This window comes from Sciurus carolinensis, chromosome 14 (genome assembly GCF_902686445.1).
Source record: "Sciurus carolinensis chromosome 14, mSciCar1.2, whole genome shotgun sequence".
Lineage (NCBI taxonomy): Eukaryota > Metazoa > Chordata > Mammalia > Rodentia > Sciuridae > Sciurus > Sciurus carolinensis.
Window position 1 is genome coordinate 82,008,236 of NC_062226.1, and position 144,179 is coordinate 82,152,414.

Sequence of the window (144,179 nt, forward strand, 5' to 3'; positions counted from 1 at the left end):
ACACCTAGCCTACCAAGCAACATGCTTTAGCCTAGCTACCTTAAACATACTCCAAACATTAACACTAGCCTATAGTTGTGTAGAATCACATAACACAAAGCCCATTTTAGTAAAAAAAATGTTGAATATCTTGTGTATACACACGTATGGGCAGTTTACACAGCATGGGTGCAAGCAAAACCCCAATACTGATAAAATATTGGCAATAAAATACACTGTATTGATCACTTATCCTTAAGATCACTTGGGTGACTGACAGCTACTGCTGCCCTATGTCAAAAGAGAGTATCGAACTGCATATTGCTGGTCTTGGGAAAGAATAATTCAAAATTTGAATCATAGTTTCTATTGTCCTCCTATTGCTTTTACACCAATACCAAGTCAAAAAAGTTGTAAATTGGATCATGGTAAGCCAAGGAACATCTGTATCCTATTACCTGCTTCATTAATTTTTTTTCCCTGTGGGGTAGGGCACACCATTCCTGGAGGTACTGCAATATGAAGTCAATGTATGGAGTAGAAGGAGCAAGCTCCTATTCCATCTCCCTGTCCTAAAATCCCATCATCTATGTTAAAAGCATCTTGTTGCCTATTCCATCAGTCTCTTCCAACCTCTTAATTGGAGCCTGTCCACCTCCATTGGGGGTGGGAGGGTATTGGGGATTGAACCCAAGGATGCTACCCACTGAACCCCAGCCCCAGTCCTTTTTTATATTTTATTTTGAGACAGGTTCTCATTAAGCTGATGAGGGCCTTGCTAAGTTGCTGAGGCTGGCTTTGAATTTGCTGTCCTCATGCCCCAGCCTCCTGAGCTGCTGGGGTTATAAACATGCACCACCATGCCCAGTGCCTGTTCATATATTATATTCACCTCTAACATTTCAAAAATGACATCTGAAAAAGTTTAGTCTTGTGCGTTAGCTAGCACATGCTTCCACTGAGTTCTGAATGCAGAAAAGATCTCTGATTTAGGCTGGAAGAAAGCCAGCTCCTTTGCCTTTCTTGTGATGGAGTGCAATGAGGATTTGCATTTTCTCTGAGACTCTCTTGGTGATTAAAATAACATTATGATTCAATAAAAAGTGCGCCAGGCAGCCTCTCTTCCACATGGTTACATGTCACTGTGGTTGTTTTCTATTTAAAGTTTAAAAAAAATAAAGTATTTAATCCAATCCTGACTTTAGGGTTTGTTCCAATGTTTTTATCAACTCTAGTTTTATTTAAAAAGATCAGCATTTATTTCTTCTGTACTTTTCCTCAAATTTCTAGAATCACTGAAATGTTGATCTGAATGACTTAAAAGATTCCAAGCACTGGCAAATTACAGAATTGTAATTGTTAAACTTGAAATAGCCATCAACCAGATTACCTCAAAATGTAGACAGTGGGCGTGGTGGGGAACTCCTATAATTCCAGCAACTTGGGAGGCAGCCGCAGAGGCAGAAGGATTGCAAGTTCAAGGCCAGTCTCAGCAATTTAGCAAGATCCTGTTTCAAGGTATAATAAAAAGGGCTGGAGATGTAGCTCAGTGGTAGAATGCTCCTAGGTTCAATCCCCAGAACTACCAAAAAAAAAAGTTGACTGTGATGTCAATGTGAGCATTGAATTTTGTGAGACAGCCGAGGAACAGGTTGAGAGAACACTTTCCATTCTAACAGGATAGTCACTGATATTTTTGTGACTGTGCCAAGAAGCTATTCCAGAAGTTCTCACAATTATGCATGGCAAGCCATTTAATAACCTGCTTTTGAACAGCTGTCAATTGCCGACATAAGGAACTACATCGACTACATACAATGAAATTTCTCTTCGAATAAAATCAGAGGGTTATTTACACACGTTGGCATCTCCCAACCTAACTCTAAAGAAATCATATGTGCATCAAGGGCTTGAGCCAATCCCAGGTGGGAAGTTCGCCTAGCCCATTTCACAGTCAATTTGAAGAAGGTACAAGAGGAGGAGGAGAAGAGAAATTAGTCTGTTTAATACTTTTTAGCTTCTGATAGTATTAGCTAACTGGTGTTTTATATAAATGTTTGTCTGCACGCAGAAACGGGGAGAGAGACTGGCATCAAAATCCATTTCAGCACTTCCCTTGTGTGAGTCATTCGACCAAACAACCCTGCATCACCCAGTGGTCCTCAGAACCTTCTGAGTTGTGGCCACTGTGAGGCTTCCCCTCAGCTCTTGATGCCAGGAGTGGCTGTCAGGACAGGCTGGCCATGACACTGAGCTCCTCATACCTAGGAATTGCAATAGGAGTAATCACACACACTGGGGAATGATATTGACCAAATCATATTGGTATATCATGTGCACATATAAAATGTGAAAACGAATCCCACTATTTTGTATAATGTACCAATAAAAATATGGAAAAATAAAGAATATAAGGCTTATGACACGGGAAAGCACTATTGCCAAAAAATCATTTATATTTTCCCACTATCAATAGGTTGCCATTGGTATTTACCAATGTGTGTCACTCACTGAGGCTTAAAACTTTAACAGTCACCTTCTAATAGACTTTATTTATTTATTTTTTTGTACTGGAGATTTAACTCAGGGACACTTTATCTCTGAGCTATACCCCCAGTTCTTTTTTCTTTTTATTTCTTTTTTTGAGATAGGGTCTTGCTAAATTGCTTAAGGCCTCACTAAGTTGCTGAGGTTGACCTCAAATTTGCAATCCTCCTGCCTCAGCCTCTGAAACCACTTGGATTACAGGTGTGCCCAGCTTTTTTTTTTTTTTTTTAAACAATCTAAGTCTAATGTTAATAGAGCAGCTCAGAGTAGATTACATGTTGCATTGTATCTTTATTTTAACCAAAGACGAGAGGAAAGGCTAAAAGTCATAACATGAGTGATGTAGCATTTCTGCATGGCAATGATGAGAGCTGAAATCCCGGTAGCACTCTGATTCTTTTGTACTGTCCAGTCCCCAGCACTGCATAAAAAGGATTTCTAATTATTATATCCCGAGAGCCCATGTCATCTAGAAGTCAAAATATCTAAAATAGAAATAAATTAGACAATGTGAACAAATTTTTAGGCACCAATGCAGAGATTAAAAAACACCACCGCTGCCAGTATTTATATTCTATATACTAAAAGTACAGGAAGTCCACATCTTCCAAATCTGAAAATATCTGATATAAGTTACAGCACAGAGTAGAAGATTACCAGGTTGCCATTAGGTCAGAAATGAGAAACACCAATATGGTAGAAAAAGTGTTTTACACATTGGTAAAGTGGATACCATGGAAAGCACCTGGGCCATATTCCAGAATGATTGTTTGATAAAACATTATAAAACATTAAAAGAACAAACATCTTGATTAAGTGTATTCTATTTTATTCACTCTTAAAATAAGAGAGTCTTTCCAGCCCGACGATATGTCATGGGATTGTACAAATTGGCATTTGCAGTTATCAAAAGGACATCCATTGCCTAGAAAGACACACGAGTTTACTGTCAGTTGCTGGCTGTCAGCGGCCTTTCTCATCCTGTTTCTATGGAAATTGACATTAGATAGGTGGAGGAAGGGGAGTTAGGTGTTTTTTTATTACATTATTTCAAATAAAATGCTATGGTCCTTTTCTTTCTTTGTACCCATCTGAAACTGGTTTCCGTGGCAACAGAATCAGGGATGCCACCTCCTGGGAGCCGAGAGTGAGAAGTCTTACTTTGCTGGACCAGAAGACCAGTTACCAGCTGGCTAACTATTAGTTACAATTCCTTGCATCAACCAAAGGGTGTTAAGAAGAAAAAGAATTGGAAGTGGCCTGAAACTTCCTAAAGAACTTTTAAAAAATACAAGATTTTTCTTTATTCCAAAAATCTAGTCATTCAAGTAAAACCAATATAGAGACAGGAGGCCTGCCATCACACAGTTGACCACCAAATTCCCCAGGGCCACACAGTTCCTCTCTCAGGCTTAGTCCACCTGCTCGTGCGCATTCTTGTTTACTTTTTGCAATACTGGAGATTGAACCCAGGGCCTTGTGCATGCTAGACAGGCACACTACAACCAAGCCTCATTTCTAGCCTCTGCTTAGTACTTTCTTATACAACATGCTCACTTTTCTTAGAAGGGAAAGAGAGGGAAATTTTAGACAAGGATTCATTAGGTCATTTTTTCCTATGGATCAATGTTTTTTCATACTGAGTGCTTGACTTTCCAAGGGACTGTAACTGTTTTTAAAAGGATTGTCACTGCACAGGGTATGTCAAATGGAGAATGTGGTGGCACTAAAATGGCTGTCTGCTTAAAAAAAATAATAATATTCAAGAAACCATAGGAGAAAGGAGTAGCCATTAAGCTAACCTATTAAGAATGGTTGCACTTTACATTCCAAATGTGAAGCTATGAATCGAGGCTATTACAATTGCAGAGTGCTATGCAGAGGATTCAGTAGAATGGCCATGTAAATTGAAAAGCAAACTAATGTCTCTTCAAGCTCTGGAAACCACAGAAGGAATTTGCTCCCAAGTAGAAAACTCTAGGCAATCAACCAATGAATCACTCACCCAAAGAATAAGAGCTTTCTTTGTCTTTCTCATCAACTGTCTTTTTATGCATAGTAGGATATGGGTCACTTCGTGCAATATCAGAACTAGGATGAGGCTTTGGCAGAGAGCCCACTTGGGTGCTGATGGTTTGTTTTATGAAGTTTACCCCCTTTCTTTAATTTTGTCATATAAAGCATTCTTTGTGAAAGGTTATAAGTAAAATGCTTGATAGAAAAATAAAAACTCTTGATCAAGATTCTTGTATTGGATGGAGTTAACAGATCCTACATGCAAATAAGTGAGCCAACTATACAAATGAAAAATACATTCATATTCATACCCTGTGGTCTGGCAATCCCGTTCTTGAGATTATTCCAATAGTTCAAAAATGAAGAAAAAAATTCTATATGTGAAGATGTTTAATACAGCATTAAATATAAAATGTGGCTAAAAACAATCATGAAATATTGCAGAAGTAGTCTAAAAATGATGCTAAGTCATTTGAACTGAAGACTGTAGAAATGTGGGGAAAATAAGGACTTTTGATAGCTAATGACAAAATCAAAACATGAAATGGAACATGTATTGTACTTATGTACATAAGCTTGTGAAAATAAACTTAAAGGAAATATTCTAAAAATAGAATCATTAGAACAAAGGTTGGTATTTTATTTAATGTTTTGTCATCTCTATACCAGTTATTTCTCTAACTAGGCACACTGCAAGGAAAACAGTTTAAAAAATAGCATAACCCTGTTCACAGCAAAGGTAATTACCATTTACATTAAAAAATTGCTGAAGTTCTTTTTTATTTTTTAATTTGTTCTAATTAGTTATACATGACAGTAGAATGCATTTTGACACATTGTACACAAATGGAGCACAACTTCTCCTTCCTAGGATACTAATGTCTGTTTCATTTCACCACAGTCCTTCCCATCCCCACTGCTCCATCCTCCCCCACTCCCCTCTGCAATCCCAAGTTCCTTCACTCTTCCTTATCTCCCCTCCCACCACCACTATGGATCAGCATCCGCTTATCAGAGGAAACATTCAGTCTTTGGTTTTTTGGGATTGACTTATTTCACTTAGCATGATATTCTCTAGTTCCATCCATTTACCTGCAAATGCCATAATTTCATTCTTCTTTAAGGTTGAGTAATATTCTACTGTGTACATGTACCACATTTTCTTTATCCATTCATCCGTTGAGCTGCTACAAACATTGATGTGGCTGCGTCACTATAGTATGCTGATTTTCAGTTCTTTGGGTATAAACTGAGGAGTGGGGATAGCTGGGTCAAATGGTGGTTCCATTCCAAGTTTTCTGAGGAATCTCCATACTGCTTTCCATAGTGGTTGCACCAATTTGCAGTCCCACCAGCAAAAATTGCTAAAATTCTGACAACTAATGAAGCAGGTGGAAATTGTACAAGAGCTCACTCCTTTTGACTGAAATGAATAGTAAAGAGTTTAAAATTTGCCACCGAGACTCTGACACACATTTTCACACACACACACACATTCAGATACTGAAACACACATTTTCACACACACACATTCAAATACTGAAACACACCTTTTCTTCTGATGAAGAATGATCATTGCTCTAGGAAACCAAGGGTACTCTCCTAAATCAACCCATTAAGTAAACCATTTACTGACATCATGAGCATCTTTTTTTCAGAGCTGAAGGAAGCTATGCCCAGAGAAGACAAACACCAGTTGTCATTGAGTCATGTCAGAACTGAAAAGTGTGCACGCCACAAAGCTCTGCATGTTTCTTTAGAAACATGGATTTGGTTATTTCTAGGAAAAAACACCAAGTTCTCAGGGTCCTAGATATTGTAGTGGGACCTGACTTCACTACAACCACCAAGGATGCCCTTGACAGACTAAACAAGTCACGTGATCTGCAAGGTTTTGTTAGCGTATACCTTGAGATGGCTTCCCGACTGCCTAAGGCAGCAATCACAAGTTATGACCAGTTGGTAGGTCCAGTAATCAGCCTAACTGGACCCTAAGTGGCAACTTCTCAAAGAAACACACATTAAATTCACATAGTATTTTGTTTAATCCCTTCAACAACCTTGTGAGGTAGGCAATTTTATTCCAATTTTGTAGTTGCAGATTCTGGGATGGGATACTAAGTTGCCTAAGGCTATAGAGAAATGATAAATATGTATCACACCTGGGAATTATAGCTGGGTTAGACTTGATTCCAAACAGAGCTCTTCCTAACACACCAATCCCCACTAGGTTGTTTCTAGTTGTTGTTCTCATTGAAAAATTACTTATGGGGCTACAGAAGAACTTTTAATTTTATACAGAGGTAGTTTATAGATCCCTACTCTTGGTATCAAGGTTTACAATCACTGTAGTTGCTAAATGCTATAATTTGGATCTGGAACATCCCTTCAAAGGCCCAGGTGTTAAAGGTTTAGTTCCCAGCTGTGCATTACTAGGAGATGATGGAAAACGTTGAGTGGGGCTTAGTGGAAGTCTTCAGGTCTTTGGGGGTGTGTCTTTGAAGGAATAATGAAACCCAGTCCCTCCAAATCTTGTTTTGTTCTGGTCATGGGGTGAATATGATTGACTTCACCATGTGCTCCTCCCATGGGGGGGGCACCCCAACTAAAAGCAATAGGTTTGCCCATTCTTGAACTGGAACCTCCAAAACTGTGAGTCAAAATAAACCTTTCTTCTTAAGTTGATTATCCCAGGTATTTTGTTATAGTAATGGGAAGCTGACTATGTATATAAAATATATAATACACTAAATTATCCCTTTGAGGCAAGAAAAGGATAATGATGGAAAATAATTATCACACTCTTGAAATCTACAGGTTCTTAATACTGAAAATAGAACACAAGTTTATACAACAAAAGCATATTGAGAAAATTAAGACATTCACTTTGTGTCTAAAAGAAGATATTAGGAATATAAAAAAGTCTACGAAAGCTTTCCTAGGAATTGTGAGAACAAATATCTTTTGTTCTTAAGGATGGGGCTAGGCCAGTGAATGAGCTAACTTCTTCAGGGTTATTTAAAAGAATGAATCTATGCTAAAATAAAACTAAATTGGAAAATGAGATTTCATTTATTGCCTATCTTAAGCAAAAAAAAAAAAAAAAAAAAAAAAAGTAGAGTAAGAACATAAATGAATTGACCTGGGACAAGCTGGCATTCCCATGCTTTGCTGGGGGGCAGTATTATGAAGCCCTATATTTCTGGAAAGCAAATTGGTAGTGTGTTATATCAAAGGTCTGAAATATTTTATCTTTTATTGCAGCAATTCCACTTCTTGGGAGTAATCCTAAGGATAGGAATAGAAATAAGGAGAGAAAAAGACACATGAACATTTTCTTTATAAGGACTATAATATCTCAATGTTCAAAACGGTCTATATATCTATCTAATCTAACAAATGAAAAATAAGCAAGTTATTATATACCCAATTTGCAAATTGAGAATAATTAAGAAAAATAAAGTGAGAAGATGATAAAAACATGATTTCCAACTTTTAACTCTGCAGTGTTTGGAGTCTGGGCTGCGGATGTGGCACAGTGGTAGAGTGTTTGCCTAGTCCATGTGAGGCCCTGTGTTCCATTCCCAGCACTACCAAAAGTAAAAAATCAAAATAAAAGACTGGAGTCTGATCATCTGGGCTAAAATCTGACTCTACCAATAATTGACTGTGACCTTAAGCTAGTTAGTATTGCTTTGTGTGTCTCAGTTTCCTTATCTGCTAGATGATCTGAACCCAGCAACTACCTTCATTAGGATTTTGTGAAAATTCAGTCGAGAGAACACAAAAATGCTTACCAATCCTTTGATATGTAGTAAAACACTCACCATATGTTAGCAATGGTAAGAACTGTTAGAGCTGACATGGCTGGCATAAAAAAACAATAGTTTCTGGATGGAACCGTGTTTTTACTTTCTTCTTTGCCTCATGTTGTATTTTTCAAATTGAAAAATCAGGTGAATAACATGTTTGTGATTTTTTAAAATTGTCGATCAAAACGTTTTTCTTATTACATAGGCACACCTAGTATTTAAAAGCAATTAAATGTGAAAAAATATGGAAGTATTTGGCACCTTGCCTGGCTGACACACAAGTTATCCCAGACACTTGCTGGGATGGCATTATTGGGTGCTCTAGCTGGAGGCCAGTCAAGTCCAATTGGTAATTCATACCAAGGCTGCTGAGCTCCCTGCCTATTCCTTCTGTTGGTTTCTCAAGGCAGTGCCTCATGAACACCCCTTCCTTTACTAACAATATACTCTTCCCTCTTTCTCCCACTGGAAAATTCCACATTAGTCACCTGCCCAGAGGCAAACTTGTAGAAACTGCATCCTCAATAAATTTAATATGGTCATTTGAAGATTGAAAACACTAAAAAGCTTTGGTGTTTTACACATAGTAAGTGTTCTAATTTTCAGAGAATAACTTCTAACTATGCATCACCACCCCAATAAAACACTGCGTACATTTTTGAGGCCTCCACCATATTTGAAGACTCATATTCCTTTCAGTTATGTCTAAGCAGAGAAGCAACTTTTTAATAATAATTCAGTTTCAGCTTAGACCTATCATAAATGTTCTGCAAAGTTTTCAGAAGAGACTTTCAGAACAGGTTTCAGAAGAGTAAACCTTATATTTCAATTCTTGGCCAGGCCTAAAGCATGGGAGGGCTCCACATCTCAGAATATAAATACACACTCTCTTTATTATTATTATTAAATTGACAAGATATATTGTATATATTCAGTAGTTCTCTAAGTGTAGTCTCCAGACCAGCTACCTCAGGACCACCTGAGAATTTGCTTCGGCAATCCCCTCACCTACAGAATCTGAGAAATCTAATTTTGAAAGTAGTCCTGACCAGACTAAAGGTAGACAACTTCTCTAGAAATGTGAACCGATTAAGAACAAAACATTTAGCTGTTCATTATACTAGGGTAAAAACATGCAGGAAAAAGGTTTTGGATATCTGGATAAAGTTCCTTAGGGAAAAAAAAGACCCTCATACAGGTTTCATCTTGCTCTTCCCTAATGAACTGGACAATTTCATTAGACACTGAGAAGTCACCAACCTATGGGCCCATAGTACAGTGGAAGATGTGTGTTTTTTCGGTTGTATATTTTGGGGGTTGGGGGGATGATGGGGCAGGGGAACTGGCGATTGAACCCAGGGTACACTCTATCATTAAGTTACATCCACGGCCCTTTTTGAGACAGGGTCTCACAAAGTTGCTGAGGTTGGCCTTGAACTTGTGATTATCCTGCCTTAGCCTCCCAAGTTGCTGAGATTACAGGACTGTACCAACCATCCATGGCAGAGCAGAAGGACCACTTGGTTTCCTTCTCATCGTGATAGAGGCAGCAGTCTCTTGGTGGAATTAAACAATGTACTTAAGTTAAGGCTCCACTGCTTCTTGAGGGTCTGTTGGAAAGCTCTGGGAAAGTTATACCTATAGAAATGAAACTTCAATTGTTCATATACCTGTTTGAATGGCCTTTGGCTTTGAAACCAACTGCTACTTACCAGTCTTGCCATCTTAAAAGCGTTAACCATCAAAAATCCCATCTTTCAGCCACCAGATATCTATTTTATCACTTCACACAGGACCTTAGTGCTAATTATCATGCTGATAAAATATTTTGTTCTCTGAAGTATTAGAAATAACTAGCTATAAAAAAAATGTTACAAAGCCAATCTTACTGGTAGAAACCAGCACACAAGGTATAAAATTGGTAGTAGTTAAAAAAAAAAAAAAAGATATGATTTGTTGATAAAAATGAGGAAAAATACTTATATAAATCAACCAGTGAAAGCAAACTCTACCTACAATATTACAGAGTGGTATGCAAAAAAAATTGTACCTATTATAAACATTTAAATTAAAAAAAGAGGAATTTTGGAGAGCTAGGGGAAAAGGAAACACACACAACCCACTCTTAAGATGTAAAAGAACACAGATCCCATAGTAAAATCAGAACTTAATTCCATGTCCTTTGAGGCCATGGGGACATAGCTTCCCTGAGCTTTGGTTAGTTTTTAAGGATAATGATAACCATTTTCTGAGATTTTTATATGTAAAACTGCCTAGCAGCATAGCCCCTGGCACACAAAAGTGATCAGTGTCCCACTGACTCAGAATTGCTAAACCCTACTTTGTAATCCATGTTTAAGGTCAGGGGTATTGGAACATCTGGTACATAGGTTCGTAACAATCACATGATCCCAAACTCCCAGGGGACAGGAGTGGTAACTGCTCAGACCACAACTGAGGAGGAAATCCTTCCACTTGTGCCCTCCATTGTGAGACAGCCGCCACTCACAATTCTGCTCACATGCCCACTCCTGACCCCCAACACTGACCCTGAAAGGCAGGCACAGGATTTTTTTTTATCATTCTCACAGTCTAAGTAAGAATCAAGTGCCTGGCCCACTTTCCAAGATTCTAAACTACAAGAACAGTGGGTTTTCCATGCGGTAGAACACCTTATACAAGACTCCTGCCATCAAGTCAGTCTCCCATTCAAAGTCAAATGGAAGTGGTTTCATCAGAGATTCAAGACAATCTACAAAGCCAGGCCCAGTGGCACACGCCTGTAATTACAGCAACACAGGAGGCTGAGACAGGAGGATCCAAGTTTAGGTCAGCGTGAGCAACTCAGTGAGACCTTGTCTCAAAATAAATAAAAAGGGGCTGGGATGCAGCTCATGAACCCCTGGGTTCAATCCCCAATACCAAAAAAAAAAAAAAAAAGGAAAAGAAAAGAAAATTAAAGAAAAAGTTATATGAATTAATGAATTAAGACCCTCAGAAAAAATCCCGTTAGAAAAAGAATATCTGAGGCTGGAAAACTGTATATAAAGCATGAAGGGAGATAAAGCACACCCCGTACCCCTCAAAAAAAAACAAGACAATTTCTTTACCCAGAAACCTTTCCAATGTGCCTCCCCTTTCTCCATGGGCTTGTGGTTACACAGCAAGGAACTAACACTTCCCAGTCTACCTTTCGGCAACCTGCCCTGGGACTTCATCTCTGCCAGTGGAATGGCAAATGCAAGCAATGAAATAAATCCTTTCCCTAGGTGTCCGCTCCATCTCCACCGCTGTGAGTACACAGCCACATTGTCACCTGGGGTCCCTGGGTCTCAGATGGGAGAGAAACAAACCCTGTGGCCTTTAGTCATTCAGTTTGTTGGGCCTCTGTACAGCAACTGAAACTTAACTTACAATTAGAGAAAACCAGAAAGTCAGGTGCAAGAGAGAATAGAAAAGGCAAATGCTACATTAATAAGCCATTCAAATCTGGAGTATAAAACCCTACTTCATTATACAAGGAAGGGGCGAGAGAGAAATCAGCTTTAGTAATTAGGGGTTTGCCATTCACTTAATGAGAAGTAAAAATATTTAACACATTCTGAACATAAATATTTCTTTTGGCAAAAAGCAAACAAAGTAACATTTTTAAATATATAAAAACAAGGTCTTGATGACAAATGAGAAATATTAAGACAAACTGCCAACAACTTGCTGCATCAGAAGAAAATAAGAACATTAAAAATTCCTTAGGTGCTATTTTTAAATAGCTAAGAAAATTGGCTTAAAATTATTAGCCATTCTTTTCTCAAATGCAATAGTAAATAGTAGGCACATGAAGAATGAGTCATGTAGCATTTTCAGGGGGAAACATATTTGGCAACTTATTAAAAGTCTAGGGTCACAGATTTCATCTAATCAAATTAGTAAAAGCTTGTCCACAGAGATAAAGAACAAAGATTAATGACAGATCGCAATGGCTGGAAATGCAGGGATACCTTAATAAGAAAGTGGGACTGAGCGCTAGGTATGACTGGATTGAATAAATTATATAACAGATTAAATAAGTATTAATGAAGTTGAAGCGGGCCAGTTTTCCACCTTCCTTTTATGGGGTAATCAACTCCAGAGCTCTCTGAGCAGCATAAATTATAAAACCCAAGTCACCTACATTTCTTGAAATGCGAAGCTTATGAAGAGAGAAAATATAGACTTGAGAAGACAGAGCTTTCCAGAAGAGATATTCTGTCTTCCAATGAATCACCAGGAAAAAAAGTAGACCTTAATTTGTGACCTTGAATCACAAGAGTCTCATAAGAAAGAATGAGTCTTGAAAAAGTAATTGTAGCTTCCTAAATTAAGCTGCCATTAATATACCTTCATTTACTCACAATTCTTAGTCTTGAGTTTCTGGTAAGTCAGAAACATGATTCTTAGTCTTGAGTTTCCGGTTAAGTCAGAAACATTTGGTGGGTTCAGTTTTCACACAGCAGGAGTCCACAACCAAATACATGAAGTAAGAAGCACGTTTTCAAACTTCCTCTACAAATGTATAGACTCTTTTTATCAAACCCACATGGATGATCCCAAAGCTTTGATAACAACAGTAAAGAAGGAGCAGGAGAACCACTTATTGGTACTAAAGCCTTTACTGTAATAAACCAAATATATTTACAATTTATACAAATGTTTAACCTTCAACAAAAATACAAAAAAACATTTCACAAGATGCAAAACCAGGAAACAAGTTCATTGGAGACACCACTGCTCTACAAAGGACGGAACACAAGGTGAAGTGCAAGGACAGAAAGGAAATCTCACACTCAGGCCAGGTGTAGGTGACAGATCCTCCAGCAGGAAGAGAATAGGCTGCAGCTCAGGTCAGCAGATTCCGTTCCTCAGTCCTACACCCCTTGGCCCCTCTGTCCAGGTGGTCTTGGTGCTCCATTTGGTCTAGGTAGGCGACCTTCTGTTGATGGGGTTTTTGCCTCCTCTTTGTAGACAAAGTAGTTCTGTGTCAAGGTTTGGAAACAGATCTGTGTGTGTGTGTGTGTGTGTGTGTGTGTGTGTGTGTTTTCTTTTAAAGTTACAATTTTTCTATTTCTACAAATTCAAAACATTTTGGCCCAATTCAACTATAAACCGTTAAATCACGTATTTTCAGTAGATGACTTCATAGACTGTGGCCTTCTTGTCCCCTGAGCCAGTGACTATGTACTTATCATCCACAGAGATGTCACAGCTAAGCACTGACGAGGACTCTTTGGACTGAAAGAGAAAACAATGGGCAAGTGTTTAATGTGGAACCTGGATACACAGGGCCCTGCTCCCCTCGGAGGCACCTTTACTTCTGGTTTCACAGGTGACACTGAGGTTGAATTGCCATTTGAGGTAAGGAGCTTTTACTTACCTGGAATATACTGGCTCCATAGGGGGTCCGCCAAGCATTGAGGAGGTTGTCTTTTCCAGTACTCACAAACCACTTACCTAGAATTAACAAAAAAATAGGTGGTTTTAGCAAAATTAAAATTCCTACTAGTGTTAGCACCTTGAACTTAATCAAGAGCACTGCTAATGAATGAATAATCATACTCAAAGAATTGGTCTACGACCTGAGTAGAGCTTTTAAATCTGTACTCCCCAGTGAATTATCTGTATGATCCCAGTAGAAGAGGTAACAACCTCATTAGCCACTGGACTGGACTTGTAGGATCATGTCCAACACACAGTATCCCCTCTAATATTGAACCAATGAAGTTGTTCCACTTTGGTCAGTCTCCTAACGACTAAATGGGATTACAAAAAATTAAATGTTAAATTTATGTAGGGCACAGTGGAAGGCTAAGGCAAGAGCATTGCAAATTCAAGATCAGCTTCAACAACTCAGCAAGGCCCTAAGCCTTGAGACTCTGTCTCAAAATAAAAAATAAAACTGGTCTGGGGACATAGCTCAGCAGTAAAGACCCTGGGTTATTCCCAGTATTGTTCTACACCCTGCCCCAAATGTTGAACTTATGTAAAATGCCAGTCATGTAATACAGCATGTAGAATGTGCTCAATAAGTGTTAGCTAGCTAATCCATCTATCCTTCTACCCATCCAACCAGTGCAAAAGTACAGTCTCCACATGAACTTTTCCCCTCACTGTAGTATGGAAGAATGTAGGTGTAGCTAAGTATCTCCTGTTCTGACCCTTGGTTCCTCATCTTAGCCATACCACAATGCTTTTCACAGTTCATGCCCAATTCTTCTGAAGATTCCTGCCCACCCTTCTCCAGAGTGGTAACAACTGCCCCACACCCCCACTCAAAACATGTATGCGTCCAAACCTTGTATTAGGCAATTTCATCTCCTGCTGACTTTTCTCAAATTAGCAAAACAGACCGAAACAGACATAACCATGCTCTGAGGGACATATTAAAACAATAGAATTATTGCATCCAGCTGCTTGGAGAACATTTTTTCCAGATATCATCTCTAACCAGATTTTTTCAGAAAGTATTTTCCATCTAGGCCATCAATGACCTCCAGTTTCCCTTCGGTGGAACTCACCACAATAAGCAAATTTGAGGGACAGCACACAGCTTTCATGGAGATGCAGCTGGTACTTGTCAGGCTTGTTCACATGCAGCACTTCCACGTTGCTGCTCTCCATACCCACAGCCAGCCACTCCCCAGTTGGGCAGTATCCCAGGGAGAAGATCTGTAAGAAGCAGAACGGGGTCACTGATTATTTTGCTCAATAAACTTAGGAAGTGAAAAGGCAACCAGAAAGGCAGGTTGGGGGTGGGCAGGAGTGAAGGGAAGAGGGGATCAGCCAAATCCAGACTGTGGGAAAGCGGACAAGGACAAGAGACCCAGCCCACGCGAACCAAGTGGCAAAAACCTTCATGGAACAGCTGGAAAATTTTGAACACTTCCCTCATATGTGATGAAATTAAGGAATTATTCTTAATGATAATGGCATCTATTTGTGTGTTTTAAAGCCATCCCTATCTTTTAGAGTCACTGACTGAAATATTTAGGGATAAAATGATGTTTGGAATTTACTTTAAAGTAATCCAGTGCTTGCAGGTAGGGATGAAAGTGACAAGATGGGCCATGAACTGATGCCAAGGCTGAGAGAAGAGCATATATGTACAGTACTCTTAATTTTCAGAAACGTTTGAACATTTTCTGTATTCATATAAATCTGAGAATATCCATAAGTTAAAAAAATAAAGAGAAGGCCAAAAATAATATTCTACTTATTAGGATATCAGGAAAGGGTAGCAGAGGGAAGACTATGAAAAAAAGCAACAAAATGTTAATGAGGAACATAAAAATGTGTTAATATATGGCGGTTTTCTGTTTTGTCCTATTTTTCTGAGCTGCATTATTTTAATGCTAAAAAAAGGCATGAAAATACAAAGTAATGATCAAAAGAACAAATTCTACCACCAGAAAGCACTTAAAATGGCAGAGCACACTCTTACCCCAAAAAAGCCAGACCTTCAATAGCAGACTACTTTCCACAATCCAGAGTTGCCATTTTCATATTATTTCAAAACTCTATAAATCTAGCTGGTCATGAGCTCATTTTTCATAGGATCAGTAATAAGATGGGCATCTGCTGACATAATACTGTGTTTTTTTTTTTTAAAGGTACTGGGATTTGAACCAATGGGCGCTTAACCACTCAGCTACATCTCCAGGCTTTTTTATTTGGGGACAAGTTTTCACTAAGTTGCCAGCTGGCCTTGAACTTGAGATTCTCCTTCCTCAGGCTCCTGAATCACTGGAATTGCAGGCATGTGCCACAGTGCCTGGCCTGCTATGCTTTTTTAAGTTCCTTGATGCAGGTCAAATGAATGAACTTCCAGAGCTGTTGTGACTTTCCCTACCCTGCATATTCTTCAAGCTCTATTTCAATAAGAATCAAACAATCACCTCTTACTTTGCATTAGATGGTAAGAATAGGTACAACACACCAGCAGAGCTGGATATAGTCTTCACTGTATGAATTCCTTAAACAAACACATCTGGAAATAGAGCAGCTAACAAGTTTTAACCCACAGGGTTTTAGAAGCCACTTGAGGAGTTTCGGGCAGGTGGGGGTGAGAGGGGTTGTTTGTTTATTTGAATCAGTTCTCCAGATTTAGCCCCTATCTGTTTGTCCTTCTGCCATCATCCTGGGGTGGGAAGGATGTTGCACACAGGCCACCTCAGAGATTCATTCCAGGGCAATCGAAAGCCAGTCGTCACCTGTGAGGTGAAGTCATGCTGCTGCAGCTGCCGCCCCTCGCGCAGGTCCCAGGACCTGACTGTGTTGTCCAAACCGCCTGTCCAGAGCTTGGTGCCATCATTAGAAATGTCAATACAGCTGGCTCCGTCTGTGTGGCCCTGGAATTGCCTGATAAAACAAACCAGATTGAATAATGATTTCCTGCCAGAGCTCAAGGTAAACACTGTTGTGTTGTTAGTTTTGGACTCTCTGTGTGTCATCTCGTCAGTGTCTGCTGATGTATAAGATCAAACTAACCTTCCCCCGAGGAGGAAAGGAAACAGCACCTGCAGATTTTATTTTCTTTTTTCACAATCCAAGGGCTAAACAAATGCAATGCCATTGGAGGTTGCTCCCCAGAAGTCAAACATGCTACTATGGCTTCTTTGATAAATTTGTCTAGAAGGGAAAACTCCTCCCAGCTTGGAAAGTGTTTTAAGTGTTAAAAGAAAACAAAGGACAACACATAAAATTTCAAGTGTATGCCTTAAGGAAAGATTAAGGTACTGTACTTCAATAGTGAAACTTGAATCCAGGAGGAGCAAGTGACTACATTGTAAGCACTGGGACAGAAGTATTCTCATTCCATGAACAGATCAACATGGCAATGCCCTTCCTGCCAGCAAAGCATGAGCTCACCTGTTTGTTCAACCTTGCTTTCTGAATTAGAAAGAGCCCTGTGTTAGGAAATCTGGACTCCCAGAGACAAAGGGTCATGCTGGCGTCCTGACCTCAGAAGCACTGGGCAGAGACAAAAGTAATTACTGAGGAAGGCTGGGGGACACGTTGGCAAGACCCTGTCTCCAAGCTGAGCACACAGTTTTTCATTATAGAAGAATCTGATATAGTATCTAGAAAGCACTACCAAAAAAAACAACTGGAACAGGGATCTGCTGAGCACCAGTGCCGCGCAAGGCACCAGGTGGGACCTGCTGTGGGGAGGTCACCGAGGCTGGTGGTCCATGGTGGTGACGGCCAGGAATTTGGTTCTGTATGCTGAGAGGGAGTTGGCAGGAGTGGCCAGGATAGACGATAGAGGTCAGGACCCACCTTCAGCACCAGGCAAGACCTGGCGAAGAAGTGCTTGCGAATTCTGACACTGAGAAGGTTTCCATGCCTTTTCTTTCTCTAGGCGCCCAAACCTCACTATGTCCACAGAGCTCCAAACATTTTTTGTTTTGTTTTGTTTTTGGTACAGGGGATTGAATCTAGGAGCCTTCCAAAACTGATCTCCATCCCCAACCCTTTTTATTTTGAGACCAGGCCTCACTATATAGCTGTGTCTGACCTTGAACTTGCAATCCTCTTCCCTCAGCTCCCAAACTGCTGGGATTACAGGCGTGTGCTATTGCACCCAGTCAGAGCTCCAAATTTTTAAGTTGAGCTTGGAATTTGAAAATGTGAAAGGGAAGGAAAAATTACCACTGTTGCCCTGAGGCAAGACAAGAACCATTATTTCAAAAATTCTTCCCTCTATAAGCTATTCTGAATATCCACATTTCCGGATCTGTCCCAGGTCCTCTCCTCCCATATGCCCCACCTCTTTCCTCACTATAGCCAGGCACGGGCATCCCACCTAGGCCAGAACTCCTTCAAGAACCCCCTATCAGTCCCCCAGGCCTCAAGAACTCCCTGCCTTGCCTGTGCTTCTTTCCTTCAAATAGTTCTGGCAATTCAGGGAGTCCCTCTTCCCTCCAATCTGACTTCTTTTCACCTCTTCAATTCCGCAAATGTTTAATCCTTCACCCAAGACATCATTCTCTATCGCCTCACAGCCCCCAATGGGTGCTCCTCCAATCCACCACCCTCCAAGAGGGTAGCTCCACATTTTTATTCCCAGGCTATCAGAAGGCAGAACGTGCAGTGCCACAGGAGGCACAGAGTCTCCGTTGCTCTGTCACACAGAGCAGTCACATGCAGTCAGTTCATACTGAGAAAGAGACACGTCAAGTCCAATTCCCTTACATCTAATAGGCACTGACTCCAAGAGAGCCAGCACAGAGGAGGGGTTCTGGGTACAGACAGGAGAACAGGTTGTCTGGGTTCCAATTTTGGTTCTTCCACATCTGACTGTGTGACCTGTGGCAAATAACTTTGTACCTCAGGTTTTCATCTACAAAATGGGGAGAATAGCAGTGCAGATATTATGAAAATTCAATGGGTTAATATTTGAAAAGTGCTTGCAATTTTAATTTTTTTTTTTCTTTTTGTACTGGGGATTGAACTCACAGGTACACAGCCACTGAGCCACATCCCCAGCACTATTTTGTATTTTATTTAGAGACAGGGTCTCACTGAGTTGCTTAGCACCTCGCTTTTGCTGAGGCTGGCTTTGAACTTGCGATCCTCCTGTTTCAGCCTCCTGAGCTGCTGGGATTACAGATGTGTGCCACTGTGCCTGGCTAAATTTGAATTTGGGAAGGAAGGAGAGAAGGAAGAAGTAAAAAAAAAATATTTAAACCAAGTGACTGTAGCTAGGCTAAAAGGGGCTTTTGGCTCCAGCTCCAGAAGTCCATTTTGCTCAGTCTGCACTATGTCACAAGTGTCACTCACATGCAGGGACAGAGCCAGGCCTGGTGACACTGGATTTTTATAAGGAGGTTTGAAGGAAAAGTGACCTGCTGTGAAGGTGTCTATGGGCCATCCCTTCTCTCTGCATCCAGGCACCCAAAAACATTAGAGGGGGCCAGCTTAATGAGCCACAGGTCTCGAACCACAGGCCTCAAACCACAGCATGAACAAGATGGTTTCTGAGCAGAGATGAAATGTGGCACCGAGCCAAGCACACCCTGACTTCTAGCACTGATGTTTTATTAGTGCTTTACTTTCAGACGACTTTCCTATAATGCTTTTGTGTGAGCGCCAGCCGGGGCAGCAGAGCCACAGCAGTTACCAGGGTGAGGAGGGCAGATTCCAGGAAGTAGGCAGAGCCCTGTTCACTCCTAAGTGAAACAAACCCCTAAATGGGTGTCTTATTTACTTATTGAGAAACATGAATATTTTAAAACCATTTTGTGGGCCCAATCCATGGACTCTCCTCTTTTTGCTTTTTAATGTCCTTTTGTTGACTTTTTTTTTTTTTTTTTTTTTTTGGTTATCTTATCAGTTGACTCCTGTTTACACAAAAAAGGTTCTAGCCAAGGCCAAAAACATCTAGAATTGAGAGCGCTTCATACTTCCATGTAATCCATATTATGCTATGCCACCCCTTGGCAAAAGCTAGACTTGGCTTCTGTATGCACACTGAAGAATGGGAACAAGAAAAGGATGAAGTCCTATTAACCTTCTGGCACAGCAGCAGGACCGTACGTTCTCTGGAGCACCTAGCCCCAGGCCTGGCACACAGCAGGCCCTTCACAGATGGACTACAGCCTGGGGGCAGCCACAGAAGCTGAGGTGCACAGGAGCCTTCTCCTGAGGCCATCTACTCTTCCCTAAGGAAACTGCTGGTGCTCACCTCACAAGCGTCTGATTGTGCAGGTCCCACACAGCGATGTTGCCGTCGCTGCAGCATGAGAAGCAGACCTTGGAGTCGGGGCTGATGGCCAGGGCGTAGCAGGCGGGGGCCGAGGATGTCAGCTCTGCCTTGATGCGGGGGGTCGGAGCAGCCAGGTCCCAAATGGAAAGAGTGCTGGCTTCCCCTCCCACAATGAGAGTGCAGCCATCAGGGAGCAATTTACATGAACGGATATAATTATCTCTATTCTGTGAAATAAACATAATTCAATTGCTATGATGCATTACCGAGCAATAACAGTGCTGTGTTCGCTAACTGCTATCTTGGGTTTTAACTTCACAGTGGCATTTCATGGACTCCCATTTCTGTAGTAAATATAGGGGCCCAACTGCCACTGTCTCCTTCAAAACAAATTCACAGGCTTGCTCATGACTCACGTGTGATGGTCAGATCACTGTTCCTGACTCCCTGCTTCACAAAGTCCTGAAAGTAACTGGGTGGTAAGGCAGGTCTACATGCATTGCTCCACCCAGAAACCACTTTCAAAGCCAGTTAATCAATCATTTACCTCTTCCCCTCTGTTATTCACTATTTGGAAACTGTAGACCCACTGTACAGGTTCTGGTTTCCATTACTCTTAACTATGTCTTTATTAGAGGATTTAAAAAATTTAATAGCTGCTTTCTCCAATTGTAATATAGCTGCTATCCTTGTGAGCACCTCAATCCACATGGATGTGCTATCCTCCAACTTGAATCCTAATGAATAGGCTTAAAAGTGGCCTGTCTTTCAAAGATCAGATGAACTTGAAGCACAACTTCAAACGAGAATAGTCCTATTACTAGAGAATATGTCAAAGTACAAGTTTCATTAAAGGAGATCTTTCTCTTAAAAATTGTCTTCCTGGTGCATGCATTACAATTATACATACTAGTGGGAATCAGTATGCATAGATGCACATAACATCATTTGGTCAATTTCAGGGAATTGAATTCATTCCCTGAAATTGACCTACCCTTTCCTACTCCTCTTCTGTCCACAGGAGATATTTTTAAGTAGTTGGATTAAAAAAAAAAAAAACACCATAATAACTACCCCCAAGTCTTTGTATCTCGAAAACAATGCCACTCTGCTTTTTGGAAACACTGGCTCTGGAATGCTTATACTCTTCAGACAGGCAGAATGCGAGCAAATTGAGGGGGTAAACTGCACCGTTTGCAATAGAAAAAGGCAGGTTGACACCATCCCGAGTGGGCAACAAGGGCAGCCCAGATGATAGGGTGCTTAAGGGCAATGGTGTGAGGTCTATAAATCCTGGGGTTACACTTTAGAGACCAGAACATATCCTGGAGTGTCTATGTCCTAGAAAAACGTGAACTGGCATCCTCAGACGCTGACACAGGGTGGGTTATGTGCTCTGTAAAAGCACTGCCTACTGCTCCAGTTTGATTGACACCCTGGTTCCCTGCAGTCATCCCTCCGCCCTTTCCTGAACTTCAGGTTGTGAAACCAAACCAGCTCTCCAGGTCTCCCCTAACAACACAGACCCTGTTCAGAATGGCTTTCATGCCACATTATCCAATGTTTACTATTCAATATTTATCTGAAGGCTGTAGGGAAATTAAAAGTAGAATGGATTGCAAGGATCAGAGTCCAGGCCTCACTGTGCTTTCTTCCACTCACTGGAACCACACCCCCCCCCACCACACACACACACACTTTATAATATACAGCTACACAAGGAGAGCTTTCTGCAAACCACTGTAAAATATTTTAAAAAAGAAATCCATCAACACTGGGCTCTAACCACAGCAACAGCAACAAATGAAACCTTCACTTTTAAGGGAGGGGTGGGGGGCTATGCCGCTAACACAGGAAACAGAAGGGGCTTCCATTTCCTCCTAATGGGAATAAAACCCAGGCCTGGACAGCGATTTCCTTATTGAGTCTCCAGGGAGAGATTACCCTTGCGCACTGGTTCCTGCTCACTCACCAGACAGTCGAGCTGAGAGACAGGACTCTTGTTGCCAGGGTGGCTGATGTCCCAGACCTTGACACAGCCCTTGCCACCTGTATACACGTGCCTAGTGGGGTTGCTGATGGTCACTGCACACACCACCTCCCCATGGTTGAGGGTGTTGATCTGGCGAGCATGTCGGGGGATTCCAGGTCCAATGAGGGCATCAGGAGGAAAGGGCACAGGCTGCATCTGACCATCTGCCGTGACGTGGAAGGAGTAGGCACTTTTGGAGAGAAGAGAGAAAACACACTGAGTGTGAAGGAATCAGTCATGACCCTGGCTCTGCTCTTGAAGGAAGACAACGAAGAGCAAAGCTTCCCTTGGGATGGTTTCCCTTTTGAAATCAATACAAGTTGAAGCGCTTACTGATGGAACACATTTAAAATAAATGATGGTCGGAATCTGGGATGTGCCAAAAGAAACTTCCATTGAACTCTATTAAAATTTTAAGACTAAAAAAACTGTACTCTGCCATTCTATAAAGCATTCTGTCAAATCCCATTATGAAACAATGTGCTTCCAAATTAACATAGAATAGCCCCTACCATGTATCTCATATAATTGTATGATTTCTTATTATAATTTAAAATGATCATTTTCAGAGTTTAAGATGAAGCCCTTAAGAACTCATAACTACACATAGTAAGTAGAGTATTTCAACACTAACGAACAAAAACCAACTTTTAAAACACACTCATTTAAAGCTTGGATTCAAACTCTATTTCTAAATAACCAAGAGAAAAGAGATCCTTTTACATCAAGAGACTTGGTGACAAGAGATTTATTTAAATATTGTTTTAAGGCAGGTCTTGCTACGTTTACCCAGTCTGGTCTCTAAACTGCTGGGCTCAGCTGGGCCCACTGGCACGTGCTGCTGCTCCCAGCAAGACTGATGTTTTGTTTTGAAGACGTGTTTGATAGAGATTTCAGTTTTCCTATTCAACAATCTCCCTTGCCTACCTTCATCACTAACCCGTTTGGCCTCAGGCAACAGAGCTCCCAGCTAAGATTGCTCTTTCCATCTTTGCCCTGGCCAGGTAATGCCCACATCCTGACCAATGAGGTGTAGGCAGAAGCTGCTGGGTGTCACGTCACCTAAGGTTTTCACCTGAAAGACAGGTGAGAGAGGGGCCCATGGGAACTCTGTGCTTTCTCTTCAATTTTGCTGTGAATCTAAAATTACTGCTCTAAAAACCGAAGTTTATCAATTTTTTATAAAAGTAAATAAAAAAGTAAAGAGAGGACAGGCCTGGTCTCTTCTCTTGTTCCTTCCCATTCCCTGAACTATGAGCAAGATGACTGGAGTTCCTGCAGCCCTCTGGGGCCACAAGGTCACTTTGAAGATGGAAATTAACTGCTCAGGGAGGGAGAACAGAAAGATAGGATGCAGAGGCCCTGTTACACCATGGGCCTCTGCCCTGCCCAGGGCTGCCACAGTCAGTGTCTTTTATAGGAAAGAGAAATAACTTCTATATTACTTAAGCTACAAGGGTTTTTTTTTTTCCCCATTATAAACAAATGAACTGAGACCTAGTTGCACATTTCTATTTCCATGCCAAAATCCAATACTTATTTTTAGTTTCAAGGAGTTAAATTATTATTTAAGCTCCAAGAGAAAACATTATGGACATTACCAAACATGCATGAAGACAGGAGAGAGGAGGGTAGAAAGAGAAGTGTTTTCACCCCACATCCCGATGGACAGAATTCTGCATACCCAGGTGAACATCACAACTTTCCCTGTCTTCTCTGAGGTATTACTAGGACAGGTAGAAGTTCAAACCACAAACACAAAATGGAGTATGTACAATTTCCTCCGTCTCACAACCCCACTAGGTAATAAGACTGGCCCCTTTCTGGAACTTGTCATTGACACCTTTACCTATGTAAACACCGTGAGTACTAATGCAGGGCTTAAGTTTTCATTTTAATAGTAACTCAAATTCTGTCTGATAACTTAGCATGTACAAAATTGAAAATTGATACAAGATACCAAGTCTTACTAGCTTGCGCTTAAAACCCACATACTTTTTACTTGGAAATAAAATGCAGGCTATTATAGTCCCTTCATAAAATCAAAATATCAAATACACGGATATTAAAATTCTTCAAAAACACAATCTTTTATATCTGTTATCTCCTGGAAAACCAGTTCCAATAACTATTATTAAATGGCTATTTGGCCCAAATATTGAATGTCGCTCTTAGTTTGAATAAATGAGCACATAATGGGAATCATGCAGAATGTTCTGAGAAATAATTAAGCACATAAAACAATACACCTCAAAGCCCTCACATTACTGAATCACTAAATCTTTTTTTTGGTGGTACTGTGGATTGAACCAAGGGTGTCATGAGTACTACTCAAGTACTTCGCCACTGAGTTACATACCCAGCCCTTTCATTTTGAGACAGGGTCTCACTAGGTTACCTAGGTTGGCCTCAAACACAATACGCAAAGTTCACATGACATTTCAATATATGCATATTACAGCTGGATGAATGGATAGCTATGCCACTTACTATGGGATGTCTGGAACTGTAATCAAATAGTACTTTGTTGCTTTTAAAGGTAAGACCGCCAAACTATAGGGGTTTCAGTCTATTCGTATCCTACAAGAATTCTGGATTCAAAATAACTCTAGAAGAGTGAAGTCCAATTGCAAGTTCTATGGCCAGATATCAGGTGCCACGATCAAGGAGCAAAAGTGACAAACTTTCCAGGTGATGCTGCAGAAATTACAAGTGAGTTTCTATAAAATAAAACTACTGGGTCGCATATGTAGTTAAGGAGGAGAGAGGAGCTTCTTGTGAAAACCCTCTTGCTATGGCATGTTGGAGGAAGGTCCCGCTCTCTACGCACCCTCAATCAAGGTGGGCACCCACAGGTGAGGCCAACTTCCCATCAGACACCCCTCAGTAATCCCAGATTTTCAGAGGAAAAAAATTTATCTTACTTCAACTGGAACCCTGCTTATTATAGAATTGAATGTTCCAGATTAAAATAGATGCACGGAGTACAGACGGGAGATCTGTATGCTGGTCTTTGGAAGACACCCACTTCTCTCCCAGGTGTCCTCTTCTTTAAACTGCACAGGAGGTCTGCGATCATCATACTGAGGCAATTTAAAATTGATTCACAGTGCAGCGAACTGCTGCCAGAAGCTGTGAACATTTGTCTGTCCCCGGGGAAACCCATATGGATGTTAATACATCAGTCACAGGAGGAAGTGGGCAGCACCCGCTGAGCTGGGGAGCCGCATCAAATGAACAAACCAGCACAAGGCAAAGGGCTGATGGTTTTGAGGAGGAATCCAGCGGAAGGAAAAAAAAGAGGGGTGAATCAGATGTAGGCATTCACCCACAAAAATAACAGGAACTTCCTCAAAGACAGACCTTCTTGATGGCACATCATGACAACATTAAAGGGGTCTGAAAAGGAAAACCAACCAAGGAAGGGAATTTATAAAGAGATAGTGGGTAAGTCGTCTCTTCATGCGTGGAGGGTACATTTCCAGATCCCTGGGGGATGCCTGAAACCAGAGAGCACAGAACTCTCTAAATACTTACTGTGCCTTTCTTTTCCCCCTGTACTTACATAATGACAGTAAAGTTAAATATTAAAGAGGCATATTGAGATGAACAAGATTAATAATAGGACGGAAAGATTATAGCAATGCACTCTAAGTTATGAGAATGTGATGATCTCTCCCAAAATATTTTACTTTTTGCCTTTTCACATAAAGGAAGTACTTTACAGCTTCTCTTCAGTATATCTTAATTGCCAGCATTGCTACTCTTTTGCCTTGGGGCCTCTATTTAGTCTAATAAGGACTACCTGAACACAAGCCTTACAGTACCACAAAAACTGATCTGATAGCTAAGGCAACTAGTAGGGGACTAATGGGTAGGCAGCATATACAGTGTGGATACACCATACAAGGGGATGATTCACATTCCAGGCAGGATAGAGCAGTACACTGTGAGATTTCATCATGCTACTCAGAAAATGTATTAATTTAAAACTTGTGAATTACACTGGGTACAGAGGTACACACCTATAATCCCAGCAACTCATGAGGCAGGAGGACTCCGAGTTCAAGCTCAGACTCAGCAACTGAGTAAGATCCTGCTTTAAAATTAAAAATTAAGAAGGACTAGGGATGTGGCCAGTGGTATAGCACCTCTGGAGTCAATCTCCAGGACCACCAAAAAAATATAAAATAAAATAAAATAAAAAGTAAATTGCTTATATCTGGACTTCTGCTTAAAACTTTCAGGCTGCATTTGACCATGGGTAACTGAAACCATGAAACCACAGGTAAGGGTGAACTATAGTATTTATAAATATCCCTCAAACCTGAATTCAGGATGAGGCCAAACACAAAAAACTATACATGGTATGACTGCATCTATACAAGTTCAAACACCAGCAAAATTCATCATGATACTGAAGGTCAGAGTCGGGGTTACTGCTGGTGACAAGAAGGGAAACAGGAAGGTTTCAGAAGCCCTGATCCAGGGCTGGTTACATGGGTGGGAACCCTTGGTGGAAAGCAGCTGAGCTATACATATATGATACACATGTCACATCTCAGTTCTTAAAATTTAGATTCATTCATTTACTTAAGACAAAGAAGAGGAAAGGTCCCTAACCAATTCACCCATTACTTAGGTCCACGGCCCAGTTGAGAGCTTAGCCTTTGGCATTCGGTGGACCTCACGTACAGAGCCCTGTGTCCCCAACAGCATCAACTGTGGATTTCCTAACTGGCTAGCCTTAAGACTATGTGCCCATTTCCTGATCCATAACACAGGAATAATAATAAAACCTAAGAGCTGCCTATAGTAAAGTACATGGTTGTTGAAAGGATTCAAAAGAGGTGACAGCGGGGCTAGGGTTGTGGCTCAGTGGTAGCGTGCTTACCTAGCATGTGTGAGACCCTGGGTTGGATCCTCAGCACCACATAAAAAATAAAATAAAATAAAGATATTGCGTCCATCTACAACTAAAAAAAAAATTTAAAAAATTAAAAAATAAGAAAGAAAAGAGGTGACAGCTGCAAAACACTTAACAGAGTACCGGACACGTGCAGCATCGTTACTGAACCGTGACTTTAAGGAAAGGAAAGCGGGGCTGTGCTGAATCGGGGCTCTGATCTCCACCAGTGGGCAAATGTGAGCATCAGGGTGCTAAGAGGGAGGAAGAGGTAGGGTGAGAGTCAGGAACGCAGACCAAGGGGCAAAGAAAATCACAAAATTCATAAACCATAAGAGATGAGCAGGGGAGGGATGACACTTGGTAAAGTTATGTGAAAACTTTGAAGTAAGGGTGTTTAGATAGGATTGTGGCAAGCTGCAGGGCAGCAAGATCGAGTACCTGGACCCCTGCCTGGGGAGGTTTGCAGACTGTACCTTATTCAGCCTCACAACTGAGCCTGGCCTCACTTCACCATTTTTTGTTTGTTTGTTTGTTTTTAATTTATTTTTATTGTAAACAAATGGGATACATGTTGTTTCTGTTTGTACATGAAGTAGAGGCATACCATTTGTGTAATCACACATTTACCTAGGGAAATGGTGTTTGATTCATTCTGTTATTTTTTTCCTTCCCCCCCACCCCTCCCACCCCTCTTTTCCCTCTATATAGTCCCTCCTTCCTCCCTTCTTGCCTCCTCCTACTCCCCCATTATGTATCATCATCCGCTTGTCAGAGAGATCATTCGTCCTTTGGTTTTTTGAGATTGGCTTATCTCACTTAGCATGATATTCTCCAACTGCATCCATTTGCCTACAAATGCCATAATTTTACTTTTCTTTATGACTGAGTAATATTCCACTGTGTATATATACCACAGTTTCTTTATCCATTCATCAATTGAAGGATGTCTAGGTTGGTTCCACAATCTGGCTATTGTGAATTGAGCAGCTATGAACATTGATGTGGCTGTATCTCTGTAGTATGCTGATTTTAAGTCCTTTGGGTATAGGCCAAGGAGGGGGATAGCTGGGTCAAATGGTGGTTCCATTCCAAGCTTTCTGAGGAATTTCCACGCTGCTTTCCAGAGTTTGCAACCTCACCAGCAATGTATGAGTGTACCTTTTCCCCCACATCCTCGCCAACACCTATAGTTGCTTGTATTCACTTCACCTTCTGATTCTAGCAGCTGCAGATCAGGATCACTTTTCATTCTGAACTCTGGTGGTAGAACTGAAGAATCCATAAGAAGGTCTGGGCGTGGTGTGCACACCTGTGATTCCAGCAACAGAGGAGGCTGAGACAGGAGCAGCAAAAGTTCCAGGGAGTGAACTCAGGAGCACTCGACCACTGAGCTACATCGTCAGTCTTATTTTGTATTTTATTTAGAGCACAGTCTCACTGAGTTGCTTAGGGCCTCGCTTTTGCTGAGGTTAACTTTGAACTCGTGATCCTCCTGCCTCAGCCTCCCAAGCCCTGGGATTACAGACATGGGTCATCATGCCTGGCTAAAGTTCTTGGCTAGCCTGGCAACTTAGTGAGACCCTATCTCAAAATATAAAGTAAAAGGGGCCAAGAGTGTGGCAGAGCAGCCAGTCCTAGGGTGCAATTCCCAGCACCCTCCCACCCACACACAGAAAAGAAAAACTGAGTGAAATCAACATTCATTTGGAGCAAGGGACTTTTCATTTACTGGGCACATAACAGAGGTGAAGAACTCAGAGGAAGGAGCCCCCCTCTGGGATTCCTCGAAGCAGTGGTGAGTTGGAAAACAAGACTGAGTTTGGAGGAAGCAGGCTGTTTTTCCCGAGCAGACAGGCTTCTGTTAATAAAACAATGCTGTGTTCTGCAGCCAAAGGAAAACAGGTGTTTACAGAGTTGTCAGTTTGCTGGAAATAGAACTGCAGTGGCAGAGTCAAGTAAACAGTAATGAAGAGGCATGGACCCCAGGAGATCAGGACTACGGCCAAGCCCCTGGTGCCTGGGGACTCGGCACTGCTGATGTGAAATTTCTTGCCGTATTAACAAGTCTCAAAAATCCGATCACGTCAAAAACCTCCACTGGATCTTCAAGCTTTTTAAAGCTCATGAGGCCCTTTACAATTTAGTGTCAACAAGTCTTACTTGATGTGACCCTAAACTCCTAGCCATGTAAGAGAGAGAGAAGAGGCCATTCCCATAAACTATCACAGGTCACTTCCCAAGCTGCATGTAGACTCCTCTCTCCTGCCTAGAGGAGTACTGACTCCCTCCCTCTTAACTGCCAGCACCTCGCCAGGCTGAGTGGTTATTCTCCAGGGTCCTGGTTCTTCCTATGAATGTCTACGACAGCATTTATCACCCTGGACATTTCTGTCCTCCTTCTTCCAGAGTTCTCCAGGAATGACTTCACCAGTGCACATGTAGCTGGTATTCCAACAATGAATCAGAACGGAACACAAGTCATCGACTGCTACCTGGTCACTCATAAATTGAGACATGGAAGAAAGGTGGTGCCGGGGAGGAAAATAAGTTGAAACAAGAAGGTGGGCAGTTGTACTATAACCATCTGGGTCATGCCAGTCAACTTCCAAGGAATGTGTAGCATTCATCTCAAATGTGGCAAAGAGATGGTATCAACCATCCGAGGGATAAGGCAGTTCCTGGAGAGCTAATTTCAACCACAAGACACTGAGGCAGCCATGGCTTGAAATCTGGGGTGGATGTTGAATGCTCCCAAAGCAAGTCAGACAGAGACAACCACAGTGCACTTGGGACAGGCTCTATCCTGTGTCTCAGCAATGGAAGCAAGATTCACACGCCAGAGTACAAGAGGTAAGGAGGCACAGGTTGCAGTTTCAGTTTAGTTGTTAGAAAGATGAGGGGAAAGCAGGCATGGGGGTGAATGCCCATAATCCTAGCAATCTGAGAGGCTGAGACAGGAGGATCACAAGATGGAGGTCAGCCTTGGGAACTTAGCAAGGTCCTTACTGCGATCCCATCTCAAAATTTTAAGAAGGGCTGGGTATGTAGCTCAGTGGTAAAGTGTCTCTGTGTCCAATCCTCAATACTCACCCCACCCCCCCAAAAAAGTGGGGACTGTGTTTCATTTGTTTGGGCCTCATTTCTTTATTTGTACAAATGTGTCCTGACAACAAACGGTCTATAAACAGGCCTGCTAAGGTGTGGGTAAATAAAGCCGCATCGGAATGTACTTCAAGAGAATTATGAAAAACAATAAATATCCAATCTTTGGTTTCCCTATCAAAGGAGGTAGTTTATTGGTCCTCATTATTTAGAGATGGAAGTGGCACTAGAGAAGCTAACACACCTTCACCCATATAGTTACTAGGTGGCAGAGCCAACCTGCAAATGGAGACCTAAGCTTGAATTTGGCTTCTTGAATTCTGACTTACCCCTTAAGAGGGACAATGCAGAGCCCATCAGGACAGGAACATGGTTAGGCAAATCACCATGATCAGAGTGGCTCACTGTGGAGCTCAGAGTTGAGATCGGGGCCCAGGAGATTTTGAAAGCTGGGGTTACCTGGTTCCTTCAGAAATTAATGGAAATTATATAATTTATAATTTGAGGATACTCTTATCGAAAACCTAATGGAGGTCCATGGGGAACAGTATTAGAGACGATTTCTAAGAAAATATGAGCCTTATTATTTTAAGATTTCAAGAGAAAAAAGTAGGTTTTTAGGTGTCTAATTCACCTGCTTATGGGTAAATTCTTTTGTCAATGAGTTTACTTTTCAATTTTTTTTAGGGTCTGCACATCTAACCCAAAACATCTATGAATTTCTTTACTTCTGTCAAGATTTTTCCATTTTAGCATTCCAGCATCATCCCAAATAGGAAATATGAAGCTCAGGGTAAAAGTGTTAACCTTATTTGGAAGATAGCATTTCTAATATCAATGGAGGGTTTTAGTAACAAATTACAAGTAGAGGACTTCAAAGCATTCATATAGGAGACTTACTGTTTGTATCCTTAGTTGAATGCACTTCTAATTCTCATTTTTTAAAAGGTAAATACAAGACTTCTTAAAATGAGTATGAAAAAAAAAAAAAAAAAAGAAAAGAAAAGAAAATAAGAAGAGATGGCCCAGCTGGTAAACACAGAGGTTCTCCAGTCAAAGTTAGCATTTTAAGATTCTGAGTCCTGGGGCCTACTTCCACCATCGATCAATGGATCATAACATACGTCATCTACTGTTACCTGGTCATTTATAAAAGGTTGCTCTGGCAAGGAAAGTAAGCTCAACTCTGTGAGGCAATGATAGGTTACTAAGTGATAAGATATTTACACACTTCTAATTGCGCTGGGTAGGAACAAGGCTGGTAGGCAGGACCAAGACACAAACGTAAAGATTCCTGGATTAAAAAAAATAAGACTGCTGTTACAAAGCTTAACGTAAAAATTCCAGCAAAATAACCACCCACTACCCAAAACATGAGCAACACAAGCAAGAGATGTACAAACCACATCTATCTCGTCAAAAGAAGTCACTTCTGAAGTGAAGAGGGAGAGAGAAGTGAGGGATGATGGGTAGCCACGTATAACTGGTATCAGAGAAATACCCAAATCAGAAGGTAGAAAAACAAAAGCTAAATTAAAGCCAACATGGCAATAAGAAAGCACAGAATAGGCATATACTTTAAGCATTTAGCAGACCCAAAAAACTTAAATTCAATTATCATTGTGATGGTTAATTCTGTCAGTTTGACTAGACCAGCAGAGTCCTAGATGGCTGGAAAAACACTTCTAGGTGTCTAGGAGGGTGTTTCTGGAAGAGATTAGCGTTCTGGTTGGTATACAGCGAAGACGACCCACCCTTGCCCATGCACGTGGGCCTCATTGGGCATCATTCAATGTGCTGAGGGGCCTGAACAGAATAAAAACTAGAGTAAGGGTGATACTGCCGTCCCTTGGTTCTGAGGCCTTCAGACTTGGAATGGAAATATACAGCTGGCTTTTCTGAGCCTCCTGCCTGCAGATAGCAGATCACAGGATTTCTCAGTCTCCATCATCATGTGAGCCAATTCCTCCTAATAAATTCCTATTATATTGGTTCTGCTTCTCCAAAGAACCCTAATACAATCATTCAAAGTATAAAGAGGATTGGATTTGCAAGTCCACTTAATAAGACAGCTATAGAATCGAGAGTGATCAACAGAGGAACCAGAAGAAAGATCAAGAAGGGAAAAAGTGAGGGGGAAGGAGAAGCTCCTGGCCACTAAACTGTCTCCTTGGCTAGAAGCCTAGGGATGGTCTCCAGCCACTGCTGCAAAACATGTTTTCTTAACAAGCAATTTTACTCCAAAAGCAGTTATGACTTTCTTTTCCCTTTAGGCTCTAAATCCTAAAAGGTATTTTAGAGATTTATTTAAACACTAAACAAGTGGGTAGAAGATTTCTGAATTACATGTCTGGTATTAAAACACAGGGTGAAGGGACCCGGAACTAACCTAGAATCTGAAGCCAAGCTGTTATTAGTCTGAGTTATTACTGACCTCAAGGTACTAGTATACCAGGCTGGGAGAGCTTGGCCCTCAGGTATTTTTAGGGAAAAAAAGTAATGCTAGAAGGCCAGGAAAAATAAAGTCTACCTCAACTTTCAAATTTCTCCATCAGTGATCTCCACAGAGCTCAGGGGTATAAATTTCCTAAAACTAAAAATGAATTCAAGTTAAGCTAACTGAACAATACCAATTAAATCTAGCCTTGAGGGTTTAAAAACAAAGTTTGGATGATCTCTTATAAATCAACACTACTTATTTCTAAAGTGCAAAAAATATGAGTCTTCTTTCAAAAAGAATGAATCACACGGTCTCACACCATCCTGGACTCACCTACCACCAACTGATTGCAATTAACATCTGTTACCTGTGTATCTCTGCTCAAGGGGACAAGGAAACTTCAGGGACTTCAACTCTATTGGGACAAAGCAGATGGAAACATGCCATGGACTTGTGATTATAACCCAAGGTCAAAGCATGAGTGTCGCAAGACATGAATTACTAAGCGCGACTGGAGAGACACCATGGATGGGAAGGCATCCCCAAACCCTTCATGAAGAAGGCAGTAACTGAACTGTCTTTTTTTGTTTGTTTGTTTTAGATGGACACAATGCCTTTATTTTATTTATTTATTTTTATGTGGTGGTGTTGAGGATTGAACCCAGCACCTCACACATGCTAGGCAAGCACACTACCACTGAGCCACAACCCCAGCCCCTGGAGTGCCTTGGAAGGACTGAAAATACTTGAACAGTGCTATGGTTTGGATAAAGGCCCATGTGCTAAAGGTTCACCAGACTGTGGTGCTAGTAGGAGTTGGTAGATCATTAGGAGATGGAACCTAGAGGAAAGAAGTTAGGTCGCTGGAAAGTGTGCCCTGAAGAGGTATTAGAACTCCAACTCCCTTCCTGTCCAGAATGAAGTGACCAGCTTCACTCCTCCACACACTCCCCACCATAATGTGCTGTCTTGCCACAGGCCCAAAGCAACAAGGTCAACCCAACATGAACTAAGACCTCTGAATCTGTCAGCCAAAATAAACCGTTCCTCCTCCTCTTAAGTAGATTATCTCAGGTATTTTGTTATACTAACAGAAAGCTGACTAACTCAAACAGAAATTGGTAAAGACTGTGAGAAGGGAAAGTAGGGGTCAGGATTGTAACTCAGTGGCAGAGCACTTTCCTAACAAGTATGAGGCCCTGGGTTCAAATCCATAGCAACACAAAAATAAATAAATGAATTAATAAAAAAAATAAATAAGAAGGGAATGTGCTCCTAGTAGAAGAGGCATTTTGGTCAACACAAAGTTCAAAGACGACAGGACATGAGGCTAGAAAAGCAGGTTGGGGCCATATCACCAGTGGGTCCTGGGAACATTACATGTCATGTCACTTAAAGTCAACAATGGAACATCTCTGAGCAAAAAATGGATCTAAAACAAGTGCATTGGGGTGCCCCTGTAGTCTCAGCTACTTGGGAAGCTAAGATGGGAAGATCACTTCAACTTGGGAGCTCACTGGGTCCAGGGTGGACTTCACTGCAAGATCATATCTCTGATAACACAGGATAGGATAAGATAAGATAAAAAGAAATCCTACCAGGTAAGTATTTTCTTTTCTTAAATCCAGTAGGCTCTCTATCATTGAGCTATATCCCTGGTCCTATTATTTAATTTTCTACTTTGAGACAGGGTCTCAAATGGCCTAGGCTGGGCTGGGGAGATAGCTCAGTTGGTAGAGTGCTTGCCTTGCAAGCACAAGGCCCTGGGTTCGATCCCCAGCACCGCAAAAAAAAAAAAAAAAAAAAAAAAAAAAAATGCCTAGGCTGGCCTGGAAGTTGTGATCTCCTGCCTCAGTCTCCTGAGTCACTAGGATTATTAGAGTACGACACCATATCTGACTTCTGATAAGTGCTTTCTAAAAACAAAACACTGACAGTGATTTGATTAGGGTAGGAAGAGAACACAAAACTCACCCAGGCTCTTGTTGACAAAAGTGAGTATGAGAAAACTATAGGTCTTAAAGAGTAAGACTGGGTTAAAAATATGGGAATTAAGTAAGGACCTAAGGTTAAAGCTTGGTCCTGGATGTCTGAGAAGGGGATGATGCCTTAATAAAGAGCAGTTAGGAGACACTGGTGTGAGTATGACGGATGGACAACAACCAAGTGGGCTAGGAAGCTCTACTGAGATCTCAGGTCATTTTTACACCAGAAGCCACTGTGGAACGTTGGGATACAAGTTGTCCTGCCCTGTTGCACTCTGATAAAAAGCAAGGTGAGGCCAGAGGGCCTTTGCATCTGCTGGTGCCTCCACCAGAGGTTCACTCCCTGCCCCTAGTGGGTTTGTGGAGCTCTGGACACAATTTTGTAGAGAATCCTTCCCAGTGGGATCAGTCACTCTATCCCCTGCCTTACATTTCCATACAACAGTGTCCCTCTGCCATTTAGTTCTTACAACCACTACAGCTCTACAGTAGTTTTTGAGATTATCTGGTTAATATTATCACCCTGAATATGCCACTCTGACATTGTTCTCTGAGCTGAAGGCAAGTGAAAAAAGGGAGATATAGGAAAGACCTTCCAACACCCCCTTTCTGGAGAAAAATGGGTTCCTGCCAGGCACAGTGGTAGACATCAGTGCACTTGCTATTTGTGAGGTTGAGGCAGGAGAATTCCAAGTTCAAGGCCAGTCTCAGCAACTTGGTAATATCCTGTCTCAAAATAAAATAATAAAAAGGGATGTGGATGTAGCTCAGTGGTAAAGCACTCCTGGGTTCAACCCCCAGTAGCAAAAAAATTAAAAGATTAAAAAGCAAGTCCTAAAACTTCCCATAAGTCCCTTATTGCCAGAGTCAGGGAATCAGCATAGAAGTGGACCTGTACAAACAAACCTACCAACATAACTCACCTTCCATTAGTTTTTCCAATGTCTGTCTTAGTCACTACCCCTTAACTTACTACCTCTAGTCCAATCCCCTTTCTCTTTTCATTGCTTCACAAATTTATCACTCCTTTATATAAAAGGTGTATGAGCTGCCTGTTTGGTTCCTTCTTGACATCTTTCTTTTCTTATAAGGATTCTCATATACATGTAAAATTTTAATAAAACTTGTGTGCTTTTTTGCCATTAACCTGTCTTATATGATTTTCATTCCTATATCTGTTAGAAACTCTAAGAAGGCAGAGAAGAAATGTTTCTTTCCCTACACACCATTCCTAGACTCTGAGCTCCTACAGGGTCCCCTCTCTCTGTGAGTAGGACTAAATGAAATCTGTAGAAGCATGGATGGGAGGGAGGTGACAGTCTAGATTTCAGTGAGCAGATGATGCAGGAACTTGAAATCACATCCCACATGACAGGGTTGAAGCAAAGGGCAAAACCAGCCAGAAGAGAAGCCTTGTGGTGAAACAGAGGTCTCCAAATATCTGAAGAATTGTCGCAACTCAGGAGGCAGGAGGATTCAAAGTTCAAGGCTAGGAGAATTTTAAGTTTAAGGTCAGCCTCAAAGCTGAAGGTGGGAGAACACTCCTGGGTTCAATTCTCAAAAAGAGGAGGTCAGATTAGCAGTCCACATGAGGTCACAGGGTACGAAAGACAAACACAGATGGGTCAATGTTCTAGGGACACTGATTCTGCTCAAGGGCAAGAAGAGTTTTCACAGAGCCACAGAAAGTATACGGTTTTGGACAGCAGTGGATCCCTGTTCCCTGGGCGCACACAGTCAGAGGCACATGGGTCAGAGGCATGCCTCACTTGGTAAAGCCATCACAGACCTGAACTACAGATGCACATGCATACTAATGAGACTTAAGGTCCCCCTTGCCCCAACAGAACTCTGTCAGCTTTAATACTCTTGGGAGGCCATTCATCCATATGAATCCCACAAGCTCTAGCTGTGCATGACATGCAGCCCCTGTCCAGGGCCTCCCAGATCCATTCTTTCCTTCACATGCTTTAGTTTCATGAATGTGCCTCACCCCAAGGAAGGATTCCCCATCCTAAGTTTGGTCACTTCTTGACAACTGTTTATCACCTACTGCTCTGCCTCCACAGCACTAATCATAAGTTTAACTACAGTATTTGCTTCTCTTTAAGTGACTACATCATCAAGACCCCAAAGGTGAGGGAGCATGCCCGGGGTCTGCACCAAGCCTGACCCTCAGGTCATATACAGAGTCCATGAACAACCATCATGTCTTCCAGCCGCCTTACTCAAACATCCGATGAACTGGAATTTCCCAGGGAATTATTTACATAACCTTTATCACCTTGTTCACCCCATCCCACCCTGGACATATTGGTTTGTCCTCATTTCTCTTAAATAGACCATACTCAATGTATGTTCTGCAAATATTAGCCACTGCCTGAGCACCGGATGAGCACAGTTGTTAAGGACAAGCATCTAGAGACCTTTATACAGCAACCTGACAGGCACTTATAACTGTTGACACAACTTGGATTTTGTGGTTTTCTCCCCTGTTTATTCTTATTGTATGTTTCAAAACTATCAATCTTTGATATGCCGGGAAAATACTAGGCTGTCACTATAAATGGTTTGAGAAATACTGTGAGGCAACATTACTTTACTACATGATTAAAAACACCAAGTTCTCCCATACTAATTAACGGATTAATATTGGCAAAAAAACTATATAGCCCAGATCCTGGCAATGGGGAAATTCACTTATCCCTCTGCTATTAATTAATTCTGTCTTCCTCACCTAGTATGGCTCACCTCAAACATCAAAGAGAATCTTTAAAAATACATTGACTGGGAGAGAACAGGAGCAATATAGATCTAGAGACCACAGGTCACTTTGACCAAGATGAGAAAAGCAACCTTATAAAGGAGTCTCACCACATTGCCACTGTGTCCTTGTCCTTGTCCCTAGGCAGTGAGCATTCCCAAGAAAACACACACCATTGCAGTTGACCCATGTTCCCCCGGAAGAGATCTACCAGCTCGGTAAACATTTGGCAACGCTGCCCCCATCCCACCCATCCTGCCCTCCCTGGGCCTCTGGGCCATCTTAAATTCTCAAACTTTCTGCTAATTTCTAGCACAGACAAAGCCTTGTTTCCTCTTGAATCAAATCACTGTCAAATTGTTATGATGTAGGAAAAGGTGAGCGAGGGTAACTACTTCCCTAAAAAGCAGGCGAGAGGATAAGGAATTCGATTTTTCCCCAGGTTGGTGGTTTCTTTGAAACAAGGCTCCAATCGAAATCACACAGTGATGACTAGGTGGCTAGGGTTTTCATTTTTCACGCAGGTGAAAGCAGACACACGGTGACCCAGGGTGTGATCAAGACAAACCCCTGGCCTTCCATGGTACCTCTTATTTGGAAAGGCAACATTTCAAAAGGTCATCTGCCTTTTTATCATAAGAAAAGGCAGCATAAATTTGCTGGAATTAAATACAGACCCCGCCCCCCCATTATTTCAACTCTGTTTTTTATAAAACCTGAGAATTTCAGGAGTTCTTTCAAGTCATGCCTCAAATAATTAAGATCATGGAAAGCAAGTGATTTTTTTTTTTAAAGTGATCCAGGAAAAATAACAACATTTTTCCAAATTCTGAATGCTTGTGTGCGCTTTAAGCTCTCTCTTGCTTCCCCAGAAAGCCACTTTGCTTTTTATAACTGTAGGTCTCAGAGTTAAGCACTCATCAGAACTGTAATTGGGGGAAAACACACAAAAAAAAACCAAAAAACTGTAATTGGGGGTTAATCTGGGAAGTTGGCATCCCACAGGACCTACCCTTCAAATACCTCAGTTCCACCAAAATAAGGAAAAGGAGGCACTGAGCTGGGTACGGAGAAGACACACTTCAAATCTCTGAGGTTAAGAGTTCGTGACAACTTACCACCCACGGCCCAGCACGGCACAGTGCCAGTGAAAATCCAGCAGCTACCCTCCAACCAAGCGGCAAAGCGAAGCAGCTTTCTGAAGGAAGGGTCAAGCAAGCAGGGCCAACCACCTCCAGCTCAATCCTCCCACCTCAACCTTGTCTCCAACAGCTTCCCTCCAGAAATAACTAAGTGTATGAGCTCACCCACAGGGAGAAGACAGAGGCATGACACCTACAAGTTGCCTATTTATAGAAAGTGTTAACACTCCTGGGCAAAGACACCAGAAGTCTCCTTGGAAACACCCCGGCCTGTACTCCCTCTGGAATCCCAGTCTGCTGACACTGTGGCTGGGGAACCGCCTGCTAAACAAACCAAAACCAAGGCACAGAGGTACTTACGGTTTTCCCCCAGGGATTCCTGCCAGGTTTGGAGGGATGGTAGGGACTCTCATGTGGGGAGGAGGATCAAAACCAACCTGCAAATAAAAATAAGGCATGGCAGACTCAGTTTATGCAAGGTAGGCACTTTCTGAACACTGACTTTCCATTAGAAACTCGTGTATCCCCAAAGCAATACAAGTGGGAGCAATAAGAGGGCTTGCATTTTTTTTTTTTAAAGTATAATGCAATTAAATAACATAACCATCTCTAGATACCTCGAGAGACACTTCCTTTTGGAAGGTGGAACAGGGATATGATCTACTTGTGCACGAGAACCAGCTTCCCATGGTAAATCCCTCCCATAGACTTGATCCTTCCCTGATCAGGTGCCAAGAGAGCAATGCTGGTGCTTTGAGCCAGATAGTCCTTTTTCCGCAATGGCTGTCCTGGCCATTGCGGGGTGACCTCTACATTCAAGTGGCAACAGCATTCTCCCAGTTTTCATCATCAAAATGTCTCCAGGGAGCAAATCCCCTTACTTGTATACCACTCATCTAAGTTCATGCATGGATTCCCTACTTCTGTGCACCTTAATGACAGCATCTAGTCTCTTTGCTGCCCATTTTTGAACTCTTGCCCTCCACTGCACACCCATTCCTACAAGCACAATAGAAGGAAAAAATAATGAACTTTAAAATCTCCCTGAATTACATGTTATTTTCAAGAGGGGAAAGGAGAGAAAGGTATGTGACAGTATTTTAAAACAGTCAATGGAAAAAATCTTAGAGCTTCTGTTTGATACCTAATATTCTATTCCCTTTCCTGTTGTAATCAGTGACAACAGTCAATTTTACTCTTCAAATGCAGCTGTTTATCTTCTCAGCCAAAACTGGGTCATTTGCACAGTGGCAGAAGGTAGGACAAGAAGACAACAGACAGTCTGGCCTCGCAGGTTCACGATCTGTCTTTCTACTTGTCATACACGAATCACTTGTAATACGGGAGCCATGCTATTGGGTGTAAAGAATATATAGACACGGAAAGAGAACGCTCTAACTTCCCAAATGTCCGCCCCCCTGCATAAGGTTTCAATAGAGAGAGAGAGAGAGAGAGAGAGGGAGAGAGTAAAAAAAGAAAAAAAAAAAAAAAGAAAAACTTAAGAAATGAATGAAAAGGCTTCTGTGAACCACTAGAGTCATTTCATCGCCTTTAAATTAAAAAAAAAAAAAATCTACTTTGGTGGGAGAAAACCAGATGTCCCCCGGACCACTGAAGGAGCTTCTAAACACTGCCTTTTTTCATGGACAAAAACAGTAAAACAAAAAGCGTTTGGGCCTCACTTAATGAACCAGCACGCTGATGAAGGCTGACAAGAGGAGGCCAAGGGTGCAGGGGGAACACTAGGGTCTTTGTGTGAGAGGTGTGTGGGGCCGGCTGCTCCTGCCCCCATAGCCTGGGGAGGCCTGTGTGCCCCTGGGACTGACAGCACTCACTGAAGCATGTGGCTTTTCCCACCCAAGCAAAGCCCACCAGCAGTGGCCTACCATTGGGGACCGCCCGTAGGCCACCACGGCGGCCGCAGCGGCAGCGCTCATCTGGGGAGACATGCTGTGTAAACTGGCGTAAGCAGCGCTGGGGCTGGTCAGCTCGCCGTTCATGCCAGCATGGGGGACCATCCCAAAGGGAGCAGGGTACGGGCCGGGCACTGCCAGGGGTGTCCTCAAACCGGCGGCTGAAAGGAAACACAAGCCGCATGTCACTCGACTGTCCGCTCCAGTCAAGCCTGACCAGCAATTCCAGAGTCATCTGTTAGTGTCATTTGTTATGGGGAGGGAGGAAAAGAGGCTTCCCGTGCAGCGGGGAGATCACCTCCAATTTATACACTGGATCCAATCCTCCCCAGAGCTAAATTCATCTCCAGGACAGGAAGGACCCCAGCAGAAGCAAAACCCACAGATTTTCTCATTGGTCTATGTGGCAGCACTGGGAAACCAGGGGAATTAATCAGCATCATCGTACCCAATTCAGAGAGCAAACCAAGGCACAGATACTGTTTACCTGACTTAATCTCAAAAGAAGACTTTCTTGATAAAATCCAAGATTTCTCCTTCAGTCCGAACTTTCCATTCCCTGGTACCAATTCCAAATGAAAACCAAATCCTAGATTTACGTAAACCAAAGCATGGATTTAGGAGGAATATTCTGGTGCTTGCTTTCCTTTGGACTCAGGTTGTTATTTTTTTTCCTTGCCCAGAGAGGAAAGTTATGAGTTTACTCATGGGCTAGAGACTCAGTGGAACCCTCCTGATTTCTAGAGATTCCTGGGGGATGTACTAACAGAAAATCAGCCAACCACAGTCAGCAAGAAGCACGCTCTGGCCTCGGAACTGGCCGTTTCGGTCAATATTAGCAAAGTCAGACACACAAGGATAGTTTGGTCAGGAGCTTATGTTCAGAATAATTATCAGAAACTTGACTGAAGTCCCTAGGATTTGGATAATTCAGAAATAAAAGAAAAGCTGAATGTAGACAGTTGGAGACCAAATAGGGTGCAGCTGCTGAGACCCAAGGACAAACATCTGCTTCTTACCGTCCCTTTTTCAGAGACAGGAAGGAGGGTGGCGGCAAGGGCATTTTGTATGCATAGGGAAATCGCGTCACTAGATTAACAGACAATTTACTGAGCTGGGAAAGGGAGGAACAAAACGCAGCATAATAAGAGGCGATGCTCTACCCGCTTGGTTGACGAGGGGCTCCATGGCTGGAGGCTTGCCCAGGCCTGGACGGAGTCCTGGAGTGGCACTGGTGCCTGGCGTTGGCATGTCGCTCCGAGGCGTCGGCGTACTGGATTTCAGAACAGGCGTGCTGGCTTTTTCATGCTGGTATCATTAAACAAATTAAATGAGTATTATTTTTAATCCAAGCCATATTACACAATTTATCACAACAGCAGCTGGGACACTGGGCACCTTCTAGCTACTCCCTCAGCCAATTTTCATAAATCCACACAATGTTGACAGCATTAACTTGTGAGCGAGAAATGTTGACCTTTCCTCTTCCTGCCAGAATTAAAACTCGAGCTAGAGACAGAGAACATGATCACACTTCTTCCTCCGCAGATTTTATTTTGAAAAGAATTTTCCATCGGGCTTGTGGACTCGGGCTCTGTGCCAAGTCAGAATGATGACCACCCAGAGAATAACTCCCAGTCACTTGGAAGCGTGGGCTCCAGCCACGGGAACGTCTGAGGGAAGTCCCTTTCTCTAATCTTGCCTTTAGGTAGCTGCAGATTTGAGACTAACGAGGAAAGACAGTGAGACCATCGATTACGTGAGAAGCAAACCAGCATTTCAGAGGCAAAAGCCCCAGAATGAGCTTTGCCTAAAAAGAACACCTCTGGGGTTAAGTGTGGAGACCCACCTGCCTCGCTACCATGTGGACCCACCAGTGCACACGGGCGACTTAACACAAGTCAGTTGTCAGCACCGCAGGAGACAAGACAACAACAGGGTGGCAGGGCAGTGTCTTTTGCCTCTCAACCTCCCTTGTCCCCATGGCAAAGAGCGTGGGCCAGCTCTCTCTGTCACGTACTTGGTGGGCTGTGTGGCATGGCAAGTTCAGCAGGCTTTCCTCCCCGTGGGTGACATGGGGTAACAACTGGGAGACTGTATAAGGAAAAACCAGGGTGGTAAGGGACCATCATGCATGGAGAGATGACAAACTTTATGAAGTTTGTTGAATGAATGCACGAGCACATGAATGGGCTTTGATGCACTCCAAAACCACCAGTTTTCTCTAGGCCCCCTCCAGAACCTCCTTGTGTCCACCACTGTTCCGATGAGCTCTCTAATATCAGGGCATGCTCCTAGCAGGCCCCGACATGATGAGAGAGTCTACCAGGTAAGTGGAGAGCTTAACAAAGTCAAGACTTCCTAAGAGGTTTGAACTATGTGCCAACTGATAAATGTCATAGTGTCGTGTCATGAACACATTCCTTGTGTAAGAAGACAATGATATGAAGCTTGTACACCCTACCTAACCACGATTTGTAAGAGACTACTGCAGAAGAAAAAGTAAACACACTGACTGGGTAAAAATGAGAGAAGGAGTTTTGCTTTTTAACACTTAAAAGTACAACACAGCTGGCCATAGTGGTGCAGGCCTGTAATCCCAGCAGCTCAGGAGGCTGAGGTAGAAGAATCACAAGTTGGAGGCCAGCCTCAGCAACTTAGCAAGGCCTTAAGCAAGTTAGTGAGACTCTGTCTCAAAAGAAAAAAAATAAAAAGGCTTGGGGATGTGGCTCAGTGGTTGAGAGTCCCTGGGTTCAATCCCTGGTACCAAAACAACAACAAGTACAACCCTCAAAAGCAAAACCCTCACATCTCAAATTCTTCAGTGTCCTGTGGTCCACAAAGAAAAACGCACTGCCAAATAGGCTATCAGTTCTCTTTACATACCAAGCTCATTTCTTTGGATTTCAAAGAAGTAGAACTTCCCGAGGAGGCAGTGGAAGCTGGGCTACTGGAAGCGTCTTTCTTCAGCAGGCGGTTTTTGTCGATTCCATTTTCCCGGGGTGAATGGGCAGGACTTGCTCGTGGAGAAGAAGGGTCCTCAACAAGTATAATCAAAAGTTTTCATGTTTTAGCTTACAGCAGACAAACTTTTCCACACTAATTCTCTAATTACAAGAGAATATTGGAAGTCCTTTAGATGGGGGCAGGGGGGCGTGACATGCCGAATGATGTTATAACAAATGAACACGAAGGGGTCTGCGGAATACCCAAGAACGTTACCATAAAGAAAATTACCAAATCCCTCCCTGTGCCCAAGCACTTTCTCTAAAAGGCACTGAAAAGAAAGAGGAGACAGACACTCAACCCAGAAATCCAAAATGACTCAGGAAACAACTTTCTTTTAATGGTGCTGGATGTCAAACCCAGGGATTTGCAAATGCTGGACCAATGCTGGAGCTATATACCCTCAGCCCAGAATTTTTTTTTTTTTTTAAATAAAGGGAGTAACAGTTTGTATCAGTTAAGACTATTAATGCTCCATCCACCTACAATATTAGGTTCTTAATGTATACAAATGCAAAATGGTTCTACTTCATTCATTTACAATTGGGTTTTTCTCACAACACTCTTCAAGTTATACTGAAGATAAACTTTGACAAAAGGAGTGATTACCTCATTGGACACGTCCACAACTAAGTTGTCATCGCTTTTATCACCATCGCTGTCCTGGAAAAAAGAAATTTTACTGCTGTTTCATAAAGGCTAACAATGGGTTTGAACATTGTTAAATTTCTTTCTATAGCTCTTGGTAGCAGACAAGTTAGAAAACTACTTGAAACATGCCTGTGGGCTCACTTCCAGATTGCCAGCCCTTCCTATTAATACCATCTTCCCCTTCTCATCTGACCCAGAGCTATGCAAAGCTGCTCCCAAGAATTCTGCTGCAGTAGCAAACCAGCTCTCCAATCATAATTTGCTTATAGGAGAAAGCAAGTTGCAAAAAATGTGGCACACTGTAAAGGCATAATAAATGTTCGCAATAAATACCTAGATCTTTTCTGTAATCTGAAATCCCTCTCATAAAATCTGATATCTGCATACCCTTACATCAGCATTCTTTTCCCATTTGATTTTCAAATTAAGTACACAATTTCACATCATTACCTTTATACGTCTCACCTTGAAGGCAGATGGCCAGCCAATCTGGTGCTCCTAGACAATTCATATTACAATGACAAATTTACTTAACCCATTTTTCCACGGGGTTACTAGTTACAGCAGAAAACAAAAAAAGATCCAGTTTCATGTCAAGAATAAACCTCTTCAGCAATCAACTTTTTAGAGAGATGAAAGGAGTACAGACGGCAGGTTTGCAGGGTATTGCCATTCTGCAGTAGGATTCTTATTGATGCCTCAAAAGACCCGTAAAATTTGCTAATCAAAAGAAATTCTGAGGTTGCACTGAGTGTGTAAGAGATTCAAAAAAGCTGCTCAGTTAAAGGACATGATCACTCCTCCGTCAAAGTTTGGGGCAGGCTGTAAAAGTCTTTTTTTTTTTAATCAAAAATCCTTATATCCTTTAGTTCAGAGAAATACAATAAGCATATGGAAAAATTAGGACCTCTCAATGGGTCCAAATTCTTAAAAAGAAGTAAATCTCTAATTTAGGATCTAAACTTTTCTGCTGTCACTGTCATTAAGATTATACAAAGAGTATTTGAGAAATGTTAATATATACAGGTACAAACAGTAGCCACAATGGTCTTCCATGGGCCCACAGTCCAGGTTAGTCCTCAACTCTAAATTCAGATCTTAAATGTTTTTCCCAATCATACTCAGAACTGCATGTGGGAGACCCTATTCACTTTCTTCAGTAGTGTGTTACAAGATATACTTTAGTCATTGTTATGAGGGCACCATGCAATTCACCAGTAACAACATAAAATTACAACCAATAAGGAAGCCAGGGTAATCTAAAATAACAGTCTATTCAAAGAAATATTTTCATAAAAAAAGAGAAAAGCTAATAATAAGGAAAATTTGTTTTCTCTCAGGAAAGCCCACAGAGAAGCACAACTGTTCTACAGTGTTAAGTGTGTGGCAAAAGAACATAAACTAAAAGGGTTTCCCTTTTAGAAAAATTATAAAAAGAGCTATGCAGTATATAGGTAAACTGGCAAAAAGTAGCAAATGATTTCTTAACACATTATTCTTTTTAACGTTTAAGAAAATTTTTATTTTTCTAATTGACACATAATAATTATATATGTTTAAGGGGGTACATGTGTGATAATTCAGTACATATATACGCCATGTAATGATCAAATTAGGATATTCTGGTACCTGCTGTCTCACCTCCCTCTATTCCAACACCTTCCTGCCCCCTCTAATGGAACTCTGAAATTAGTTTTTCAGTTTTCTGTAATTTAAATCTTACCTTTCTATTGGACCTTTCTGCAAATATAAACCTTCATAGTATAGTATACTTTTGTCAGAAGTTTTTCCCTAAATTCTCCAACATGATCTCCAGTCATCATTTCCAACCACCTATCCAACCAAATACACCTAGTATAAGCCATGCTGCCAAGCTAGAGATTCTAGGTCACTCACTGCTAAATAACTTATTATATACATGAGCCTACTAGAGAACAAATAAGAATTGCGTATCAGCAAATTCTACAGTTTCTGCATGCCATGGACCTCCTACTTGCTTATTAACAATTAATTTAACAAAGGGAAATGCATACATGGGACATTTGAGCAACAGATAAGGGGAGAAGGTATGTATTATAAAGCTTGTGGGGGCTGGGGTTGTAGCTCAGTGGTAGAGCATTTGCCCGGCATGTGTGAGGCACTGGTTCAATTCTCAGCACCACATAAAAATAAATAAATAAAATAAAGGTTTGCTAACAACTAAAAAAAATTAAAAAAAAAAAAAAAAACAAGCTTGCGTTGGGGTGGGGGAAACCAATGGCTGGTTCTTAGGATATTATTACACCATAGTACAAAATGGACTGACTCGAGAAACTGTGGAAAAACACCCAATCCTGGGTAGGTCCCAATTTAGGAATTCTAATTAAGAGCACAAATTTTGGAGTCAGACTGCCTTGAGGCTCTGCTACTGGCCAGGACCTCTGACAAACCACTTTTAAGGTCCTGGCCACGGTTTCTGTATCTATGAAATGGAGATGATGGTACCTAACTTATTGGGTTACAGTACACTCAAATGAAATAATCTATGTAATGGCACAAGGCACCTGGAAATAACTTGATTTGATGCTCAAGAAATGTTACCTAATGGCATAAGCAAGCCTGCAGGAGATGAAGGCCAGTGTTTAAACTTCTACACAGTCTGTACAGTGGACATTTGTTCCTTGAAGGATAACAGGAAGTGGCCCAATTCAGCATCCTACTCTCATGTTGTTCTTGAGAACTCATTGGTGGAGACATACAGGGCAAGTCCAAGCTAAATGATGGCGACAATGATTATGACTCCGAGGCCAGAGCTAAGAGCCACGTGGCCTGACTTGCTCTCCTCTGAATGTGGCTTCAGTGGATCTGTGTCAATCAGGTGAGCAATCTCATCTGCAGGGTGTAAACTAAATGCCTCTGATGTTTAATCTGTTTTTACCAAGGACTTAAATCACCCACTGCAGAAGACCATAAGCTCTACCTTAAATCTAACATGAGCCTGGATATCTTAACTGAAGGGTATTTTGGCCAACATTTTTTTTGGTACTGGGGTTTGAATCTAGGTGCTAACCACTGAAGCACAACCCCAGCCCTTTTTTATTTTTTTATTATTTTGAGACGGGTTTTTACTAAGTTGCTGAGGCTGGCTTTGAACTTGCAATCTTTCTACCTCAGGCTCCTGAGCTGCTGAGATTACAGGCATGCAACACTGCGCCCAGTTCCAAATTTTTTACTCTATTTGTGTACAAGGGGCTACCAAATTTGCAAGGTCTAAGACAAAATGAAAATGCAGAGCCCTCATTCAAAAACTGAGATTTCAAAGATGGTGGGGTGAGGCCCTTCTAGAAGCAGGGCCCAGTGCAGCTACATGGTCCATGAAGTCACATCTAAATTTTCAAAATCCCTCTTAAGAGTAACTAAGGCAGATCACTTCTTGGCCTTTTAGCAAAGATTAAGTGAAGAGTTACTAAGGCGAAACGTTTAAAATGTAAAATTAAGTCCAAGAGAAACACAATTTACAGCCCTAAAGAAAAAGAATATCCTATGATATAAGAGTTTACTTTGAGCTGGGGATATAGCTCAGTTGGTAGAGTGCTTGCCTTGCAAGCACAAGGCCTTAGGTTCAATCCCAGCACTGCAAAAAAAAAAAAAAAAAAAAAAAAAAGAGTTTACCTCTTTTTAATGTTTCTTTTCTGTGTGTGCAGGTGACAGAAACCAGGGACTGGCACATGCAAGGCAAGCCCTAACACCACTGAGCTACATACATTCCCAGTCCTTTTTTCCATTTCTTCGCCTTTTACTGTGAGACAGAATTTTGCTAAGTTGTCCAGGCTGGTCCCAAACTTGTAATGCTTCTACCTCAGTCTCCCAAGAGGCTCAGATAATAGGCATGTACCCTCATGCCCAGCTCTGAATGTGGAACTATAATGGAAATCTTAGATTACACTTGGATGCTCACTTAGAAAGTGAGCAGTAAGCAAACAAATAATATTCAAAGTCCTTCATTTACTCACATAGTGGCTAGAATCCTTATCATCCACCTTTCGTTTTTTGATGTCGTTAGAAAATTCGGGCCCATTTCTTCGTTTATCTGTACCTCTTAGACTGTCTGGGACCAAGAGGGAATTACTCTACAAGACAAAAAAAAAATATAGAGAGATTAATCAAAGACTCCTTTGCAGGTCTCTCTGTACACATGAAAACCCATCCTAGAAGTGGGAACTGTTTTAGGAAGGTGATATCTACACCTTTTATTCCATTTAAGTCATCTGTCTGCAGACTTTGATGGCAAACATTTAAAGCTTTCCACACTTAAAAGGACCCTGTCTTTGCTATCAAATCTTACAAATCCTGGTGAATCCTTTAGGCCCTGCTCATTCTAAATGTACTCCTGTTCTATCTGGTGTTGGAGAAATTGGGAGCTTGCTATTTGTACGTGAATGTGTGTTTATTCTGTCCCACTGCAACTTCCTAGTGAAGAATATGAAGGACTGATGAGTGAATCTTGAGACTGCTCCCAGGCATATTCTGTAACTCCTAAGAGTCACTATGTACCACTCTAAACAGACATAAAGGAAACAGGTGGGATTAACAGCATGGTTTCCTAAAAGGCAAATCACATTTTCCATGGCAACGATGAAGGAACTTTTGAATTCTTTTAATTTATTGTTGAAAATAAGATTTGGTATTGCTCGCCAGTAGCACTGAAATTTAAGTCCCACAGGGGAAGAAATCTCAGCCAGTAAGGCTTCAATAGCAAGACCAGCTCCCACACACAAAGCAGGAACAAGGACTAATCTTTTCCACCAGCCACACAGGATACTTTCATTGGCATATGCTGAGTGCGAACTGTTGACCCAAAGAAAACAGGCATTTGAGATATTTTGGGGTCACATGACATGATCTGACATCCCTTCAATTCCCATCTCCCCTCAGGCTAAGGCATGAGAACATGTTACAATGAGTTCTTTTAAGTGCAGGATTAGCATATGCAAGGAGGCAATTTGTTCAGTGATGTGTTACTGCCCTGAACAACTGTGAATGAGCTGTGCAAAAACCTCCCTTCACAAAGCCCAGATAACCTCGATTTCTGAAAGATGTTTTAAGAACTAAAAGCAGGTGTCCAGGGCCAACAGACAATTATGTTACCTTTCTGTTACAATTTAAAATAGAGAAGGGCAGGGGAAATCTTTACCTTGGACCACATCTAATGTGACAGTATATACCAGGAGCAAAAATTTTATGGTACATCTTTTTAAGGCCATGAGTTTTTGATCCCCACCAGCCAGAGGTAATCAATCAGCCAGGTGGCTGGTTCTCAAATCTCCCCGGGGAAAAACCTGGACCCCACCATGGGAGTGCTCCCAGTTCAACCTCACACAGGAGGAAATCAAAACGGGGACCAGAAGGCAACGTGAAGCCTCTTGGCCCACTTCAGGGGCTGATTCTAAAGCGAGCTGAGCTCTTTTATTCGTGACTGTTGAAGCTACACAAATGCTAGGAGGCTCAGATAAAAGGAGGTAGAGGGAACTAGGCAATTCAATATGGAGAAGCTCAAAGTAATGGCTTTACCACAGGGGCTGGAGCTGAAAGGTGAGATGGCTGCATCCCTGAACTAATTACCTTCATAAATGTCTGCTAAAAACTAACCCCTCCAACCCTGCCTCTCAGCCTGACAAAGGATGCAGGAGAATTAACACAACTCCAGGAAGTACTGAAATACACCTGGTCCTGTTCTAGATTGTTTCAGCCCTAAAGTCTCCTCCAGCTCTGCATATGCAGAAGGGAAAGGCATATTTCACTCTACTTCACATCAGCCCAGGTACCCACAGAACATGACAAAGAATCCAGGTCTGCTGCAGTTTCAGTCTCCCTCCATGTGGCCATCTTTTCAGTCCTGCGTGTAATTAGCACCAGGCATCCAAACCACTCGCCATTCTGAGATGGTTTTTTAATGTCTTATTTTAAAAATCATGTCAAGTGGAATTGTGCATGTCAAAAGTAAAGTGCGCCTCTGTTGGGAGCAACACAATTTGTTAGAAACAATAACATTTCTACAGCTGGCCCTTTAAGGCTGTCAGGCTTTGAGGCCTCTGCTTCTACAAGTTAGAAGTTATTACTGTAACTTCCGCTCGAGCAGCTTAAATGAAGTCTATAATCTGAATGGGTTTTGAAAAGCTCTGAAGTTCCTCTAAATTTGGACTGGGCTGGTAATTAGGATCCCTGCTTTATCTGAAAATTGGCCCCATTCACTGGGCAGACTTCAACAAGTTACGAAACAAGACATCTCTTCATACCTTTGATGCTCTGAGACTGACTCAAAACAGTGCAGCAAAGAGGGTGGGAGGAGCTGAAAAGGCCTGGGAGAGCTGTGAGACCCAGGGCATCCCTGGCTCCCACTGCTGCACAGCAACACCCCACCAAAACCACCCCACGTCCTTGTACCTTTGTTTCTGGCAGCCCAGTTCTGTGTGTGACTGGCCAGCTCTCTGGTCCTGATGCTGCTCTGGTGGTTGTTTTTGATATAAGCAAACAGTTTCAGCCTAATGAGCTGCACTGGCAGCAACAGCAACCGCCTGGTTTCTTAACAACTGCCTAGGGGATCCTTATCTTTGTGGTTCCCTTGTTTGTTCTCCAGAAACCCAAAGTGACTTCGTGGGTATTGCTACATGTCTCAAGATACCCAAAATATTTCCCCCTCATGCACCATCTGCTACTTCTTCCTTACATTTTGCCTGTCATAATGGTTACTCCTATGAATCTCAAGAATTAAGAGACAATTCCTGATAGTGACTGAATATCCTTTTGCTCCTTCCAATTTTAGGAGTCTATGCTTATAGAATAACTATTGTACATTACTGAACAAACATTTAAGAGGAGACCAACTGCAAAAGAATGAAACTGAGGTTGTTTTGCTTTAGGTTATTTAAAAAGTCACGTACTCCAAAGACAATTAGACCCAAGCCAGGAAAAGAGACCAAAGCAAACTTTGAGATACTTTTCATCCCTCTCATTTTATGTGGAGTACTATGATGTCCAAGCCAGAGTGGTTTACCTAAAGCAGCTCTTCCTACACCTACAGAGTTCAATTATGTCAAAGTGCTACCCCTACCAGACCTGTGATTTCTCAGCTCAGATTCTGTACACAGAATACTTACGCCCAAGTAAAAAATCACTCAAAATCCACACTGGCATTTAAACTACTGTGTCTGACAATGTCTCACGTCTGCTTTCTATGATATTCCCTTCTAACCAACAGTTAACATATAATCCCTTGATGTATCTGGTAACGTGCTTATCACTTCAAAAATACAAACACATAATTAGAAAAAAATTGATATTTTACAACCTACTTTAAAATGAACCGAACAGCCTGGTCAACACAGTGAGACTCTGTCACTAACTAATAGTAATAATTTTTTTTAAATAAATAGAATAGTTCAAAATTCCTGCCTTTCCACTCATAAACCCTGCTGCTCACAACCTAAGTTACAAGTAAGTTACAAGATACTTACAAGTATCCCAGCAGAGCAACAGCAGTCCCAATACACCCAGGACCAGCCCCACAGGCTGCCAATCCTCACACGTAACAGTTCTACAGACCTATTTGCCACCTCTGATGTCTCTTCCTAGGGTCCATATTTTGAAATATTTTAATCTACCAGATAGCATTCATCAAGTGGAATTCATTTTTCAAATATTTATCTGCCAAATAAATATTTAATCGTGAATCAGACTTTTTTGATCAACATGAGAACCAGTGTTATCAACTGATTGACAGACTCTCATCCCAGCCAAGAAACTCAGTGTTTTATTTCACCTTGCAGCTGGTGAAATTTACATATCTGCCAGGACTTTCCAAACACTGTAAATACTGGGCAGACTTCTATCACAAACGTCCCAAGCACTGGGATTTCCAGACTGTATATAAATTTCTTTGTTTTAAAATTTTGTTAAGAAATAAACAAAATCATCTTATTTACCTTGTGTTTTCTACAGGAACTCAAAATAGGGAGTTATACAGCCTACAGAAGATATTATAAACCTGAGCAAATCAAGATCTGAAAACACAGTGTTTTCAAAACAAACTGAAATTCTAAAACCATAATGATGTTCTACACCTTATGGTTGCACACGCTTAAGGATGCAGAGCCAAGTAAAATGGTACAGGGAGAGAAGAATCTGACAAGCCTCAAAAAGGAAAAAAGATCCTCCTAGAATGTTCAGTACTAGAGAAAGAGGTCTGGTTTTCTCTCCATTTATACATAGAAACCACACTTCAGATGATCAGATGCCAGTTAAGGGACAGGAAAGAAGTGCCCCACAGCAAGAAGGGACCTCTCCCTCTTAAGAAAACCTGGAATTCTTTTGAGAACATCAAATCCCAGAGAACACCTTCAAGGGCAACAGGTAAATTGTTTGGCATTATAGAAGCTTCCTAAGGGTCCACATCCACCTGACCTAGCAGAATGGCTACATGATACAGAGAGCTTGTTGGAAGAAAAGGTGGCAGATCTTCCCGTAACATGACCTGCATGCACTCTCTAGAGGAGATGAATCGGAGCACGATTTCCTAACCAATCCGTGGGAACCAAGACCTCCCCCTGCTGTGGTGGAATGGGTGCAAGTTAACTAGACAGTTGGCCAGTATGCAGAAGAAGCCAATATCGCCTATTAAATGAAACAAAAACCAAAGGTCCCCATGCAATTATAAAAATCATACCTCTGTATAAGAACTTACAAAGCAAGTAGAGGAGTCTACTGAACTTCAGAGAGTATCCAGCAGAATGAGAAGAAAATATCAAGATTTGGACTCTGAATCAACCTCATGTCGACCATTCTGGAAGTGGATGTGCACATTTTCTGTTCTGAACACTCAAGACTAATGTAGCAAAACCCTGGATGCTTCAACAGGGATAAAATCCAGTCTTTTATGGTCTTGTTCCAGGAATTTAGCTTTCTTTAGCAATCTAACAGTAATGACTGTTCTCGTCTACTGAAACAAATCTGGAAAATAACTCCAGAAACTACGAAAGAAAGGTTTAATGAAATGTTACACTGTCAATGCTACAATGCTACCAAACACTAGTGACAGCAGCCTTCATGTATCTCGAGGACTCAGAACAACTCTTCTGTCAACAAGTTTTAAACCTTGAAACCACCAGCAGCAAATCTGAAAGGAAAACCCACTCAAGGATGCAGCAAAGCTAGATGGGTTTCCCTAATGTGAAAATAATGCACATTATTCAAATGGATTTCTTTAGCTGCCACACTGATTCCCCTTGGGAACTTTCTCTTCCCCGCAGGAAAAGTGTTTGTGTCAGAGGTACAGATTGGAAACTCGTGACACTTCATTTATCCTCAGTTACACTAAGACAGTGGGAACCTAATTTGCTAGCACACTCTACACTGACAATTAACTTCTCCGTGAACATTAAAACAATTAGGCAAAGGCGCACCCCACCACATCTGTGTGCCAACTCCATCTACACCTGGTACCGATTAAGCCATCACCCTGTGCTGTACTTTTTGCTGCAGTCCAATTGGTCACTCATGTATTTTTCCCTGACATTTCAACAAATGCACTTTTAACCCATAAAACTAATGGGATCACCACTTGTCAACAAGTAGAAAGTAGAGGATTTTCCCACGTGGCAAGCGCATCATAGCTCAGAACCCTGGGTGGTACAGTAGGTGTGAAGGATGTGCATCTGTGCTTCCTAGCTCACATGCAAAACATGGGAAAGAACGGAGTGGCTGAACCCCCACCCAGGAACTTGCGCTGTCAAATGCAGATGGGTGACACAGGAGGACTCTCAGAATGGAATGTGGGTACTTCTGTGTTTTGGTAAGATGAAGTAGAAAGTCAGTGTATACCAGGGGTGATCAGGCACATAAAGTCACATGATGCCTTTGCTGTCTCCTTACCCCCATCGTAACCTTCTATTTCCTTCTCCAGGTAAAGCAAAACAAAAGAACTTCAAAGGTTGCAGCAGACAATAAATACAATTACTTAAAAATAGTTTCTAAGCCAGGAATGCTGGCCTGCAAGCAGGGTGTGGTGGCACACCCCTGTAATCCCAGCAACTCCGGAGGCTAAGGCAGGAGGATGGTAAGTTTGAAATCAGCCTCAGCAACTAAGTGAGGCCCTAAGCAACTTAGGAAGAGCCTGTCTCAAAACCAAAAATAAAAAGGCCAGGGATATAGGTCAGAGGTTAAGCAATCCCTGGCACCATAAAAAAAAACAAACCAGGGCTGGGGAGATAGCTCAACTGGTGGAAGTGCTTGCCTCACAAGCACCAGGCCCTGAGTTTGATCCCCAGTACCAAAAAAAAAAAAAAAAAAAAAAAAAAAAAAGACAAAAAAAAAAGACAAAAAAAAAACTGAGGTGTAAAAATGAATTGGGAGGAAAGAAAAATGTTCTTTACCTGCCTTAAAAAAAAAAAAAAAAAATGAAGATCCCTTTTCTCTGTTAAATTGTTTAATCTGGCTTCTTCAGTTATACTCAGACCCCAGCATCCACCTGGTGAGTGGCTGCCCTCACAGTAAACACACCTCCACCTGGTGCACACCACTCCCAACAACCAAGAGACCACCAAGCCTTTTCTTTCTTCAGAGATTCATCCTACGCTCAGCAATAATGCCAGTTCTCCCAAAGAGGGTCTGCATTTTAAGCACAGTTTCAAAACCCACCACAAGAGAAACCCGCAGAGGCAACAGCTTAACACTTAAGTGTTCTCTGCTGTGCCTAAAAATTGACATTGTAGGTGACTTATCTAAGTATTAGCCTTTATTTCCAGGCCATAGTTTGACATGCCAGATCAAAATTAATCCATAAATGTTTGGGCAAAACAGTTCTTGCTAGTCCCTGTTCAACTTTGACAAATTGGGTATTACATGAAAGTGATCAGTTAATGAGAAGCTGAGCTGTTTCAAGATGCTGGCACAAAGAACCATCAGTAAGTGTCTCACTTACACATGGTACCTGATGAAATCTGCATTTTTTTTTTTTTTTTTTTTTTTTGGCTTGCCACTGAACCCTTTTAAATTTGTTTTGACACAGGGTCTTCCTAACTTGCCCAGGTAGAGCTAGCAATTTACTGCACCCTGCTACAAATTGTGTGTTGTTTTTGGTACCAAAGATTGAATGATTCTCATCCCCAGCCCTTTTTATTTTTTACTTTGAGACAGAATCTCGCTAAGTTACCTATGGCCTCGCTAAGGTGCTGACACTAGCTCTGAGCATTCCATCCTCCTGCCTTAGCCTCCCTTGAGCCACTGGTATTACAAGGAAGAAACCACAAGTAATTGCACTGAGTGCAACTGATAAAAGCATTTATCGCCTTTCTACTACTCTGCAAATGGGTGAGGACCACTCCTGAAGCACCTGCTATGCTGGACAACCGCTACGGTACTCACCATTTACAGAGGGAAGTCTTACCTAGGAGCCAGAAACTCACCTGGACCTGCCTTCACCAAAATTCATGTTCTTTTTACCACACTTCAATGCTGTTGTAGTTCAAAAGTTTTCAGGAAAAAGACTCATGCTATTTTCTTTCTTTTTTTTTTTTTTTTAATTTGTTCTGTTTTATTTACTGCCATAACTCTGAAATCTACAGCAGTTCCTGACATCTAACAGGTGCTCAATGAGTATTTGTAAAATGAAGAATGAAGTAGTAAGTCTTAATTTCTTTCTTGTCCTCTGCAACATTTAACGTCATTCTAAGAAAAAATAAAGCTTTGGGTGGTCATGAACTTGGAGTCAGTCCTAGCTCTGTCAATTAGTTAGTAAAGAAGAGCTGGAGAAGAAAAAAATGAAACTATTTTGTTTGCCATGACTACCTTTAAGTTCAACATATGAACCCCTAATGCTTTGTGAAGTCAGTTATGGAGAGACAGCACAGTCCCTCAGACATGATCTAAATCTCGACCTGTATTATCTAAGTAACCATGTGACTAGAAACAGCCGTCTCCTTGAGCTGTCTCACTGATAAAATGATGGTGCTGTCTTCTGAATGATAAGGTAAATGGTACTCAAACTTTTCTGGATCAGGAACTCCTTTTGAAAATTTCTGAGTTATGATGTGTTCCCAGAATTATACCCAAGATCACTGACCCACAACACTGCACGCTGGTTTCAGAGTCCATCCATGAGCCCTGCCTAATTGCACACATCCTATATACCCTCCAGAGTCACCCCCAGACACCCCAGGGTACTCCCTGCTTTTTCAAATACTGATCACATGAGTTAAGATTTCAGTGTTATTACATTCAAAGTCATTTATCTGTGACATTAAAAGGGATGAATGCAAAATGGCAGCAAATATATGTATCACCTCACACCGTGCTTGGCACACACTAAGTGCTCAGCAAGCATCTGTTAATGAATCAAAGTCTTTTAACACACATTCTGCTACATTCCTTACGAGCCACAACTGTGTTGTTTCTGTAGTTCCAAGTCTTTCAGGAAGATGTACTTAAATGACATTTCCTTCAGTCACAATCTAATGCTATCTATCTTTAAATTAATTGAAATATCTAAAGTTTTTTATTACTACTGTATACTACTGAAGAAATAATAGCCTTTCTTAAGGTCATTTCATGTATTTTTGCTCAGCAGCGGCACTCTCATAAGAAGGCTTATACATTTAAAAAAAAAAAAAAAAAAAAAAAAGAGGTTCAAAGAATTAGACAAGAGACAAATTTAAAACCAAGCAAAAAACACAGCAACACCACTAAAAAATTATTGGTTTTATCATATCCCCCATTCAGAAATAAGAATGTAAGTGTTCACATTTTCATTGCTATTACTTTCATTTTCTAGGTTTTACATGAAAACAGACTGCTTATATTAAGGCTCATTTGTTTCCTAAACATAAAAGCTTAAACTAGCAAACTGAGTAATTTTGTGTGTGTGTGTGTGTCTGTGTCTCTCTCTCTCTCTCACACACACACACACACATACACACACAATCTACCAACCCATTTTAGGCTCACAGCTGAAAACCCATACACATCCGCATTCCATATAGATTTACCTAAGCCTCTGAATTTTTTGGCACTTGATTTAAGTATATTCAATATAGAAGAGAAAGGAAAAGGTGATAATAATGAGCCTTAGTCTTATTGAGGGCTGAGGTTCTCAGAGTTTGGTCCAAGGACCTTGAGTGTTACAGAGACCCTGGAATAATCTGCCTCTATGGTGGCAGATTTCCTTCCCAAACATCAACAACACAACTGTATCATAACAAATCAAATACAGAAACTGATCAGAAACTAACCTCTTTTAAGCCAGACACTAAAGACATTTGCAAACCTGTAAAAGAATACCAATTTATCCTAATAAAAATGTGTTTTGGAAAATAGAGATTTCTCATTAATGTTATTTACACCAGTATAAAAAATTAGTTCTTACAGTGATTTTTAAATGTTTTTTTTCTAATCCAGTAAAAACTTTAAAAAAAAAAGTTCTTAGGAGCCTCAATTTTAATTCGAAGGCAGAAACAAAGATCTGAGACCACAAGCTTTGAAAAACATTGGTCCAAAGCAACTGTCCTTTACCTCTGTTGGCAAAAAAAAAAGAAAAAAGGCAGCAGTGCAATCAAGTGACATTATCTGCCAAGTGAAATTAGACTTCATAATTCAAACCACTTTATTAAATAAGTACTTATTTTATATATATTTATGTGTATTTTTGTATTTATATTTTAGGAACTAATAGTGCACATATCTCATTATACATTGCTTCTCATACTCAATTTTATACCAAGTTTAAAGAGCTCCTTAATTTTATATAACTGTAATGCAAAATACCCCTTATGGGGACAGTGAAGAATTTAACTCCTCTTTATAGACTGAATTAAATGTTTAGGTTACTCCCCATTTCATATCACCACCACCCAGGAGTTGTCTGCAGTAATTAGGCAGAGAACACAGATACACAGACTTATTCTGAAAACATTCATTGAAATGACCCCTAAAACTTGTCCAAACTTTGATATGAAAAAGGATACAAGTCCATAACACATAAGTCACCATCTCATTTACATTATTGCACAGATCGGCTCATGCAACGACCCACTCCATTTTGATCGGAGAGTTCATTAACTGCTAACTTGAACATGTGCACTTAAAAACAATCCAGTCCCCTGAAATTCAAGAACTGATTTGTACTTTTATAAGGACACACTAACCACCTTCCCTCCACCCAATGAAGTAAACTCCCCCAATGAAGTAAGCATTCATATACATTTTTCAGCCAAAAATACAAAGGTTATTGGACCCTGAAATATAGACACGCGCAGAGGTGTGAGTCAGACCCCTACCAGCCTCAGTGTGCAAACCTCAGTTCACACCCCCCAGCATTTCAGAGCCATGCTCCAGGCTGCACCTCTCCCTCAACTGTGAGGCCAACGTCAGATGATTTCTGCTGAAACTTCATAGTCTTGTCTTTCTGTATCTTTGTCACCTCTCCTTGGTTTTCTGAAAAAGGGCTTGTGCTGCATGCCGACACACCTCTTAAACTGCAGACACATCCCACATGCCTTAAACATAGTGAGTGCTCAATAAAATAGTCATTTGAGGTCAAAGAGTAATAATGGGGGTGGGGGTGGAGTTTGATAAGAAGGAAGTCTCAGAGCTAAAAGTAAGTTAAAAAAAAAAAAAAGGTAAAAACGTGCTGCACAGGCTTTTCCAACATAACTTCTTCTGCCATGTGCTTTCTGACCCAGGCTTAGGTTTTCTGATTTGATATTCTACTGAATGAACCTGGCAGAAAATGATGATGATCTATAGGAACACTATGATTCCATGAATCAAAGCAAGTTTACTTAAATTTGTAGTTTGTGCGTTGGGTATTTTATTTCCTAGCTATAATATTTTGTCCCTCTCCTTCCATTTCCCACATTCTCCACAGAAAACTTGTAGTACGAGATTTAAAAACGAGCCACCTCTGCCTTTAATCGTGCCCCTCCTCTAAACATATCCTAATACATGAAGCAAAAAGATCTGTCTCAAAAAGAATTTTCAAAGTAACTACTACTATAGACAGAGAAGGGAGGGGGAAATCCAAAAATTATCGAACTGGAAAAATTAATGTCTTCTGCCCAAACTCCTAACAAAAAAGTATCAGAACAGGGCTGAGAGGTACAGGTAGTGGTAAAGTGTTTGCTTGGCATGCTAAGGGCTCCGGATTCCATTCTCAGCATGAAAAGAAAAAGTATCAGAATGATCCCAAAGTTCAGTGTCCCATTTTTTACTGTTAAAAATGGTTAAAATAGGGCTGGGGATCTAGCTCAGTTGGTAGAGTGCTTGCTGGGGTTCAAATCCCCAGCACCTCAAAAAAAAAAAAAAAAAAGGTTAAAATAGTGCTATGTTTTGAAAGAAGAGGTAAGGAGGCAAAATATGTAGCTATTCTAGGTGAAATGAGTCAAATTCTTATTATTTGAGCGATGCATTTTCAACACAGATCTACCCACAGCTCCAAATGTGCATCACATGGGCTGGGGATATGGCTCAGTTGGTAGAGTGCTTGCCTCACAAGCACAAGACCCTGGGTTCAAATCCCAGCACCACAAAAATAAACAAACAAGCAAATGTGCATTACATAAAACGGGTATGACTGAGTTTGGTGAAAAGATGAACTCTGTAAGCACAAAACCCTATCCATTGAATTTCCTTGTTTGTAAGCATTTACTCAGAAGCTTAGTTCTGATATCTAAAATAGACTGGAACTTCAAGTTTGCACTCTGAGAACAATTATACAAAGAAAACTAGATATGGAAACCTAGCAACTAAGATGCATTTGCAGAGGATAATGAATGGTTTAAGTAGAAGCAACACATCACTAACCAACTTCACATATGGATGGTGACGCCTTGCCTGTAAAGCTGATTTAAGATAAAAATGAATACTCTTAAACTACATGAAACCAGGTCTCAGAATGCAATGTTACGTCTATTTTTAAAGTGGGTCCTGGACATATACAGATCAAAGTGTATATCCAGGTAAGTAATTCCTGCAAACAGCTTCACCTCCAAATCATGCCCCTCTCATTTAACACAAATTTTGTTTAAAAAAAAAAAAAAAAGACAGGAGGGGAAATAGTCATACAAGACAGACATTTTTAATAAGAAAAAGGAAAAGCCCAGGTCACTGAGAGATGGGGAGTGTGTGTCTGTCTGCACTTGAGTTTGCAAGAGGACGCTGGCAGGTGTCAGGGCTGTGTTTGTGTGCAGTAGGCGCTGGAGTACTTACTGTGCCCGGCTCTCTGTCTGCTCCCGAGGTTACCAAGAAACGCACAGACATGCCCGTTCAGACACAGAGGCAAGAACAGAAATAAAAAAAAGGGGGGAATAATTAGAACACAAGCCCCAAACAGTTTTAAAAATGGCTTTTATTTATATAAGTCATTGCACATTCCTAATACAGTGATTTCCTGAAAATTACAGTATTTTGTAAACATAAGATTTACAGTTTAACCATACACAAAGCCTATTTTTTAAATTTCTTGACAGAATAAATTACTTTTCTTCAAAAAATTAGTCAAGTGCAATTTTGCCCAATATTTAATGCATACTAGAATTAAAGCCTATGAAACTAAGTAGTAACAGATGCAATTATCAAACCTTTCATTTGAACACATTCACTTTCAAATTTAACTTCTTATTTCGCCCCATTTAACAACATTACTTTCTTTGAAAATTACCCAATTAAGCAGTTAACAGTTTTCCATAATATGGTACAGGCCACTGGCATTAACTAGGCAGTTGCCAAGATGTCAAGATGCCTGCGAGTCTAGTGAGATTGAGAAATCTAAGATGCCCACAAGCAAACCCTGCAAACTTCCAGGGCGAATGGAATTGTGTGTCAGTGAAAGCTTTGCGACAGTTCCTCTTATCTCATTGTTTGCTCTCTGTATAGGTTGGGGCTTTCGTTAGCGATGCACGCAACTTTGCAGCACTGTCTGAGAGTATGAGGTCAAAGTCCTAATCCGGTTTGCCCGGCCTCTCACCTCTGTGGTGCTCTGCATCGTGGTGCTTCTTGTCATCTTTTATTGCCAAGTGAGACTGCCCACTCAGAGCACTAGACAGCGCAAGAAGGCTGGCGCTGCCCCCGAGGGGCGGGATGCCAGGAGGCTGCAGTCCTGAAGGGTGAGGCGTTAGGGGAACCGGGGGTCCGTGGCCATGAGAAAGATGCTGAGCTTGCAACTGCTGCTGCTGTTCGTGGCGGTGAGAGGAGAGGAGGGGGGAACAGGAGGAGGACGTGGTGGTGGTGGTGGTGGTGGGGATGAAACACGGGAGACGATGCGAGAAATAGGAAGTGGGACGTACACACAGAAGGGACAGAGACAGGGAAGAAAGGGGGGGAAATGAGATTAGTACTTTCAATGCAGCAAAAGTTTTTACCCTCACAATGACTTCTCCCCACCCTCCCAGAATCAAACCCTCGGATCTACACTGTCACTTCCTGGCATAACTCACGTCCTGGGAGGAGAGATGCTCATTATTAAGCAAGTCTGGCTAAGTCAGTAAGCACCTGCACACAAGTTTCATCTCTAAGTGCCTCCAGGGACGAAATCCAGTGTGTCACTGAATCTAAAATGCCGTGGATTTGAAGTCTCATCTTGATTTCAGAGCAGCTGAGTTGGGGGAGGTAACGTGCACCCTACGGTGCACAAGCACGCCCTGACTAGTCCCAGTGACCTGGTGACTACCCTTCACTCTACCCTCCTGCATTAACTTAACACAGGTTATGATGAGACAAAAATCAAATGCTATCTTTAATGAACAGAACCCAGAAAAAGAAGGAAGTGGTGCGTGGCTATCTCCCCAGCACCACTCAGACACTTGTGTGTCCCTATGTCATCCAGTCCTCTCTGAACTATGAGGAAGTCCTGATGTATGCTCCCATTTCTCAGAAGGAACCCAGGCTCAAAGGCACTGCCGAGGTTCTCCCACAAGGCAGGAGAAGACTGCTGCCATTTCCAAAGCCCTGCAAGTTGCTCTCTTTCTCATACCACTTTTGGGGGTGAAGGGGCATCGTGACAGATGAAAGAAATCTTAGAGATGAAACTTTGCTTATCCCGTCCTTTCTCCCAAGCCCCACACCTCAACCCCACTCTTCCTATTACAGATGAAAACACCCACTCTGGGACCCAGGGAGGATAAGAAGCTTGACAAGGAAAATGCCTCACTAACCCTGTGGGACTCCAGCCAGGGAGATCCGAGGCCCCAGCGCCACTGCCGCACTGTGCCTTATTCGCTTCACCCATTCCAAAGGTTATAAATCTGTTCACATTATACAGAACCATTTCTCTCATATATTATATTTAAAAGCATGTTGTGTGAAATGAGAAGGTATCCAAGAAATGGCCCCTACACCATAAATCTGAACACATTTCAGCTGTCCAACATAAAACGCGTTTTTGATGAGATAGTAAAAACGATTAAAGCTCAATTTCTAAGGTGTAATGTTAGAAAATTCTTAAGATTCTGATTTGTGCTCACTTCCCTGGGACTCAATTACTCATTTTATTTATCGCTCCCTTGCACGAACTGAATATATTAAATCTTCATGCCAGATCTGCAGTCGCTTCCACCCAGAGCACAGATTTTTAGTTGAGTCCCAAACATGTTTCCCATGCAAAAGTAAAACACCATCTTGAAATCAGAAAGCAGAGGCTGCAGTAATTAAAAGAAGTCCAGCCACACTCATAACCTTTAAAACAAATGATGGTACAGGGGGGTTGAACTCAGGGGCACTCTACCACTGACCTACACCCTCAACCCTTTTTATTTTTTAATTGGTCTCACTAAGTTGCTGAGGCTGACCTCCAAAACTTGTAATCTTCCTGCCTCAGCCTCCTGAGATGCTGGGATTACAGGCCTGCACCACCGAGCTGGCTTAAAAGAAATCGTTAGGAGTGCAGCATCTTTAAATTTTCATCCCTTTTTAGACAGCCTTGTTGAAATTAAGAGGGAGAAATGGAAAGGGGGGTTGAGCCTTAATAGCATTCCTGAAAGGTATTTAAAAACTACTCATTCACCATTTGAGATCGTAAGAACAATTTCTTTATGTGTAAAATCACCTTCCTGTCATCCCAAAGACACTAAATCTTGCTCCGTCACCTTCTAAGGGCTGGGCAGCAGTGAGACATAAAACTGAAGAAGCTGGCAGCGGCATCACGGTCCACTAGGCATGCTCATTAGCACTTAATTAGGAACTAGACACCTGCCATAAGAAATGTGCTCAGAGAAGGATGAGGAGCAGGTCTGTCCTACCAGCAATTACTATCATTACTTGGAGAGTAAGAGCTATGTCCGGCTTCTGGGGGGGAAGGCAATGATGCATACACAAGCAAGTGCAGCGGGGTAATTAAGCACAGCACTGATTAAAAGAAGATGAGAGAGGCCAAGCAGAGGGGAAGGGATTTAACTACAGGGTGGAAGACAGCACTCTCTCCCCTCTCTGCATCCCTACTCCCTCAAAATTCCAGAATAGAGCTATTGGAAGAGCCCCTTGGAAGTGGGTCAAACATACTGGGATGGTATCAGATACACAAGATAGATGTACAGCCTTCACTCCCAAAATCCAAGTTAGCCTCCAGAAAGATAAACGGGAAAGCAGACTCTGACACACTACAGAAAAGAAGAACTGGTTTAAGTAACAATGTGGCTTTGTCACAGCTACGAAATAGATTTGTGTAGATCTATGCTTTAAACCCAATAGTTAGGCTGATAACCAGCAACAGGGACATTCAACAGCCTACCTGGCCGCAGGTAACTCCCACATCTATCCTGCTCTGGCTTTCCTGACCCCCTGAAGAAAATGGCTGTCTATCATCAGAGGAAACGGGTATTGGGTTCTTTCATCCTGGGCTCAGCCATTCTTGAATACTAATGCAGTGTCATGTCACCCCCACCCCCACTACCAACTTCATGAAGAAAAGGAAAATCTCATCAAACTAGAAACAGTAAGTAGCAATCAGATGGGTCCCCACTGTTGAAGACACTGTGGTTCCAGGAAATGGGGATCTACTACCTCATGTTTTACCTCCTGATCCTGCTGGGCACTGCTCCTGGGCACTATGATATATTCATGTTTGTTATTCAGTCTGAGCAAGAAGCATAGGTACTGAACTCCCATTTCACAAATGAGACTGGTTCAAAGAGAAGAAGCTAGCCAGAAGGCTCTGAGCCAGTGGGAGGACATGCAAACTTCTGCTTCTAAAGCATGCTCTAAAGAGCATTTCTCCTGTAACCCCAGCAACCCAGTCCTGTGGCCAGCACAAGAAGAGGGCAGTTTCCACTGGATACTTCATCCTTCTCTTCATGCCCAGTCTATGAGATACTCTCCAGAGCACCCAATCCCAGGCATCCCAGGCCGGATCCACCATCATTTTCCAGCCTTAACAGCAGTGACCAGTGTAAGTTTGTTCATAGATTTCACGAACACCATCTCTTTCATTTCACTTCTCATTGCCTGTCCCTACAACTGTAAAAAGAAGGACATCATTTGCTCCCTGCTGTCTTCCAAGGAAATTTTTAAGTAACAATCAAGCTTCCAGAGATAGTTCTGGCTTTTGTTTCCAGAAGTAGATACTTTATAAGTGAAAAGTGCCATTTCATTTAAAATTAACTTAAATGAATATAGAGAGCCCATTTAAAGAGTAAAATGGTTAGCTCCAAAAGGGCAGCCCATACCTTCGGAGCAACATGGCCCCCAAGACAATGTGGTACCCACCACCCTCACCAAAAGGAGAAAGCATGAACGCCACTTAAAGAATATATTTTAGGGCAGAAGTGATACTGACATTGCTATATAGCCAAAAACCCAATGGCTCCCACAATCAGGGGAATTTACATATGAATGTCCTCCATGGACCAAAATCTGCTTCCACCATTTGGAAAACTACCAGATGTTTTACAAAATGACAGCAAGGGAGATTCAACTTTCTATTTGGTCACAAGTTTATAATGATCAGGAAACTATTTTTAAAGGCAACGCTTGGAGGACACACAAGCAAAATTATTTACATAGCTACTAGTAAAGATATTTTTGAACTGGACATGGTGGCACATGCCTCATACCCAAGAAAATAGGGAAGCTGAAACAGAATAAAATCAAATCAAGGCCAACTTTAGCAACTCAGCAAGGCACTGCCTCAAAAACTAAGAAGAGAAACTTGGGAGGCTGAGGCAGGAGGATTTCAAGTTCAAGACCAGCCTCAGCAACTTAGCTAGATCCTAAGCAACTCAGCAAGACACTGTCACAAAAGAAAAAAATTTTTAAAAAGGCAGGGGATGTGGCCCAGTGGTTAAGCACTCCTGTTTTCAATACTTGTTATATAAATTTAAAAAATATATAAAGATGATGCTTTTGATGAGCAGTGGTGGTTTTTAGCAAAGTGGCAGTACCTCAGGTTATCAATGGAGATCAGTGGTTCTCAAATAGAGAGACTTTTGCTCCCTCTCCCTCCCCATGCCAGGCACTTTTAGCACTGTCTAGACACTGATGGATGTCACATGGGCATGGGTGCTACTGACATCTAGTCGGTAGAAGCCAAGGATGCTACTAACATCCTACAATGCACAGGACAGTACTACACCACAGAGAACTTCTATGTTCAAATCGTCAACAGTGCTGAGGTTGAGAAACCACAGTCAAGACCTAAGCTGGAATCCTGTCCCATTACATTTGTTTTTGCTTCTTTTTGCACTGCTGGGGATTGAACCCAGGGTCCTGTGCACGCTGGGCAAGCACTCTACCACTGAGCTACATCCCCCAGTCCTGTCCCATTACATTTGAATTCATGTTCTTATATGGCCAAGTGACTAGCCAAACTGCTGTTTAAAAAATAAAAATACTTTTCAACATTATAAAGTTTTGAGTGTCCCTTCATCACCATCTGAGTCCCCTGTTGCAACTCCAAAAACAAAACAATACAAAAAACACCCCAAACATCTGCTTTCCAGAGATCCCACTAAGAATTTCAAAATTAAAAACTACCACCACCACCAATAACAACGAACACTCTCGTATATTTTATAAAACAATCTGGAAAAGAGCTACGCTGGAAACTTTCACATAGTATTGTGGTGCCTCAAAGGAAATCACGGAAAGGTTTAGGATTGAGGATAAAGAGATACACACACTTACTCTAACTGAAACAAACTGAATAGGCTGAGAGTGAGACATGAAAAACAAACACCAAACCCTGAGTTAATGATACCGAAAATCCACAAGGAATAAAGTAACCTCATCCATGTCAAACAACAGCCATGCATTTCGAATTTTAATTCACATTTTACTTAGTGCAGCTTGGGTCAATTATGTTCCTATAATGAAATTGACTTTGCTGTTTACATTCAAAGCTGTAATGTAATGGTGTAGTGGTTTCCACATTTTTGTTTCTAAAACACAGGTGCAAAACATGGCTTATCACCAGAGTTGCCTGAACAACTGAGGAGGGCAATGGGTCCTTCCCAAAGGTGGCCAACACCCACCTTTTCCCCACTGAATGCTCGGCTGCCTACCACTGACCATGCAATCAACTTGAATTTCTGAAATGTAACCCACTTTATAACCCCAGGAAAAACTAGGTCACAAAAATCACAAACTTGACCCAATCAGACCTAAAACTGTGCTCCTAAGTGGCATCTTGAATGCTAGAGTGACAGTAAGTGGCATTTATAGCACTTGGTATGTAAACACTTTTAAAAGGGGACAGAAATGTGAAAAGTAGCATTTGTTGACAGTTCTCTCCAAATCACTCTTCCATGATTTCTGCTATTTCCCTGTTCTTTTATACACTCAGTACTTATCTTGGGAGACTACAAATACAAAAAAAAAGAAAGAAAGAAAATCGGTAAACAAGTGGGGAAGGGCAGCCTGGCACAAGCAACATCAAGGACACTGTAGGATCTGCTTGAAAACCTCCCATTATGTGAATGGCCTCTCCGGTGAGGAGGGGCAGGAGGGGCAAGGGCAGGTAGAAATGGCTTACTTGGGCCAAGAATTTGAAGTCACTTGAAGACAATAATAAAAGACAAAGTAACAATGTACTGAAAGGTCCCATATCTCAATGCAGAAGTCACCAGGACTACCTAAGAAAAGGGAGAAAGGCTTTGCAAACCATCTGAACTCAACGAGAGAAAAAAAAAAAAAAAAAAAAAATTGGAGGTGGGGAGAGAGATACCCAACAATAATCCATTTTAAAAAATGGGCAGGTCTGGGGATGTTGCTTAGTGAAGCAAGAGCAACTGCATACCACCTGCAAAGTGCAGGGTTCCATCCCCAACACAGTCCACCTCCCAGGAAAGGCTAAGGACCTAAATAGACATTTCTCAAAAGACACAGAAATGATCAACAGGCATGTTTTTAAAAAATTGCTCACTACCATGTCACCAGGGAAATACCAATCAAAATCACAATAAGATATGGCCTCACGCCTCTTTGGATGGCTAATATCAAAAAGAAAAGAGCTAAGTTTTGTTAAGGGTGTGAAGAAAAAGGAAGCCTTATACAGTGTCACTGGGGATGGAAACTGGTTAAGCCATTATGAAAAACAATTTGGAGGTTCCTCAAAATAGAACTATATGATCCAGCAATCCCATTTCTGGGTACATATCCAAAGGAAATATCTGCATTCCTGTGTTGATGCAGCTTTATTCACAATACCCAAGAAATGGAAACAACCCAAGAATCCACCATGAAATGAACTGACAAAGAAAACATGATACATATGCATGATGGAATTCTATTGAACCTCTAAAAAGCAGGAAATAAGCCAGGTGCAGGGGCAGAAGCCAGCAATACCTACAACTCTGGAGGCTTGTAAATTCAAGGCCAGCCTGGGGCAACTTAGTGAGACCCTGTGTCTAAATAAAATTTTTAATAGGGCTGGTGATGTAGTTCAATGGAAGAGTACCCCCAGGTTCAATTCCTAGTAGCTAAAAGGGGCGGGGGCAGGAAATACTATCATTTGGGGCAACACAGATAAGCTGGAAGACATATTTAAGTGAAATAAGGCAGATTCAGAAAGACAAATGCCCTATCTCACATATACATGGAATCTGGTAGAAAGCAGAACGGTGGTTGCCAGAGGTTGAGGGGAAATGGGGAGATATTGGTCAAAGGGTACAAAGTTTCAGTTTATGCAAGGTAAGTTCTAGAGATCTAAAGTACAGCATGGTGACCCCAATTAATAACATTATTGTACACTTGAAATTTGCCTAAGAGGGTAGATCTTAACTATTCTCACTGTACACTCCCACATACCCAGTAACTGAAGTGATGTGAAGAATATGTTAACTAAGTGGATCATGGTGATGATTTCACAATGTATATATACACTGAAACATCAAGAAACACCAGAAAGAAAATTGATTCCATGTATGCAGGCATACACCGAGACAATGAGCCTACACCCTCAAGAATCTGATCTCATCTTTACTCTTTCAATCCACAGATCAACTCATTCTTTATCCACTTGCTCATCCCGCCTTCTCTATGTGGCCCTGATGGTTGTGACAAACATCAGAGCCCCAGGTCCTAAAGGCCTGGATTAGAGCAAGTTTTAAAAGCCCATGATTAGGTAAATCCACTTCAAAAACCATACAGACATTAGATGAAAATATGTTCCACATCATTAGCCATCAAGGAAATGCAAAGTAAAACCACAAGGAAATACCACTTCATACCCAACTAGATGACTACAATCAAAAGGATGGACCAGAGAGCCAGACACAGAGCAACTACAAAATTTTCATACACTGCTATGGAGATGTGAAGTGGTGCATCCACTATGGAAAACAGGCAGTCACTCAGGAAGTTGAATATAAAGTTACTAATCAGGTATGGGGTTGTGCACCTAAAGCCCCAAATACTTGGGAGACCGAGGCAGGAGGGTCACCTGAGCCTAAGAGTTTTAAGACCAGTCTGAGCAACAGAGTAAGACCCTATTTAAAAAAGGGTACTAGACTAGTCCACATCATGTACAACCACAACAATGGGAAGTTTATAATATGTCAAAATATATTCTACTGTCATGTATAACTAAAAGAACGAATTAGAAAAAAGTTCCATATAACCCAGCAATTACACTTCCTAGGTATAAAGTCAAGGGAAAAGAAAGCATATCTACACAAACACTTGTACACAAATGTTCAGAGCAGAATTACTGGCAATAAAAACAAAATAAAAACAACCTAAATGCCCATGAACTTATGAATGGATAAACAAATGTGGTATACTGACACAATGGAATATTGCCCATCCAATAAAAAAAAGAACTTAAGTACTAGTGCATTCTAGAATGTGGAGAAACCTTAAGAACTTTATGCCATTATGCCAAGTAAAAGGAGCCAGATTCAAAAAGGCAACACAGAACTAAGATTTCATTTATATGAAATGATCAGAGTAGGTAAAGCCACAGTGATAGAAAAGAGACTGGTGACTACCAAGGGTTAGAGGAGGGGGCATGGGTTTTCTTTTGGGTATAATAAAAATGTTCAAGAATTTTTATTACACAATAAAAACAGTGATGGTTATACAAATTTGTAAATACACTATAAACCACTGAAGCGCAAGCAAAGAGGATTTGACAGTATGTAATTATATCTCAATAACAAACACAGAGACATAATCCCTGAAATAGGTACTCCACTTCTACTCTAGAGCATTCTTCTCTTTCTGAAAAAAGAGGGGAAATTAAAAAATATGCTTTGTTCCAAAGACATCAAGTAAAAAGTAATATGAAAATATGTGGGGAAATTTTTTTTTCTTTTTCTTTTAATTTATTTTTATTGTAAACAAATGGGGTACATCTGTTTGTACATGGAGTAAGAGCATACCATTTGCAGAATCATACATTTACATAGAGTAATGGTGTTTGATTCATTCTTGTATTTTTCCCTTCCCCCCACCCCTCTTTTCTCTCTATACAGTCCCTCCTTCCTCCATTCTTGCCCCGCTCCCACCCCCCATTATGTGTCATCATCCACTTATCAGTGAGATCATTTGTCCTTTGGTTTTTTTGAGATTGGTTTATCTCACTTAGCATGATATTGTCCAATTTCATCCATTTGCCTGCAAATACCATAATTTTATTATTCTTTATAGCTGAGTAATATTCCTTTGTATATATATACCACAGTTTCTTTATCCATTCATCAACTGAAGGACATCTAGGTTGCTTCCACAGTCTGGCTATTGTGAATTGAGCAGCTACAAACATTGATGTGGCTGTATCTCTGTAGTATGCTGATTTTAAGTCCTTTGGGTATAGGCTGAGGAGTGGGATAGCTGGGTCAAATGGTGGGTCCATTCCAAGTTTTCTAAGGAATCTCCACACTGCTTTCCAGAGTGGCTGCACTAATTTGCAGCCCCACCAGCAATGTATGAATGTACCTTTTTCCTATGTGGGGAAATTTTAAAAACAATGCTTCAGCAACTTTTCTGTTAACTCTGACTACACAGAAGAATCCAGACACTGAGGCCAAACCTTGCATTTGTCAGAGATACCCAGTGGTACTCTGAATTTAAAAATTGACCAAAGAAGACAGAGACATAAAAAAAACCTTCTTTGCAATGCTGCTCCTTACCATTGAAAATTTAATAAAAGGACTAGAGTGTTGGAATGCAAGTGGAAGGTACGTCACTAAATCTAAGTTGGTGGAGCTAGAAGATCCCCGTTTGTTATAGCTATATAGTCTTCTCTTGGTAACAGGATATGCATTATTCTCCTTGGGTGAATTTGTTTTATAAAGAAATTTACAGCTGGGTTATTGATGGGCTTTCCAGGGATTAGTTACATACTCATAAGAATAAGAGGCTAACCTCACCCTCTTAAACTTCACACACTACAATCCCATAGACAGCTGACAGCTACAGCCAAAGGAGGAAAATAATCCAACATTTTGCTAATCCTTAAACCAATCATCTCATGCAACAGTGGAGAGCCCTTCCAGCCTACAACTCAATCTCTTAGGGACACAAAGTCGCCTCCTGTGAACACACCACGAGTTGGCACTCGAAGTCACCCCCTCCACACACACACATAGATATCACCCGATACCCGCAAACATGTTTATTTCATAGTAAGTTGCTTGAAAGCAGAGAGTTATAAATTTGCCTATGAAGTGGAAATGTACAAATCTAACCAGAAACTGAAGCCACCACAGTCCCTGACAGGAGTTTTATTCACGGAAATAAGTCATACTACAGTCAAGTGAATGAAAAAAGAAAACATGAGCCCTAAATTTCCTGAGTTCCTAAAGTTCAAAAGCACTGCTCCTAAAGTTCAAAAGCACTGTTAGGTATAATCTTCTTCTACCTAACAGCATTCAGAACACAACTAGAAATCTGGCACTCTGTGGACAGAAAGGACAATCTCCACTGAGATCATTTGTCCATTTCTTCTTTCTCCTTCCAACTCTTAAAAAGGTGCTTTTAACTCTGGGTCAAGGGAGGCACTGTCCCCCATCCTTATGTTGTGTAAGGAAGCTAAGGATGTCTTGAGTCACATTTCTGCCTTCAACTCTGTCTCCATCTGTTCTCAAAGTAACTTTTTTCTCCTGGTTTGGAACTTTTAAGTTTGTTCATCGAAAGCTAAATGGCAGTGCTTTTTCACTGCTGTGTCCTTATTAAAAGGCACTCATGCACAACAGCTTAATGGCAGGAGCAGAGCATCTGGCTGGGTCTAATCTCAAACACCCACTTCCATGAAACCACTAGAAAAGCCAAAGGAGGAGGTGACCCACTGCTCAGAGCAATCACCCCTACAAGGGCTTGGCCAACTGGGCCCTAGATCTGTTACAGGCACTTAGAGAAATGAGAGATAAATCTACAGTTCAGGGAGTTGGGACCACATGGTGGGTGTGAAGGCTGCCTCCAAGGTCTTACTCCCACAAAGGCTATGGCAGTGAATGTATTACCCATCTACATACGGGGACCCTGACAGAGGTTAACGGACTGCTCAAGGTCACAAAGGCAGTAAAGTGATACAGTCAAGTATCCTGCCCAAGTCCCTCTGATCCTGGACCATGCTTTTTGTTCAATGCAACACACGCAAACAATGTTATATGTATTGCCACAAATACCATGAAGTTTGGCAACAGGTAGTTAGAAACAACAATGCAATTGTTCTCTTTAAAAAAGAGCCAGGCATGGTGGTGCACCCTTGTAATCTCAGCTACTGGGGAGGCTAAGGACAGAAGGATCACACATTAGAGGCTAGCCCCAGCAAGTATGCAAGACCCTGTCCTGTCTCAAAAAATAATAAGAGAGCTGGGAATACAGTTCAATGGTAGACAGCCCTTGGGCTCAATCCCCAGTACTGGGGGGGTGAGGGGAGGCGCACAGTAGTTTCTCCAAATATCAACTAAAAAGTTTATTATTCTTAAATATCAGTACTGTACGTAAATGGAAGGCAGGTGGAAAAGAATTAAAATTCAGTATTTTCTGCCAGACAGGAAAGCTAAGATTTCTATGCTGGTGAGAAATGGGCAGCATTCATTTACTCAACAAGGACAGGAGGCCAAAAAAAAGTTATGACCTCTCCCTTCCTCCTAAGAGAACCCGCAGGACAAGGACTGAATGAGTTCACCTAGGAGCTTTCGTCCTTCAGAACATTTAACTTTTTCCAGGTTTGTTGAAGAGAACTATCTTGAGCCCTTTCAAGCAAGCAGTAAGCTCCTTGATTGTACCTTAAAGGGAATGAGACTGTTTCGGCTCATTTGCATTTTAAAGGGTACTCTTTCGTGATCTTTCACACTTGTAATAGATGTCTAAACCGTTAAATTACTATTTCTTTTCTTAGCCTGAAAGTCGATGCAGACTGAGAGCGTGGCCTCTCCCATTGTTCTTTACCCTAAGTCGGTCCCTGAACAATACTGACAGCTGCTATCAAACTAGGCTGCATTGACTCCAAGAGCAGCTGCTGCTTGTAGGAACAGACAGTCTCCCGGTACCTCCTCCCCTCTGGGGAGACAGGTTGACACACTGCATGTTCAATGAAGGGGTACAAAGGTCCACTGAATTGTCAACCCAATTTTATGCTACTTCGATTTTCCAGGATGCACACAATTCCTTTCAAGCAAAAATCAAGCATATGCCAGAGCATTAAACTTACAGTGCGAGATAATTATTGATCACTGCAAACTTTCTAAAAACCTCCTGACGTAAATTAATATACTGATCTAAAAATTTCAATGACAAAAGCTGCCCATGCCAGTATGTTGAAGACATGCAAGGGGCATAAGTCTTGTGTTGGGCCCAATTCACCAATTTGGGTTATTGTTGCAACGCTATCAGACCTAATCTGCCTTTATAATCTCAACAACATTTTCCCTGGACCCAAGCCATTCGTAAAATTAGCGATTCATCTGCTCTTCTAAAACGACCTGATTTTACTCTCTGCTTTGGCTCAAAATGGATATTACCTATAAACATCTGGTTAATGCAATTTCCTCCTTTCGAAAGTGTAGGTCCAAAGGAGATTCACAGGTCCTGGGCAGTACTTTTAAGAATTTAAATGTAAGCATTTTACCATTGAAAAATTACATGTGAAAATTTAGAGCTGCTCAGAAAACAAACATGTTCCACAAAGTTGAACTGGGTACTTGAGAACTGCTTTGCATATGTTTTCCTTTAATCAAAACAGGCTTTTCTATCCTCATTCATTTGGGTTAAAAAAATTCTGTGCTCCAGCTACAAGTACAATTCGCTATTAGTCTTTGCTAATCAAACACAGTACATGCAAAAGTACCGGTGAATATTTGATTTGATCTCTAAAATAAAGCAATTCATTACACAAGAAAAGGGTACAGAAGGCAGCAGACAAATGCAGATGTAATTGTGTTTTTTGTTGAATGTGATTAGAGAGCCCACTAAGTAACAGTCAAAAATGTGATACTGAAGGGGAAGAAAGGCAGAGCCTAGATGTGGGGGAAGAGGAGGGAGAATTGTTTATGCAGAGCTAAGCTGTCAAGTGTAATAAAGCAGCTTGAATAAAATTTAAGCTGAAAATCCACTGAAGCTCCCCATTTCAGGGAGGAAAAAGCTATTAAAAGGAAATGAAGGTCACCCTCCCAGTTTATTTCACCTAATTGACTGCCAATAGCTTACCACAGGCAACCCAACTGCAGATCTGCAATTGAGAAACTGATGAAAGGAGAGTTTTCAAGCTGAGGCTCATTCTTTAATCCTCCTTGGCTCTTATGTTTTTTCTCCATCTCCAGTTGGGATGTAATTTTAAGCCCTGATGGATTAACTGGTTCCATTGTTTGTGGCCGTCATTGGACTATGGCACTCTTAATCCGTACAGCAGCATGTCTAATTATCATTACAAAGTGTCTGAGGGAACTATAAAGACCAGCAGGGCATCTTCTCACAAGCAATTAACATAAATTGATAAATGAGTGATTTGAATCCGCTCAAGGCACTCACATATGAATAAAATCAGAAAGGACCCTCCCTCGTTTCGCAACTTCTTTCCCCTGGTCTGAGAGGGGGAGAGCACATGAGAACCATCCTGGGTCCTGTGGTGGGCAGAGGGATGAACTCATGCAGGGGACGGAAGGCACAGTTCACCGGGTTCCTTAATGCAGAGCAAATGACTTGTGATTGACAACCAGTCGCGGCAAGAAGCACTAACTGAACTCAACAGAGAGCAGGAACCCACTGAAAAGGCTAGAGAGCACTAGGGCAGACAATTAACACTTCTTCCATGGCAAGAGAGCACTCTTTCATTGGTATGCCACTTAAAAATTCATGAAAGAGACACAAGAAAGCAAAGGAGCAAACAGTTACATAGGTCCGAAAACCCCAGAAAGGAAAAGGCAAAAGCAAAGAGAACTCCTGTGAAAAGGTAATTCAGCGACCAGGCCTGACCTCCCTGTGGTCCAAAGCTGTAAGACAGAAGCAAGTGAAGTATTTAAAACTCTCACTTACAGCTTTTACTCAACTAATGGAGCAAAAGTGGCTGCAGTGCCCTAAGGATGAACTACATTTATCTTCCCATGGAAAAGCAGATTTATCTATCTTCCCATCCACATGGTCCTTATGCTAGCTAAACCCTCTTCCCCTACGCATCTCAGTATACCCCAAATCCGCTGCTACCCTCCCTTACCGAAGAGTTCAACATCAAACGACACACAACCATACACAGACACGCATTAAGACATCGAACTATTAAGAAATGAAAGCTGGTTATACACACTGTAGGAGGTAGACCTGGTAGGCCACGTACCCCGATGATGGCATTCAACTCTGCCATGGTCACCTGTTTGGCACGTTCAACAGCCTGGGCCACCTGTTGTTGATGCTTTAAAAACAAAGAGAAGAAAACATGTTAGCAATAGCCAGGACATTCTAATAACAAAAAGACAAATGCTGCGTGCAATTCAGGCTGAATGAAATTTAATGGTTTGAACGGCTCATTTTCTCTAGCACACAGTAATTAAAAAAATACAAGAACAGGCACACTTAAAAATGGTGTTTCCTTCTTCTCTCCCCACTCCAGTACTGGGGACTAATAATCAGGGGCACTTTATCAATGACCTGCATCTACAGCCCTTTTATTTTGCAGACAAGTTTCAACAAGTTGCCCAGGTTCATGTCAAACTTGCCTCAGCCTCCCCAGTTAGCTGGGATTACAGGCAGGCACCACCATACCCAGCTTTCCCTGTATTTCTAACTTAACTTCTGATCATAATTTTTGGCTTAGAATGGCAGAAAGACAAAAAAGACGTGAAGAATAGGTAACTTGAAGTCTTAGGCAACAGAGAGAACAGGATTTAGAAGGTCACCCTGGATCACAGAACAGGTTTACAATGATGAGTATAGGCAGATGAAGTTTACAGCAATTTTAAAACAGTTGTTTCAATACTTGAAATTTAAACATCGAGTCTGTGATCACTTCTCTGATTAATAAATCTTGACCCACCAGCAGTTTCCAGAAACTCTGGGAATTCCTTTTGTTCTTTCATCTTTTTGATTTCTCACCCTTCCCAGGGGAAAAGAAGGGCCCACCCTCAGCTTCAGAGGATGGAAATTCACCCTGTACACTTCCCAACTACACCCAAATAAAATTAAACCACATGTTTGATTTAGGAGGCATGAGACTAGTATGCAGGCCAAGATAACTTAAGTCTAAAAAACTATATTCAAAAGGACTATAAATGAGCCAGGAACAGCAGATGCCAACTAGATCCAACCCCAATATTCTGACTCCTACTCCTATAAGCTCTTCACCTGCCTCAAGATACATTCATTCTGCACATGCTGCAAACACATTATGGCATTTATAAGGCGGTATCCAAAGGGAAGGTAAAGCTTTTCAAAGCAGAACTAAAATATAGTCTTAAAGAGTCAACTTCACAGATTGTTCATATACAAAGCGTTCCCTCTCAAAATATTAAGGTTAAACCTCAAGAACATTGTATCTGAATAAAATGGCTTGGCTTATCTACATATATGACTCATTAAGTCAACAGAATGTAAAGGTTTATTTTATTCTTTGGACTACTCTCATCCACTTCCTCCATGGACAGCATTCGATCAATGAATCTGATATATCTTTTTTTTTTTTTTTTTGCGGTACTGGGGATTGAACCCAGGGCCTTGTGTTTGCGAGGCAAACACTCTACCAACTGAGCTCTATCCCCAGCCGAATCTGATATAAAGGCACAAAAGAAGGGTCTGCTGCCACAGTAGTGGACCCTGTTGGAATCATTTTTTAAGTCAACACAAGAAAAGCTCTCTACTTAAACAATAAAAAGGACACTGGAATCATCAGTAGCTATCAAGCTTATACTACTCAAAGAAAACAAAAGCTTTATATTGATAAGGCATTTTGCAGTTTTCCACAGAAAAAATTAATTTGGGGTTGAACTATTGTCACCACTTTTACAGTGTGCCCTCAGATGTGTTAGACAGAATAGCAGGGGGTTTACACACTTCAGCTGTAACAGATGTTCTTCACGCTTGTTCCTTGTGATAAAATTAACATCTTAAAACTAGCTAATTTGCAAACAGAGAAGCAACATAATTGCACTTTAACAGCTGAACAGTTTTACTTACTTCCTGAGACAGAAATGGGATGACTTGTGCACAAATCGTATTCAATCTCTTGGCGATTTCAGTCTATAAAGACAAAGCCATACAAATGTTTAGAATACTTCACAATCAAAAAAATTTCAAAACGGTGAAACTTCATACCTTCAACACTTGCTTCCTCCTCTACTCTGACTCTGGAAGGCATAACATTGTTTCCACAGGTTATGTTACCAATATTTGTCTTTAGATAAAGAACAGATATCAGTCCCTCTTTGCAGAGGTACAACTGCACACTTTATTGGCTACTTAGTAAAAGATAATGGGTAGTTGAATTGAGTCAGAAAATCCATGTGGTTTAAGGCTATCTGATTTAAATCTGGAGACAGCAAGACCCATAATAGACTTTTCAATGACAGCATACCACAGCACATTTATATAGTTATAGCAAGTTCATTCAATGTGGTGTCAGAAAGTCATATCAGTGCAGCTTGGCTTTCAAAGATGTGACCTTCGGTAAGAAAAGGGCTCACTGACTTCCTTCCCACATGTCCCAACTTCTGCATAATAAAAATAATTTTAATGCTAGTATCCTTCACTATCTCAAAAATTCAAACAAACCAAGAAAACATCACTAAAAACAGAACTCAGTTGTAAAGTGACTGTCAAGTCATGATATTCCTGGGTATTCTGGAAAGTTTTACCAAACAGAAAAGGCCAATGGTTCAGCAGAACATAACAGCATGTGTCCTGAGTATCTGTCAGGAAAAGTCCCTACTCAGCTACACACCCACAGCAGTCTCTCTGCTACAGGGACAAACAGGTGAGGGAGGGACTGGAAACTTCCAACCTAGGGGAGGATCCAGCTGCACCACCTCCAGTATCCTACAGCAATGCAGCTCTGTTTTCCTCTAACTCTGAGAAATCAGTTCTGCTTTGCCCAAAAAAAAAAAAAAAAAAGCATCTGCATAAAGAGGCCCAGCATTGACCTTATTTGTTGCAACATTTTCTGTCTGTGCTTACTAAATGCCGCCTCTATTACTGAATTAAACAATGAAGAGGATCAAGAGAAGAAAATTACAAAGCAAGCAGGCCATGCCCTTGAGAAAGAGAGAATAGAATTAAGTAAGATTAAGGTAAAAACCCCAGGAACTTTACAAACAAATACACAGAGAGAGAGAGAGAGAGAGAGAGAGAGAGAGAGAGAGAGACAGGTTTTTTTGTCCTCTAAGATGAATCCAGTTAACTAAGCAGCAAGGTGTTTGGCTTTATGGGAATGGATTTAGCCAAAACAAGCCAGTTCTCCCAGATCACCAATGAAACAGGGTTATAGACCCTGCCATGGGAGAAATGTGCTGTAAGGGATAATGGCTGGTACAGAAAGCAAACCAATGACATTGCTTTAGCCAGTGGGGCAAACAGATATATGCAAAAATGGTGCAGCTGTACCAGGTGCAAAAACAGAACTGGGTCAGCCCCACCCAGTTCATTTGACCACAACCACCCATGCAAGTTAACTCAAGGTCATGGCTCTCCTAGAAAGCATGGGTAGGCCTCTCTTTCCTTTAAGACAGGATTATACACACCACATACACACACACACACACACACACGCTCACATTCACGTAAAGGAGTAGGGATGCTCTTTGTGGTCTCCTATTTAAGTCCCCATTCCCCACCTACCATAGATTCCAACAGCATACATTCTGTACTTTCCCCTTCTCAAAAATCCACTTAAGATTCTCCAATTTTAAAAATGACAGATGCACTGGGAATGGTTGACACATGTCTGTAATCTCAGCTACTGAGAAGGCTGAGGCAGGAGAACATAAATTAGAAGCCAGTCTCAGCAAGGCAGCAAGACAGTGTTTCAAAATACAATAAAAGGTCTGGGGTGTAGCTCCGAAGTACAACACTCCTGGGTTCAATCCTAAGTGCCATTTTTTAAAGAAAATGTACATTTGGGTTGTGGGGTATAAGCTCAGGGGTAGAACATTTGCCTAGCATGCATGAGGCCCTGGGTTTGATCTTAGAAGTGATGTTTTCTTTTTCTTTTTGTTTTCTAAGACACACTCTCACTTAAAGCACATACCACATGCACACAAAAAGAAAATAAAGTTAAAACAACCCTAAGTCCATCCTCCAAAAATAACCACAGGTAACATTTTGGTGATCCTGGGATACCATCTTTTTAAGCTCTCACTTTACATGCAGAAGCCCCAAGTGACTATACTTTTAAGACCAAGGGGTCCCCACTCTACACACTCACTTTCTATAATTTGTAGGCCACTCAAAAAAATGGGTCACAGTTAAGTATTCCTGACACCAGTGGGTATATGTTCATTTAATATTCCACAATTACACAACTCAAGGTCAAATAACCCTCCACAAGAGCTCTAAAACAAATTCCTGGAAGTGAAACTTCTAAGTCAATGTGTGTGCATACTTTAAAATCATAATGCGTGCTGCCAAACTTGCCCCGCAGAGAAGTTGTACCAATGCACATTACCACCCATCTACAAGGGTGCTTGCTCTCCCAGTGTCAATATTGGGTTTTCTTGACCTTTTTTTTAATCTTGATCCATCTAACAAATTAAAAAATGACCTCATTTTTATTTGCATTACTTGGATTCTTTCTGAAGTTAAACATCTTTTCATATATTTATTGGTCCACTGTATTGTTCCTTTCTCCATTTTTTGATGGTATTTAATCATTACCGTCTTTTCATAGTTCTTTACATAAGACAAATATTAACCTCTCATCACAGTTTGCCCAGCTTGCCTCCTGTCTCTCAACCTTGCCTAATAAGTTGTTATGGGGCCAAACCAAAGAAATTTCTTCCTATGCTTCTGGCCTTTGAGTAAGGGTTAGAACACACCAAAATTAGGCTATGCTTTTTATACTCAATTACCTGATCTTCTGGAATTTATTTTGGTTTAGGAAGAAAAAAATGCCTTCATCTTTAATTAAATAGTAATCATGTGTTATGTAATAGAATGGCTTGAAGGCAGAATTGAACATTGTCATTGGACAGTTAAAACCCATTCTGAATGAGATAAATTTGTACTGTAAATCTTTAACAAGATTCAAGTGATCAAAAAGTAAACAAGGACAGGCACCACCCCAGCTACTGGGGAGACTGAGGCAGGAGGACTGTATATTCAAGGCCAGTCTAAGCAACTTCAATTTGAGACCCTGTCTCGAAATTAAAAAATAAAGAAGGGCTAGGAATGTAGCTTAGTGTAAAGCACCCTTGGGTTCAACCTCCAGTACCAATAAGTAAATAATAAAAAATAAACAAAAGAAATAGATTAAAGTGAAGACAATATAAGCTGGGTTAGACTAAGACTGAACCAGGAAGAAGAAAGTTACAAATCAAGGCTCAAACTGATGTGGAATCATCAAAAGCTGTGCCACATGTCCTGAAAGTTCTAAATAAATGGTCTGGAGAAGAAATGGAAATAAAAGTCACAGGGGAGGATCTTATTCAAGCCGTTGCCTCCCTCTCTAAACCCTAATGTTAAACTATACTGACCAGTGAACTTGATTTTTTGAGCCTGATGACCTAAATTCAAGTCTTGCTTCCACTTCCAAGCTGGTATATCCTGCACAGGGAACTGCAAGGCTCTGGGTGACAAGAACAGCCTACCTCCTGGTCCTGTGCAGATGCAGGGAGCACTTGACAATACTCCAAGATTTCCAAAAACACCCTCTTCCCTCCCCAGGGGGATTTCATAAACATCTCCCCATCCCGTCCCAACAGTCTGGATGGCAGTAGCATAAAACTGACAGAAATTCTTGGTATTACCTCTCGCTTCAACACAAGATCACTCTAATAAGATTCTTCATTTAGCACGAACTAACAAGTAGCAATGTTTCCCACCCTAACACGGGTCACAGAGCCTGTGGGTATGATACTCTGGATATTGGACCCTGCTTAAATCAACACTGAGAGAGTTCTGTAACCTTTCCACACACTGCCTTTCACTTCTTCCAAAGACTAGACAACTCCCAGGAAAAAAACTGTGGGCTGGCAGGGCATGCTGGCACATGCCTGTAATTCCAGTTTGAGGCCAGCCTCAGCTACTTAGTGAGCACTTGTCTCAAAATAAAAAAATAAATAGGGCCAGGATGTAGCTCAACGATAAAGCACCCTCAGTTCAATCCCTAGTACCTAAAAAAAAAGCAACATGGACCAACAGAATATTTCACCTAGAACTTATTTTCCTGCTCAAAGCTGAAGAGGTATTTGGTACCTGGTAGGTCACAATGCTTTTAAATAAACTTTTCCTGAACCTGCATTTCTGACACTGCATAAAATAGCAAAAAAAAAAAAAAAAAAAAAAATAGCATCCCCAAACCAAATGTGCAAGGAACACTCCCATCCAGAAATTTAAGGAGCTGGGTGAAGGCCCCATCATCAAGCCTTATTTCAAAGACAGTCTCTGCCTACTCACTGAGCAGCAGGAAGCAAGGGTTCAAATCATCTCTCTAGGACAATCTTTCTATGTGCTCTTTGTCCAAGCCAATTCCCCTCACTGATTTGCATATGATAGAATTGGCCCTTATCATCCAAAAATTGAAGTTTGTGTCTCAGCAAACCAGAGTTAGGTGTCCCAGGCCTCCTATCATACTAACAGGAACATCTCTAACCTACTTCAGAGTTTCATCAAAATCAAGTGATCTAATATATGAGCTACAAGTCTACTATTCTAAAGAGCTACACAAATTTCAGAGAGCTTCCCCATCCTTCAAGACCTCCCTCAAATCCACTCAGAAGCTGCACTTGCCCGTTGACACCAACAAACACACTCTTCTCTACACTCTTCAAAATCCTCCATAACACTTATTCTCATTTGATAAACTAAACCTACACACAAAGCTCCTCAGCCTCCTCACGGCTTCCTGCAACAAGTCTTCTCAACACAAGATGGAAAGTTAACAAGACCCCCAACTAAATACATATTTTTTCCCTAGACCTTCCTCACCAAAACTGACCATGGGTACACAGACCAAGATGCAACCACATGAACTCTTACAGAACAGTGGTAGAGTTAAGGCTCTGTTTACAAAAAGAAAGGTTAGTAGGTATAAGATTCATGAACCCGGGACTGGTGCAACTCAGTAATAGAGTGTGCTTAGCAAGTGCAAAAGCCCTAGGTTTAATCCCTAGAGCCCACCCTACCCACACAAAGATTCACATTCTTTATATGACCAAATACTGCAAATCAAAACCTGGTACAAGGCTTTTGAGATGAAGATATGTTCTGGGCATCTGAACTTAAAAGTAACTGCCCTTGGATCTCAAAAAAAATCCCATGGCATCCTGCCCAAAGTCAGCTCAGGAGGGGAAACTCCACCAGGATTAAATTCCAAATTGATGGATCATCAAAAAGGGTGCTCATCCTGAGGGCTGGCAAACTGATCTCTTGGTTTCCCTGAATCAAGTGTGAAGCCAAGAGAAAAACAGTGGAATGCTGGTAAGAAGCATCTGGCAACAGATAAACGGGCAAGAACATGAAAACAAAGCACACAAAAGGAAGTAAGTGGATAACCGCTAAATCCCTTTGGACCAGAAGTTTCTGAGTCTGTGAAATGACAGCTTTAAATACAGAAAAAAATGTTCAACCTCACCAGCCATCAAACAAAATGCAAATTCTGATATAAGTAACGGTTTCATTTGGAAACAGTTAAGATGGTTGAAAAAAAAAATAAATAAATAAATATAATCCAATGATGATGGGGGGTGGGCAATTGGAACGATCACACATTACTGATGACAATAAACTGGTACCATCACCTTGGAAAGCAACTGTGCAATGTGTTTCAAGAGCAATGAAATTATTCAAACCCTTTAGTAGGGCTTCCCACAGCTAAGAATTTATCCTAAGGAAATAGTTCAAATGAAAAGCATTCCATGCATGAAGCTGTTCACTGCAACACTCGTTTTAAAAAGCCTAAGAAAAAAGGCCAGGTAAAGATGGAAAAGCAGTTCAACACATCACAACCATCTGCAGAGTGTTTGAAAATCTTAACATTTGCCCCCCTGTAAATCAGCTGTCTAATACTAGGTTGAACAGTTAAATACACTGCACCAACCCACAGGCATGGCAAGTAACCATTAGAGTCAAACTCACAGTAACAATGCCAAATGGCCAACACATTTACTAGACTGAGTGGAAGGAGAAGAACAAAGACACTATGTTACCATGCCTCTGTTTTTCACTCATATGCATGTGGCCAGGCACCATAAGCTGAAACCCAAGGTAAAAAGTGATTATGCTCGTGGTAGGGTTTTCGGTGACGTCTTTCTACCTCCAGTGACCTTGTGAGCACTGTTCTTAATTTATTGTTTAAATTTATTTTCAAATTGGAAGGAGAGATAAGAGCAGTTAGGCTCACCACCCAGATGCAATAACAGCCCCTCTAACTATTTGGGAATCTGGCTCTCGTACAATCCTCAAATCACATAGGGAGAAACCAATGCTTAAAGAAATGATTTGCTCGAGATCAGAAAGCAAGATTAGAAACCACATATCCTGCCTAGTCCTTTCTCCAAGAAGCAAAAGTGGGAAGCTGGGGCACACTCAAGACCAGAAACAGCTGACAAACTCAGCTTTGTCTGCAAAGCAAAACAGTGGGGTAGCCAGCCGGCCCCAACAGCACTGCAGGAACACGAGGCCAAGGCCATGTCATCTCCTGCCAACAATGGTGCCACAAGAAGTGGTCCCACTGCCTGTCAATGACAGGGTCACACTGTACACTTGCTGACCTAGCTGAAAGGTTTCGCATGTCAAAACAGGTATTTCATAACAAACTTTGATTTATAAGTTGCAAACCTTAAGTATAGCCAAACTTCATTTCATAGTCTTCCTCACAGCCAGGCAGAATTATGGGTCAACCCTAAAATCAATCTTGCCCGAAGAGGAGCAAAATCCACAAAAACATATCTAGTTTCTGAAAATGATATCAAATACACCAAGTGAATTTGGGACATTATGTACACAAACAGTGTACTGGCTGGGTGTGGTGGTACAAGTCTGTAACCCCAGAAACTCAGGAACGCTGACACAGGAGGATCACAAGGTATAGTCCAAACTCCAAAACTTAGCAAGATCCCATCTCAAAATTTAAAAAGGGCTGGTGATGTAGTTCAGTGGTAGAGCATCCCTGGGTTAAATCCCCAGCATGGCGGCAGGGGCGGGGGGAGAGGGCCTGTGTACCAAATATGATATGAGCAAAATATTGCGAATAATCATCCAGTATTTCCTTCCCCTTCACAGGAGGAAAGGTCCCTTTGCCAAGAGACAACCTTCAGGATATCTAAATGATGATTTATTCCTGTAGCACCTTGCTTCACAAATACATTCAAAGGTAAAAGATAGTTTACCTCAAATTCTAATACAGCACAGAAGTTCTCTGCTTAAAATATAACTCCATCAATAAAAATCACTAATCACATATTAGGAAAATCTAAATTACAAGAGTGTATGACATGGATTGCTGTGTATGTTGTATGTTGGGAGAGAGCATGGTGATTGTAGTGATGCAAAGAGAACCCAGGACCTTAAGCACACACTCTACCCCTGAGCTACCAGCCCACAGTAGAATCTTCTGTTAGTTTGGTACATTGTCTGCAGGGCTGGGAGACTGAAACCAGGGCCTCACACTGTACCACTGAGCTACATCCCCAGTCCCTCAATGGCATTATCTTTAAGTTGAGGTTATAATGGTAAATGAGGTTTTGTTGGTGGTTTCTAAAGGTGTGTGTGCATACAGGATCAACCAAAGGGGCTTGTTAAAACACAGATAGCTGTCCCCACCCTGGGGCTGCTGATTGAGGTGGTTTAGACCCGCAAACCTGCATTTTCCCAGGCACATTCCCAGGTGATCCTGCAACTATTAGGCTGAGGGCCACGTTGAAGAAACACTGCCCTCCATTCACCACATACCACTGAGGCAACCTGCTGCTTAGCACCTGCCAAGTCCCCCGAAGTCTTTCTAATCTTTCCTGACACCAAATCCCCTGACACCAAGTCCTCTGAGGGAATGGACTAAAAGGTTAAAATAACTTGCCTAAGGTCAAAACAAGCTAGTGAGGCGGTCAGGACAACCTTTCCCCAAAAGCCCTGCCACATCACAAGGGCCAAAATCTCTACACATTTTTACAAAATGAGATCAAGGCAAGAACACAAACCCAGGCTACAGGAACACATTTGCCTCCTGCGGGAAAACCTCAAACAATAATCATTTAAATTATTCCACCCATGGCCATGTAATCTCACCCTTTCTTAAAAACCAATGATTACAACAAAACAAAGAGTACCAGATGACAGAAACCTTTTAGTGGCTCAACTAATCAGAACATAAGTCACCAATTACTGGCAGACAATAACTTTTATGTTCTGTCTCCCCCTCACTGGGCTGCTCCCACAGCATTCTCCATCTGAACCCTTTCCAACCAAGCCCTGACTCTTATCTATCCTTCACTGCTCCATCTTTCACACTCGCTGCTTCTCTGAAAACAAGGAGGGGTTAAAAGAGAGGAAGAAGAAAAAAAACGTGCTGAAGGCTGCCCAGGCAGAGATAGCAACACTAATTGCTCCCATTCTCTGGCTCCTAAGGCAGATTGCAGGGGCCTGCATCTCTGGAGAAAGCTCTCCTATCTTTGCTGTGGCTCTCAGCAGAGCAGCTCAAGTGCCCTTAATTGTTTATGTTCTTAATGCAGAAGCCTCTTGAATGCATTCATTTTTAATAGCAGGCTTGAGTGTGGGGCCCATCAAAGAATGACAAAGCAACTCTATTCATTGGTTCTCCTTCCAGCAATGATGGTCTTTTGATTTATTTGCAAATGACAAGCTTGCCAGGGCCCACTTGAGGGTTGCCCTCATTCCCCCCCACCCAAAGAATTCAGTTGCATTTTCCAAGATGAAGTTGAGTCTGCAATGCTGTGTATTTGTGTGATTTTTTCCCCCCTTCAGTTCCTTCTAATTAATGACTTAAATGTTTTGACCCAACTGTTGCCAAGCAGAGCATTTGGGCTTTAATTTGTCATTTTGGTAAAGATGCATCTTTGACAAAAGCATCGCAGCTGTTTCAGTTCTTAACTAGCACATTTCCATTATTCAGAAACCCTTGTTATGGAGTTCAGGAAGGGCCTGTTCACAGGAAAGCCTATTGACTTGTCCCAGAATGGGAAAAAAAAAAAAAGACAGCTTTTGGTGGCCTTAAAAGAAAATGCACTCTTTGGCCCCACAGAAGGTTTTCAAGAGAAACTCTATAGGGTGAATCATGGACCATCACCATGAAGTCATCACCTATTGTTCTCAGCTGAAAAGAGCAGGCGTCTCCCTGAACACACCCCAAAGCAAGCCCACACCCTCACCTCTCCTCACAGATCCTAGTAATTAGGCAGCTCATGAAAAATTAGATAATATCATACAACAGCAGGATTAGTGGGAGGAAAAGTCAACTACATCATCATCACAGAATGAAGGTTAAAACTGCAATCATGAAACTAAAATATGCCTATGTAAAGACAAAGACTACAAAAGAATTTGCAAAAATCAAACCATGGCTGAAAACCAGCTTACACCTTTTCACAAAATTTGTAACATTGCTTTCTTTGAATAAATTCTAAAACATTCCTTTTTAACTGTAGCTACTCCTTGGGCCTGTGTAATCTGTCTTTGGTTGGTACTGATCACCAGCAGTCTACGGTCCCAATTTCCACACCTTCCATTCTGACAAAGCAAACACCCTGTGCACCCAATGATAAAGCGCATCCAACTATAAAGTATAACACTAGCCTTGGTGTTTCTCATGGTCCCCACCCCACATCTTGTTTGGAGATCACTGGAGAAGCAGTTTGGTGTGACTGTTTTCTCAATGTATTGAAATCTTTAGCTAATCCACACAGTAGAGAGAATCTTCCTGAACCAGAGGACCAGGGGCCAGTGATGCCCTTAGTTTATAAGCATGCTACAGCTGAATGACCCACACTTATGGATGGCAGCTGCCACCATTCTTCCTGAGCAACTTCTTAGGGAAAGCAGCTACTCCACAAGAAGACCCAAGCCAATGTACCATGCCAAGTAGCAGCAAAACAGCTGCAAGTCTGATATGTGTACATGTTGGGAAGGTTCCAGGGCAAGATCATCCCTGTACCCCAAATCCACAGTGCTGAAATTTCAGTTGAGAAGTCCCCATCCTGAGTTATATTCCAACTACCCCAAGGCTGAGCTGTTGGCCAAAGGTGGTCTTCTAGAAAGGAAGACAAGATCCCCAGCTTCCCAGTTGAAGAGGGAATTTTCTCTCTCTCTTTTTTTTTTTTGGTACTGGGGGTTGCAACCAGGAGATGCTTAATAACTGAGTCACATCCCTAGTCTTATTTTTATTTTTAGACAAGGTCTCAACAAATTACTTAGGGCCTCACTAAATTGCCAGACTGGCCTCAAACTTGCAATCCCTCCTGCCTCGGTCTTTTTTTTTTTTTTTTTTTTTTTTTTTTTTTTTTTGCGGTACTGGGGATCGAACTCAGGGCCTTGTGCTTGCAAGGCAAGCACTCTACCAGCTGAGCTATCTCCCCAGCCCCTGCCTCGGTCTTTTGAGTCACCGGAATTACAGGCATGCACCATATCTCACCTGGTTGGAATTCTCTTTTCAATAAACCTGCCAAAAAGCTCCCGAACTGACCCTCAGAGTAGCCAGAAGAGGGATCTTTAAGAGATGGGGCTCTATTTCAAAACCCATACCAAAGCTGGCCCGAGAACAGTGAAATGCTGCATCCAGCAAGTTCAAAGGGGTGGGGAGTAAAGACAAAGGTTGGGAATCACTGAGGCAGAAAAAGAACTTGTAAACAATTAAGTCAATGGCCAGGAAAAAGTTTATTTTTGGTACTGTGGATTGAACCCAGGGGCACTCTACCATGAACTACATCCCAGCACTTTTTATGCTGAGATAAGATTCTGCTGAGTTGCTCATGCTGGCCTTATACTTGAGATCCTCCCGCCTCTGCCTCCCAAAGAGCTGGGATTGCAGGTGATGCCAACATATCTAGAACAATCCATTTTTCTAAATCTTTTTAGAGGATGATTAAAATGAAAATCTGGGACGTGAGCTAAAATTTTTAAAGCAAAACCCCTGGAAAAGCTTAATCTAATTATTCAGAAGACATTAAAAAGCAAAAGAACACTAGATGACAGATGTGACAGATGTACAGGTTCACTGGATACTGACTCAGTGATGCATGTGGAGGCAAACAGGAATAACATTTAGAGTACAAATTAAATTCTTTATAAAAAAAAAAAAAAAACTCTCCATCATTCCATTATAATACAATCTGCAGAGAAACCCAAGCAAAAGAACAATAATTACCATTCATCCAAGATTAACCATCAACCTACTTTCAAGAGGAAAAAAAAAAAGTATGTTGTATGTCAGAGACTCTATTCTTGGTTACATGGACTGACCAAAAATATACATGATTAAAAGTATGCCCAAGAAAAAGCCCAAGTCTCTTATGCCACTCATCATCAATTTATAATTTCAAAATTATACAGTGTTAATAATGTTGTTTTAAGATATACTGGGGAAGCATTAAATAAAAAGCAGAAAGTGATTGAGGGTAACGGAAAAATGAACAATTTATAAACCAGGGGCCACCAGAAGTTACCACACAAGTTACTTTACAAGTGGACAAATCAATTTACGTGCCCATGTGTGTGTTCAGAAAACATCCTAGATATTCTCCCATTAATTATGTGGGTTCCAGGACATGTCAATTCTCGTTTCCCAGAGCACCAGAAACCAAATTTAACCCACATATTCTGTTACACTGGTCTGCACTTGTGTGGTTCCCACAGGGCTGGGCTGGCTCAATAACGCTGCGCTCCTTCTGGAAGAACAGAATAGACTTCCTGCCATTTGGACTGTGAAACACAGTAATCCACCAGGGAATAAAGGTCAATGTTGCACTTTTGGTCATTACTGAATCATTTGAGATGATCTGTGGTGAGGATGAGAGGAAAATCGAAGGCTGGGAGAACACTGCAAATGGCTTGACCTCAGACCAATTTTCATCTCCATCTGTCTAATAGACATGTGGATAAAAAGCCCTCCCTCCTTCTGGGCCACTCAGCTGCTTTCAAATCCGAGGCACAAGCCAGGAACCAGTTAAACAATATATTAAAAAGGGGAAATAACCTTCTTAGCCTCAGACCAATGCTTATTCAGGTTTTAGGTCATCAGTTAAAATTTGGAACAGAATTTTCTAGTCTGCAAGCGGTAAGGAAAAGTAGAAATTTTAACTAATAAGGAGAATCATCTGCAGTGCAGGGACATGTGCCAAAATCTCCTTACTTGTACATGCAAATATATGCATGCTTACACCTCCACCCCCCACCAAGACATCCACACGATTTCTATTGCATCTGCTAACACACACACAAAAGGGAACAGCAGTCCCGAAAACTGCATGTTGCTGCTAAATAAATCTTTTTTTTTTTTTTTTCGAATGTCCAATTAAAGCCACTTCATCATTATTAAGGCATTTCAGTCCTTAAATACAAAACATTCTTGAGAGCCCAGGGCCCAATTATCATTTAAGTCATGGAATCAATGTTAATATCCCTTGATTTTATACCAATATTCCCCTTCACTGGTTTGGTTGAGCTACTTTTTAAAGATAATGTTGTGCCATATATAAGTTTAGGCCCCCACAGTATATCAATGTCAAACAACATCGTGTCAAGCTAAGATTCAATTCAGGTAAGTGCCACTGCCAAATTTTCTTGTTCCCAGACGGGCTTTAAGATTATTTTATTGCTTAAAATTTAATTTGTTCCAACTCGTGTCTCCATGACAACGTTGGCTAACCCTGCAAATCATTTGGGTAATTGGATATCTTATCTTTCTATTGCTCTCAAATCGAATGATTCTGCTAGAATTGTAACAGCCAATCAAATTTACAGTCCTCTTGAGTAATAGACTTGGAAAAGTAGCCACATTCATCTCCTCTTTACAGCCATATTAACCAGTATGCGACAAACAGTAGAATATGGTCTTCAAACTCTACTCCAAATTATAAATAGTGTCAATACCAATATTCTCAGAGTGCGAAGTCTACTCAAAAGGTCCTTCTTCCCTTTTACATTGCTTTAATTTGAGAAGCAACAATTGATACTCATTCTATAAAAACTTTGAGCAATTTCAGTGCTTTGAGGGAAACTGACAAGAGTAATCCCAGAAGCTAGTTAGAAAAAAGAATTAAAAAAAAAAAAAAAGGAAAAAAAAATTGACCTGTGTTAAAATAATAACCAAAACAATAGCTGCACAAGATTATAGGAAGGCACTGACATTGAGTCACATCAAGCCAGGCATGGTGATACAAGTCTGTAATCCTAATGACTCTGGAAGCTGAGGCAGATGGCCAAGTTGGAAGCCACCCTGAGCAATTTAACAAGATCCTGTCTCAAAAAATTAAAAGGGCTTGGAGTGTAGCTCAGTAGTTAAGCACTCCTGGATTCGATGCCCAGTACAACAAAAATAAAAAATAAGAATGAACACAAATTTAACAACCAATTCAAAAATCTCTGTACCCTTAGAAAAATCTACCATCTAAAATTTGACACTTCCTATGCTTCATTTAATTAAATAATATCACAGCATCCATGGTAGTTAATGATGAAATATAGGTTTCTTTTAAGAATCAAAAAGCAGCAGTTCCCATCTTGAGTTAGTGGTATGATTTTGGCCTCGGCTAAAAAGTAGAGAAGTTGGATACATTTCAGTGGTCCAATTCCCGTCTTCTCAGAAGCTGGGTTGACACAGGCTCCAAGGTAGCTCATGGCCCAGGCACTGTAAAAAGAGCCAGCCTGCTTACAAATGGAAAAGGCCAGAACCCAGGCCAACTGGCAGACGGAGGGGGTTGTCAACAACCCAGTGCTTCCCCCAGACACTCAGGATGTCAGGGCCGCTTCTCAAGCTAAACAGAAATGTTAACAGGGAGCTCCCCAGCACGCCACAGCAGGCAGCTGAGCTTTTAAGCTCCTGAGAGCAGGTATTGGCACAACTTGCCTGAACTGTGTCTTCCTTCATCCCAACTACCACAGACACACCAGAAGTTTCTACTGCTTTGTACTGGGCAATAGGAGTCAAAAACCTCAATTTCCCATTGGGCCAATCTCAATGGTTCTACTTTTCTCCCTTGAGAAGGTTTTTGTTTGTTTGTTTGTTTGTTTCTCCAAATATTAGCACATAAGCACCAGTTGTGAATGTGACAAAAATCTCAAGCCCGTGGAGTCACTCGATGGAGAAATAACAACATGACTACTTTACTCAGACCTTCGTGCCACACTATAGAGATTTCACAGCAAAAAAACTACACACAGTCCCCCGCACCAAGGCTTGAGGCTCTTCCTTTCTCTAACCACAAAGACAACTTACCTTGTAGTTCCACACACAATACTCCCCACCCCTGTTTTCGGGATGACAAATTCTTCAATGAACAGTTTTCCATGTTACATTAAAAAGAAAAACATCTCAAATACACAACCTACCCTTTATTCTACCAAAACTCAATTCAACAAAACAAACCAAATCCTCTTTCTTGTTCACCCATTGCCTTAAGTGAAAAAACACAACTTCGTTCCTCCCTGGTAGTTATAATTAATTACTTCATGTTGTTGTTTTAAGGACGGACACAACATTTTGCTCTATAAGGCATTTTAATTCCTTTTTATTTCTTAGACTGTAGGGACTGCCAACATGGGCTGCATTCTTTTAAAAAGTTGCTTTTTTTTTTTTTAATTTTTCCTTTTGAGCCTAAAGATGAATGCTTATGATCTGAGAAAGAAACACATAAGGGCTGGGGAGATAGCTCAGTTGGTAGAGTGCTTGCCTCGCAAGCACAAGGCCCTGAGTTTGATCCCCAGTACCACAAAAAAAAAAAAAAAGAAACACATAAAAGACTTACAACAGAGGGGAGGAAAAGGAAAAGTGAACTGATTCAGAAGTAGAGAGGAAAGAAGCTGGACTTGGAAAAAACAAGATGAAGGCAGGTACAAATGAAGGAAGGCCTATGTTATGGTTTGGATCTGAGATGTCCCCAAAAAGCCCGTGTTGATGCAGGAATATTCAGAGGTGAGATAATTAGATTATGGGAAGTGTGACCTAATCAGTCCATTTCAGTTTGAATGGACCAACTTGGTGCTGACTATAGGCAGGTGGGGCATGGCTGGAGGAGGTGGGTCACTGGGGGCATTCCCTGGAGGGATGCATCTTCCTTGTGGTCCCTTTTCCCAGGAGTTCCATGGACGGGGATTAAGACTTACTCTAATGTTCCCCCCCGAAAGCTCATGCTACAAACATAAAATAAGCTGACTTTTGAAAGTCAAAGAGCTGAAAAAGACAACCATCTGAGAATGGTTTAGCATCTGTAGCTGCAGGCTGCATGGCCACAGGATGCCCTTCCTTCCATCCCGGTGGCCCATCCTTTATTTTCTTCATCCCAGACCAAGATGTAGATCATTGTTAAGACCCTCTTCCCTAAACTCAAAGTGACCTTTTTATTTTCACTCGCTAATCCATAGAAGCCTTTCAAATGGCACAAATAAAGGCGGCTGCATTTTGTTCTCTAAATCAATTTTCTCCCCAGACATCAACTAGATGTTCCCGCACAGAGAAAGAACAGCCCTTCCCTTCTAATTCAAAAATCCATACTGCCATTGGCCTTGCGAACTGCTAAACAAGCAGTATCGGCAAGTCACTTGTGTTCTGTAATATATTTACTGCAAATCCCAATGGCTTGCCTCCAGATGCAGTATTCTATTGTGTCTGAGCGTGTCAATACACTGGCTGGTCACCGTACTTGTAAGCGGCTCTGACCGCCTGTTTGCTCAAGGAATCAAGAGGGCACCAGAAAGGAACAAAGGCTGAGCTCCTGAAGAGCCAACCTGGAGGACACAGTCTTACAGAGACAGCTCCACATGCTGGGAACCTCAAAGAGGTTTTGTTTTCGGGCCCTTCACACCCCTGTGCCACCCACAGGTAAAATTCCCCACCAGGACAATTTTCATTACGAAGTTCAAAATCAAGACTCCTTTTGCAAAATTATTTCCCAGCTTACTACCCATCAACACTAAAGTCACTGCCCCTAGCAAAATCACAGGTCACATTCCCCCCTCTCCCCTGCAGAGGCAGGGGTGGGTAACAGGGACTGAACTCTCAGGGACACTCGACCACTGAGCCACATCCCCAGCCCTATTTTGTATTTTATTTAGAGACAGGGTCTCACTGAGTTGCTTAGTGCCTTGCCATTGCTGAGGCTGGTTTTGAACTCCCAGACTCCAGAGCCATTGGGATTACAATGGTGTACCACTGCACCCAGTCACTGGTCAGATCTTAAAGGTGCATTATAATTCAAGTTTCATTAAAGTGCCAAAAGGAAGGCAGACAGAAAGGCTTAGTAAGGGAGTCTGGTTTTTTTGGTTCAAGTACAAATCTATGCTTCCAGGTGACACTTGATAAAGAAAGCACCTTAACACCAAATAATGGTGGAGAACCTAACACAATCATGCCCAAAACAGAAGGGGCAAGTCTAGTGGGAAAACCTTATGAAAGCCTGCTAAGACAGAACTCTCTCACATCAAGTCTAGACTGAAGTTAATAGCTAAAGACAGGCTTGATCCTCTAATAAGCCCCTTCAAATTCTCCAGATTATTTTTTTTTTCCCCAGCAGGGGAGGGAGGGGCTCTGTGTAAGATATATAACATGCAGGTATTATAAAATGTTAATTTATAGACTCTTGACATAAGAGAGGTGGGTGTAAGATGGATGTTCACTGTGTATTTTGAAATTTCTCAAAATCAAAAGTTTAGGAGCACAGGGGACCAAAGTAAAGACTAAGTAAAATAATCAATGTCACAGTCATTATATTACCAAGAAAACTGGTGATTAAGTCAAGTTTAATGCCTTGCGAGAAGCTTGTAATGCAATTTATCCACAACCCTATTGGCAGCTGTGGACATTCTTAAGCAACACACCGAGGTTCCAGGGCAGTAATGTATGCATGTCAGTTCACACCCACCCAGGCCTCGGTAACTTGCTACTTTTGTTTTTTCTCTCTTTTTAAATACAAATTTCAAATGCATTACTATAATTAAACTCCTCATTAAATGTCCCAGTGGATATTCTGACTGTAAATCGCCTTTCCAAAAGAAAAACAAGTCGTTAGATGAGATTATTAGAAATGCAATGAACAGATACCACTTTTAATTTTAGCCTAAGGACCCCTATTGGTACTCAAAGTTTAATCTGGGTTGCATGAAGTTGCAGAAGGATCCTGAGATATATACAAACAGAACTACTGGACAGAGCAATGTTGTATGTTTGTGTGTTTTAAAAAAAAAATGCGTACAAGTGGGTTTTTTGGCAAAGTAGGTTTCATCTGATTTTCAAAATGTTCAGGACCCAAACCACCTGCAACTACCACTGTAAAGGAAGAGTACTCTAAACACACTGTATGCCAAGCACCTACGCTGTAGAACTCACCGGGAAGGTACAGACACACATTTCATGCTCAAGCTTCAAGTGCACTACAACCTAGTTGGAATAACAACAGAGGCATGTGAACAAACCTTATGATAGAACACAGCAAAATAAGTGATGTGGCAGCCTCCTCTTGGAGACCTCATGGAAGGTCCTGAACAAGACCTTGGAGAAAGCTGAGGAAGGTCTGTGACATCTGACCCAAAGACCTGGACTGTTTATGAAGTAAATAAGAAACACACTTTCAGCATGAAGAGACCCATTTGGCTGGATTAAAGGGTCTACAGGGAAAAGAAGGAGATGGAGCCCAGTAAGAATGGAGAAGCACTCAGAGGCAGACACAGAAGACTGTGACAGACAGAGTGGAAAAAAAGCTTACAGAGGCCCAAAGCCCCAAAACCCTAATGACATACAGCATTCACCACTGTAAAGGTTCTCCCATTCCAGGGCTAGAGCTGCAAGGGAGCCGACGGGTGTGAAATGTAGGTTAGTCTCTGAGGTAGAGAGGATATACCCTAGAGTCAAACTAAGGGTGTGTCCTGAGATATCAGCATTTTTAATTTTAACCTCTCCATTTAAAATGTCCATTCATGGAGGCGTGCAAGTTCAAATGTACTCAAAGTCTACCTCCATCTCACCTAATGGGTAACAACTAGTGAGTATCTCTTAGCACCCTAGGAAGAGATTTCAGGGATGCGTAGCAGGTTGTATGTACAATTCTACCCTTTCCAGGAAGCACACACACTTATGGACATCCCCCACATAACAGTTTTTCTATTTGGCAGATGAAAATTTTAATTCAATTGAGAGAATCTTCAGATTTTGTTCTCCTCCCAGATTTTTGGTTTTGTTTTGTTTTGGGGTACAGGGAACCCAAAGGCACTTTACCACTGAGCCCCATTGCCAGCCCTTTTTTATTCTGAGGTCTCACTAAGCTGATGAGACTGGCTTCAAGCTTGCAATCCTCCTGCCTCAGTCTCCTGAGTTGCTGGGATTAATAGATATGCACCACCATGCCTGGCTTGTTTATTCTTTAAACTAAAAATGGCCAGTACCCCACCCTGCTAACAAATTTTGTTCTATAACAAATTTTTTGACCAAAAAATGACAGAGTAGGTGGTGGGCTAGAGTTGTGGCTCAGTGGTAGAACACTTGCCTAACGTGTGAGGCACTGGATTCAATTCTCAGCACCATATAAAAATAAATAAATAAAGGTCCATTGACAACTAAATATTTTTTTTTAAATGACAAAATAGGACTGGAGATGCATCTTAGTGGTAGATTGCTTGCCTAGCATGCCAAGGCCCTGGGTTTGATCCCCAGTACAGCAAAAAATTAAAACACAAAATTTCCTTATTAAAAAAAAATAGAAATTTGCTTTTTATACCTAGTATGTGAGCTTGAAGGGGACGGGACTAAACAATTAAGTCAGTTATGATTCAAAGCAGGGAAATAGAACAAAACAGTTAATTATTAAAAAATAAACCTTATGCCAGTCACAATAGTGCACACCTATAATCCCAGCAACTTGGGAGGCTGAGTCAAGAGGATCACAAGTTTGAGGACAGCCTGAGCCCTGTCTCAAAATAAAAAAAAAAATTTAAAAAGGCCTGGGGATGTTGCTCAGTAATACAGCACCCCTATGTTCAATCCCCAGTACAGTACCAAAAAAAGGGCAGGGGAATTAGCTCAGCTCAGTGGTACGGCCACTTCCTAGCAAGTATATGAGGTCATGAGTTAGCTCTCCTGCACCAGAAAAATTAATGTTAAATAATGAAACACATAATTGTGTTAAACCATACGTTATTTGATAAAACCATATGTTTCAACATTTCAAGAAACATTATGGTGACTAGGTAGTCTACCAACTGAGCAATTTTGAAAACATTTTCACAAACAATTTTTGAGAACTTTTTTGTTGAATTTAATTGAATGGCAATCCTTGAATATCATAATTTATGTTAAAATTTCAGTGTAAATTTATTTCATTTTCCAGATGAAACCATGCATCAGAAAAATATTGGAAAATCTCTCCCCTATCTGTGTACATCTATCTCCTACCTACACACAGTAACTCCACTTAAAACATCAAGTTGGAACCCGGCAAAATGGCATACGCTTATAATCCCAGTGCTTCATGTTCCCCCCACACCCCAACCATCCTGTGGCATGCTTTTCACTGAAGAAATCTCCAACACCGTTAGTGAAAGCTATTTTGAAGGTATAAATGCCTAATCTTGTCGAATAAGCCATTTAATTTAATTAAAAAGCACTATTCTAAATATTCCACAATAAAGGTACTAGCTGTGAGAATTTCAATTTAAAAGAAAATCTGAGGCAACAGTAAGCAACGGTGGGGGTGAAGAAGTGAGTTGGTCAAAGTGGACAGTCAAGTTTCTCAGTTCCTTCCTGGTCAATCTGCAAAGAGAAGCCTGGCATGGTGGCTGCACACCTGTAATCCCCCCAGGGACTCGGTAGGGAGGCTGAGACAGGAGGATCTCGAGTTCAAAGCCAGCCTCGGCAACAGTGAGGTGCTAAGCAACTCACTGAAACCCTGTCTCTAAATAAAACACAAAATAGAGCTGGAGATGTGGCTCAGTGGTCAAGTGCCCCTAAGTTGTCCCCCATACCAAAAAAAAACAAAAAACAAAAAAAACAACAACAAAAGAGCAAACACTGCTCCCTGGATGCTTACAATGGCCCCACGAGTCAGTCAGCGAATATATCTTTAACTACCGCTCATGATGGTTTATTTAAATATTTACTAAAGAAACAGATTTCCTTTCTGCATTTTTTAATAAACATTATTTGGAAGAACATCTTAAGCCCTCTGGCAAAAGACTCTCCTCAAATTCCATACACAGTGCTGGTTCTGTGGTGTGTGCTGGGATGATTCTTGCCACGTGAGACAGACAGACTTCCCTCTATAACTCCCTCACTTTCAAAGAGGGAACCCCAGGCCCTGGAAACTTGTGACACGTCTCCTTCCTAATTAAGTCACCTCAATGAAAGAAACAGAACCAAAGCAGATCCTACAGGTCCCAGCCACCTCTCAGCAGGACATTTACGAGGGGGAGGTTCTGACCCTGCACTGGCCTAGCTCTGCCTCCCTAGCTTCTCCTTTAACATGACTTTGCTCATTCCTGTCCTTATAGGAAATTCTGATATTTTGTTCTGTGTGGATTTCGGAGGTATTCATTTTGAATTTTTAAAATGGTATTAGACTTAAGAGTATATCTCAGTGGTAGGTAGTCTGCTTGCCTAGGTGTGTAAGGCCCTGGGGTTTAATCCCAAAAAGAAAACAGAAAAGAAAAAAAAAAAATTACACCTGTACTGAAAATATTCCTGGGCTGGGATTTATCTCAGAGATAGAGCACTTGCCTAGAAAGCATGAGGCCCTGATTTCATCCTCAAAGGAATGGCGAGGGGGAGGGGAAGGGCACAAGGAGATAAGAGTGACCAAGAAAGATAATCTTACTAAATAAATGAGGCATGGCAATACACACCTGTAATCCCAGCTACTCAGGAGGCTGAGGCAGGAGGATCATCGAGTTCAAGGCCAGCCTGGAAACTTAGCAAGCCACTGTCTTAAAATTTTAAAACAAGGGCTAGGGATGTTGCTTAGAGGCAACATACTCTCCTGGGTTCCATGATTAATACTACCAAAAAAAAAAAAAAAAAAAACCAGAAAAAAGGTATATGTAAAATGAATCATGATTACTGAATTTTCTGATGCCTTCTTAAATTGCATGTCTGAGGCGTCACTCTCCTTAGCCCAGCAGAGGCCCTGGAAAGAAACCAGCCATCAGCCCACTACTGACAGAGCTGAGGAGGTAGCTGCTAAGTACTGGGAAATTGGCCCTGCTTGATTTAAAAAAAAAAAAAAAAAAAGGCTAATCTTACACCTCAGAACCTAGGCTTTATATACACTGGCAGAGTTCTCTCTTTGAACTTATGCTTGTAAAGGACAGGTCTAGCTAATGAAAATGAAGTTGGGACCACTCTAATCTTGATGACAGTTACCCTCTTCATATTACAAGGCACTTAACACCTGGTGGAGCTTAATTCTAAGTGGCTATACACTTCAGTTAGTCAGAGATCACAGGGCTGGGGTGCAGTTCAGGGTAGAATGTATAGCTGGTATGTGTAAGAAGGTCCTGGGTGGTTCCATCCCCAGCACCACACAAAAAAAAATGCACCTCAAGGTGAGAAACTAAAGACAAAACACGTGATTAAAAAATAGGGTGGTAACTGGCACCATGGCACATGACTGTAATCCCATTTACTCTGGAGGCCAGGGCAGGAGGATCACAAATAAGAGGCCAGCCAAGGCAATTTGTCGAGACCCTGTCTCGAAATAAAATTAAAAAGCCTGAGAATACAGCTCAGAGGTAGAACACTCCTGGGTTCTACCACAGTACCCCTGCCCCCCACACACACACATAAAAGAAAGTAAAACTTAGAACAAACAGTAGATGCAACATGAGAAATAAACCCTCAGGGGAATCCCTTATACAATTCTACCTAAATACTTTAAAAACAAAACAAAACAAAAACCTCACTAAAAAGCAACTCATTTTATTTATTTACTTTTTTTGTGGTGCTGGGGATCGAACCCAGGGCCTTGTGCTTGCAAGGCAAGCACTCTACCGACTGAGCTATCTCCCCAGCCCGAGCAATTTATTTTTCTAAGAGAAATTTTTTTAGAGCGCACATAGAAATTCTGTTTCACTCAGAAATGTATTCATCTCTTCTGTTCTTAAACATATTTTAACCAGAGAACAGTGTTATTCAGTCAGATACAACTTTCTATGTACCCACGGTTTGTTGACACTCACAGATCTAAAATTCACAGAAAACTAGCACTGCTGGTATTCCTGACTTTTAGAATGTGTGCCCAACCCGATATGTCCTGTGAACCACGAGGTTGAAGCTGGGCACACTGGTGCATGCTTGTAATCCAGAGACTTGAGAGGCTCGGGCACAAGAATCACAAGTTTGAGGTCAGCCTCAGCAATATAGCAAGGCACTGTCTCAACATAAAAAGTTTAAAAAGGACTGGGGATGTAGCTCAGTGGTAAAGCACCCTGGGTTCAATCTCTAGTACCCCCACTTGAGGGAAAAAAAAAAAAAAAAAAAAAAAGTTAAACTATTCAACACAAAGAGAACTGGAGAAACACGAAGATAGGTTGATGTGGGTCACAACACACAGGCTCAAGGGCAATTCTACCACTGGCTCATCTTCCCAAGAGCAGCCTGGGGGTGGGGACAGGGAACAGCACTACTTACCTGAAACCAGGCAACTACAGCTAAAGTTTCAACAGATGCTGGGTTTAAGCAAGCCCCAGACATGAACATGTGCCCATAGCTGCAGGCAAAGCAAACTACCTACCCAATTTACTTTACAGAATGCCTATGGAGGTCATGGGACTGAATCACTACTAAAACCTATAAAACTGAAGTCGCCAGTGACAATTCATAGCCTGGCTTTATTAGCACACAAAAAAGATACAGTAGTGGGATAAATAAAGATTACGTATGCAATTTACAGTACATTTTGTTCCCCAAAATATCAAATAAGATAATACCAAGCCACGGAACAAAGAAAATCAAAGATCAGGCTGTGGTACACACTGCGGTACTATCCTTGGAAACAACCAGACACACACTGGCTTCCTATTTTTCAATGTACTCCAACACTCAAGTCTCCACCTCTCTTTTGTTGAGAAATAGCTACAGCTGAGCTGGGGATGTGGCTCAATAGCAGCAGAGTACTTGCCTAGTATGCATGAGGCCCTGGGTAAAATCCCCAGCACTACCAAAAAAAAAAAGAAAGCAAGCTAAAATTCACTATCTACATGTTTAGAAATGGACAGACAGGGACCTATTAAAAATCTCTAAGGGGGGAAAAAAATGTCTTAATGCTATAATAAAAGACTCAAGTACCTATTCCCATGCTGGCCTCACTGTCTTTTCAGTAAGGAACCACACATGGGAGCAGAGAAAGTCAGAGGAAGGCTTATCAGGAAGTGTTGACGCGACACAAACAGGCTGGGAGCAACACACCAAGTAAGGAAACCACAATTATACCACTCTTGATTTGGCCCGCGCCTCCACTTTAAAACTTCCAGATCCAGAAGTTGGTGGTGAGATTTGACACTGAACTCTTTAAAACCCACTCTTTCCAACAAGCCCGTTGAAAGGTGGGAAGGGAGAGCAGTCGTCATACTGCAGACAAATCTTAACGGCATTAAAGCTCTCTACATGGAAAGTTTCCCCATCGCTGCATTTTTTTTTTCCTCCAGTAACAAAGATGTTGTCAGAAATGACAATTTTTTGTGTCCCCTGATGATGCCTTGCTAGCATTTGGTTATAAGCCATAAAGCAGGAATAATTTCAGCCTGTCAGGAGTCTTCGCTAATGCCCAGTTTCCCCCTAGAGAGAATTCCTGTCAAATCTAATGAGAGCTCCAAAGGCCCTCTCTACAATATAATGAGCACTTAGGCCATGCTGGTGATCAGGCGGCGAAAAGCATCAATTTGAGCCTGGCTGCACCCTGGGGGCCAGACGTCACCAGTTTTAATAAGAATTATGATTACTAGCTGCACCAAATGCCTCCTCAGAACTTATTATTAATGTGTGACAGTCAGAAGGATGTTTTTCAAATGTAAGACCACTTTAAACTGAATTATAGCATTACTTTGCACACCACTCTAGTTAAGGGTCTGTCAGCATTTACAATATAAACTAAATTTCAGGGGGCTTAATACCCTACTATGAAGAACATGGTCTCTCTCAGCATTTCACATTTTTCAAATTACTGAGCCAGTTATACACAGCATATTATTAATGCACACATTCTCATGGATGGACAATATATGCTCATAAATGCCCAACACAGTACAGAAACTCACTAGAAAACTATTTTCACACCATGGGGTTTCTGACACTCTTCCCCCCTTCTCCCTACATGACAGAAAGATCACTCTGCCATGTAACCTACAGCAACCCACAAGAATTACAATACCTCTTTTATCTCCCCCAATAAACCCTGCACCAGCATACAACATCACACAAGGGTGGTGTTCCCTTGTAAAAGAGTCGATGAGGTTATTAAATCCTTTAAGTTTATGGGTTTAAAAAAAAAAGCTGTCTCCTCTTACACTTAAAGAATATTTGTCTCCGCCCCCCACCACAGAAAAAATTTGCCCTTGAGGGCACCTTAAAAAAAAAAAAAGGAGCCAGGCACATTGGCACACACCTGTAATCGCAGCAAACTGAGGCAGGTAGATCATAAGTTCAAGACCTGCCTTAACGACTTAAATAAAAACAAATATTAACAGGGTTGGGGATTTAGCTCAGTGGTTAAGTATTCCTGAGTTTGAGTACTAGTAATGGGGGCATAGGGGGAGAAGCAAATTAGAACTCCTAAGCAAAGTTTATCTGCATAATTAATTTAAATGACCATAGACATGGGTCATAGATCTTCTAGTTCATTTACTATCAACAGGCACAACTGTCTCAATAAGGCACTTGCCACTGAAATAATACAAAAACAAAGGCACAAACCCAATACAAACTAGGCTACGAACTTTGCAAATCAGAGTAAAATCAGCACTATTTTAAAAGCCCCAATTACATTCCTAATGAGAGGCCCTGAACTAAGCTATCACTTTCCAAACACATATCTGAGAATAGATCTAATGTACATGATAACTTAACATTATAAAATCTATGATGAATTAAAAATCAAAGAGCACAGAGTTACAAAAGCAGAATTCAACTCTGAAACACACTTGCTTAATGAAAGTCTTTGAATATAAGGAAGATCTGAAGGCTGAACTAATCAATTTCTCCACTGTGCCCCAGCCGGTCAGCCATGCTCTTTAATTTAATGAAACAAGGGTTTGAGATGAAATAGCACATATACATCAAGTAAGAATTGTATTGTTGCACTTTGAAATGTGTCCAACTGTGCAACTTCATCTGATGATAATTTTTTAAGAGGCAATCGATTTCTAAAAGACTTATTGTACCAGCGTCTTGATGAAAAAGTGAATGTCAGCATATCTCCAGAATACTTACACCCTGCCATTAATGCTTTCTTTGGCAGACAATGACTACTCAATCGAGGGTCCTTTGGGCTGAGCAATCATTTAGCTTTTCTTCTCTTATGAGGTCCTTAGTGCCTTGTTCCAGCTCAATACTCTTTTTATACACCATTATAGTAGCCATAAGTGTGAATTTTATGGGAACTTGCAAACTCATAGTCATAGCTACAGCTTTCCAGTCACTAATCTTTTCATGCTTTTAAAACCACTAGGACTAAAGCAACTCTCAACATATGCTGTGGCCATAAAAGGATGCTTTTTTCACCTCCAAACCTGCATCAACTGAGAAATTTCTCAAAAAGATGTTTGCTGATAAGTCACCAATCCTCAGGGTTACTCAGTGAAACCTCAAAGCATAAGGAGTACTCCAGTTAGTCACATACCTTGTTTAATGATTTTAAAAAAGTCCTACTAAACATTCTTCTTTCCCCCACAGGTCCACACTTTCTTCCCCAACAGTACAAACACATTAACTATTCTAAACTTGAGCAATTCCGAAAGATACCCCAGATCTTTCAAGAAGAATAAATCTATCCAGGTGGAAAGTAAACTCTTGAGTTTCAGTTCTTATCTGCCTATAAAAAGGCTATTTTATATTTCCACATTTCACCTAGTCATTTAAACACTAAGTAACTGTCAAGAAGCAATCCTTGCTGCAGAATACTACCATTACCAGCGCACAGGAAGAGACAGGACACCAAGGGAAAATAATGATAAATGCCCACCCTACAATCCCAGGCTAAAGACAAAGTCAGTATTATAAAATAATGAAGTAATTTCTCATTTCAGCTTGAGATTCAACTAAAGCTTACCTGCTTATGCATTTCAATGTTTAATCCATATGACATTTCATAATACTGTAAAAAAGAAAAAAGAACCCAGCATTTCATTAACTCACTTTTTTATAATGCTAAGAATATATATTTAGTAATATGTATATGAAAAGAGAAAAAGCCTAATTTTTGATACCTACCATCACATAGTGCCTCTGCATTTCTGTTTTTTCACTTGCCAGTTTCTCACATTCCAATTTAAGGCTATGAAAACAAAACAGGCAACTTAATGTAAACATTATGTCACTTGTTTTAACATCTGCCTCACATATTTGCACTTCAAGTAAAAACAAAGACCAATTTGGAAAAACCATAAACTATCTAGGGTAAACACCCAAAAGCTTTGTCCTTGCATTTAATAGAGAAAAAGAATAAGGTGAACAGTACAGGGTATTCATTCAACTACAGTTCTTTTTCTTCTTGATGCATATCTGTTCAGATGCCAACTATGAAAACTCTGTCAAAACAGATTCCTCCTCATGGTCATCTGTTCCTTACTTCCTTGCAAAGTTCACTTCTCTAGACTACACCAAACTCTGGCCTTGGCACACTTTTCAGTCTTCGGCATAATCTGTACCATCTTTGCCAATTTAAACAGTCTCTAGGTTGGAAAACCTTATCTGTAAAATTACTTCTCTATGGCTGCTCCCTTTCAAAACCTTTGATTTTTAAATCCCTGCCAAAATATGTCAAGCAGCTAACTGCAATGAAGTGGGTTGAAGTTCTCCCTGCTCAGTAAACACAGTGTGTGCAAGTATGCCTCAAGCTCTGGAGATGAGATAGTATCTACAAGTAGACAAAAGGTCAATAATCAGAAAGCCCCTGACAACATAAGAAAATTCACACCCAAGTCACTTAGCTTCATCTGTGTCCTTTTTCTTAAGCACAACAAAAGTAAAAATGTCAATACAGCTATTTCTTAGCTCCAATGAGCCAAAACCTCATAGGATCAAAGGAAATTAACTAACCTTTCTGGAAAATTCACCATGGACAGAGTACTTTACCAACAGTTTCATTTATAAATCCTTTGAAGGGAGGTATCATTACCGTAACTAAGGCTGACATTTAATATAAATCTGACTCTACTCTCTTGTCCCACCCAAAACAACCCAGAATGAGTAATGTAGCTGTGCTTTCCTCTACTCACTATCCATCTCCTCCCTCATCATCACCAATGATGGGCGTAGCTAAAAGCATCTAGCCTTCCCTAATGGACTTTGTCTCAGAAAACCCAATTTTCTAGCATAGCAAACAGCGATTTCAACATGGCTTTGCTTCCCTGAACCCGCACTCCAGAGCTGAGGCATCGATTGAACCAATGTCTCAGCTCGGCCTGTTGCAAAATAAATAAATGAAGTGCAAATATTGACGGTTCTCATGCAACTCCTAAATACACGAAAAAGGACTCCCTGGAACAGCAGCAAACGGGCAAAAGGGAAACAATGGGAGGAGGAGGAGACAAGAGAAAAGAGGCGGCCCGGGAAGAGACACTAAAGGGGGTAACTTGAATGACAGGTCTTAACTGCGACTCCACACGCCACCGCCTGGACGCAAGTACTAAGTACAACCACCGCCGACACCAGGATGGGAGATGAGGGGCACCGGGCAGCGTGGGCGACCCACCACTCTCATGACGCGGCTGGACACGCACCTGTGATACTGCGCCTGCAGGAACTGGAATTCCTCCTTAATCCGGTCCAGGGACTCCGGGATAGTGAACTTGAAGGGCTGGCCTGCAGCCTGATGCGGCGTCTGGTGACGACCAGCGAGGGGGACCGAGGCACCAGAACGCGGGCGAATGGATAAAGCAGAAAGTCAGGGGAGGGAGAAACAGGAAAAGACATAAACAAAAATAAAGTTAAAAGTGGTGGGAAACCGCCCCAAACTCGACTTTACGATTCACTTTGGAGAGAAAGTGGACCTTCCTCCTGTCCTCAGCTTCTAAAAAGGCTCAGAACAGTATCTCCTCCATCCTCCCGGGCGGATCGCGCTGAGTGCCTAGGTCAACCAGACTGAGGAAAGGGAGCTGGCCCGAGGGCCAAGCCAGATCACGTCGCCGCCGCCGCCGCCGCCGCCCCCTCCCCCATGGGGGTGATAATGACCCCAGGGACTAGAGGAGAAAAACAACTGCCTAACGTTTCCCATTCCCAGAGTCGCCGGGGCCACCACCGGGCGCACCGGAACGGGGGCTACATTGACATGTAAATAAGCAAGAAACAAAGGGGGGGGGGGAGCGCCCCACCCGCCTCGGGAAAGGGGGAAGGATGTGGCTCCAGGAAAGAAACCCCAGCCTCCCCCGGCGCCCTCGTCCGCCCTGTCTAGACATCAAATAGGAGGGGGCCCAGAAGGAAAGGGGGGGGGGATTGAGTTTCAGTTCACTCCCTGCCCTAGGAATGGGCGAGCCCAAGACCTCCTCACCCTTGCACCGCTGGGGGCGAAAAGGGCCCACCAGGTTACAGTAGCCACTTGTCTCCTTACAGCAACAAGAAAGCACTTCCACAACCCACGCTCCAGTCCCCCATCCACCGACCCGACCGGGCCGTGGCTCACCGGGTGCCGGCTCTGCGGGAACATTGCTCTGGCGGCTGCCGCGGCTCGGTTCCCGGACAACTCAATTCTCCGCTCAATTTCCAACTTTAATCCCGCCGAGGAAAATTAAGCCAGGAGGCCAGGCAGAAGCTGGGAGCGCTAGGGGCGCGCTGGCCACGCACCCGGGCGCGCTCGGCGGGGCGCACCGGCCTCTCGGCGCCGGCGGCAGCTCCTGCTTCTGCTACACGGGCTCCCGCCCTCAGGGCCACATTGTGGGGTGCCCAGGTCTGGGCTGGTACAAAAATCTGCGCGGCGACTCTGGCGCGCAGGAAGAGCGCGCGGGGGTTGCGTTCCAACCCGCGGCCCTCGGCCGCCCAAGCAAGGAGGTGGGGTCGCGATGACTCCCGCGGCTCTCCCTTCCGCGATCCGTGTGCCGGGCGCCCGTCTGGGGCACACAAATCCAGGCGGGCTGTTTTTCTTTGCTCTTCTGACCTGCCTCTTCTCCGGGTTTTCCCCCGCGACAGCGGTGGCAGTAGGCGAGGGGCAGGTGGCGCGGTACCCCCGGCTAACCCACACACAAACAAACCCCGCGGCGTTCCGGGACAACTCCGCGGGCCCCGGCAGTGTCTTCGGCCAGGAGCTCACTGGCTCCTGCAAAGCAGCAAGGTCAGAATCGAAGCTGAGGATCCGCACCCGGTGGTCCAGAGTCTCAGCCCCGACTGGGGAACGAAAGATGACGAAGCGTGGAAAGTGCGGAGGGCGCGCCGGGAGGCGGCTCGGCACGCCCCGTGCGACCAGCACTCGGTGTTCTCCGCGGTTGCACAAACCCTCCTGGACCGACGGGGCTACTCCTCCTAGAGCAATCCCGCAACCACCCGCTGTTTCTCGAGCCCGGGGCGCATTAGGGCGCAGTACCCGCGCGCACGTCCCGGCCGCACAGCCGCTCAGGACCCTTCCTTCGCGTCCCTTCTTCTTGGGTCTTCTTTTCTTCCCTTTTTCTCACTCTCTGCAAAGGGCTCTCCAGCCCGCTGCAAAGTTCTCTACGACCCCGGGGACGACATCCGCGAAATGGTGGAGAGAAGAGCAGGAGTGCGCTCTGCCTCTCGGTCCACCTCCCCAACGGGCAAACTCCGAGGGCGAGTCCCGAGTAGTCACAAAAGCGCAGCCGGAGAGGATTCGGTCGCCGCGGGACGGCGGAGGGCCCGATTGGTGGCGCAGGTCCCGCCCGGCCGTAGGGGGGTGGGGGTGGAGCAGTCGGCCGCCTCGGGGACGCTGGGCACCGGGTACCCGCTGCTCCTGCTGCTCCTGCAGCCGCCGCTCCCACCGCCGCCGCCCGCGCCTCTCGCGCCGGTTACATTAACACGCGGTTTCACACTCCGGAGCTAACCAGCGCCGGCCCCGCCCAGCCCCGCGCGGGCGGGGGCCGCAAGCACAGAGCCGGCGGGGGACGCGGGCCGGGACTGGGGTGGGGGGAGCGGAGGCCCGCGTCAGCCAATCTAGTGCGCCATGCCCAACGTGGGGCACTGACGCAACGCCTCCCCGGAGCCTATGACAGCGCCGTGCCGGACTGCCCCCTCCCCCTCCCCCTCCTTTCCCACCCCCAACTCGCTTCCATCTCCGCCGTCTCCCCCGTCTCCCCTCCCACCCGCCCCCCACCTCTTCTCTGCCAGCCGCGTCCTCCCGGGCTTGGTGAGGAACAGTTCCTGGAGGAGCCGCGGGACGCCAAAACCAGCCAATGGGAAGCTGCGAAACGCGGAGATTGGCACGAAGGATTGGAAGGTCGGTGGGAAGGAGAGCGGCGGGGCCGAACTGTCAATCAAAGTAACGTGGGGCTGGCTAGGGAGCGCGCGGGTGCGCGCAAGCTGGAGGGACCGGCTATAGTGCAGCTGCGGAAGCTGGGGGCTAGAGTTTGCAGAAACCTTGCCACTTGTTCACTTTTCCCTTTAATGAAAATCTTCAGATCTCAGTGAAAGTAACTCAGAGACTAACCGTGTTGTTTCTTATAGGGAACGAGGGGGTCGCTTTTTGGTAATTTGAGCAAAATACGTTTTTCGGCGTTCACCCTTGTTTGATGCTACTCTTTGAAAGTGAGGTTTGTGAGGTTTGTTTTACCTTGAGCTACCTTTTCATGGATACAGGAGAAGTGGACTGTGCACTTAATGGAAAATACATAAATGAGCAACTCATTGGCTGGCATAGGTACACCAGCGGCATTAGTCCTGACAATAATGCCCGCCCACTCCACCTACCCCCTTTGCTCCCCAAGTAGTGGGTTTCAGGTTTTATTGGAGGACTTCAAGCCATTTTGCGAAAAGACTGGCCTGTCTTCTTGGCGGGAAGGATTCCCGAGGTGCGACCTATCTTAGGTACGTGTGTCCCAGGCGCAGATGGCTCTCCTTGGGGCGAGACGTTCCGGGTCCTTGTCTGACTTCGCTGTGTATGGGGAAGGAGGAGGTGGCCGAATGTTTCAAGAGCCTCTCAACCAGGAGACCACGAGTCTGTTTCCCAGTTCTCGGGAACAAAGAGAGACAATGGAATAATGCAGCCCCGAGACCTGAAAAACCTGCCCCGCCTACCCCACCCCGGTATTTGGGTGGTACCCCTGGACTGAGCAGTGTTAAGTAGTTGCTTAGGAAGACTTGGATACATGGAGTAATTAAGGTACTTATTTGATGGGACTTTAGTTGAAGGGAATTTTGAGATTTTAAATAAAAGAGACAAGCTGTAGAACTCAAAGTCTCCAGGTTTTGTCTATATGTCTTAGTACACCACACAGCAGAAAACCTTCAGAGTTAGCACATGTATACTTTTATGTATTTTGTTTTGCCACTACCTATACTTTAAAGAATAGTTCGGTGGAGCTCTTTGCATGTGAGCAGTGAGTGAATGGTGGTATTTTAGCCAAGTGGTGGTAACTTCCTCGCTAAGAAAGGCACATCTTCCACAAACATTCATCTTATGTTGGAACCTAGTTAACAAGTATTTGGTATTAAAACCCTTCCTCTCATTCCCATTATTTTACCTTCAAGAGGCTTTTGGGAAAGATCTTTTTTAAGTAGACATGCATTTTATTAAAAAATTTGCTTCTACAGAGATCTTTTTTCTTTGAAATATTAAAAGAATCATTTTAGATAATACATTTCTCTGTTGTAGTTGTTTTTAAATATGTATGACATTGATTGGTATATAATTGCATCAATCCCAAATATCAATTATAAATGAAATATAAAAGAGCAATTTGAGCCAGTCAGAAGGCCACAATAAATTCTTAAAACAAGTTTGGCATGCCAGCTTTGGGGCATTTTCATTAAATGGGACTGGGAAGGGGTTTATGTGTTCATTTTATTTTGCTAACATGGAGCATGAAAAGAAACAAACATTGTCTCTCTCCTTGGTTAAACTTGGTGATGGTGAGAGCAGGCTTGCTCCACATACAGGACATTTGAAATAAGATGATACATGGACAACTAGGCTTTGTGATTTGGCAGCCTGCGCCCCTGTAAATCATCATCCAGTGATTGGGTCACAAATGCCAGTCTGTGGTCAGTTCATCCGATAATCAGTGTCAGGACAGGGTAGAAAGTGCTTCAATGCCACAAGTAGACTTTGCATACACCCAGGTATCTCCCCGGCTTCCCTGAGTTTTACCTGGCCAGTGTGTCTTGACTAACTGGCACGAACTGGCATTTAAACAGAAAACGAGAGTATTTTTGGACAGAAGCAAAAGTATTGCTACTTCTTTCCCCACCACTTCCTTCAAAATTCTAACACATTGTCCCTTTTTTTTTTTTTTTTTTTTTTTTTTTTTAAGGTTCTGAAGATTGAACCCAGGGGTGCAGGGTCACATCCCCAGGTCTTTTTTTTTTTTTTTTTTTTTTTTTTTTAAGACAGCATATTAATAAGTTGCTTAGGGTCTTACTAAATTGCTGAGACTGACCTTGAACTTTCGATCCTCCTGCCTGGGCTTCTGTAGCCTCTGGGACTGTCAACTTGCACCCCATACCCAGCCACATTGTCTTTAAAATGTTCTCTAATTGTTCACAAAAAATGTGTCCATTCAATATTATCAGTTTGCTATGAATAACAACTGGAAATACTCTTAACTAGAACCTCCTTACCCGTAGAGTTTGAAACCAGGCCAGGCCTTCTGATTTTCTCAAAATGTAATATGTGTGTGTGGGGGGCAGGGAGAAAGTTCCTAATGATTTTTAAATTGAAAGGCCTTTAATTGGGTGTATAAAGATGGTTGGTTTGGGAAGGTTTATCATTCAGTGCATCCTCCTTGAGAATGAGGGAAGTCTTTGTCTTTTCTCAAGGTCATATTTTCTCCGTGATTGTCATATTGTAATAATTATATTACAAACTCTCATCAAACTACATTACAAATGATGGTGTTTAAACAATCAAGTGGCTTTTATCTTACGTTTTAAATAAGTAATATATGTGCAGATTGCCTACAGCCTATTTAAAAAGAAAATAGTCCTAGTCAAGAAATCCATAATTTTGATCTTATATTTAAAGTCTGTTAACCATAATCTTCTTAACCTTTATCATATTCATATGTCAGTCCTGTTTTCACATAAAATAATATTGTGTATACTACTTCCATAGGAAATTGACTTGAACCAAAACAATACTCCTTTGATCCTCGCAAAAGAAACAAAGATTGTCAGATTGTTTATCTTAGCATATGGGTATATTTCCATTCATTTATTGCTGATTATTAAATTTTCAACTAATAGATTAAATAATTATAAAACCAAATGCTGTACAATGCAGATACTAGACACAACAGGAAAATATATGGATGCTGATCATAGAAATTAGACTTGTTTGTTTTCAGTAGTAGAAATTGAACTCAGGTCATAGCACTGATCTAAGCAAGAACTGAGCTATATCCATAGCCCTTTTTGTATTTTATTTTGTTGACTGGGTCTCACTAAATTGCCTTTGACAGACTGTGAACTTGCATTCTTCCTGCCTAAGCCTCTGAGAAGGTGGGATTACAGTCACACACCACCATACCCTCCTCATTTTCTCTTCCTTTTAATTGCAAATTATTGCTCATTCATTTCCTCATTTGGCTTTTTTTCCCCCCTGAAAGTTTTCTGAAACCTAAGAATGTAGGGTCCAGAAGAAATGTTCCCAGCATTGCTTTATAACCTTTTCCTCCTCCACCCCATTACCAAAGAAAAGGATGGAATGGGTATGGAGGTGGAAGTGGAGGGAAGAAGGCAGAGAAGGAAAAAAATCAGTAGCAGATCCATGCAGCAGTAAAACCTCAAATAAAATCACATCCAAAGAACCTCTGTGGTTTCACACAATATGGTAAAATTAGAGATTGCAGGAAACCAACTAAATTAAGCTGGGAGCATTTGAAGAGAAACGAGCAGACTTTATGGAAATGACACATTGACTGACCAGTATGCTTTTTTATCAACAATTTCTTTGTTAAGACACAGATCAAAGGAACCTGCATATGTTTTCGTTTTGTTCTAACTAGAAAATTACATCCAGATGTTTAATAGGCATTTGGTTGGTTTTTCAGCATTGATTAGATATGTTGGTTCTGTTTGCTTACAAGTGTAGCCGGATCATTAGCTAATGCAAAGAAATGTTTGCTGTGAGTTGCTAATTAGGGCTTTTGGAAACTCTCCATGCTCAAGAACAATTTGTACAGTGGCCAGAAGAACTTGTGGGACTTGGGGAAGTTGTTTTCCCTTCTCTGGTAGGGTGGGGAGAAGCAGCCAGCCCTGTTCCCTAATCTCCCTTTGCCTAGGGGAATTGTGATGCGATCCCCAAGGATTGGAGTGCAAATAAATTAGGAAGAGACCACACAGGCATTCCCAAACACAGAGATAAATGCGTTCTTTCTGGAACCGCCACTCTGCTGTCTTGGGGGGCAGGGTGGAACATTTAAAACGGTGAACATTAACATGTGGAAGATGCTTGGTGCTAATGTTATCAAATACACATCATTTTTAAGTATACTTTAGAGACAGATGGGAAAGCCCTTTATGATAAATGAGTGTACTTGAATTCATTACCATAGTACTTATAATTAAAAATGTCTCCTTTGCAATTTCAGTATTTTACAGGGTACAAGAGACCAAGCTGGGGAGTGAGAAGGATGGTGATAGAAAAAGGAAAGGAAGAGAGGAGTTTTGGAAACTGGGATGAGCCTGGGAGGAAATACAGTGTTTACTTTCACAGCCCACCCATTTGTTTACCTTGTTAAAGCCCGAAAACTTGTAGGAGATCAGCCATTCACTCCATATTCAAATAAACTGTTTGAGAATTTGAGGCACCAAGTGGATAAACTAATTAGCTAGCCAATCATGTTTTAAAAAACAAACAAACAAACAGTTGCTTAACTGTGTCTGAGCCTGGAGAACACCACCTCACCCAGGGCTAACCTTTTGTTTACTTAAGACTGTTTTTTCCAGAGAGGTATCTGCCCCAAATAGCATGTGTTTATATGCAGTCATCAGAGTTCAGATATAAATGCCATTTTACCGTGTTCTTTTGCATAGCATTGCCCCTTCTAAACCTGTTTACACGTGTAATGCACACAGATGGCACACACCTATGTGTTAATGTAGTCTGATTAATTTGGAATTTTCACGCCAATAAAATAGACTCATGATTCGTTACTTTGGCATATTTCAAGCAGAAGGCCTAGCTGTCAGAGGTTTCCATGTCTACCTGGTGAGATGCCCTGGAAAAGCAGTCAGTACTTGGGGACCCGATCAAATGCTTTATGGAGTTCAGACCATCATAGGTCTCAGTGAAGGTAGTGCACACCTGCATACTCCCCACCTTTTTTAAAAAGCCCATTCTCATAAAAGATGGCCTGTTACACTTGTTTCACTCCTTCAATCTAGCATTTAGCACAACAGAAACCAAAGGACATTTGGGAGACAAAAGTAATAAAAGGAAGCCCTTTTGATACTTCTTCCCACATATTCACATAACAAGAGCAGACCTTTACCCCTTAAAGTTCTCTATAATGACCCACCTTTGCTGCAGGCTAAGGAGTTGCTAGGAAATGCTGGACGTTTATCCTTGTACCTTAAAAGCTTTGTCAGTATCATTTAAGCGGTATTTCTTCCTGAAGCTAGCAAAGTGTTTGAAGGGTTAAAGCTTGAACTCAACTGTGATCTCAGTGTATTCTTCATAGCATAGTTAAAGGCAAGTAAAGTCTGGCAGGGGGAGGGCTCCAGCAGGCAGCTGTATTCTCCAGACATGGTCATGCTTCTAAGACAAAGTCTAGACCTGGATGAACATGTTGAACAGCAAAAATAGAGAATGTGGGTACATTTCACAAAACAACTAGCCTGGGCTCTTTAAAAAGTCAATGTCAAGCCAGACACAATGGTTTTAGGCCCGTAATCACAGCTACTCAGGAGGCTAAAGCACTCGAATCGCAAATTCAAGACCAGCCTGGGCAATTTAGCCAGACCTTATTTCAAAATAAGGGCTAGGGATGTAGCTCATTAACAGAGAGCTTGCCTAGCATGCACAAGGCCCTGGACTCAACCTTCAGTACTACTTTGAGTGTAACAGTGGTCCACTTATTCTTTGAATATAACCCTTCCAGGTTGCCACTGCAACTTCTTTTTTTTTTTATATCCAAGGAAAAATTTTTTTAATCTTGCATTTGCCGACTACTTTTACAGACTTGTCCATTAGTTTTATTAGAAACATCTGAACAACAGATAATCTTTGACCAAACACTGACCATAAAACCAACAACTGAAGTCCACAACATTTCTTAATAATGAAGATATAACTCTCTGCTCCTTAGGCATATTCACATAATGTGCCTGTAAATTCTGTTCTTCATCCAAAATTATGATTATATTTAATCAATGATTCCTGTCCTTATCGGGATATCAACATATCAAAGCAGTAATGTGCTAATGGGAAATAATAAGTAAGACTTTTGAGCTAATATAAAATAATGACTAACATTTATTGAACCCTTGCATTGCAACTTATTTTTTAAATGGACATGTTTCTTTCTCTTCCTCTCTTCCTGCACCTCCCTAATCTCAGGGAAAACAGGATTACCTTCCTTCTCAATTTTAGGTAGATTTATCTGTCCTTGAGGACACACCCATAATAGGAACCAAGTAATCCGACTTCCGGAATGGTACCTGATCTCAGAAATGACTATCTCACAAATTAACAAATGAATTACAACTCCAACAGAGAACACATAGAATGTAGCCTTTGAATCACCTAAGCCCTTTCCTGCTGATGGGCAGAATCACAGCCTTTGGGACAGGAGTTTCTTCTCTGGGATCAGGGACAAGGACCAAGCTTTCAGCAACACAAATACACACAACTATGGAATAGATCATTGGCAATTTTAATATGGACTGGGATATTGGGCAATATGGAATAATGGCTCTTTTTTGATGTGAAAATATTGTGGTTATCTAGGAGGCTGTTATTCTGAGGAGATAAATGGTAAAGTATGCAACTTCATATGGTAACTGTAAACTAGGCATGTATGTATTGTGGCACATGCCTCTAATCCCAGTTGCTTGGGATCTGAGGCAGGAGGATCATAATTTGGAGGCCAACCTGGGCAATTTGGTGAGACCCAGTCTCAAATTAAAAAAATAAAAAGGGTTAGGAGTGTAGCCCATTGTTGGAATGGCCCTGGGTACCAAAAAAACCCCAAACAACTGTACCTGCAAATAAGTGTATCTGGAGAGGGAAAGAGAAAGCAAACTTGGCAATGTGTTTATACAGATCCCTTCAGAATTTAGAGATAGTTATTTATTGTACTAGTCCCTCATTTTTCCTATGTTAGAAGTTTTAATAAGTATGAGAAAACAATTCAAAGTTTATTATCTACTTCTTTGTTTCATATATAAAATGAAACAGTTTTCAACTTCATAGTTAAAAATTTGATTTATAATGTTTTTAGTAAAAAAAGAAAATTTTTTTTCCTTCATCATGAAAGAACTGTGGTACTAATAACCAAAGTATTACCAAATATTTTTGATCAAATATTTTGATCTTTGAGTACTTTTATTATTAGTTCTTTTTAATTTTTGTTTTTTCCTAAATGTGGATTAGTTACCAATTGATATAATATGTAAATCTTTAAGTACATTAGGGCATTTCATTGATGCATCTTTTTTTGGGCCATAAAGCTCTGAATCATTAGAAAATCTACTATCAAATAAAGACCAAAACTGGTTATGTTATGAATAAGACAGTAGCAAATATATTTATTTCTTTATTTCTTTTATGAACAGTTCTGCTAGCCTTTTTAATCACTTGAGTTTAGTGATAAAATTTATGAATTATTAATTTGATTTTTTAGATTTGTTAATGGTTGTAATGGTTTGAAACATGATACTGTTAGAGTATTGCATTGTGTACTAAGCTTTAAATGTTGATCCTGAAAACATAAAAATATCACTAAATCTTGAACACTGATGTTATCCTCACCCATAATCAGAGGCTGCAGTTGTCTCTCAGTATTCACCCAGGATTGGCTCCAGGATTGCTGCAAATACCCAAATCCACCAATGCTCAAGTCCCTTATATATAATGGCGTGTGGTGTTAGTATGTAACAGGTGGTGCACACCCTCCATTGCATTTTAAATCACTCAGAATACCTGACACAATGTGAACGCTATGTAAATAGTCCTCATTATTTTTAAGGAAATAATGACAAGAAACAAGTCTGTACATGTACACAAACAGCTTTTTTTTTTTTCCTCCTGAACATTTATGATCCATAGTTTGGGTGATTCCATGGTTGCAGAACCTAAGTAAATACAGAGGGTTTACTATATTTATGATGCACTAATAAATAAGTAGTTTTCAGGAAAAGATGTGTTGGGCTGGGGATATAGCTCAGTTGGTAGAGTGCTTGCCTCAAAAGCACCAGGCCTTGGGTTCAATCCCCAGCACTGCAAAAAAAAAAAAAGAAAAAGAAAAAGAAAAGATGTGTTAAACTGAAAGTAGTCAGTAGCTTTTCAGTTTGTTTTTGTTTTGTTTTTTCTATCACCATTATGTTTATTGAAGGGAATACTTTTTGTGACATTAGTAAGCAGAGTCTAGTTGTATATTTACTTTTTTTTTTTTTTTTTTTTTTGGTATTGGGGGTTGAACCCATTAGTACTGTGCCACTGAGCTACATCCCCAGCCCTTTTCATTTTGTATTTAGAAATGGGTTTCACTAAGTTGCCCATACTAGCCTAGAACTTGCTACCCTCCTGCTTCAGCCTCCCCAATAGCTCAGATTACAAATTTGCACCACCCGCTTGGTAGCAGATTCCAGTTTGTGTGGAAACAGATTAAACCCACAATTTGCAATGAGAAACTTGATTGCCTTAAGGAAGGCAAATATAAAAATTCAGAGAAAGCCTGACTTCTCACACACAGTGACTAATCAGTTCATCCAATATTTCTAGCCACCATCCACATAACTAATGACTATGTAAAATGAAAATAATGAAAGGAATGTATGCTTCATCACCATGACAGAAATAGCCCCAAGGGAACAGAGTTACCATTCTGGTTTCCCCCTTTTGCCGCCTCCACACTTCAGAAGAACTGGCAAGCTACAATTGGCACTTGAAAAAGTGTTACAAAACACTGACAAGTATTAGAGAAATGTTGATTAATGTAAACAGCCTGCCTGAAGGAATAATACCTTTCTTAAGAAAACTGATTTTCCAATTAGCATTTCTATGGAGACACTGGGAGACACTATTTTCAGAGAACTCCAAGGGAGAATGTCAGGAAAACTTATTTGCCTTTGCTGGAGGAAGGGAGTGTCATCAGGTTTACTTATTAAATTTTTGAAAATTTGAAAAAGAATTGATAGGTTTAAAGAAAAATAGGTCTTAAAAGGGAAGGAAATTCGGATACATGCAGCAACATAGATGAACGTTTAGGATGTTATGCTAAGTGAAATTAGGCATTCAGAAAAAGACAAACTGTGAATGATTCCACTTACATAAGGAACATAGGATACTCAGCATCAGAAATGAAAGGAGAATGGTGGCTGCCTGAAGGCGGGGGAGAGAGTCATGGGGCAGGGGAAATTGTTTAACAGGTATGGAATTTTCCATTTTGCAAAATAAAACAGTTCTGTGCATTTGTGGTGGTGATGGGTACACAATACCCATGGATGAATGTGCTCATTGTCCACTTTAAAATGGTTAAGATAGTGAATTTATGTTCTACCCCAACTTTCTCTCTCTCTTTTTTTTTTTATGGTACCAAGGGTGGAACCTAGGGCCTTCTGCCTATTAAGCAAGTGGTCTACCACGAAGCTGTACACCCGACCCACCACATTTCTTAAAATTGTTATTTATTAGTGCATTATAGTTATTCACAATAGTGGGGTTCATGTAACATATTTATAGATGCATCTATATTTCTTCATTTCACTCTCTTGTACCACACCTATTTTTTTTTTTTTTTGGTACTGGCAATTGAACCCAGGGGCACTTTACTACTGAGCAGCTAAGTCCCCAGCCCTTTCTATTTTTTATTTTGAGACAGGGTCTGTCACACAAAGTTACTTAAGGCCTCGCTAAGTTGCCCAGGCTGATCTCGAACTTGTGATCCTCCTGCCTCAGCTTCCCAAATCGTTGGGAATACAGGTGTGCACCACTGCAGCGAGCACCACATTTTTTGTTTTAAAGACAATAGAATTCCTTTCTTTCATCTATTTTGTTTGTTTGCTTTTGAAGTAACACTGAGCTACACCCCCAGCCCTTTTCATTTCTTATTTTTGTTAAGAACCCAGAAACCACTCTGGACATGGGAACTCACATAAGAGGGTTTACTAAGCAAACAGAGTGTCTCCCTGCAGGGTAAGAGAGAAAATGAGAGGAAAAGAGAGAGAGCGTGCGCAAGAGAGAGAGTGAAAAGCGAGGAAGAGAGAGAAAGAAAGTGAGTAGGAGAGAGAAAGCATGAAAGTGAGGAGAGGAGAGAGAGAATGGCAGGGAGCTATCCTTAAGCAGTCGAATTCCGCAGGTTAACGGGACCAATAATGGAGAAGGATACTTGCAAGCTGACTGATGAACCAATAGCTAACTAGGATGTTCACAGACTGACAAGAAGTTGGGAGGCACGGAAATGACTGCAGCCTAAAGGGTGGGCGAGCAACTTTATATTATATTACACTTTTGAGACAGGATCTCCCAATTTGCCATCCTCCTTCCTCAGCCTCCCTGGTAACTGAGATTAAAGGTGTAATGCATCATGCCTGGATATGCACCATATTTTGGACTCTCTTCCTAATTTTTTTCTTTTCTTTCTTTCTTTTCTTTTTTTTGGTATCAGGGATTGAACCCATGGGCGCTCAACCACTGAGCCACATCCCCAGCTGTTTTTATATTTTATTTTGAGGCAGGGTCTCACCTAGTTGCTTAGGACCTTGCTAAATTGTTGAGACTGACTTTCAACTTGCAGTCCTCATGCCTCAACCTCCTGAGCCACTGGGATAGGCTTGTACCACCACACCCTGCTTTCCTGTCTGTTTTCTAAGCTTATGAATACCATTGTTTTGTACTGAACACTAAGTGCTTTCCATGTTCGTAGTACCCCATTTGATCCTCACATCATTGCTATTAGATAAGTACAATGGCAATTGTACTTGCCCTACTAGGTAAGTACTACTATCATCTCTTATTTTATTTACTGTGTCCCAGTACTCTCACAGAGCCATGTAGGAGAATCAGGTTCCTAATCCTGGTGCTCCTGAGAACATATGGGTAGCCATTAGTCACAGCTAAGTATACTACTCAGTTACCCTCCAGTGCCATTCCATACTAGTTTGTTTTTTGTTGTAGTTGTTCTTTTATACTACTGGGTGTAGAACCCAGGGGCCTTTTACCCCATGCTACCTCCCCTGCTCTTTTTGTTTACTTTTGAGACAGTGTCTTGCTAAATTGCTGAGAGATGGCCTTGAACTTGTAGTCTCCTGCCTCAGCCTCCCATGTTGCTAGGTTTACAGGCATGAACCACCATACCTGGCTGCCCTACCCTTTACTGTTTCTCTATAGTCTATGAATCTACTGATATAAAAGGAAACACACACATAGACAAAATATATATAGTCCACAAGCTCGGGAGGATTTCTCTTCGTAGTTTTGAAGTGAAGTTGATACTTTAAGAATTTATATTCCTACAAACAGACCTAACAGCTGCCTCAGGGCTCTGGAATTGTGTCTGCCAGTGGAAAAGGCAGCCACCTTCAGTCATGTGCTTTCTGGCAGCACCCAGTCCATACCTCAAATTGCGGTTCAGCAAATAAAGGGAAGGCTCAGTAGCCAGCCAAAGCAGACAAATGAAGGGAACAGTAAGTCTTAATCTCAAAGAAGATAGAGAAGTACCTATCCTGATTTGCAATTTTGCAAATGCTAAAACTGAAAAGGGAAAAAGGAAATATATATATAGTTTTGTGAATAATAATGTTTTGAGAAGATCGTGGTGACAGTAGACATAGAGTCTGGGTACTGACAGCACATTTGGAAACATTTGGCCTATTGAATGGGAAAGGATGTGTTTCTAACCTCCAAAGCTCTCTTGAAATCAATGACCTTCAAACATCTTCGACCACGAACCATATTAAGAAATATGTTTTAAAAATTTCAGCCCAGTGGTGGCACACGGCTGAAATCCCAGTGACTCGGAATTCCAAGTCCAAGGCCAGCCTGGGCGAATTAGCAAGACCCTGTTTGAAAATAAATTTTAAAAGGGGGTAGGGGATGTAGGTCAGTGGTAGAGTGCTTGCCTAGCATGAGTGAGGGCCTGGGTTCAATACCCAGTACCAAAAAAAAAAAACCCCCAAAAAACAAAAACAATAAACCTTAACCCTTCAACTCTTCAACCCTGTTCTCTCTCTCTCTCTCTCTCTCTCTCTCTCTCTCTCTCTCTCCACACACACACACCACATAAATGCACTACCCAAAAACATTGCTTTAAATTATGTTATGCTATACCATTTTAAATTAAAAAAAAAAAAAACTTTTTTCATGGTGTTGGGGATTGAACCCAGAACCTCGAGCTTGCCAAGTATACATTCTAAGAACTCAGTTTGAACATTAACCCTCCAGCTTATGGAAAGTCATTGTCCCCGAAACCGTGTTCTCATGAAAAATGGTGACACGAGTCAGCTCAATACGTACAGGACAAATAACAGATTTTTCTTTCCTTTACAGCATTCTGATATGAGGAGCCATAATCCCTGCTGTCCTTCTTGAATGTAATCTTCAATTTCAAATCAGTAGAATTCAAAACACTTCGGAGGATCTCCCTCCGAATACTTGTAGTTACTCCCTTCTCTGCTGGCTCTTTACTGCCTGGAGTTTCCCCCTCCCTTTCAGCATCCCCAGACCTTCCCCCATCTCCCATGGGATCCCTTTGGCCTCCCTACCCATCCACACATCCCAGGACTTGTATGTAACAAACTTTTTTTTTTTTTTTTTTTTTTTTTTTGCGGTACTGGGGATTGAACCCAGGACCTTGTGCTTACGAGGCAAGCACTCTACCAACTGAGCTATAACTCCAGCCCTGTAACAAACATTTTTAAAAGCACCTGGTTCAGAGACATTCCATTCAGATTCCATTCTAAAATGGAATCCCTCCCCACCTGTTACTAGGTATAGCTTTGAGCAAACCTCTTCTCTCTGGGCCTCCCTTTGCTTCCTCACTCCTGAAATGATTTCTGCCCCTCCTCCCCCCAGTATTGGGGATTGAACTCAGGGTCTTATGCCTGCATGCTCTCTCTCATTGAACTACATCCCCCAACCCCTTCTCAACTCTGAAAGAAGGATAACATAGATCTCTTAAGATAGGTACTTAGATTGAAAGATTAACAGAGATAATGTAATATAATGAAATACTTAACACGGTCATTGACCTTTTCCTTTTTTTGCCTGGGGTGAGTTGAAGGCTCTACCCTAAGTCAGCCAGAACTAGGGAAACCACCCCTGCTACCAGTGCATCCTGACACCACCACTGATTCCAAAGGTGTGTTCTGTGGAACTCTACTCCAGTCATGGCCCAATACTCTGGGGTCCAAGAAAGTTTGCACTGTGGTGTTTCTCAGGAGGAGGATAAATGAATCTCAGGGAAAGAAGACCTTGAATATTCTCCCATGCCCTACCATTTATAACCCGTTTCATACTTATGATAAAGTAACACTTGTGTCCAGCTACAGTGGTGCAGGCTATAATTCCAGGTGCTCAGGAGACTGAGGCAGGAGGATCATACATTTGAGGCCAGCCTCAGCAATTTAGCAAGATCCTATCTCAAAATAAAAAATGAAAAGGACTGGGGACATAGCTCTGTGGTAGAGTGGTACTGGGGACTGAACCAAAAAAAAAAAAAAAAAAGGCAATACGAGTATTCATATGTTTTTGGAACTAGGAATGCAGACTTGCAAACTTTGGGTGAGAGGGCTATGAAAACAGATAATGAACAACATACAACAGCTGTTTTCTGTGGCTAAATGCCCTGAATTGCTTGCTTAGATAATATAATAAGACAAAAATGTGGCTAACCAGTGAGAGGTTAATGGAATTAGGTCTCAAATATGCTCCCCTTGAATGCCGTGCCATCTCACCTAATGAATGTGAAGCTGTGTGTTGGAAAGACCTTGAGAAACACATACAGAAATTAGGAAGTCAATTAGATACCAGCTGGACTCTTTAGAAATGTGATCTGTTCTAGGATCATTTTTGAACTGAGAACTTCCACTTTACTCCTGGAGACTTTCACTTCTTCTATTTTATCCGCCATGCCCAAGGTCTTGCAAATCTGTAAATAAGGTTTAGTGAGAATTGATGAGCCCTGGTTAAATAAGAATCCTGATAGTTCCAGGTTGCTTCGATGTGGTAGAAGTCAAACTCAGTTATCTTTTAGTTCAGCAATTCTCTGTCTACCAAGAGACCTTCTAGAACCTCTTCTCTGAGTTACTTCTCTTTGAAATCAGGCTTACTTTAGGGAATTTTTTAAAAAAACTATTGAGATGCAAAATTTTCATTTATGAGGAGAGTTGAAGGAAAAAAGAGAAGGTATTTTTCTCCCTAGATTTGGCTCTTTCCAGTAAGGAAAAACTAGGCTACCAGATAAATAATCTTGTCTCAGATCAGGCTTTTAAAATAAAAATAATTATAAGCCAGGTGAGGTGGTGCACTTCTGTAATCCCAGCTACTCAGGCAGGAGGCTGAGGCATGAAGATTGCAAATTTGAGGCCAGATTGGGCAACTTAGACCCTGTCTGAAAACAAAAAGAGCTGGGGATATAACTCAGATGGTAGAGTGCTTGCCTCACATGCACAAGGCCCTGGGTTCAATCCCCAGCACCACACACACACACACACAAACTGGGGGTATAGCTCAGTGGTAGAACACCACTAGGTTCGATCCTTAGTACCTCCAAAAGAGTAGCTTTCGGAACCAGAAAGTGGTAAATAGTGTACAATTTACTAGTGATGGCCTCCAGTAAACCTTTATGAATGGAACAATTTGTGGAAATATTTGGTTCCTTCCCTCTTTAAGCCACGATAACTCTTTTAGGAGCTAATGCCCTTGAACATAAAGCTCCAGTTGCAGTCCTCTCCTCATCCTTCTAGAATGTGTTTTCTTGGACTTTTGGCCCTTAGTAGGACATTTTCTAATCCCTTACAACTCAAGATTTAGTAGCCCCACATGCCATATTCTAGAGGAAGGACTGTGTTAATGGAAATAAAAATTCTGAAGCATAATCCATTCCAGGTAACATATTATTTAGACCTACCAAAACTATACTTCTAGGTATTGAGGACATGAGGAACCTTATAAAAGATACTCTCTCTAAGAACTTGGAGGATAACTGAACAACCAAAACTTACACTTACCAGATATGGTGGTGCATGCCTGGAACCCCAGCTGCTTGGGAGGCTGAGGCAGGAGGTTGCAATTTTGAGACCAGCCAGGGCAACATAGCAAGACCCTGAATCAAAATAAAAAATAAAAAGGGTTAGAGATGTGACTCAGTGGTAGAGCACCCCTGTAAAGTCCCCATGGGGTCACACACACACACACACACACACACACACACACACAAATGATAAGTAGTAATAAAGTGCTATAACAGAGAGTAGAGTCATTCTTTGGTATTCTCAGAGGATTGGTTCCAGGACCCTTGAAAATACCAAAATCTATGGATGTTCAAGTCCCTTATGTAAAATAACAGAATTTGCATATAACCTATATACATCCTCTTGTGTACTTATTTACTTTATTTATTTATGCTGGGAATTGAACCCTGGGCTCTGTTCACGCTAAGCACATTTTATCACTATACTCTCAGCCCTTCTCCCATCACCTCTAGATTCGTTTAATGCCTAATACAATGTAAATGATATGTAAATAGCTATTATGCTAGATTGGGAAATAATCAAAAATCCATACATGTTCAGTGTAGACACAACTTTATTTTAGAATATTTTCAATTCAAGGTTGGTTGAATCCATGTGTGAAGAACCCATGGATACGGAGGACCAAGTGCATGAGGTGGTTTTGTTGCTGAGGATTGAACACAGGGATGTTTTACCACTGAGCTGTAAACCTGAGCCCTTCTTATTGTTTTCTCCTTTTGTTTTGTTGGTACTAGGGATTGAACCCAGTCAGGTTTTACCACTGAGCTACATCCCCAGTCCTTTTTATTTTTTATTTTTTATTTGGAGACAGGGTCTCACTAAGTTGCCTAAATTGGCCTTGAACATGTGATCCTCCTGCCCCAGCCACCAAAGTTGCTAGAATTACAGACATGTGTACACCCAGTGCCCCACCCAACTGTATATGTTAAGTGTCAAGTAAGTGTTATTGTTCAGTGAGCCCTGTGAGAATTCGTGGGGTCATGGAACTGGAGGTAGAGTACCTTCAATGCCTCACCTGGGCACTCAGATTTGTTTGGGTGACTTTTGATTCTGTGCTCCTGGGAGAGCACAACAAATAGTTATTCTCACATATAATAAAGTTTAATTTTACTAGTGGAAAATGAGTATCATTTCTACGTTGTCTAAAATTAAAGATATGAGTGGATCTTCATGAAGAATAACCTATTAAATTGGGTCTATACCACTATTTCTGAGGTCTTCCAATCATACTTTTTTTTTAACTTGTTAATTCCTTTCAAATAATCATTAGCACTGAAGTTATGGAATTTATGGATGTCATGTGCATGGCAGCACTATCCATAATAGCCAAGATAGGGAATCAACTGAGGTGTCCATCAGTGGGTGAATGGATAAAGAAAATGTGGTACATTTACATGATGGAATATTATTCAGCCCTAAAGATGTGAAATCCTGTCATTTACAGCAATGTAGAAGAAACTAGAGTTCATTATATTAAGTGAAATAAGCCAGACACAGAAAGACAAACACCAGGAAGCCAAGAGAATCATGTAGAATACTTAACTCTTATGGATCATTGATCTTTTAAGAAATTCCAGGGGTGGGGATATAGCTCAATTGGTAGAGTGCCTGCCTTGCATGCACAAGGCCCTGGGTTCAATCCCTACCACCACCAAAAAAAAAAAAAAAAGAAAGAAAGAAATTCCAGTCATCTTTATCCAGGTCAGATCAGGTTTGAAGAGTCCTCAGGAAGGCTCTAGAAAAGGCCTTATTGGCATTATGTGTGACAATTGGCACCCTGATTCCATGTATTGATTATTGGACAAGAATAATGATACTATTGTGAGTCTTTAGGTGAAGTAGCCTCACTATACAGAGCAAATGCTTGCAGGAACCAAGTAGTGTTTAAGTATTTATTTATAACAAAAGAATCCTATCTCGTATGACATGATTGAGTGAAGAACACCAGCTCCTCTTGTACAGCCCAGTATTTGCAAATAAGTGTTTTCGTTGTGTTTGTTTTGTTTTTGTGCGAGGGATAGAACCCGGGGCCTTGTGCAGTACCACTGAGTTATGCCCCCTGAAATTATGTGCTATGTGGGGTATTCTGCTGTAAAACAGTAAAACAGGTTGGGTGTGGTGGTGCACACCTAAAATTCCAGCAACTCCAGAGACTGAGGCAGGTTAATTTCAAGTCAAAACCAGCCTCAGAAACTTGGTGGAGGTCAAGTCTTAAATAAAAAGAACTAGGGATATAGCTCAGTGGCAAAGTGCTCCTGGGTTCAATCCAAAAAAAAAAAGAGAAAAAAATACAATGAAACAGGACACAGACCACTTGGGAAAAAGTAAAGACAAATACTTTATGTTCTTGCTCATATGTGGAAGCTAAAAAGTTGATATCATAGAAATAGAAGTAGAAAGTAGACTAGTGGTAATAGTGAAAGGAAGGGGAAAGTGAGGAGAGGCAAAGGGTGGTGGTGTGGTCTAGATCTGGAATGTCCCTAAGGACTCATTTGTTGAAGTCTTGGTCCCCAGCTTTGCCTTGTAGGGAGGAGGGGGAGACTTTGAGAAGTGGTGTCCATTTGAAGGAAGTTAGGACACTGGCAGCATGGTCTTGAAGAGAATACTGGGAACCCTACCTCCTCCTCTCTTTCTCTCTCTCTCTTTGCTTCCCAGCTGCCCTGAAATGAAGAGGTTTCCTCCTCTGTGTATTTCCACCATGATGTACTGCCTTACCATAGGCCCAAAGCAACAGGGCCAAGCACACATGTACTGAAACTATTGAGTCCAAACCCTTCTTCCTTGTGAATTGTTTTCTCTGGTATTTTGTCACAGCAATGGAAAGCTGATTAACACAGGAGGTTTGAAAATGGGTATCAAAATGCAGGTACATAGGATGAATAAATTCTAATGTTCTATAGTGTAGTTAGGTAACTGTAGTTCAAAACAATTTATTGTATGTTTTATTTGTGTGTGTGTGTGTGTGTGTATGTGTGTGTGTGTGTGTTTGTGGTACTAGAGATGCTGGGCAAGGAGAGCTCTCTACCACTGAGCTACATCTCTGGCCCCTATTAAATAGTTTATAAGGAACTAGAAGATAGGAGTTCAAAGGTTCCCAGCACAAAGAAATGATGTTTAAGGAGTTGCAAACACTAATTACCCTCCTTTAATCATTATACTTTTTAGGTGTATTGAATTATCACACTGTCCCTAATAAATATGTACAACTATTATATATTGGTTGAAAATTGCCAAGGAGATGGAAATTTTAATCTAAAAATTCATTTTTTGTTTTATTTATTTTTGGCACAAGGGACCGAACCCAGGAGTGCTTTTCCACTGAGCCACATCCCCAGTCCTCTTTTTTTAAAAATATTTTTATTTTGAGGTTGTATCTCCCCATATTGCTGAGGATCCTCCTGCCTCAGTCTACCTAGTCACTGGAATTATAAATATGTGTCACCATGTCTGGCTTAACTTAAAAATTTTGTCTATGAACTTAATTTGGTCTGCAGTAGGTGAGGGACGTGGGCAGGGAAGTCTGTTAGTACTCAAATTTAGCAATAAATTGCTTTGGCCCAGCCCCTGAAATAGAAACCCTAGAATTTTTTGGAGCATATTTTGGGGACCATTTTCAGACTAAAGGAGATGTCCGAGGAGGAATTTCAGGCTCCTTGCACCTTTAGAGTTGTCATTGTTGTTTTCATTTTGTCCCCCAACCTCATAGCTGGTAACTGCGGAGCCACCCTAGAGTCACCACCCCTTAGCCCCCAGGTACTAGAGGCTGGGCCCAAGGGCTACTCTACCACTGAGCTACATCCCAAGCTCTGTTTTAAATTTTGAGACATGATCTCACTAAGCTACCCAGGGTGCTTCAAATTTACAGTCCTCCTGCCTCAGCCTCCTGGGATTCCAGGTATGCACCTGTAATCATTCCTAACCAGGATGCATGCCCCAGTCAGATAGATGGTTGACTACCACTTTGAGCCTAACCTCTGAGTTTAACAGGAGAAGATAGATTTAAAGACGTTTTGTCTGGAATGTTAGGAGCTCCTGTTACCCAGGGGGATTAGAAAAGCCCTGGAAAGAGCTGTCTCTTGAGCTCATGGAGGATGAAAGCAACAAGATATTAAGTAGCACATTTTGGATGGAAATGTGTGTGTGTGTGTGTGTGTGTGTGTGTGTATGCATCAAACCTAGAACCTCATGCCTCATGCTTGCTAAGCACAAACTACAGCTGAGCTGTTCTCCCGGCCCTAGCACTTTGGAATAGGACAAGATTTGTATCCAGTATCTGCTCTGATTATTATCTGGAATCAGTTTTCGTCACTCCTAATCATTAAGGAAATCAAAACAACTTGAAACAAGACTCACTCTTTCTAAGGGCCTCTCAGACTCTTGGATTTTGTTTGGTTGAGGAAATGTGGGCTTGACCACAAGGTGTCAGAAGATGTGCCTGATGGCAGAAAAGGGAATTCCTTCCTACCCTCTTTCCCAGTCACAATCCCCGGTCCTTTTTATTTTTATTTTTGAGACAGGTTCTCACTAATTTGTAGAGACTGGCCTCAAACTTGCAATCCTCCTGCCTCAGTCTCTGCAATTACAGGCAAGCCCACTGTGCCTGGAAAACTTTTTTTGTACTGAGAATGGAAGCCAGGGGTGCTTTACCACTCAGCTACATCCCCAGTTCTTCTTCTTCTTCTTCTTCTTCTTCTTCTTCTTATTATTATTATTATTATTATTATTATTATTTTCATTTTGAGACAAGATCTACCTAAGTTGTTCAGGGCCTTACTAAGTTGTTGAGGCTGGCCTGAAGCTTGTATTCCTCCTTCCTCAGTCTTCTGAGTTGCTACAGTGTGCCAGCCTGGTTCCAGCAAAAATACTTCCAAAGGTCTTTCAGAAAATTCATGCCAAAGATATTTTTACTAATAGTGGATGAATTTGCTCATTTTCCTGATTTTTTGTGCCAGAACTGTAGTATGCTTATTTTTGGTTTAAAAAAAAAAGCCAATTGAAAAGGTTAAAAATGACATAACATTTTTGTTTTAATAAATATTTTATATTCACTTTTCATCTATATTGGCAATTGTACTTTCTTTAGGAATTACCCATTCGTGTGGTTGCTCATTTTTCTACAGGTGAGTCACGGTTTTCCGAATGCCTTTTAACTTTGTATATTAGTAGTATTGCTATATTTGATCATATATACTGATTTTTCATTTTAATTTTGCATGAAATTGTTTTGACATGCTGAAATATTTAATATTTACGTAGTCAGATCTGTAATACGTTTTTTTTCCCCTTTGATTTTAAACCTCTAAAGTTCTCTATCTTGTGAATAGATTTTTTTAAGGTACCTCTATTTTCTGTTCTTTTAAGGCTTTCCTCCTTACATTTGTGCCTTCATAATCTCTCTCTGCAATGTCATGAACCTCCTTGGTGAAGAGCTCGTGCCTGGCCAGACCACCAAGCTCACTGTGCCCCTAGTCCTCTCCTTCTGCTCTCCTCCAGCTCCTCTCAACTTTTCATAGTGGTTCCTTGCATTTGCACAGTCTCTTATGTAAGTATTTCTTAAACTAGTGTGTGCTTAAAAAGTCATCTGGGGAAATTCAGTGGGAGAGCCCTTGGCTAACCTGTGCAAGGTCCTGGGTTTGATCCCCAGTACTACAAACAAAACAAAACAAAAACTATCTGAGGAATATCTTTTAAAAATGTAGCTGTCGGCTGGGCATGGTGGCGCTTGCCTGTAATCGCAGAGATTTGGGAAGCTGAGGCAGGAGGATTGAAGGTTTGAGGCCAGCCTCTGCATCTTAGTGAGACCCTGTCTCAAAAATAAAAAGGACTGGGGGTGTGGTTCAGTGGTAAAGCACCCCTGGTTTCATTCCCCGGTACCCCCCCCCCCAAAAAAAAAAAAAAGTTTAAAAATACTCTTACTTTTCAAAGCAATTCTGCTGGGGTTGGGGGTGTAGCTCAGTGTTAAATCACTTGCCTGGCAATGCTTGAAAGCATTTCTGCTTCCAAGAACTCTGTGTGTGTATGTGTGTGGTGCTGGGGTCCAGCCCAGGTCTTCACACATGCTAGGTGAGTGCTTTACCACTGAGCTGTACTCCCAGCCCTAAGAACTTATATTTAACATCTATGTAAAAGATATTATTTTCAGTTTTATTGGTAATATCAACAAACCGGAGACAGTTTGAATGTCCAACAGCAGTGATTTGATTAAATAAATTATGGAAGTCACAGAAAGCCTTTATAAAAATTCGTTTTAATAAAAGTCTTCTAAATGCCTAGCAATAACAGAAATGAATGAAAGTAGGCTGGATATAAAGTGGAGACACGGAGAGAGGAATTATTTCACTTTTTTTCTTAATTCTACCATTTAAAAATAAAAGGCAGAGTAAGTGAAATTGTAAATAGCAACTAACAATCTTGAATGGAGAACAATAGGGAGTGGTGGAGACTGCAGTGAAGGCCACAGGCCATATCACAGAATCCTCTGTTCCTCAGCTCCACACGGTTGAACACTGTGAACCAATCAAAAGTATTCATTGGCCACCACATTATAACCTTTGCTTTAAAATTTTGATTGGCAAGAAAATGTTTAATTGAAAAAAGTAGATTACATAATAGTATATAGATTATGATATTGAACTGAATAATTGAAAACTTGTATTTCCACGTGTGTATACTTTTTATTTGTTTGTTTGTTTTTAGAAATGCCTCCTAAGGGGCTGGGGTTGTAGCACTTGCCTAGCACATGTGAGGCACTGGGTTTGATCCCCAGCACCACATAAACAAACAAACAAAATAAAGGTATTGTATCCATCTAAAAATAAAAATATTAAAAAAGAGAGGTACATCTTATTTCCTGGTAGGAAATAAAACAAAATGTGGTTTTAAGTGAGTCTTATGATCATAATTTGTTTTAATTCTTTTCTTTACTACTCTCTGCATCTTGCTTATTTTCCATTTAATACTTATATATATTTTAAAAGAAACAAAACAATAAAAGTTGATTTTGAGAACAGCTCGTCTCAATCCCACCCCAAAGGACATTCATTCCTTCCTGGAAAAAAAAAAAGCACTGGAGTCCTGTCTAGCTGTACAATTATCAACTCTTGACCTGGAGCCAGGTCCGGAGGCTGGTTATTTTTAAAGATGATTATTATTATTATTTTTCAGTGCTGGAGAGCAAGGCAAGTGCTCCACCAACGAGCTAAGCCCCAGACCTTTACTTTTTCAAAATGCTTACTGGTTTTGGTAACCTATGCTCATTGTCACTGCCAAGAAGTTTACAAAGTGTAGGTCAGTGAATTTCAGCATTATAAGTTTCATGGGGCAGGGAATTATTTCTTCATCATTATAGAAGGGCACTTTAATCCAGACAAGTATATAAACATATAGTGTTAACTGCAGACTCGGCAGCCCTTATTCGTTGAAATAGTAAGCTATACTTCAGTTGTTCAAATGTCCAGAGAAAGACAGTTATGAAAAAGTTGCTGTTCACAGAGGTACCTGGGCAGTCTTTTTTTTTTTTTTATTGTAAACAAATGGGATACATGTTGTTTCTGTTTGTACATGGAGTAAAGGCATACCATTTGTGTAATCATAAATTTACATAGGGTAATGCTGTTTGGTTCATTCTGTTATTTTTTCCTTGCCCCCCATCCCTCCCACCCCTCTTTTCCCTCTATACAGTCCTTCCTTCCTCCATTCTTGCCCCCCCTCCTTAACCCTAACTCTAACCCTAACACTAACCCCTCCCACCCCCCATTATATGTCATCATCCGCTCATCAGCGAGATCATTCGTCCTTTGGTTTTTTGACTGGGCAGTCTTAAACACTGATAAGTTGGCTGTTTTCCCCATTGCTTGAGAGCAGTCACCAATTCATACTTTGGAAGTTAAGCCAACACATTTCTGAATGCAAATAGAGTTAGAAACTTATGAGTGCTTTTATTTCCTTCTCAGGCTTAGCTAGCAAAATGGATTGCTTTGCAATCGTGCAGGGGGTGAAGAGAATAGGGGAGAAAATAAGAAAATAATGTGTGGGTTTGTGTGCCAGTGATTTGGGCATAGGATGATTTTTTTTTTTTTCTTTAATGAAAAGTGGGAACTTACTGGGCGATCACAGTTGGCTTCAGCAGCCTCTGAAAGCTGGCCTTGTCAGACAGCACCCTAGATAGAGGACCCATTGTTTTCTAAATCTGAAGTTATCATTCTTCCCTTCATCCTTTCTTTTGGATCTTTTAGTGTTTGCTTAATCAGAATATTTTAATCCCTACTGTGGTGACTTGATGTAATTTATCTCCTTAAGCCTCTCCTATTTTCTTCTGTTTACATGACTAATATTATTGTGTTTTATAGAGCTTATACCAACAAGCCGCTCCTTTGTCCCATTGTTTCAGCTCTAGGCCAAAAATCAACAAATGAAGTTTTATCTCTCCGATCTTGGACCTCACCTACTTGTCATTCAGTTTGTATGGATTGCATGAAGAGCATGTTCCTTTGAAAACAAAGCAAGGATTCATTTTTATGGCTGTAAAACAAACAGTTACCTTTCTGGAAAGGTCCTGGTCATCCCTTTTTATGAGTATAGACTGGCAAAGACTCACCTCAGGAAGGGAAAAAAGTAAATACTTCCTTATGGGCTGAAGCCCAAGGTCCCCTAGCAGTACTGCTCTAATCCCTAACTTGCCTTTCTTTCATAGCACATAGACTATTCTAGAAGCAGAGAAACTGCACACTAGAAGGAACCTGTGAGGGCAGTCTCCTCCACACCGCTTTAGCAAGACCACACCCAAGCCAGATTGAGTCAGACAAGAGAATTCATCTTGTTTTTAAGCCCATATAAAGCATGCTGGACTCGGTGGCACACACCTGTAACCCCAGCTGCCTCAGGAGGCTGAGACAGGAGGATTACAAGTTTGAGGCCAGCCTGGGAAACCTGGTGAGACCCTGTCTCAAAATAAAAAATAAAAAGGGCTGGAGGTGTGACTCAGCGGCCCAGCACCCCCATGTTCTCCATTACCACAAAAACAGACAAAAAACCAAAACAAAACAAATAAACAAACAAACAAAACCCCAACCATTTCTCCTTCTTTGAAATAGTCATCTAGTTGAAATACTATGTCAGAAAAAATTTCTCAGAACACCTCATAAAAGCTTTACTGGTAATTTCTTCCATTACTGTTTCTTTTGAAATTAAAAATAGCCCATTGTCAGTCATCCTCAGGGAATGAACAACTTTTTTTTTTTTTTTTTTGGTGGTACTGGGGATTGAACCCAGGGCCTGACACATTCTAGGCAAGTGCTGTACCATTGAGTTCCATCCTCAGCCCTTCAACAATTTAATGAGCAATAACTTCTGTAAGGCACTATTTCTTAAACATTCAGTGTGCATCAGAATCACCTGGAGCACTTATTAAAAAACAGAATGCTGAACCCTACCCTGAGAGTTTTCAGAGGTCAGAGAAGTGCTGGAGGTTTGCATTGCTTAGCAAGTTCCCAGGTGATGCTGATGATATTGATGTTGGATCTGGGACCCCACTTTTAGAACTGCTGATATCAAGTCCAGTGGTAGGAGAATTCCAAAAGATAGAAATATGAGATACTTAAGAGGCAAAAGCAAGTGGAGTTAACAAGTTGAACAATTTAACATTCATAAGGAAAGTGGGGCATAATAAGTTAATTTCCATATGGAAAATACTTATCAAATATGTCCTTTGTTGTCTCAGAGTTCACCAGCTGAGGGTCCCTGGCAGAGGTGACCACTAACAGCAGATGAACAATAGAATAGTTAGCCTTCTATGTAGGTACCACTGTAAGCATAGGAGAAGGAATACAGCATTCAGGCTAGGTGAGGAGGAGGTTATGGATGGATTCTTAAAGAGAAAGGATATCTAGACAAAGGGTCAGGGCTAATCACGTGCTCCTCCACAGAGAGGACAGCATGGAATTAAAGAGGGGATATGAGCTTCTCATGGGACAAGTCAGCCTGTTTTCTCAGAAGAGGGAAATGAGGTGATGAACACACAGCTGCAGAGGCAGACAGAGGCTCGTTCAAGAAGAAACATGCATATCTATAATCTCAGCAACTTGGGAGACAGAGGCAGGAGGATCGCAAGTTCGAGGCCAGCCTCAGCAATTTAGCAAGGCCCTGTCTTAAGATAAAAAATAAAGAGCTAGGGAAGTAGCCAGTGCTAGAGCACTGTGGGTTCAATCCCTAGTACTGGAAAAACAGAGTGCAGAAGGGACAGGTATCAAAGCTAGTTTAGGGTATTGGGGGTAGTCCTTCTATCTGTATATATATGTCTCTCTCTCTCTCTCTCTCTCTGTGTTTTTGTACCAGGGATTGAACCCGGGGTGCTTAACCTCTGAGCCATATCTCCAGCCCCTTTTTATTTTTTATTTTGAGACAGGGTCTCACTAAATTGCTTAGGGCCTTGCTAAGGTGCTGAGGCTGGCCTTGAACTTTCATTCTTCGAGCCGCAGCCTCCTGAGTTGCTGGGATTATAGACCCGCGCCACTACACCAGGCTGATACCCTGAACACTATTCTTTGACACAGAGAAAAAAGAAAGATTTAATAATACTCCATGAAAGACATCAGAGATGAAAAGAGAATACAGAACAAATAGCTAGTCCCAATCCTTGCACATCCTTCTCTGAAGGAATCCTCTACAAGTTACCCTCTGCTTTCCTGCTAGTGTCAGGACCCAGCTATCCTTGTAGACTAGGCCTATATAAAATCTCTTTCCTTTTAATTTGGTTGAACAAACTGGGAATTTCATTAAAAGACATCAGATAAACATAAAACCAAACTTAACCAAGAGAATGTAGAAGTCGGGTCTGGAGGTTAACAGACTAGGTTTCTGGCTCCATCTTTTATTAGGTGTGTGTACAACCTTGTGCATGTTACTTGAGTTTTTGTGCCATGGTTTCAGTATTTAAAGAAAGTAAGTACCCTAACAAGATCTTGGTTGAGCTCCTCCCTGCCCTTTTTTAACTTCGCTAACATAGGCTGACCCTTAACTGTTTCTTCTCAACTACATAAACCTTTCAAATTGTGCTTGCTGTGGCCCTTTGTGTCTATCACAGGGCCTTTGTACATGCTGTTTTCTCTGCCTGGTCTAGTCTTACCTCCCTCATCACTAATTAATCACTGCATTTAAATCTAAGACTCACTTCCTGGGGGAAATCTCTGATCTCCCTATCTCCTATGACAGATTTTTTTTTTTTTTTTTTTTTTTTTTTTTTTTTGGTGGTACTAGGGATTGAACCCAGGTGTATTTAGGAAAGTAGAGGCTCATTCAAGGGAGAATGTGGGCCAGGGGGAGAAACAGCCTCAATAAATATTTTTAAAAAAATGAATTTAAGGAAGTTAGGTGCAGTGATACATGTCTATAATCCTATCTACTCAGGAGGCTGAGGCAGAAGTCTGGGTAATTAATTTAGTGAGATCCTGTCTCAGAAAGAAAAAAAAAAAAGTCTGGGATAGAGCTCAGTGGTGCTGCTAGCATCTTCAATGTTCTGGGTTCAGTCCCCTGCCCCCCACACAAAGTAATGATAATAATAATAGTGAATTATTTAAAAACCCCAGTAATATAGTACCTAGAACATAGCAGCTTAATTAACAAGTGTTGGCTGTTGTTGTTCTCAGTCTCCCCTTATTGGAGACTGAGCCTATGCTGGACCTATGGTGTCCAATGACCCTGGGCAGAAGTGCTTTCCTGCCTTGCTCCTGTGTCTTGACCTTTGGCCTTGGCCTCCTGGATGAGTGAGGCATTTCCATTTCTGGCTGCAGGACTCCTTCCTTGGATTCAGATCCTTAGCAATGACTTCTCTACCTTCTCTAGAGGTTTCTTTCTGTGATGTTCATTCTGTTTGAAGCACATCATTAGCAAGGCTTGTTTCTTGTGGGATGCCCCTTTATCTTGTTCCTAGAGCTTAGCATCACCAAGGTTATCTAAATGGTGGCGGTTCTCTTATTTTATAGCTGCCTTCTGCGGAGAAAGCAGACAATTACTTTTCTTCTGTTGGGCTGGAGGAGCTGTAAGGGTGGAGGAGAGATCCTCATGCCAGGATGTGTGCTGAGGTTCACAAACAAACCTGTGTGGTTTAATAGGGGAGAGGAGTGAGGCAAAGAACTGGGAGCCCCGCCCAGCCCAGGGACTGTTCAGCCTGCACTCAGACCCACCTGGATAAGAGCCCAAAAGAAGGGAGGGTTTAGGAAAATCAGAGTCAGCAAACTGACCTGCAGACCAAATTCAACCCTGCCTCCCATTTTTGTGTAAATTTTGCACAAAGAAAGGTCCTTCCCCGCTCACCCTCCCCACCCCCATACTGAGGATTGAGCCCAAGGGCACTCAACCACTTTCTACCACTGAGAAAAAAATCCCCAGTCCCTTTTTTCACTTTTTAAATTTTGAGACAGGGTCTCACTTAATTGCCAGACTGGCCTCAAACTTGAGATCCTCCTGCCTCAGCCTCCTGAGTTCCTGGGATTACAGACATGTGGCCCTACGCCCACCTATGTGTCCCCTTCTTTATGAAACTCCAAAATCAAGGGGTCCTTTCTACTTCTGAATTTATGAAACATTTTTTTATGGTATCACCTGTTACCATTCCAGGTGGAACTCATGTGGTTTTTGCCTCACCCTATGCCTGCAGACCAATTCATAAAATCCTCTTTCAGCAAGCATTTTATAAATTTATATGTTTATTCAAGATTTTAAGTTGTGTTTTTGAGAATGGGGCATATGGTGCCGCACCAAGTCTTTTTCTAAAGCTGCTGCTCTGTTCTTGCTTTTAGTGCTCTTCTTTCTTTCTTTCTTTTTTTTTTTGTGGTGCTGGGGATTTGAACCCAGGGCCTTGTGCTTGGCAAGGCAAGCACTCTACCAACTGAGCTATCTCCCCAGCCCCTAGTGCTCTTCTTTCTGAGCGAGGGGTCCACAACCCCTCCCTGCAGTCTGCATATTTCCTCACCCCTCCCCACATCCCTATAATCCAAAGAAGTTGGTCAAGGCATTTTCCCACTAAGCTGGTTCTCTCCCTGAGAGGAATCCTCATAGCAACTGCTAAAAGAAAAAAATATAATTTCCTGCATCCTCTCTCAAGTAAAACAGAGATAAGTGTGCCGGCCTTATGGTTTTTTTTTTTTGGTGTGGAAATTAAGTGAAATAACGCATCTCACTTTTGTGGAACCAAGAAGGCCTGAGTCAGGCCTGGTGGTGCACTCCTGCAATCCTAGAGATTTAGGAGGCTGAGGTAGGAGGATCAAAGATTCCAGGCCAGTCTCAGCGACTTAGCCAGACCCTGACCCAAAAAGGAAAAAGGGCTGGGGGTGCAGGTCAGTTATAAAGCACCCCTGGGTTCAATCCCTATTACCATAAAAAAAAGGTGGGGGCGGGGGCAGCCTCTCTTGATTCTTTTTTTGTGATTTGAGAGATACTGGAAGATATTTTGAGGTGGGGAATCAGGTTGAAGATATTTTGAGCTGGAGAATCAGGGTGAAGGTATTTTGAGGGTGATAAAGCAGCCAGGAAGGTCATCTCCTTGACCATCATTCTCCAATAAAGTAGAGGAGATTATTTGCCAAGAGAAACTGGAAGAGGTGGAGGGACTCGGGGCGGAAGCCAGACAAGTCTGGTTTATCTTGGAGTTTATCCAAAAGGGTTTAGTTACTAAAACAGCAGTTCCTCCACATAAATCCTTCAGGTTCTTGAAAAATATTATTAAATCACTGCTGCATCATAAGTGATCCTAATGTTTTTACTTTGGCCTCTCGGGCCAAGGCGTGACTTCTGCAAGACCTCCCCTCTCATCCTGAGCACACAAGCCCAAGCTCCTGGCTGAAGGGACAAAGGCCCCAGCTAAGGGCCGCATGGGGGCCCTGAGCTGACTGGTATTAGGTGACCTGCAGTGTACACTGGCTTTCCCTTGATGTGTTCGAAGTTTTTTAAGTTTAAGTTCTTCTTCATAACCTTTCCTTAGTTGTAGGACTTGGAACAACAGGAGGTTTATCAGCAGAGTTCTGCGTGCAGAGGCGTGGGAATTTGGGAATTCTGTTACTTATTTAGACTGGTTTGATATACTGTTGGGGTTAGTTATCTTTTTCTTTTTGTAACTGCAGATATTATTGTTGTTGTTGTTGTTTAACTTCTTCCAAAAGAACTGATGGATGGCTCTCTTCCGTCTTGCTCCCCAATGTTGTGAAAACAAACGACTGTGATTAGTTAATACTAAGTTGTATCCTAAGACAACTTAGAGAGAAGGAGAGGCTCTTATCCTCCACTACTGCCCCATCCACATCTGTCTATATTTTTTTAACCAAGAGGTCCCTCATGGGTTTTCTTTCCAGACCAAAGATAAATTGAAGAGTAGGAACACCTGTCTTTGTTATATGACATCATTCTAGACTGAAAACAAAACAAACCTGGAAGAAGCTTAGGAAACGTGGTCAAAGCCCTAGTTCCTGTTTGCCCTCTGTGTGTCTTCAGAAAGATCGGCTCTTTGTGTAAATACTTTGGTTTTATGACTTAATGTTTTCCTCAAATTGTTTGCGTTTGTCTGTAAGACGTGGAAGGCACCAAAAAATATAAGGAAATGTAAACTAAACAAAAGCCATGCATACGTCCCCCACTGACAGAAACCCCACTATTAACATCCTGATGTGTTTCTCTGGAGTTTTGTTTTCTTTGAAATGTGCTTACCTAGTTAACAAATGTGATCCGATTATACACAGAGTTTTAAAGCCTGTTTTTCTACTTACCTTTGTTTCCTAATCATTTCCTAGACATTAAAAATTCTTCAAAAGCACCCCTCTTGATGGCTACCTAATGTTTGTAGCATTGCTGGATCATAACTTATTTAATCATTCTCAGATTGTTCCATACTTAGTTGGGCTTTGTGCAGTTTTTTACCCTATAAATAATGCTGCAGTATCTGTTCTTTGCATATCTGAAATGGAAGGTATGCTAGAAGAAGGATTACTGGCAAAATTGAATACTGGAAACTCTCTTTAGTCTTCACTGTTAAATCCCAAGGTGTTTCATGGTACAACTTTGTGTGTGTGTGTGTGTGCGTGTGTGTGTGTGTGTGTGTGTGTGTATAAGCGTGTGCATGTGTGGTATTAGGTGCACTTTACCACTGAGCTACATCCCCAGCCTTTTTACTTTTTATTTTGAGACAGACTCTCTCCAAGTTGCCCATGCTGGCCATGAACTTACGATCCTCCTGCCTCAGCCTTCTATGTCACTGGCGTTAAAGGTGTGCACCATCACACACAGCTTATGTTGATCTTATAACACTATTTGGTAACTACATTAACAAAAAGATTTTGCTTATTTTTTGCCTATACAGTGGTTCAATGGTGTGCAACTGGAGGAAAATATAAAATGATGATGTTACATTGTAATTATGGTTTGGAAGTATTCCACAGTGATGATGATGATGATGGTGACCATGATAATAATGGCTAACATTTATGGATGGTTAATATGTGCTAGGCTCTGCTTTCAGTGTTTTATAGGTGTTAGGTTATTGGTGCTATCATTATCCCCCTTTTCCAGGTGGGAAAGCTGAGGCACAGAGGGGTTAAATTGATTAACCAAGGTAAATGACTGAACCAGGATTCAAAGCCAAGCTTTTTGGCTACCCGCACATACCCTTAACCTGGAAGAATTGAAAATAATCAAGTGGTTAAAAGTCCTCACCTTCCACATCTGGAGGGTGCATTCATTACACAGCACTTCCGAAGCTGGATGGAAGTTGGTCACTGTGCTGTTCACTGCTGACTTCCTGCCCTCCTTTCCCCCAGCTTCTTCTCTCCTTTTCCAGCTATGTACCTGCTTGGGTGTGGACAAGACAGAAGCCAAGCTGCAAAGCACCCAGTTCTGTCTGAAAGGGAAGAGCAATATATATCAGGTTGTTCGAAGGAAGCTCCTTTGTTCAGGGAGGGAGGAGGAAATAAATGAAAAACAAAACAAAAAAACACTGATTTAGGTGCTTGGTGTTTTGTTTCCATTTTTTGTTTGTTTTTGCACTGGGGATTGAACTCCAGGTACTTTACCATTGAGCTACATCCCCACCCCTTTTTATTTTAATTCTTTATTTTGAGGTAGGCTCTTGCTAAGTTGCTGAGGCTGGCCTTGAACTTGTTATCCTCCTGCCTCAGCTTCCCCAGTCTCTGGGATTCTGTACCACTGCTGCAGACTCAATTTAGTTTTTATCAATTGTTGGAGCATTAGTCTTATCTAATTAGAAGTAATATTTCCCTTACACTTTTCACAAATTCCATTTCAAGAGGTTCTCGGCTCATCTGGTTGGTACATTGCCAGATGTGAGCTGTAAAACAGGAGTTACTGGAGGTGACCATAGCCGTGAATTCTGGACGAGGTAACTAATAATTTTTGCTAATGCCCACTGCAAATTGCCTTGGTTACAAATGGCATCCAAACAACTGTTCAACTTGGATGGTTGTAGAAGCACCTCATTGTGTAGAGTATACTGCTGAAGTTCTGATTAATAGCTATTTTCTTTTGTCCCATCTCCCTGTGTTTACTTAAAACAAAACGGGTGTTACAAAAGACTCCACAGGGTGTTTAGGTCAAGTGGACTGGTGCGGCAACACCACGCAGCACCTGCAACCAAAAAAGCAAACACGGCAGCAAATCTGTCCTTCTTCACCTTTTTACCTTGCCAGGTTCCTCTTAGGACAACCCAGCAAGAGGATTTGCTTCTGTTCACACACTGGCTCAAGACCAGAATCTGTAAAACTGCAGATAGTGCTGGAAGTGAACTGGTGGGGAAAAAAGGAACCACCGAACCTTTCAGAGAATGTTACCAGCGTCAGCTGCTCCCGGGGGCTTAGATCTCTGCAGTGAGGTGTGCTCTGGAATAGTCAGAAATACGCTTTCTGCATCTGCTGTGCCCAGAGTTGAGCATTGTACCTGGCACATGGGGGTGAGCTGACATGCTGAATTGAAGTGAGTTCTGTAAGTTGGAGTGGATGGGGCAGTAAAAGTTAGAATTAGGGATGCCTCCTTCCCTTGTTTTGGGGTAGTCTAATAACAGTAATTATAATAGTAATAATAATGATAGTTAATATTTACGAAGTGTTTACTATGGGTCAGGCCCTGTTTCCAAGCACTTTACGTGCATTATTTTCTTTAATTCTCATGACAATTTTATAAGGTAGTTTTTTTTGTTTGGTTGTTTTTTTCAGTACTGAGGACTGAACCCAGAGGCACACTACCACTGAACCACATCCCCACCCCTTTTTCTCTTGAGACAGGGTCTGACTAAATTGCTTAGACTAGCCTTGAACTGATCCTCCTGTCTCAGCCTTCAGAATTGCTGGGATTGCAGGCATGTGCCACTGTACCTAGCTGAAGTGGGTCTTCTTAATATTTCCAGTTTACAGAGAAAGAAGCTGAGGTTAAATCATTTTCCCAGGGCCATAAAGGTAGCATGTGCTAGGATTGGAACCCAGAGAGTCTGTCTCCAGAGCCATTCACTATTTTACTGCCTCTCAAATTGGATATTTTAGGAGCCAAATTTTCTATGAGAGGTATATATATGTAACATCCTGAAGAAATGTTAAAATTGGGTTTGCACTATAACAAACATATATCTGTTTACAGAGGATATATTTGTATCATTAAATCCTATATATACATATATAGGATCCTATATATACATATATAGGATTTAATATACTATACACAATATTTATTATATGATGAGACTAGTTTGAGCAGTCTTTTTTGGGGGGAATATTGGGGATTGAACCCAGGGGCACTTAACCACTGAGGCACATCCCCAGCCCTTTTTATTTTTATTTTTTATTCTGAGACAGGATTTCGTTAAGTTGCTTAGGACCTTGCTAAATTACTAAAACTGGCCTTGAACTTGTGATCCTCCTGACTCAGCCTCCTGAGCTGCTGGATTACAGCAGTGCACCACTTTGCCAGGCTCATGATTAGTGAGATATTTTAAAACATTTATTGAAGGTTAATATATGCACCAGAAAAGTAGATATCATATGTATCATGGTTTGAATCTTAGATATCCCCCAAAAGCTCATGTGTTGAAGGCTGGGATCCAGATGATGGCACTATTGAAAGGTAGTGGAATCTTAGGGGATGAGGCCCACTTGGAGGAGTGGATCAATGGGGACATACTCTTAAGGGGATATTGGGACCCTAACCCCTTCCTCTCTCTGCTTCCTGGATGGTATCAGCAGCTTTTCTCTACCATATGCTCCCCATCATGATGTTCTGCCTTGCCACAGGCCTGAAAGCAATGAACCAAGAGAATATGAACTAAAACCTCTGAAACTGTAAACCAAAATAAGTCTTTCCTCAGGTAATTAGTCACAGCAATAAAAGTTAACTCAATGTGTATATTGCTTCCTGAATTTTCATGAAGTGAAATATGCTCATTTATTTACCTCCCAGAACAAGAATCAGAAAGAACATCACCAGCACCCAAGAAACATCATCCAGTCTCTCTCCTTCCTTTGGGAGTAACCTCTGTCCTGACTTCTGAGACCACAGGTTACTTAGCAAAGGAAAGTTTTTAATGCGGGAAAATTATCAAATTTCATGAAGGATAATCACTTTCCCTGAGTGTCTCTATGGACTCTAGTTGACCCAGGTGCTCAGAGACTCTAATAGCTAAAAGGTAGAAAATTTCATATTAGAATATAAACTTCAAAAAATAAAAAATACAAGAGATTAATCACTGCATTCAGGCTCCTTGAGGTCACATCATGTGGTCAGTCCACTGCCTTCATTGCAGAACTCCAGAGCACACTCTAGAATAATGGTGGGAATGGGAAGAGACAAGGCAGGAGGGTGGCATGCACTTGTCTAAGCCTCTGTGTACACAAAGCAACAAGCAATTTAAAGGGACACTGTGGTGGGGTTTTTTGTTGTTCTTACGGGGATTGAACCCACAGATGCTTAACCTCTGAGCCACATCCCCAGCCCTTCTTTATATTTTATTTAGAGACAGGGTCTTGCTAAGATTCTTAAGGCCTCGTTAAGTTGCCGAGTCTGGCTTTGAACTTGAGATCCTCTTGCCTCAGCCTCCCTACCCACTGGGATTACAGGCATGTACCACTACTCCTGGCTTGTGGTATGGTTTTATATAAGGACAAGAACATCCAAAACGTGTTCTAATGTTCAAGCATTAGATATATTGCTATAAATGGAAGCCTTTGAACCTGCCTTCTGAGATTTCTCACAGAGAATTGGGGAGTGGGGTAATAACCCCATTGTTACATATAGTACTGCCCCCAATACTCTTCATCTGGATCAGAAGTAGATGTCTGACTCAGGCAGGCTAATCCCATCCTCTCCTCCAGGAACTTGTCACTGGAATGAAAGGATGCTAGTAACGGTGCACTGGTCTCTTAAACTGAGGGCGTATGAACTCAAGAGCTATGTTAGTGTGTCACTTGGCAAGCAGCTGCACAGAACACCAGATTGCAGAGAGATCAAAGGAAGTAGATGTGCTGAGAGACAGAGATGAGGGCCATGAAGTAGGAGACCAGAGAAGAGGATAGAAAAATAGGAGGGCATGATTCCAATAGCTGGCTTGGCTTCTGCTGGTTTTCTTAGTTCCTGTTCAACCCATCATGAGACTGAACTGTACCTCTTTTCTTGGGTTCCATTAGATGCTTCTAAACCTTTATACTATGACTTTCATCACGATTTGATAATGCTGGCTTGCAGGGCTTCTCTTACTTGCTGTAACAGCTATAGTGACTGTGGAACATGTCACTCCAAAATTGAGTGGCATAAACAAGAATGACACTTATTTTCTTACAAATCCGCCACCTGAGTGAGGCATAGCATGGGCAGCTTGTTTCCATTCCAACTTGGTTTCAGTTGAGACACCTTGGAGGTGGAGTTGTGGAGGATTGAAATTGTCGGAATTCTCACTTGTACACACCTGGTTCCTGGGCTGGGGAGACTTGAGTAGTTAGGGACTGAAAGAGTTGGGGCTTCATAGAACACTCTTTTTTCTTTTTGTGGTATTGGGAATCACACCCAATTGTACTTTAACCCTGAACTATATAGCCTTTTTTAATTTGTATTTTGAGACATGGTCTTGCTCAGTCATTGAGGCTGGTCTTGAACTTGCAGTCTGCCTGCCTCAGCCTTCCAGGTGACTGGGATTACAGTGTGCGCCACTGTTCCTTTCCGTTTCTATAGTTCTGAGGATTGAACTCAGGAGTGATCTACTACTGAGCTACCTACCCCACCCTTTTTATTTATTTTGAGACATGGTCTTGCTCAATTGCCCATGCTGATCTTGTACTTGAGATCCTCCTGTCTCAGACTCCAGAGTAGCTGGGATTATAGATGTACACCACTGTGCCCAACCCTGCATGGACCTCTCTTGATCTCTCTGTGGGCTCTTCATCATGGTGGCCTCAGGATAGATGCACTATCACATGGAGGTTCAGGGATCCAAATGTCAGAGGTTCCAAGGAGATGGGGTAGGTGGAAGCCACATTGCCTTTTGGGTCAGGAAGATGTGCAGGATCATTTCATCTCATCCTATTCATGGAGGCAGTTATGAAGACCCACCCAGGCTCAAGAGGACCCTACTTCTCTGTGAAGAAATGTCAGCATTGCATTGTAAGAAGAGCTTATGGCCAGAGTGTATATTAGGTGGCTATACTTAGAAAACAAAATTGCTCATACTTATAAACCAAAGGACCTTGATTAATATGTGGATTAATTCCTAAAATTAAGAGTTTTTAGAGTTCCAGAAAACTATTAATGCTATGATAGAAAGTAGGTTGACGGATGTAATAAGAATCCTCTTTCCTCCTGTTCTGAGTTGATGAACATCACCCTGATTTGTAGGTAGTCTCACTGGGTTCTACTCAGGAAGCATCATTTTAAAGATGACTGGTCTCTGGTTCTGGAACCATCTTATGTTTTATTTTACCATACAGTTTTATTTGGATGAAGTTCAGATCCTTTGTTGTTTATTAGTGAAATGTTTCTGGACATCTTATTTTCAAATTTCATTTGTAAACATGTCCCTCCTTGTCTCATAAATAAAGTTTTTCCTCCAACTATACCCTTCTCGTTCTTTAATAAATAATCCAGATTTTTAGGGTCCAAAAATATTCCAAAATTATAAAGTAGGCACTGATTAAAGATATATTA

The 144,179-nt window shown here is 41.5% G+C and overlaps 1 protein-coding gene and 1 non-coding gene across 10 annotated transcripts; both read right to left on the reverse strand.

The window, feature by feature from the left end:
- Window positions 1-12,990: 12,990 nt before the first annotated feature.
- On the reverse strand, window positions 12,991-107,539 carry Tle1 (TLE family member 1, transcriptional corepressor). 9 transcript variants are annotated; one of them, XM_047524105.1, is made up of 21 exons: window positions 106,114-107,539; window positions 105,215-105,315; window positions 103,704-103,767; window positions 103,543-103,587; window positions 77,099-77,161; window positions 75,267-75,341; window positions 61,029-61,230; window positions 60,272-60,288; window positions 48,031-48,147; window positions 43,997-44,050; window positions 43,268-43,420; window positions 41,545-41,689; window positions 40,869-40,970; window positions 40,355-40,542; window positions 38,829-38,905; window positions 22,067-22,316; window positions 20,074-20,321; window positions 16,598-16,745; window positions 14,906-15,056; window positions 13,765-13,841; window positions 12,991-13,622 (listed from the first exon to the last, which is right to left on the reverse strand). In XM_047524105.1, the coding sequence occupies exons 1-21, from the start codon at window positions 106,135-106,137 to the stop codon at window positions 13,515-13,517; spliced, it is 2,409 nt and encodes an 802-aa protein (XP_047380061.1). In that variant the 5' UTR covers window positions 106,138-107,539; the 3' UTR covers window positions 12,991-13,514. The 9 variants fall into 9 exon arrangements, with proteins under 9 accessions (XP_047380061.1, XP_047380059.1, XP_047380058.1 ...); XM_047524103.1 differs by having other exon boundaries at window positions 75,237-75,341; XM_047524102.1 differs by having other exon boundaries at window positions 61,029-61,233; window positions 75,237-75,341.
- A 13,036-nt stretch (window positions 107,540-120,575) lies between these two features.
- Trnat-cgu (transfer RNA threonine (anticodon CGU)) lies at window positions 120,576-120,649 on the reverse strand. The gene has a single exon. It is a non-coding gene; the product is annotated as a tRNA-Thr (tRNA).
- Between the last annotated feature and the right edge of the window lie 23,530 nt (window positions 120,650-144,179).

What these genes read in the sequence shown, in the direction of transcription:
- Tle1 (XM_047524102.1), bottom strand. Translation starts at nt 106,137, where the DNA reads ATGTTCCCGCAGAGCCGGCACCCG. An exon ending in CTGCAGGCGCAGTATCACAG is followed by an intron (nt 103,768 to 105,214) that starts GTGCGTGTCCAG and finishes TTGTTTTCATAG; the next exon opens with CCTTAAATTGGAATGTGAGA. An exon ending in AGCATGACTTCACCTCACAG is followed by an intron (nt 15,057 to 16,597) that starts GTGACGACTGGC and finishes TGCTTCTTACAG; the next exon opens with ATCTTCTCCCTGGGATACTG.